Source organism: Phoenix dactylifera, chromosome 10 (assembly GCF_051530095.1).
Source record: "Phoenix dactylifera cultivar Ajwa chromosome 10, Ajwa_hap1_PhDact_Kaust_v1.1, whole genome shotgun sequence".
Lineage (NCBI taxonomy): Eukaryota > Viridiplantae > Streptophyta > Magnoliopsida > Arecales > Arecaceae > Phoenix > Phoenix dactylifera.
The window spans coordinates 15463800-15607978 of record NC_143199.1 but is presented as its reverse complement, the minus strand read 5'-3'; the positions used below and the strand labels follow the sequence as shown (position 1 = coordinate 15607978).

The window sequence follows — 144179 nt, the reverse complement described above, 5'->3', positions numbered from 1 at the left end:
AGTTTCTTTAAGATACAAACCATTCATCCAACATATTTTTAACTAGATGACTCAATATAAGATATAACAATAGTTGAATATTGAGTCACTTTACTCAAGAGATTGCCTTAATATAAGCAAGCACATATCACTTGAACTAAAGAGATAGTTTCATTAACCAAGATAGTTCAAGGACAAGCATATGAGGCAATAGGAAGATTTATCAAGATCAAATCAATTTCTTATTTTCAAAATCAATTTAGCTTAGATTCTTTTTGCTTAAGATAATTATCAATAAGGCATGCTAGCTAAGTTTTGATCAAATTGCCTTAAACAATTATTTCTATCAAAATTCAGATTATGATTCATTTGTTATCAATAAAATATGATTCATTAGAGTTAGATAGAAGTCTTGTACAAGGGCACATAATGAGCATACAATCTGGTCTACTAGCTGTATGATAATACAGTTATTCTATCATGCTTCAATACAGCTTTAAAACAATAGATCTACATTGCTCATCCTTTTCAAGTTCTACAAGATGGGGTCATAGACATACCTTCTTCATGCCAATCTTTTATAAGAGTTTTCTTGTGGACTAACTTTGGTCAATGAAGATCCCCTTCCTTGTTTATCTTAATTTGGAGTTCGAGAAAAAAATGTTAATTCATTCATTACACATATTTCAAACTCACTTTGCATGAGCTTAGTAAAATCTCCATATAAATCTTCACTAGTAGAACCAAAGATGATGCCATCAATGTATGCTTTGAGCAAGCAAGATATCACAAATTCTTCCTTTTTAATGTATAGATTTATCATTATTACTTTTTATCAAAAGGTTACTCAAGCTTTTATATATCTTGCTTTTGATGCTTGTTCCAAATCACATATTGCTTTATCATATTTGTAATGAGTGTTTTCAAATATGGTGGTTATTTAACATATATCTTCTTTAATAAAATAAGCACCTAGGAGTGCATTCTACACATTCATTTGATAGAATATAAAGCTCATAAAGCAAGCAAATGATAATGGTGATCTTTACTTCTAATCATGCAAGAATCAAGATCTATTTCATCTTTTCTTGATTTAGTCTTTTAGTAGTCATCAATTTTTCTTCATTAAGTGCATTTCTGAAATACTCAATTTTGTTATAATTATTAACAAGTTTTCAGATTGTTATATGTAAAAGATTAACCATATATATAATTTAATTTTAGTATCTTCATAATAAATCATTAGTCTCATAAGGAATAAAATGAATTGATATTTCTACACCTCGAAACTTTTCATTGAATGTTCTATATGCATTGCTTGATGAATGATATCCAAGGATAGAAATATCTTTATCAGATTTGGCATTATTTTCATAAGAACATATCAAGCATAGTATGTACGACTGAAAAATATGAGAGATATGCAATAGTTCATTTTCTATTTTTCAGAAGATCAAAAGAAGTTTTCATCAAAAATAGATCTAATAGAAGTCATATGTATGACAAGCAGTGATGATAGCCCTTTCTTTAAAAAAAAATCATTTAAGTAGATGACTATCATACACAATTGTCTTTTTCATTTCTTCAAGAATTCTATTAACCCTATTTTACTTAAGGTGTCCTTGGTGCTGAAATAATAAATTTCTGTATAAACTTTATCAGGATTTTGGTTTTCAACACTGTGCCATGATACTCTTTATCTTCACAGTTTGGAAACCTTTTTCATTTGAAACACTTTTACAAGATTTAGCAAATACAGAAAATACTTCAATTTTATTTGTCAAGAACAAATCCAATGTAAGCTTTTGAAAACTTAGTGATGGAAACAACTTCCTTAGATTTAGAAATTGATTCTTGTTTGTTTCCTTAGTTAACATGCATAACAAACTTTGACCTTACAGAAGATAATCTAAGTAAACCGATGACAAGGTCTTTTGAAATTAGGTCCACACTAGCATAAGGTAAGTTTACATGCCAAAAAGGATTCTTTGATCTTAGTATTTAAATACATAAATTCAAAGGTATACCAAGTACACATTCTCATGTTTATGATCAATAAAAATAATGCCATGGATAGAAATTCTTAATCAAGCATATAGAGAATTCATAGAGTTATTTTTAATAAATTAATTAATCATTTAGCAACTTATCCAATAGTGAGTGGAGCATACTATAAAATGAAGTGACTTGAATATATTTTCTTTTCATACCAAAAAAAATATCACTTATATCACAAAAATGATTAATACTTGCAAGTTATGTTTTAATCAACTAATAAAGTAATTTCAATACGAGAGGATGCAAGAATTACTTATTTCATTGTTTCTTTCATTTAAATCATTCTTCTTAATTACATTTTAAATTCAATTCTTTAACACATGTCTAGAGCACCCATTGTTTAGATAACATCTTTCATTAGAACCTTGGATAGCTAGACATGCTTGCTGAAAAATAATCATATTTTCAACTTAGGAACCCAAGCTCTTTTGGGTCCTTGTAGGTTAGCTATACTTGTTCCTTTTGGAACCCATATTTTCTTAATAGTAATAACTTTACCATTTGATTTAATTGTGTTAGAACGATAGGTAAAGTTGTTATGCCCATTCTTTTCATTTTTGAGATAAGTTATCTTATTTAATGATTTGCTTGGTGAATTGATAACCTTTTTCCCTAGAGATTTATGACTAAGTGAAGGAGTCAAGCTAAATTTTGATTTATCAAAATCAGCATGTTGGCTTTCAAACATCATTTTTAATCTTTCTGAACTTACAGTAAATTTGTTAATAAAAGACTTCAATTGGTTAATTTCTTTACTTAAGTTTTGATTTTCTTTAATTAAATTCTGATTTTTCTGAATTAATTGTTCTGAATTTAACCTTAAAATTTCATTTTCAGAATTTAGTTTATCTTGTATTTCATCATTAAAATTTCTTTCTTTTGAAATTTTCAGATTTAGTTTCTTAAGATTTTTATTCTTCACAGCTAATTTTCTACATTCACCATACAAATCATGAAAAGCATTTAATAATTCATCATAAGAGAATTCTTCTTGAAAATCATTTGAGGTAAGAGTAGATTTAGATTTTACCTTGTCTTCTTGTGCCATAAAGCACAAGTTAGTTACCTCTTGTAGTTCCTTGGAGCTAATATCATCATTGTTGCTCCTAACTTTTATTTTCTTGCTTGACTCTTTCTTGGTCAAGGCTTTCTTCCTTTTTATCTCTTTCTTCCTTTCTTCTTGCTTCCTCTTCTTCTTTGTCTTTAGGAAGCTGATTTGCCTCGGAGTCGACTCGGACCTTATTGGAGTCGACTCGGTTGACTTGAGGGGCGACTCTGGAATACTTGGAGTCGACTCGACTGAGGTGGGAGATTCAACACCTTCTTCTGCAGTCTCATAGTTAGTAGATAATTGAAGCACATGTGAGCTAATCTGAGATTTATCATAAATATTTTCTAAAGTATCCCAGATCTCCTTAGCAGATAAGCATGCAGAAATTTCATTAAACTTCGTTTCTTGAATAGCACAATACAATATGTTCATAGCATTAGCATTCAATTGTGCTAAGTCCTTTTCATTAATAGTTTGAGAGAGTGTGTGAAGGTCATTTATTATAATTTTCCATAAATAATAGTTTTGTGATTGAATAAAAATGCGCATGCGTATTTTCCAATGAGTATAGTTTATGCCATTAAATAGTGGAGGTGTATCAATTGATTGTCCTTCTCCTAGAAAACTATCTATTTGAGTTGTCATGATCTTTGGCTCTTGATCGTGAGATCAATAATTAAACTTAGAGCACCTGCTCTGATACCACTTGTTGCCCAGTAGATACAACCCAAGAGGGGGGGGGGGTGAATTGGGTCTTTTAAAACTTTTAACCTACTTCTGAAAGTTTTTGATTAATTATGCTAAATTGTATGGATGCACAGTGAAAGTCAACAGTTTGATGTATAGAATGTGACTTGATTGAATATGCTTGCAACTAAAGGATGCGCGGATAACAGTAAAGCAAGCAATTTATCTAAGTAAGTAAGTGTGTTAGTTAGACAATGACAAGAGGCATTACAAACACAACAAACATATAGTGGTTCGGTGCACCCCAGCACCTACATCCACTCCCCAAGACCTCTTGGGAATTTCACTATAATCCTACAGATTACAGCCGGTTGTTTTATAAGCTCACAACCCAACTTGTTGTTTTACGAGCGCACAACGAACTCGGTCGGTTTTCCCAGGCTCACCGACTAGAACCACCCCGATTGTTTTTCCGGGATCACAATCAAACCCTTTCACCGTTGGTTTCGACCTAGGCTCACCAACAAACCTCTCACCGTTGGTTTTCCTTTTGGCTCACCAACAAACCTTAACCCCTTGATTCAATCCCTTGATTGAATCAAGTTACAAGATATTAAAAACAAAGTTTAAAACAAATCAAAGCTTCTTAAACAAGCAAATATAACAATATAAACAAATAGAGTAAAGAGAAGCCCTCAAACGAGTTTTGAAGATGAAGGAGCTCAGCTTCTTCTTTACTTGACCCTCTTCTGATTTGGCACGAAGTAGAGGATCACCGAGGCAGCACACGGATGGAGAGGAAGCTTTGGGATGCACTTGGATGCTCTTCTTCTCTCTATTTCACTTTGAGTGGCCCTTTTGTGCTTATGGGAGATTTTCCTTGTAATCTCTTTGAAATCTCTTTCCTAAATGTTCTCTCCCACTTCCCTCTATTCTCCCCTAGCTCTCTTCTTGTTTTTATAGCTTTAGATGGCGTGGAAACAAGAATATAGCCGTTAGAGACAAAAATAGAGCCGTTGGACACAGTCTGCACTTCCTGACAATATTACCGTTGGGATCGGAGTCGACTCGCGCGATCAGGAGTCGACTCGCCTGTTGCAGGAGTCGACTCGTGTTTTACTGGAGACGACTCGGCCACTGTTCCAAATTTGAATTAATGTGCTTGCTTTGTCCTAGAGTCGACTCGGACCAAACTGGAGTCGACTCGGCTCTCAGAGCCCGAAAACTGATCCTCTGTATTTTTGGCTTGTCTGGTCTTGGAGTCGACTCAAATTGTTCCGGAGTCGACTCGGCTCTCAGTTTTCGAAACACAGCCTTCTGCCATCTTGGTGTAGCGCTGCCTTGGAGTCGACTCGAGATGTCTGGGAGTCGACTCGAATCTCAGAGTCCGAAAACTGCCCTCTGACTTTTTCTTTGTGTTCCACTGAGAGTCGACTCTCGCTTTTTTGGAGTCGACCTGCCAACCATTGGAGTCGACTCGCGTTCCACAGGAGTCGACTCGAATCTCAGGGTCGAAAATCGCTCTCTGACTTTTGCCTTATTTTCCTTAGGAGTTGACTTGCCAGCTATTGGAGTCGACTCGCCTCTCAGGGTCCAAAATATCTTTTCTGTCTTTCTGTCTGTTACTCCCTGGAGTCGACTCGGAACTGTAGGAGTCGACTCGAGTGCCTTTCCTTTGAATTTTTCTTAAAACTTGCTCTTCTAAATTGAATCCTTTGAACTTGAGACTTGGGCCAATAAATTGTAGCTTTCTTCTAACTTTTCTTGAGAGCTTTGGAGGCCTTCTTGTGTTCTTCCAACTTGTTATGTTTCTAGCAAAATAAATATCTTTCTTCTTGCAACACAAACATTAGTAATTATACTTCAAGGTTTTGTGATCATCAAAATCAATCTTTAAATCAATCCTTGGGTCATCACCTCCCGGTTGAGACGACTCTCCCGGCACACGAGCGCGAGGGAACCGACCGAGACGGAGAGGAAACCGGAGGAGATGATCTTACCGGTTCGTTCCTCACCTTGGATCGTCTCTCGGTGCCGCTCGCAATGAGAGGTCTCTTCCGGCGAGACACGGTGGCTTTCCTAGGACACATTCCGAGCTACCCAAGGAGGGAATGACGTGAAACGGGAAGAAAATAGGAGAAAGAACGAAGGAAGGAGGCCGAGACGACAGTGGGGGACGACTCGAGGAGTTTTGGGACAGTGACGGCCAAAGAGAGCATTTGAGGAAATGTCGATTTGGTTAGGGTTAAAAGATTGATTTCCGACCTCGAGTCGACTCTTGAAAATTCGCGAGTCGACTCACGAACGAGTCGACTCTTAGAATTATCCGAGTCGACTCGAACACTGGTACAAACCAAAGTCTCAGTCAGAATCATCCCAAAAGAAAGAGAGAAGGTAATCTTTAGAGCTTAAGGAATGATTTGATGATCATTGGTGTGGGATACTATATAAAATATAAATTAATGATCAAAATCAATGAATGAGAGAAAAGAATCAAAGAAATAGATCAATCACTCCTAAGCCTCTTCTTAGAATACAAAATCGATCTTCACTCAAGGGTTTTGTGAAGATATCAGCAAGTTGATCATAAGTACAAACAAACTTAAGCATCACATCACCATTTAACACATGATCTCTTATGAAGTGATGTCTTATCTCAATGTGTTTGGTTCTTGAGTGCTGAATTGGATTTTTAGTTAGATTTAGGGCACTTGTATTATCACAGTTTATGGGAATATTAGTTTGCTTAATACCATAATCTTCCAATTATTGTTTGATCCATAGAATTTGTGCACAACAAGTCCTGGCAGCAGCATATTCGGCTTCCGCCGTAGATAATGCAACCGAGTTTTGTTTCTTGCTAAACCATGAAATTATGTTTTCTCCTAAGAATTGACATGACCCGCTGGTGCTTTTTTATTAAGTTTACAACCAGCGAAGTCAGAATCAGTGTACCCTATTAAGTCTTTGCTTGATTCTTTAGAGTACCATAATTCTATATCTTTTGTTCCTATTAGATACTTAAAAATTCTTTTAACTGCAATTAGGTGTGATTCCTTAGGATTAGATTGATACCTAGCACACATGCATACACTAAACATGATATCAAGTCTACTTGCTGTAAGATATAATAATGAACCGATCATACCTCTATACAGCTTTTGATCTACTGACTTACCTGATTCATCTTTGTCTAGTTTGCATGATGAGCTCATCAGGGTGCCGATTGACTTGTTTCCATCCATATCAAATTTCTTTAGCATCTCCTTGATGTACTTAGCTTGATTGATGAAAATTCCTTCCTTAGATTGTTTGATTTGAAGTCCGAGGAAGTAGTTCAGCTCTCCCATCATGCTCATCTCAAATTTACTTTGCATTAAATCAGCAAACTTTTTGTAAAGGCGATTGTTAGCAGCACCGAAAATAATATCATCTACATAAATCTGCACTATTAACATATCTTTGCTTTTCTTTTTCAAAAACAAGGTTGTATCAACATTCCCTCTAGAGAATTCATGATCTAATAGAAATTTGCTAAGTCTTTCATACCATGCTCTAGGGGCTTGTTTTAGACCATAAAATGCTTTATTTAATTTGTAAACATGGTTGGGGTATTGATGATTTTCAAAACCAGGAGGTTGTTCTACATAAACCTCCTCATTAATATACCCATTTAAGAAAGCACTTTTTACATCCATTTGAAATAATTTGAAATCTTTATAACATGCAAAAGCTAGTAGCAATCTGATTGCCTCAAGTCTAGCCACAGGAACAAAGGTCTCATCAAAGTATATACCTTCTTCTTGATTATATCCCTTTGCTACTAATCTAGCCTTATTCCTAATCATAACTCCATCTTCCTCAAGCTTATTTTTGTACACCCACTTAGTTCCAATTATTGAGTATTCAGAGGGTCTTTCAACTAAGTTTCCTACATTGTTTCTTGTAAATTGGTTAAGTTCCTCTTGCATAACATTTATCCAATTTACATCATCTTCAGCTTCTTCGATGTTTTTGGGTTCTAAATGTGACATAAATACAAGATGATTATTTAAGTTTCTAAGAGAAGCTTTAGTTTTAACAGGTTGAGATGTATCATCTAAGATTAACTCTTTAGGATGACCGTAATCATACCTCCAAGCTCTTGTAAGCTCATGATTAGCAATTATCTCTTTGCTTGTTGAAGTCTCTTCAATTTGCTTCGGTTCTTCCTCTTGTAAGGTCATGTCATCCAGCTTTTCTTCAAGTATCCCTGCATCATCATCAAAAGCTACTCTCTTGCTAGAAGAAGCATCATTAGTCTCATCAAAAATAACATGAATAGATTCTTCAACAACAAGAGTTCTTTTGTTGAAGACTCTATATGCCCTACTTGATGTAGAGTATCCCAAAAAGATACCTTCATCAGATTTGGAATCAAATTTGCCAAGTTATCTTTACCATTATTATGAATGAAACACCTACAACCAAAAACATGAAAGTAGTTTACTTTGGATTTTCTATCTCTCCAAAGTTCATAAGGTGTTTTCTTTATAATTGGTCTCAACAAAACTCTATTTAGAATATAACATGATGTGTTAATAGCTTCAGCCCAAAAGTACTTTGGGAGATCACTTTCACACAACATGGTCCTAGCCATTTCTTCTAGGGTTCTATTCTTTCTTTCTACCACTCCATTTTGTTGTGGAGTCCTAGGTGCAGAAAAATTATGAGTTATCCCCTTTTTACTGATCGGTTCTTTCAATTTTGAAAATAAAACCACGCAATAGCACGTATCCTGTAGGATAGTGATTACGGGTGTCGGTCCACAGGGATTGGAGACTAGTTATTTTTCTTTAATAATGAATCAAAAAGAAGGATTTGCTAACTTGATTCAACTAAATTAATCTATGAGTACGAATTGAAATTTTATCAAAGTAAATAGATCTAGGGTTTGGAATCCACCACATAGCATTGCATCAATGATTGTGTTCTTAATTTTATCTTTTGGAGAGGCATGCAATTTTGGCTACAAGCCTTTTAAAATAAAAGCATAAAGAGTGTTAGGAAGATCCATCTTCGGTGTAGCATGAAGTGTCTACCTAAGTATACTAATCTAGGATGCAGCACACTTCATCTTCCTAGGCATGGATCATCTTAGACTACTTTAGCAAACATGATTAGTAACTAGCATGCTCAAAATTTAAATATCATGAAGAAATATTTCATTGAAAATAAGAATTTAAACAAGCTCCAAAATAATAATAAAAAAAAGAACTACAATTTCCCTGATACATTGCTAGGGCTTCATCCAGCCCTAGACTAGATGTTTAGCCGAGCATGGCTTCCGGATGAACTCCCATCTTCAAATGAAATTGATCACCTCCCATAATTCCCAAAATATCCAAAACTCTTCTCTTCCCCACCCTCCTTTCTCTCTTTTTTTATTTTTTAATCTCTCCCGCTCGGTTTCTTCTTCTTCTTTCTTCACCGAAACAGGGGATCTCCCCTGTTTTTTTTCTTTTTCTCCCCGCCGAGCTCCTCCACCGCGCTCCCGAGCTCCCCCCCTTTTGCCACCGGACGATGGCCTCCTTTTATAGGTCCCCAGCAAGCGTGGAGAGGGCGGAAGGCGTCAATCCATGGCTGGATTTCGGGCGGAAGATTGGCATGCGGACGCGGTTGCTGAAAGATCGCTGGGACGACGGGAGAGGGGCTGAAGATCATGGTGCGGATGCTGTGATTCCGGGACGAGATTCGCAGATGCTGGTGGCTGGTGTGGTCGTTGGATGCTGCTGGAACGGGCTGATGTGGAAAATGGCTGGCTGCGGGATCGACGGAGGAATGGTCACAGGCGGAACACCCGAGGACGACGACGATGCCACAGGTGCTTGAATGCGGAAAATGCCTGGCTGGATGCATCGCGGGAGAAAGGGGAACGTGCGGAGAATCTGGCTATGGCTGCTGGGATTGGATCCGGATGAAAACGGAGGCGCTGGATGAGGTTGGGACGTTGGGATCACGCTTGCAGTCGGACGGAAAGGACTGGATCACGGGCGGAAGGGGAGGGCGGACGCCTGGATGGGTGAATCACGAAGGCTGAGATCATGGAAGATGTTGAAAACGTGGATCCGTCGCGTGGAACTCGTGGCTGGAACGGGAGGGAGGAGCAAATTTCGGCCGTGATGCTCAATTTGGGGCACCTGAATTTCTGAAGTAACCTGTGTGACTTGTGTTCGAACCCAACCAAGCAGCAGCCAAGGATTGGATCCTATTCAGCAGGCGAAGACTGACTAATCCAAATCAGAACCAAGTAGAGGAGGATTAGGCGCCTGAAGTTCAGCCTCTTAGTGCTGAACCTTGGGTCAACCCAGCAGGCTAATTCAGCCACACTTAAGCTCGCCCACTTCAAGTCAATTGCAGGTAAGGTTGGACCACATTCAGCCAAAGGTCGAGCCACTTATCAGCACCTGAGCCAAAGGAGATTGAGCCCAAGTGCAGCGGCGTGTCCCTTCAGCAAGCTCATCTTCCTGCCGCAGCAAGAACGAGAACCTTTCCATCAGCAGGAGGTGGAGAAGGAGTTGAGGCCGGGTCGGATCATCCATTGGGTGACGACCACAGTGAAAACACTGTTCATATGAACAGTGAATCGTGGATATTTAATTTTTATTATATTATATATATATATATATATTTTTATTATTTTTTTTTAAATTAAAAATTTTATATGAAGGCAGATAAGGAATTGGTTGGGAATTGGCTTTGGATTTGAGGTGAGTCATGATCGTTGATTTGCTTAAACTTGTTCTCGAGCCCAAATGTCATTTAAATTTAATTCTTGCTGAACCGCTTCAGATTGAACTCAACCAGATCAGACCGTGACTTAATAAAAGGGTTAATCAAATATTATAACTTTCAATCTAACCAGGACCAAAGCCCATTTAATTATACCCTTAGCTTGATTACAACTCCATCAGGTTAATAAATCGGGTCAACACAATCTCCTCCTTATATATTTTTATGGAAGATCTCTACCCGAAGAGAGACAAATTCAGAGTCTGTTTTAAGAAAAGTATTATTTACTTCTTACCATAATTTAAATTTATTTCAATGATTATTCGATTTCATGGTAAAACAAGTAGTTATCCGTTTAAGAACATTGATAAATGCTGGAAAAAAAATATTAAATTATAGATTAATCAGCACTTATCACACCCCCAAACCTATGTTTTGCTAGTCCTCGAGCAAAATAAAATTAGAAAAGAAAAACTCTAACTCACTTTCGCAGGCATCGCGATTGCATTTACCATATGCAACATGGCTTTAAACTCCTAGGTTACCCTAGTGGACGAGTTATAGTCTCGTGAGAGTTTTCAGTGAAGATACCCACAAACTTCAATAAATCATCATTTTTTTTATTATTATTTATTATTATTATATTTTTTTATTTTTTATTTTTTTATTATTTTTTTATTAGATCGATTGATCTATGAAGTGAAAATCGAATTCCAAATGCATACTAGCTAAGATTTTCAAAAACTCTCTTTTATTATTATTATTATTATCTAAGATACATAAATGATAAGAATTTCAAAGCACACACGGTTTTATTTACTAAGTCAGCCCAATCTAAGTTAAAGTCATTAAGTTTCCTTTTAGGGAGTTGTAAGACTTATTTATACTGGAGTGCTCGGTGAAATCTGGACCGTACCCAAGCTAAGAGTTCGGATCTCCAAAATATTGCTAATACCAGTAGTTTCCAAGGATTGGTCGAAGGAACCTACTCACTGATTCAAAATCATCTTATCTGCAGGATTTCGAGAGTTGTGGATGTTTACTTTAGTACCTCACGGGCTTTATCTGTAATATTCCAGTTTACTCGAATTTTTACAACGACGGCTTTCACACTATTGTCTTTTCGATCAATACAGCATTTTTTTCTTTTTTTTTCTTTTCTTTTTTTTAAGAAAGATATATAAATTGTGCACTTTTACTCTTGTGGTGATTTCTCCGTGTAACGAGCAATCAGTCGACAACTCTCACACCAGTTGGCATAAGGTGTCGGGCATCAAGACTCCCCTACGGACTTATGCTCGGAGTCCTCATCACAAGCCCACTTGACCTTTGACAATAGGTAGCCCTTTTCGATGTTCCTGACTAAATCCATTATTATTGATGATTTTTTTTTTTTTTGGATTAGATAAGTATGATTCATCAGGGTCCAAGGTTGCTACCATACTCTCAACATAATGTCGAGCCTAGACCTTAGAAGAGTCGGCCAGTGTGTAGTGAAATGCCAAAGTATTAATTAGCTTACAACTCCCTAAGAGAGACTTAATAAAAAGAACTTAAATTTGTATTACTTCCCACTAGTCATTGGGCTTTTTAGATTTTATATACCATGTGTGTTTATCATTCTCGCATAAATGTATATAAATTAGTTTTTTTTTTTTAAACAACAACTTTTTTATTATTATTATTTTATATAAAAAATGGAAATAAACACATTTTTTTTAAAAAATATTTTTATTTTTATTTTTTTAAAAAAAAGATGATTTTTTTATTATTACTATTATTTTATTTTATTTTTATTTATTTTTTTTTGATGAAAATCAAGATGAATACCCCCAAACCTAAACCTAACATTGTCCTCAATGTTAAGAAATAATCTAAGAGAATTGGGTTGCCTCCCATTAAGCGCTAAGTTTATTGTCTTCAGCCAGACACAGTGGGTCCTTAATTATTTTGATAAACAGGGTTCGTTAAATTAAGGGATTCGATCAATTGTCCGTCGGCAACACAGTCTACATAAGGTTTTAATCTTTGGCCATTGACTTTTAAAACATGTCCACCATTGAGGTGTTGGATCTCTACTGCACCATAAGGAGAAACCTTTTTCACTATGAATGGTCCATCCCACCTAGAGCGAAGTTTACCCAGGAAGAGTCGCAACTTGGAATTGAACAGCCAAACCTTTTGACCAGGTTCGAAGGACTTACGGTTAATATTTTTATCATGAAAAGCCTTAGTTCTTGCTTTATAAATTTTAGCATTTTCATAGGCCTCATTGCGCAATTCTTCAAGTTCACTTAGTTGGAGTTTTCGGTTAGGACCAGCTACTGCCATGTCTAAGTTAAACTTTTTTATAGCCCAGAAAGCTCTATGTTCAAGTTCTACCGGTAAGTGACAAGCTTTTCCAAAAACTAATCGGTAGGGAGACATGCCAATAGGAGTTTTGTAGGCGGTACGGTAAGTTCAGAGTGCATCATTTATCCTTTGAGACCAATCTTTTCTATCGGAACGTACCGTTTTCTCTAAGATGTGTTTTAACTCTCTATTGGACACCTCGACTTGTCCACTCGTTTGGGGATGGTATGGGGTAGCAACTTTGTGGGTGATGTTATATTTGCGAACCAAAGCCTCGAAAGATCGGTTGCAAAAATGAGATCCCCCATCACTGATAATGGCTCGGGGTGCACCAAAACGACAAAAGATGTTTTCATGTAAAAATTTAATCACAACCTTGTGGTCATTAGTTTTAGTGGCGACAGCTTCTACCCATTTTGAAACATAATCAACCCCTACCAGAATATATTTGAAACCAAAGGATGGTGGGAAAGGGCCCATGAAGTCAATACCCCAGACATCAAAGATTTCTACAATTAAAATAGGATTGAGAGGCATCATATCTCTACGAGAGATGGTACCCATTCGTTGGCACCGTTCACAAGTTTGGCAAAAGTTATGGGCATCTTTGAAAAGTGTGGGCCAATAAAATCCACTTTGTAAAACTTTTGCTGCAGTTTTTCTACCCCAAAATGTCCCCCACAAGCTTGTGAATGGCAGAATGAAAGAATACTTTGAAATTCACATTCAGGGACACATCGACGGATGACTTGATCGGGACAATACTTGAATAAATCAGGATCATCCCAATAATAGAACTTTACTTGTGAAAAGAATCGGTTCTTATTTTGAGTTGACCAATCATCAGGAATTCGTCCTATGGCAAGGTAATTCACTATGTTTGCAAACCATGGCGTTTTTATTCTTTGTACCTCAAATAATTGTTCATCTGGAAAAGAATCGTGTAAGGATGAGGTATTTTTACAAGAGGGCTCAAGAAGAATCCTAGATAAGTGGTCCGCTACGACATTTGCAGTTCCTTTCTTGTCACGAATTTCTAGGTCAAATTCTTGTAGTAAAAGAATCCATCGAATCAGACGGGGTTTGGTATCCTTCTTTGCAAGAAGGTGTCGAAGGGCAGCATGATCAGTGAATACGGTAACCTTGGATCCTAATAGGTAAGATCGAAACTTGTCTAGCGCGAATACTACAGCTAGCAATTCTTTCTCAGTGGTGGTGTAGTTCAATTGTGCATCTGAGAGTGCTTTACTAGCGTAGTAGATGACATGAGGTACCTTATCTAGCCGTTGCCCTAAAACTGCCCCAATGGCATAGTCGGATGCGTCACACATTAGTTCAAATGGAAGGGTCCAATTAGGGGGCCGTATGATAGGTGCAGTAGTCAATTTCGAGCGAAGATTTTCAAATACCTCCTCGCATGTTTTATCAAAGACAAAGGGAGTGTCCTTGGCAAGAAGATTGCACAAGGATTTGGAAATCTTACTGAAATCCTGAATGAAGCGACGATAGAAACCAGCATGGCCAAGGAATGATCGGATTTGTTTCACAGTTTTTGGTGGAGGAAGATTGGAAATAAGATCGACTTTGGCTTTATCTACTTCAATGCCCCTCTTGGACACGACGTGTCCTAAAACTATGCCTTCTTGAACCATAAAATGGCTCTTTTCCCAGCTTAGTACTAGGTTGGTCTCCTTACATCTTTTCAAAACTAAGGTCAAATTGTCTAGACAATCATCAAAAGATAGGCCAAAAACTAAGAAATCATCAATGAACACTTCTAGAAAGTTTTCCACCATATTTGAAAAAATGGCCATCATGCATCGTTGAAAAGTTGCGGGTGCATTGCATAGTCCAAAAGGCATTCTCCTATATACAAATGTCCCAAATGGGCAAGTAAAGGTGGTTTTCTCTTGATCATCCGGGTAGACAGGTACTTGGTTATATCCAGAATAACCATCTAAGAAGCAGTAGAAACCTTGACCAGCCAACCGTTCCAAAATTTGATCTATGAAAGGTAGAGGAAAATGGTCCTTCCTAGTCATTGAGTTAAGTTTTCTATAGTCAATGCACACGCGCCAACCCGTGGTTGTGCGTGTTTGTATTAATTCTCCTTCCGTATTCTCAACCACAGTGATACCTGATTTCTTGGGTACCACTTGTGTCGGACTCACCCACTTACTATCAGAAATTGGATAAATGATTCCGGCATCTAATAACTTCACCACTTCTTTCTTGACTACCTCCTTCATGTTAGGATTGAGTCTTCTTTGCATTTCTCGGATGGGCTTTGCATCATCTTCGAGATGAATTCGATGCATGCAAACAGAGGGGTCAACCCCTTTCAAATTGGCTACAGACCATCCTATGGCATGTTTATTCTCTTCTAGCACCCTCAAAAGTTTACCCTCCTGTTCAATAGATAAGTTGGCTGCGATGATTACAGGGAGGCTATCTTCTGGTCCTAGAAAGGCATACTTAAGATTTGTTGGAAGTGGCTTTAACTCAAGTTTAGGTGGTGAATCAATGGAAGGACAAAGTGGCACGCTAGCAATGGGAGGAAGAGGTTCAGGTCGGCTCTTCCAAGGAAGGGAACTCACAGGAGATTGATTGTCAAGTAAGATGTTAACTTCTTCTATGGCCTTATCTATATCAAAGTTGTCAATGTCAAAATGGGCCAGACATGCCTCTAAGGGGTCATCTGCTAAGATATAGGGAAGGGCTTCCTCTACAAGATCATCCATTTCATCAATTAGGCAACACTCGTCTTTCCTCACATGTTGGTCAGCGGCATGAAACACATTCAACTTAATTTTCATGTTCCCAAATGATATATCCATTGCCCCGGTTCTACAGTTGATACATGCATTGGCTGTCGCTAAAAAGGAACGACCAAGAATCACAGGGATTTGTTTTTTTAGGTTGGGCACATGTTCTATGTCAAGGACGATAAAATCTACTGAAAAATAGAATTTGTCTACCTTGACAAGAACATCTTCAATCATCCCCCGTGGTACCTTCACAGATCGATCAGCCAATTGTAAGGACACCGAGGTAGGTTTTAATTCACCTAACCCAAATTTCTCATAGACTGAATAGGGTAGAAGATTCACACTTGCCCCTAGATCTAAGAGCGCTCGGTCAATGGAGTTATCTCCTATGACACAGGAAATAGTGGGAGCGCCAGGATCTTTGAATTTTGGAGGGGTGTTGTATTGGAGAATGGAACTTACCTGTTCAGTAAGTAAGACCTTTTTAGGCACATGTGTCCTAGATTTTCGCTTTTGGGTGCAAAGGTCTTTGAGAAATTTGGCATAGGAGGGAACTTGTTTGATGGCATCAAGAAGTGGAAGGTTGATTTTAACTTGTTTGAACACCTCCATCATCTCTTCTAGTGAAGTTCCCTTCTTGCCAAAGGGAGTGGGTGCATTAAGTGCTTCAGGAAATGGAGCCTTTGGAGTATGGGTTGTGACAGATGGTGGACTAGCTGAAGAAGGTTTTGGGTTTTCATGTGAAACATTCCTCTCCTCTTCTTCATCTTCCTTATTGTTACTCCCCCAACCTTATTATCTATTATACGATCACTCCTTAGGGTAGTCAAAGCATTGGCTTGCTCATGATTTAGTCGGGTTTCTTGAGCCACGTATTGTCCCCTTGGATTACTCATTGGTTGACTTGGAAGCTTACCTTCCTCTCGTTTATTTAATGCATTGGCTAGTTGACCCATTTGGGATTCTAGCTTAGCAATTGATTGTGTGTGAGAGTGCAATAGTTATGTATTTGCCTCCAAACCTTGAAGGGCAGTCAACACCTTCTCCTCAAAGGCTGTATTTCTTTGGGTTGGAGGAGGAGGATGCTGAAATTGGGTTGAGGGACGGTAGGGATGAAAATTCTGAGGGTTTTGAAAATTTTGGGAGAAGGGTTGGGAGGTATTAGAAGCTTGCTGCCTCCAAGAAAAATTTGGATGATTCCGCCATCCCGGATTATATGTATTGGAAAATGGATCATTACCCGGTCTGGGCTGTGTTTGGGCAGCATTGATGTGTTCTTGCACGAGTTCGGGATATTGGGGTGCTGAGGAGCACTCATGAATTGGATGCGATGGGCTAGAACAGATAGCACACACTTGTGCTTGGGAAGAGCTAACGACATGTCCTCCTATCATTAGTTGGTCAATCTTATGGGACAATGCATCTACCTTGCTAGACAGGTCCATAGAATGACTTATTTCACAAATGGCCCCTTTTGTTTGAAAATTCGGGGGTGCTTGACGAGAACATGAAGCATGGTGGAGGGAGTTTTCATTAAGATTTTCAAATAATTGCCATGCTTCATGCTCATTTCGAAGCATGAAAGTCCCCCCGCATGCAGCATCGATCATCTGACGGTTTCGTTCCGTCAAACCGTCATAGAAACATTGCACTAGCTGCCACTTAGGTATTTGATGATGAGGGCATTTACGGATTAGGTCCCGAAATCTCTTCCAAGTTTCATGAAATTCTTCTCCCTCGGTTTGGGAGAAGCTTGTAATGGCACATCTAAACTGGTTCGTTCTTCCTATAGGAAAGTATTTTTTAAGGAATTCTTGTTGCATTTGATCCCAAGAACGAATTGAGTTAGCTTCTAAAGAATTCAGCCATTGTTTGGCTCTATCTTTAAGGGAGAAGGGGAATAACCTAAGTTTTAAAGCATCATCAGTAAAATTTTGAATCTTGACAGTGGTGCAAATCTCAAGGAATTCATCTAGGTGTTTTTTTTGGGTCTTCATTGGTGAGCCCATAAAAAGATGGAAGCATTTGGATCACACTAGACTTTATTTCATATTGTACCGCTGCTACTTCAGGTAATCGAATGCAAGATGGGGAAGTGTAAATGGTGGGAGTAAAGTACTCCCTCAGGAGTTTGGGTTGTTCTTCAGCCATCTCAGGAGGTAGGGATGATTCTAATGTTTTGATCTTAGCTCGAATATTCCTAAGGGTTCGTTCTATTTCAGGGTCAAAAGGTAATAGGTCACGTACTCTAGAACGACTCCCTTGCATACATTAGTACTCGATCAGTCAAGCATGCAATAAAAGAAAAACACATCAGTCCTTCATTTGTCCTAAAATCACTAGACAGCTCCTAACTGGTTTGAAGAGGGCACCTAAGCCTCCAATCCGGTCTAATGAACCGAGTTGACCAGGTAAGCTCCCAGGTAAGTGGAGGGGTCACGATGCGTTCGCAAAGGTCCCACTTAAAACCCACTTGCCTCGAACAGATGAACTGTCTCCCTTATAGGGACAAAGCTTACCTAGACATCAACTAAGCCACAGAGCGAAATTGGTGCAACCTTCGGTGATCTTCGTCCTATTGAGCTCGAATGTCCCTAGGGGCCAATGTCTAATTGATTTAAATTAAAGATGACACTATGTGAGATTGAGTTCACCTAAGTTGGGCAAGAGTCCGGTGATGAAATCCGGCTCTTATCTTGTTGGGGTGATTGCCCTTACTATGTGCAAATTGATTTGTGTATGTGTATCAAGCATGCATTCACAATTTTGCTATAATTAAAATCAATCAATCACCACAAAATTTCAAACCAATAATTAATTTAAATAAGAAAAGTTTAGAGGTTACCAAAGGAAATTTCCCCAGCAATTTTTTTTTTTTTAAACCTCTACAGCATTTCTTTTCCAGCAGTTCTCCTTTTGATCATCCCAGATTTTTTTCCTCGATTCCTGATCAAATAAAAAAAAAATAGTAAGGGAGAAAAAGAAGATAAGAAAAGTAACAATAATAGAAATTTTTTTTTTTAAAAGAAAGTTTTTTTTTAATTTTTAAATAATTTTTTTTTTTAATAAGAAAAATAACTATGCTAGCAATCCCCGGCAACGGCGCCAAAAATTGATCGGTTCTTTCAATTTTGAAAATAAAACCATGCAATAGCACGTATCCTGTAGGATAGTGATTACGGGTGTCGGTCCACAGGGATTGGAGACTAGTTATTTTTCTTTAATAATAAATCAAAAAGAAGGATTTGCTAACTTGATTCAACTAAATTAATCTATGAGTACGAATTGAAATTTTATCAAAGTAAATAGATCTAGGGTTTGGAATCCACCACATAGCATTGCATCAATGATTGTATTCTTAATTTTTATCTTTTGGAGAGGCATGCAATTTTGGCTACAAGCCTTTTAAAATAAAAGCATAAAGAGTGTTAGGAAGATCCATCTTCGGTGTAGCATGAAGTGTCTACCTAAGTATACTAATCTAGGATGCAGCACACTTCATCTTCCTAGGCATGGATCATCTTAGACTACTTTAGCAAACATGATTAGTAACTAGCATGCTCAAAATTTAAATATCATGAAGAAATATTTCATTGAAAATAAGAATTTAAACAAGCTCCAAAATAATAATAAAAAAAAAAGAACTACAATTGCCCTGATACATTGCTAGGGCTTCATCCAGCCCTAGACTAGATGCTTAGCCGAGCATGGCTTCCGGACGAACTCCCATCTTCAAATGAAATTGATCACCTCCCATAATTCCCAAAATATCCAAAACTCTTCTCTTCCCCCCCCCCCTCCTTTCTCTCTTTTTTTATTTTTTTATCTCTCCCGCTCGGTTTCTTCTTCTTCTTTCTTCACCGAAACAGGGGATCTCCCCTATTTTTTTTCTTTTTCTCCCCACCGAGCTCCTCCACCGCGCTCCCGAGCTCCCCCCCTTTTGCCACCGGACGATGGCCTCCTTTTATAGGTCCCCAGCAAGCGTGGAGAGGGCGGAGGGCGTCAATCCGTGGCTGGATTTCGAGCGGAAGATTGGCACGCGGACGCGGTTGCTGAAAGATCGCTGGGACGATGGGAGAGGGGCTGAAGATCATGGTGCGGATGCTGTGATTCCGGGACGAGATTTGCAGATGCTGGTGGCTGGTGTGGTCGTTGGATGCTGCTGGAACGGGCTGATGTGGAAAATGGCTGGCTGCGGGATCGACGGAGGAATGGTCGCAGGCGGAACACCCGAGGACGACGACGATGCCACAGGTGCTTGAATGCGGAAAATGCCTGGCTGGATGCATCGCGGGAGAAAGGGGAACGTGCGGAGAATCTGGCTATGGCTGCTGGGATTGGATCCGGATGAAAACGGAGGCGCTGGATGCGGTTGGGACGTCGGGATCACGCTTGCAGTCGGACGGAAAGGACTGGATCACGGGCGGAAGGGGAGGGCGGACGCCTGGATGGGTGAATCACGAAGGCTGAGATCATGGAAGATGTTGAAAATGTGGATCCGTCGCGTGGAACTCGTGGCTGGAACGGGAGGGAGGAGCAAATTTCGGCCGTGATGCTCAATTTGGGGCGCCTGAATTTCTGAAGTAACCTGTGTGACTTATGTTCGAACCCAACCAAGCAGCAGCCAAGGATTGGATCCTATTCAGCAGGCGAAGACTGACTAATCCAAATCAGAACCAAGTAGAGGAGGATTAGGCGCCTGAAGTTCAGCCTCTTAGTGTTGAACCTTGGGTCAACCCAGCAGGCTAATTCAGCCACACTTAAGCTCGCCCACTTCAAGTCAATTGCAGGTAAGGTTGGACCACATTCAGCCAAAGGTCGAGCCACTTATCAGCACCTGAGCCAAAGGAGATTGAGCCCAAGTGCAGCGGCGTGTCCCTTCAGCAAGCTCATCTTCCTGCCGCAGCAAGAACGAGAACCTTTCCATCAGCAGGAGGTGGAGAAGGAGTTGAGGCCGGGTCGGATCATCCATTGGGTGACGACCACAGTGAAAACACTGTTCATATGAACAGTGAATCGTGGATATTTAATTTTTATTATATTATATATATATATATTTTTATTATTTTTTTTTAAATTAAAAATTTTATATGAAGGCAGATAAGGAATTGGTTGGGAATTGGCTTTGGATTTGAGGTGGGTCATGATCGTTGATTTGCTTAAACTTGTTCTCGAGCCCAAATGTCATTTAAATTTAATTCTTGCTGAACCGCTTCAGATTGAACTCAACCAGATCAGACCGTGACTTAATAAAAGGGTTAATCAAATATTATAACTTTCAATCTAACCAGGACCAAAGCCCATTTAATTATACCCTTAGCTTGATTACAACTCCATCAGGTTAATAAATCGGGTCAACACAATCTCTTCCTTATATATTTTTATGGAAGATCTCAACCAGAAGAGAGACAAATTCAGAGTCTATTTTAAGAAAAGTATTATTTACTTCTTACCGTAATTTGAATTTATTTCAATGATTATTCGATTTCATGGTAAAACAAGTAGTTATCCATTTAAGAACATTGATAAGTGCTGGAAAAAGAATATTAAATTATAGATTAATCAGCACTTATCATTTACTACAAAATTTTTCAAAGAGATGATTTTCAAATTCTGTTCCATGATCACTCTTAATAGCTATAACTGAAGTATTTTTTACATTAATTACTTCCTTATGGAATTTCTTAAATACTGAAAATGCTTCATCTTTATGAGCTAAAAACATGACCCATGTGTATCTAGAAAAATCATCTACTATGACAAGACCATCCTTCTTTTCGCCAAGGCTTGTAGTCCTAGTTGGTCCAAAGAGGTCCATGTGAAGTAGCTCAAGAGGTCTAGTAGTAGAAACACTGTTTATAGACTTAAAAGAACTTCTAGATTGTTTGCCAAATTGACACGCTCTACAAATTTTATTTTTTTCAAATTTCAGCTTTGGCAAACCAATCACAGAATCTCTTTTGATTAATTTAGACAGTGTATTCATGCTTGCGTGACCAAATTTACAATGCCATAACCAACTTGCCTCATTGAGCTTAGTATCATTAGCTACTAAGCAGTTGCTGTTTTTAGCAAGATCATCAAGATCTACTACATAAATATTGCCACGTCTTAGTCCTTTGAAAACTAAGCTATTGTCAATTGAATTGGTTATGATGCATAAAGATGACTTAAACAAAACATCAAAACCTCTATCACATAATTGACTAACGCTAAGTAAATTATGCTTGAGACCATCTACAAACCGAACATTATCAACAAGGGTTGAAGGTGTGATTTGTATTTTACCGATACCAATGATGTGACCTTGGTTATTGTCTCCAAAAGTCACCACACCTCCTTTCTTAGATTCTAGGGTGAAGAATTGCTCCTTGTCATCCGTCATGTGTCTTGAGCAGCCACTATCCAAGTACCAACATTGTTTATTGAGCTTGGCCGCAAGATACTCCTATTCACAAGGAAATCAATCAACCTTAGGCACCCAAGTTCTCTTGGGTCCTTCATGATTATTTAATGTGGTTCCTTTTCAAACCCAAACTCTTGTTAATTTCATTTTAGTTTCTATTTTTCTGTAGTTACATACATTAGCTTTATGTCTTACTCTACCACAACAAAAACAAGTTATATTTTTGGGTTTGCTTTCTCCGGCTTTCATAAAGAAGTTTTTGAGTAATTTTTGCTTATTCTTTGGTTTGTACCCTAAACCGGCTTTGTTAAACACAGCTCTTTGATTATTTAGCATCATTTGTAGTTTTTCTGAACTATAGGTAAATTTTTCAACCATAGGTTTGTATTTTTCAACTTCTTTAGTTAATTTTTCTTTATCTTTAATTAAGGTTTCAGTTTTTTGAGTTAGTAGTTGGTTGCTTATTTTAAGTTCTAAATTTTCTTTGATAATAGTGTCCTTATCCTTAATCAATTTATCAGTTTTATAAATGTAAGATTGATTAGATAGTTCCAGTTCTTTGTTTTTAAAATTTATTGTCCTATATTCATCCATCAGCTCATTAAAAGTATCATACAATTCTTCAAACGTGAAATCCAAATGAGTTTCAGACATTACCTCATTTTCATTGGCCATAAAGCAGAAATTGGCCTTCTCCTCTTATTCCTCTTCCGATGATGATGATGACTTATCGGAGTCAGTCTAGGTGGTGAGAAGAGCTTTCTTCTTCTTGTGCTTGTTGACCTTCTTCAGTAAGGGGCAGTCGGCTCTGAAATGACGCCGCTTCTTGCATTCGTAGCATCCGATTCCCTCACTTTTCTTTTTCTTACCTTTATCCTTATTGAAGAAACTCGAAGGAAATCTCTTCTTATGGAAGGGCTTCTTCCTATTGATGAATCTTCTGAATTTTCGCACAAGGAAAGCCTCTTCTTCATCTTCCTCATTGTCTTCTTCTTCACTACTGCTACTGCAAGAAAGATCTTTGTTAGAAGAAGTAGACTTGAGGGCAATTACCTTTTTCTTATGGGAGGATTCTTCTTCGCTATGTTGTTTCATCGCGAGCTCATGCGTCATTAGAGATCCAAGAAGCTCCTCGAGTGGCAGCGTGTTCAAGTCTTTTGCTTCTTGGATTGCCGTGACCTTGGCTTCCCATGACCTTGGTAAAGAGCGAAGAATCTTCCTGACAAGATCACTGTTAGTGTAGCTTTTGCCAAGACTTTTTAAACCGTTGACAATATCAGTAAATCTGGTGAACATGCAAGAGATGGTTTCATTAGATTCCATTTAAATAGTTCATATTTGTGAACTAGCATGTTGATTTTAGATTCTTTGACTTGATTTGTGCCCTCGTGGGTCACTTCAAGTCTATCCCATATCTCTTTTGCAGAAATACAAGTAGAGATTCTATTGAATTCATTTGGCTCTAAGGCACAATATAGTACGTTCATTGCCTTAGCATTAAGTTGTGCTTTTTTTCTATCAAATTCATCCCAATCTTTCTCAAGCTTGGGAATGGACACATTATCTACCGTGTGTGTTGGAATGTGTGGTCCATTTACTATGATGCTCCATACATCATAGTCTTGGGCTTGGATGAAGATTCTCATCCTAGCCTTCCAATAGGTATAATTTGTACCCTTGAATAATGGTGGCCTATTGGTGGATTGTCTTTCACTAAGGGAAGATCCAAATGGGGTTGTCATCTTAATCTTTTACTCTGTTTAAAGATTGGAACACCAATCGATATGAGAGCACCCGCTCTGATACTACTTGTTGCCCAAGGAGACAACCCAAGAGGAGGGGCTGAATTGGGTTTTGATTAAATATTGACCAATTAAAGATTAGGTGAGTGATTAACTAAATCTATTGCAAGTGGATTAGTTAGATCACTAGATGCAATGAGTGAGGGGAGAGAAAGAGACAAAGACCAATACAAACACAGAGAGATTTATAATGGTTCGGAGCCAACACTTGCTCCTACGTCCACTCCCCAAGCCGCACTTGGGAGTTCACTATAATTCCTAGGATTACAGCCGGTTGTTTTGCAAGCTCACAACCAAATTTGTTGTTTTCACGAGATCACAACGAACTCGGTCGGTTTTGACAGCTCACCGACTAGAACCAAACGATTGTTTTCCCGGGGTGACAAACAAACCCAGTTGGTTTTCTCCGGTTCACCAATCACAACCTTACACCGTTGGTTTTATCTTTGGCTTACCAACAAACCTTACAATCCTTGATTCATTCCCCTGATTGAGTCAAGTACAAAAAGCAAGAGTTTAAAGTTCACAAGTAGAGCTTCTGAAAAGCAAATATGAAACAATATAAACAAGATTGAGTTAGAAGCCCTCAAACAGATTTGGGATGAGGAAGAGGGACTTCTCGATTTTTGAGTCTCCTCTTGAATGAACCGGAGGATGGGGAACAGTCGGTAGAGCTTTTAATGCGAAGGAAGTCTTTTTGGTTTTAGTTGAATGCACTTCTCCCTTCTTTTGCTTGGATTCACTCTTGAGATGCTTTTGGTGGTTGAAAAACTTTAATGCTCAAGTGGAATAACTCTCTTGTTGTCTATAACTGTTCACTCTGGTTATTTAAGTGATTCCCTTTGAAAAATAGCCGTTAGAGACTGATTTGGAGCCGTTCTGACCCATCTACACAATCTGACAATATATCCGTTGGGATCGGAGTCGACTCGCATGATCTGGAGTCGACTCGGCTATTACTGGAGTCGACTTGCGCTATACTTGAGACGACTCGGCCACTGTTTCAAATTTGAATTAAAGTGCATGCCTTGTCCTGGAGTCGACTCGGACCAAACTAGAGTCGACTCGCCAACAACTAGAGACGACTAGGGCACTTAGGGGTCGGCTCGTTCTCAGAAATCCAGAGAACCCATTTTCTGTTTTTCTTCCTCGAGTCGACTCGGGTTAACTTGGAGTCGACTCGGCTAACTTGAGAGGCGACTCGAGATCTTCAGAAGATGTCTCGCTCTCAGAGACCGAAAAATTGATTCACTGTCTTTTTGAACTAATCTGCCTCAGAGTCGACTCGGGCTTTGTTGGAGTCGACTCGGGCTTTGTTGGAGTCGACTCGGCTAATTTGGGAGTCGACTCTGGATCCATTGGAGACGACTCGATATCAGGTCTTCAAAAATCAATTCTCTGCCGTTTTCACTGTCTTCTTCTGGAAGTCGACTCGGGACCATCTGAAGTCGACTCTCCAAGCACCGGAGTCAACTCGCAACCTTTTGGAGTTGACTCGATCTCTGGGTCGAAAATCCATCGTTCTGTCTTTCTGTCTGTTCTCAATCGGAGTCGACTCGGAGAGTTCCAGAGTCGACTCGAGCTTGTGCCAGAAACTTCAAGTGTCCCGGAGTCGACTCGCAGAGTCCAGGGGTCGACTCGTGATGCAGAAATTGGTTCAGACAGATTTCGGTTCAGACAGATTTCAATACTTAACAAAAAGACTCTAAACCAAAGCTCAAGGCACTTAGACAGAAATTAATAAAGATTCACAAAAAGACTCTAAACCAAAGCTAAAGGCACTTAGACAGAAATTAATAAAGATTCACCTGAAACACTAGATTGAATTCATTAGAACAACATAAAACATACTCAAGTGCTTTGAACTCATCAAAATCAACTAGGAGAATATTCAATCACTCCACAATATCCATATCCATATAGGTCATAGGCTGCCTGTAGCTACAGATAATAGGATCTAGTATAAGACTCGGAACCTGATATGTCTATGGATCCTACTCCACGTGAAGATCATCTGCAGCTGCATCATATCCTCCTGAATGATCCTGAGAAGCTCATCTCCTATATGCAATCGTATCCTCGCAGGTTCTACCAAATCGTGCAATGCGGTCTTTATCCTGTGTAACATGCGTAATTTAAGACTCATCGGTGAATCAAAGACCGACCTGCAACATCTTATAAACGATGGTCTTCTATCATCCACTCCCTCTCTGGCTAGCAGATCCATGACTCCCAGAACTACTGCTTCCGTCTCTGAATCTAAGTGAACTGACTCCTCGACACTCTTCATTGGTGCTATAGGTGCCTTTTGTTTTTCTTTTTTGGTATGCTAGGCAGGTGCCTTCTTACCCTTCGTGCCCCTCTCTGTCTGACTATTCCAGAAGGATGTATGTCACCCTCCTGAGCAAGTCGACCGGATAGCATAGTAGCTGCGTCTAAGTATCTCTCGATTATATCTTTGAGAGGATGTCTCAGACAAAAAGTCATGTAGTGACCGATTTTCCTATGAATCATTCGCAAGGTGGCATTTAATTCACTGTTTATGAGACAGCCGCAAGAAGGGAGTGGAGGACAAAAGACCACCGTTTATGAGACAGGCGTAGGATGGTCTTCGATTCACTGGTGAGTTCCAGTTTAGGCATGCTATATAGGACAGAGACCACAGTGCATGATCTGATGGAGCCCATGAGGATCCGATTATATATAGGATACAAGCTCCTTGAGGTCATTCAGAAGGACACGATGCAGCTGCAGATAACCTCGCACATGAAGTAGAATTCATAAACATATTAGATTCCAAATCGTATACCGAATTCTATTATCCGCAGCCACAGACAACCTATGATCCATACGGATATAGATATGGATATAGTGCGTCTAAGGCATCTTTCGGTGGATACTACCCTACGTAGCCCGGAGCATCTTACGAGTCAGATTTTATTGGTTTATTTGGATGAGCCCCTTCACAGTCATTTTATTAGCCAGTGGATACCTCTCAGAGCCAGAGTTTCGGCGAGAGATTCGAGAGTGCTTGTAACCCGGAACGCATTCCTTATGGGTGAACATACAAGATTACAATGCCGCTTGGTTAAAAAAATGGGTTAATGTACCTCCTGACTACGCTAATGATCTGGATATCTACGAGAGGCATCGTCTCTCAACGAGATTTTAAATATCGATATGTATGTTATACTTTAGATATATGTAATTGATTATATTATTTTATATTTTTTATCTCACTACTTGATTTGAGGATATTTCATGTTGCTTCTTATAGAATGCAACATCTCACTAATCATTTTATATTTTGTATCATTTTAAAATAACAAGATGCATCATTTAGGTTAAACCAGAATCATAGAAACATCAAAAAACATCAAAAAAATATCAAATTATCAATTAGACTTAAAATTATTGGAAAAGTTCAAAAAGATTGATTACCAATTAATTGAACTTGAAAAACTCACAAAAATGATTGGGTGTGCCGGTACTAGAGCTGATCAAAACCGGGCCGGGCCGGGCTCTACAGCAGAAATTAGGCCCGATGGCTATGCCCAGACTCGGCCCGGCCCGACTGTCGGGCTTAAATTTTTGTCCAGGCCCGACCCAACCTTATAAATCTGGTCCCAGGCCCGACCCGACAGGCCCGACCCTAGAGGCCCGACCCGAAACCTGACCCGACAGGCCCGACCCGACAGGGCCAATTTTTTTTTTTTTTTGGGAATCTAGAAATGGCCAAAAATGGCCACGGCGGCGATGGTCTCGCGGAGGTGGTCCACGCAGTCGACGAAGTCGCGAAGACGGGGTAAGGAGGAGGTCCTGGATGAGAGGCGGAGGAGGCGGCGCTGGAGGGACTCCACGAGAGCGAAGCTGCGGAGGAGGGAGAGGGCCGGGGGTACGGCGCGGTTGATGCGGGCGTGGAGGGCCTTGGTGGCCATGGCCTGCGACTGTAGCGGTGCCACCGCCTCGGTGACCGCATCCAGGGAGTCGAGGCCGAGGGAGAGGCGGGCGTCCACGGCGGCGAGGCCTTTGTCCATGCGGGCGGAGGCACGGAGAATGGAGACGATGTTGGAGCGGGAGGCGCGGAGCGCGGCGATCACCGCCTCGTCGTTGTCGTCGACCGCCATCGTCGCTCGCTGCTCCTCCTGGTGCGGCAGCTCTCAGCGAGGGAGTGGGGGGGGGTGTGCGGCGGCTCTCAGCGAGAGGAGGGGGGGGACTTTAGTCTTTAGTCTTTAGGGTTTCTCAAAAAAATTTTAATATATTATATCAATGTTTTATGGTCGGGCCGGGCCGAACCGGGCCATTTTTAAAAGTTTCCAGGCCCGGCCCGATTTTTTTGGTCGGGCCGCTTTTCCTGCCCAGGCCCGACCAATGGGCGCTTTTTCAATGCCCAAGCCCGAAAATTTTCGGGCCGAGCTGGGCGGGCTGGGCGGGCCAGAAGGCCCGTGATCACCTCTAGCCGGTACCGACCCGTCCGCCGACCGGTACGGGTCTCGGTACTGGTTCGGCGGATCTTGGCTGTTCCGCTATTTTTTATCAAGCACTTAAGCTCAATTGATATATGAACATATATTGATTCGTAAAACTTGGATTAGATCTTGTATTTCCAAAGATAGAACACCATGCAAGTAGATATTCATCCTTGTAGATGTTTAATATTATCTTAAAAAGTATTCCCTAGACGGCCCTGATTCCCATAGAATCCCAAGTACACAACTTCTTTTGCATTTTTTTCTTTTAGGTCATCTTTCAGAGTTTACCCGACATTAGTGAGTTGAAGAAGGTGTTAACTGTAAAGAATGAATTTTGATGATTACAAAATAATTGAGATAAAAGTGTAATCTAATGAGTTTGACTTGAGTGTGAAGGTTTAGATCACAAAGGAAAAAGATCATTTACGACCTCCAAAGAATCAAGAAAAACCAAGTCAAGATCTCTGTAAAAGGCTATCAAATTACTGAACAAATTACTGAAGGAGTCGACCTCAGTAAGAGCCGAGTCGACCCCAAGTGGCTAGAGTTAAAGAAAAGAAGAGCCAAGAACAGCGGGCAAGTCGACCCAAGATTCTCATGAGTCGACCCCAGCAGAGCAGGAGTCGACCTCAGCAAAAGATGAGTCGACCCCGGACAACCCGCAAAGAAGGAGACAGAGGAGATGCTTTCTGTCCGACTGAGAGAGCCGACTCGAGGTATTCACGAGCTGTCTTGTAAAGAACTGGAGTCGACTCTAGTGCAAGGCAAGTCGAGCCCCTAAGTGGCACAGAGCAAAGACAGAGAACAGTCGAAATCAGCCAAGTCTAAGTGTCGACCTCACGCAGATTTGAGTCGACCTCTGGACAATTCGATTCGACCCTAACATTGCAGGAGTCGACCCCTTAAGTGGTACAGAGAAATCCAGAGAGCAGCTAAAATCGCAAGCAAGCAAGAGATGACTCTGGGACTTATCGAGTCGACTTGTGAGGAACACGAGTCGACCCCTGAAGTTAGGAGTCGACCCCAGGCGATGGGGTGAAGCTGCAACGGCTATTTTTCCACGGCAACGGCTAGTTCATTTTCCTCTCTAACAGCTATATTTCGTCTCCAACGACTCTAAAATAGTTTCTAAGAGTCTCCAAGCTATAAATACAAGAGAACCAAGTGGATTAAAAGTAAGCTCAACTACCAAACTCCAAATATCATTAGTGAGCCCCAAAAACCAGAGCATTGAAGTGAGCAAACCATTGAAGGTGCTAAAGTTAATCTTTCTCCATCAATCCTCAGCTCTGGAAGTTGGTAAAGCATTCAAGACATCCTTCTACACCAACGACCTCACTATTGCCTCTCACTATTTGTATTTATACTTTTATTGTTGAGCAATAGTCTGTGCTTTAAACTTCAAATATCTTTTGTACAAGTTTTAGTAGGGTCTGAAACTTGGGGAAGGTCTTGTCCAAACCTTAATTGGACGGTGTATAAGTTTTGGTTGGTAAGCTCGTAAAACCAACTGGATTGATTATGAGCTCGGAAAACAAACGGTTAGGTTGTAGTTGGTCAGCCCGTAAAACCAACTGGGTTCGTTGTGATCCAATGAAAACAACAAGTTGGTTGTGAGCTTGAAAAACAACCGGACTGTAATCGGGGTAATTATGGTAAAATTCTCAAGAGGTCTTGGAAAGTGGACGAAGGTGCAAGGTTGGTACCGAACCACTATAAAATTCTTCTTATTTGTGATTGCTTTACTTTTCCTCGCTGCAATTGTTGTTTCTCTGCTTTACCTTATTGTAATTGCTTTAGCGTTTCTCATATGCAATCACATCCCATCTTGCTTAGTGATTTGGGTCTTTGCTTAATCACTTAGAGATAATCCCAACGGAAAGGCTACTGGTAGTACCTGGGATTAGCCTCAAATAAACTCACAGTAGTTATCTAAGGCACCGCACCAAGGGAGGCTATTGGTAGTACCTAGTGCGCTCGCTGACTACAGAAGATTAGGGAACAAGCATTGTATTCAAAGAACCTAAGCAAGAAACCATTTCGCTGCATCTTAAGTTTGAATTGTAAAGTTCATTTGGTTAAAAAAATTTTTACCCAATTCACCCCCCTCCCTCTTGGGCTGCATCTCTGAGCAACAATTGGTATTAGAGCAGGTGCTCTAATATTTTTTGTTGATCTAACCATCAAAGCTAAAGATCATGGCAGCCCCTGTTGGGACATCTTTGGTAGAAGGCCAATCCACAAGCAGACCCCCACTATTTGCTAGAACAAATTATACTTAATGGAAAGCGTAAATGCACATTTTCATACAGGCCTTAGATTATGATTCGTGGAGTGTTATATTAAATGGACCTCACACACCCACAAAATTGATTGATGGCATCTCTTTTCCTAAATCTGAAACGGAATGGGATGTGCGTGATAAAAGATTGGCTCAATTAAATGCTAGAGCCATAAATATTTTATATCGCTCCTTAGATGCAAATGAATTTAATGGAATATCTACTTGCATCTCTGCTTAAGAAATTTGGGAGTGCTTAGAAGTGACTCATGAAGGAACAAGCCAAGTTAAAGGGTCAAAAATTAATATTCTTGTGCATAACTATGAACTCTTTAAAAGTTAATGTTCTTCATCCCATTCCAAAAACAAGGAGGAAGAAGGAAAAGAAGGAAGAGAGGGAGGAGCGGACAGGGAAGGTCTAGCGGCTGCTGGGCCTTGGTGGTTGTTGTTGTCCGATTTCTATTTACCTGAAAATACTGTTAGAACCGACAAACAAAGTTTAAATTAATTATACTCTTACCTTTTCTACTCGAAGAATAGTGGTCGTAAGAGGTCGATCCACAGGGAGGCGATTGGAGTTGCATAAAAATCAAAACATTCACTCGGATTCAAAGCCGATTTTTGAATAATAAGAAAAAAATATTACTTCGGGAATGTTGAATGACTCTCTAGTCTACCAGAGAATATTTTCTATTTGAAAATAACAAAAAGACATATATTTGGAATCGAAGTCTAATGCAGCGTAGCGGTCAAACAGCAAGAAAAAATATTTAAATAAGATTTCCAGTGCACATAAAATAAATTACAGAAACTGAAACTTAGAATATAGATTGCATAAAAAGAGATTTATGGATTGCATAAAAGGACAAGTACAAAAATAAAGTGAAGATTGGAAGCCTAATGCTTCCTCCTTCTACAAAATAAAACATGAAAACAAAGGAAGAAAGAAAAAAAAAATCAGAAAACTCCTCCTGTGGCACGCTCAGTGGGCTTATTTTTTTATTTCTCTTTCTTTCAAAAATAGAGCATGGCTCTGTTTTCCTTTTTCTTTCCGATCTCCTCCCCTCTTTGGACCAGCCGAGCACTCCCCTCTTCCCCCCTTCAACAGAGCTCTTCCTCCCTTTATATATAGATCACCCCCATCCTTTGAAGCCGGCGATGAATCCATGGGGAACGGACGCATGATCCTTGGGGCGGACTGCACGCAAATGGCTGGATCAAGGGAGCTAGTTCGATGGGAGCTGGCCGCGAGATCAACTGGGACGGCTGGCGAATGGCTCAAATCCGGAAGAGAGGGACGGCTAGATGCTTGGGCTCACGCGTGATCTCACTGGATGCTGGAGACGTTGATCCGGAAAGGAGGAAGCTGCGGGATCACTAGGAAGCATCACGGGATGCTGAGAGGCTGACTCGGAATGGACGTGAAGGAGGCTGGGAGAAGGACGTGATCCGTGGAGGGGGTGATTCACGGATGGCTGAATCACGGGTGATTGCTGGGACTCCGGGAGCTTCGTGGAATTCCTTCTTTGGACCATGGAAGCGTGGGAGTGCTGGGTCGGAGGCTAATCCGGACAGTAGGGAAGATGCTGGATACTTGCCCGGAATGCTCAAATGGAGAAGGAAACAGACATGGATTTTCTTCTTTGGGCCACGGTTGAGAGGCGGGAGTGCATCATGGGATGGACGTGGGAGGCTGAAGAGCGCTGCGGGATACTTGGATGCGAGATCTGGGAAGCTTGGACGCGGCTGGAACACTGCGGGAGGAAGAAGAAGAACAGTGAACATAGTATATTTTTCATAACACTGTTCATATGAACAGTGTTTTCAGCCATGAACAGGGATAAATATCATTATTAAGAATTAATTTCATAGCTGTTGGGAATAGGCGAAATGAACATGAAAACAATTTGATTGGGTCATCGCAATTGGTTGAGATGAACTTCTGTCCATAACAATAGGGATGAATCGTGATGATGTAGTGGAAAGATAGGGAGTAACCCAGGTTTTAGGTGGGTTTGGCCCGAAAGGACCTTCAATTACAACAAGGAACCAAAATAAGAAAATACATCTTTTTAAGAGTTATATGCAGGAGAACTTCAGAAAATTAGGTACAAAAGAGTGCTAAAAATGTGCACATATGTGCACTTAACACACCCCCAAACCTAAATTTTGCTGGTCCTCAAGCAATATCCTAACTCACTTTCGCAGGCATCATGGTTGCATTTAGCAGATGCAACAAGCCGTTAAACCCCTAGATTACCCTAGTGGACGAGTGTTGTCTCGTGAGGGTTTGCAGTGAAGTTATCCACAAACTTCATCAAATAGGGATTTCCAATGTTTAACTCAAAATTTGAGCAAGTATTATTGTATGAACCTAGAATTGCAAGGACAATAGAGACTTATTGCTATTATATTTAAGCAGACTCTAACTCAAGTTTCATTACACACCATCTATCTGCTAAGAAGTTAAGAATGTAGTGAGGTGCAAGATAGTATCATATAAATGAGTGGCTTTCACTTACTTCCAACATGATCACTCTAATTTCTAAGACTTTCTAGAGTTAAATGGTAATGAACACCCAAAATTTATCTTTTATTCAGACTGAATGCTAAGAAAAATGACTTGTGCAATATCTAGCCTTATTAAGCTTTCTAGCTAACCCATGTAGCGAGTGTTAGGCCAGTGACTCCCGATCCAGATGGCTGAGGGCATTAGGTGTAAAGACACCCTAACAGGCTTAATAACTCAAGTCAACTAGGGTCCAAGGCCGAATTAGTCACTCAGAGTTTAATCTAAGTTATCTTCACCTTTTTACGCGAACACTCGCTGCTTGCCAGGCAAGAGGCCCAGTTACTTAGTGAGAAGACTTAAAATAAACCCTTTTTTTTTAGGGTGTTCATCACACATCTAACTTTAAATTATCCAGAAGATTAAAAATATTCATATTAGTTGCAAGTTTACATACCCCACTATTCATGTGCTTACGTGTAGGTGCTAAATCGTCTTCTATCATGTTAGCAGAAGATAGGTGGGACGAAAACTCAAGCTAGAACTGCTATCATATTCCTTAACTCAAAGCTATTGTCAAAGCAATTCCTAGTTTATACAGCCAAAAAGATTATATTTTGAGTTAAAAATTTGAAATTCCTTTTTTTTTCTTAAAATCTTTTTAGGCAGAAAAATCAAAAACCTAAATCTAACATTGTCCTCAATGTTAAAAAAAATTTAAAGCAGTAACAGGACATAGGAGAAGTTACCTGATATGGGTAGGTAAATTGACAATTGGGGCAAAAACCTCCAAACCTGCATGTTAGTAATTTATTGAATTTTTTTTTATTTTTTTATTTTTTTATAATATTTACATATTGGGTTGCCTCCCAAGAGCGCTAAGTTTTATGTCTTCAGCCAGACAAAATGTAGATTCATTTTTTTTTAATCATTATCTAAGAATGGTTTTGGAAGAGTCCGAGGAAGAACAGTCGGCCGATGACGATCTATGCTCATAAGGGGAACAGAATTAGGGAGCGCATGCTCGACCCCTTCCTCGAAATGGGCAAGGTAAGCCTCTAAAGGGTCCTTACTACAAGTTTGTAAGAAAGTCTCCTGAACCAGACTTTCAATCATGTCAACTTCATTGATTTCTTCATCGTCTGGTGGTTGTTTATTTATGTTAAAGGCATTAAGCTCGACTTTCATGTTGCCAAAAGATAACTTCAGCATGCCATTTCGACAATTTATCACAGCATTTGCTGTGGCTAAGAAGGGTCTACCTAAAATTATAGGTGTGTGACTGTCTGGATGTATTACAGGTTTGGTCTCAAGGATAACGAAGTCCACAAAATAGTAAAACTCGTTTACCTTCACTATTACATCCTCTACAATCCCCTTGGGGTACTTCTCCGTCCTATCTGCTAAGAAAAGGGTAATATTTGTGGGCTTTAATTCCCCCAAACCTAACTTTTGGTACACATAGTAGGGAAGTAGGTTCATACTGGCTCCTAAATCTAATAGGGCTCTCTGGATGATCGTCTCTCCTATTTTTATTTCAATGGTGGGGCAACCAGGGTCTTTGAATTTTAGGGCAATCTGTTGTTGAATGAGAGATGAGACTTGTGCAGCCATAACAGCTTGCCTAGGAATGCTGGTTTTTCTTTTGACCGTGGTGAGGTCTTTCAAGAATTTTGTATAGGAAAAAATTTGTCGTATGGCATCGAGAAAAGGTATATTTATTTGAACAGTTTTAAAGACTTCCATTATTTCATCAAAGTTAGATTGTTTCTTGGAGTCCTGAAGTCTACTGGAAAAGGGAACCTTAGGTTTGTATGTTTCTATGGGTTCTTCCTTTTTGTCCTATTCTTGACCCCTCTTTTGAATAGGGCCCTTATTGGATTCATTCTTATTTTCTTTTACGTGTTCAGGAAGTTGGACTTTATTGTCCACTTGCTTGCCAGACCTTAAAGTGGTAATTGCCTGAACTTCATAGGTCGGATTTCTATTAGAATCGATTTGATACTGACCTCTCTGACCTTGATTTTGTTGTCTACTAGGGTTAGGCACTGGTTGACTAGGTAGTTCACCTTTCTTCCTATCCCCTAGAGAGTTTGCTATTTGGCTAAGACTAACCTCAAGTTTTGCAATTGCTTGCGTATGGAATGGTTAGTCTGGGCTTGGGCTGTATTGGTCTGTTGTTGTTGCTTGATAAAATCTTGTTGTTGTTTCATCATATTAGCCATCATGGTTTCTAATGGTGAAGGTTGTTGTGGGATAGGGGTATTATAAGGAGGTACAGATGGAACCAAAGGTTGGTTTATTTGTGACGGACCTATCCTGGGGAAGTTGTTCTGAAAACCTAGTAGACCACCTTGATGCTGAATAGGTTCATTTTGCTTGTATGAGAAATTTGGGTGGAACCTATTATCAAGGTGGTAAACTGGGCTGAACGAGTTGAGAGTGTGCTTCTTAAAGGCACTATATGAATTTAGAGCATTTGCTTGCTCGGCCTTTATGGTGGGCAGATTAGGGCAGTGAGGATGATAGTGGTATTTTGATGATTAATACAATGATTAAGGGTATATCTAATTAAATATTACAAGGTAATATGATATATCATTACTAAGTTCATCATTCTCGATACATTAGTAGAATGAGATCAAGATGTATTTCAATGATTAATAATAAGATAAAATTTGCGATAGAAAAGGGATAGTGAATTCTAAATTCTAATTCGGCAAAGTTTCAAGTGAAATGTACTCTTAAGGGGACGATAGTAATTTTTATTGTTTAGACGGAAATGCTCAAATGGAGAAGGAAACAGACGGGGATTTCCTTCTTTGGGCCACGGTTGAGAGGTGGGAGTGCATCACGGGATGGATGTGGGAGGCTGAAGAGCGCTGCGGGATACTTGGATGCGGGATCCGGGAAGCGTGGACGCGGTTGGAACACCGCGGGAGGAAGAAGAAGAACCATGAATATAGTATATTTTTCGTAACACTGTTCATTGAACAGTATTTTCACGTAACACTGTTCATATGAACAGTGTCATCTCAAACACTGTTCATATGAACAGTGTTTTCAGCCATGAACAGGGATAAATATCATTATTAAGAATTAATTTCATAGCTGTTGGGAATAGGCGAAATGAACATAAAAACAATTTGATTGGGTCATCGCAATTGGTTGAGATGAACTTCTGTCAACAATAGGGATGAATCGTGATGATGTAGTGGAAAGATAGGGAGTAACCCAGATTTTAGGTGGGTTTGGCCCAAAAAGACCTTCAATTACAACAAGGAACCAAAATAAGAAAATACATCTTTTTAAGAGTTATATGCAGGAGAACTTCAGAAAATTAGGTACAAAAGAGTGCTAAAAATGTGCACAGATGTGCACTTAACAGTCGTCGGCCAGCAAGCGGCGGCTGCGACGGTTGGCGAGGAGGAAGACCAAGAGCATTCTCGGTTTAGCCCAAAACTGAGGGGGCAAATGACTTGATTCGGCTAAGAATTGAAGAGCGGAGGAAAGGGTGCTTACCGACAGTTGACAGAGCCGACGGATCTCAGCCAAGGGCAACTCAGTCCAACAACTAGCGGCGGCGGAGCTTGAAACTGGGTCAAGGAAAAAAAAGAGGGCCGTCGGTGGTCTTAGAGGGAAAAGGAAGGGACTTTGATGGTGGCGCTTAGCTGAGGCAGCACCCCGGTCACCGAAGAAGGAGAAGAAAGAGGAAGGAGAGGGAAGATCAAAGATGGTGGCTTGGTGGAGGATCAATCGCAGAGGAGGAGGGGTTTTTATACAAGGTTTTTGAATGGCTCAAGGTTCGTTTACTGCCGTGATTCTCACGGCGGTTGAGCGTAATCGACGGCCGTTCAAATGGCCGCAGGGCTTCCGTGGAGCAGCCATGGTGCCTCCACCCCTATCACACCCGAGGAAGCTGGAGCAGAGAATTGTGATTGCGATCCTCTAATTTGGCTCTTCAATGGGCCATGGGTTGAAGTCGGCTTGGACTATTGGCTTCAGCCCATTATTCTCACATTCTTCCCCCTTAAGAAAATTTTGCCCTCAAAATTTAGAAAATTTAGACCTTCCAAATTTAGGGATGTTCGGCTCATTAAGTAATATAAATCTAAGATCTCGTTCTCCTCAATCAAAAATTAGTGTGATAGATAAATTTGGATCAATTATCAAAACATTCATAAAAACTAGCAAGATTAGCACTAGATAAGTGTCTAACTAAAATCTAAGATTGATGTAGGTTCACTCCAGATCAGATTGGGATCATTTCACAACAAGATCGACTAAAATTAATTATATTTGGGATAGAGCTTGAAATACAATAGGTCCAATACAATTATTATGTTAGAGTGTCGATCCATAAAAGATAATGACCAACCTTATTAGAATCAAATCTTTATATGGCCAAGAATGCGACTCACAAAATGAACATGTAATGATGGTCATTAGACAACAATGGTCTATTTCAAAAGTGATTGGCATCAATTCACAAGAGCAAGTCTGAGAAGGCAAAGTATTGATACCATGATTCAATATGTCATAAGGCTTAAAATTTAACTTAAATTTATATATAAAGAGGGAACAAATAACACATGATTCATTTGGATACATAAAAAATTTAGATCATATTTAATCAATAATCAATTCACCCTAGTCATGAAATGTTCAAAATTTTCCTTAGCAAACAAACAGTAGAAGAATCTATTAGAGAGATAACATAGTTATATTATGATTAACCTGAGAATCAACAGTATTCACCTTTCCTTATTAACAAAAGCCTTCTTTATTGAAAAACTAGTTTTTCATCATAACATATTACAAAACACAGTCAATATTTTTGATCAGTTTAAAATAACTCTGTCCACCATACTTTCATTGTGCAACTCTAATCAATATTCTCCAAACCAAAATTTCTTAATGATCCTAGATCATCATCATTTTTTTTATGATTACCAAGCAAAAATTTTATCCTTACTTCCCAAGCATACTAGATCAAGATTAACCCTCCAGATAATTGCCATATTTGCACCATTGTATGATCAAGTAATCATATTCTAGATCCAATTTGAGCTAAGCCAACTCTAGATTCCCTTGACAATTTCATTATACAAGTTGATATTAATTCTATGCTCCGATGAATTAAAAGATTTCAGATTAACTTACTCGTGAGCATATTCAACCATCTCGAATTTTTTCTTTTAGGTTAAACTTATTTAGGCCTTTATGAAATTCAACCAGCATTTCACTTATGGTGATACAAAATCTATGATCAACTCATAGCCTTGATTTATAATATTGTTTTTTAAACTTCACACAAATCTAATAATCTGGTACAAAAGATTTACTAAATATTCCACCAAGATATATGCTTTATGATTTTACATTGAGATGAATTTCTCCAACAAAAAAAAAATTTATTTGCAATATTGCAAACATTCATAATCTTGTAAATCCACCAGACTATCTGAAATAAAGAGACCGGTCTACCTTAAAATAGAGGATCTACTCAAGACAACATAGATTTATTAACTATTTTATCTTTTTAGTAATAGTCCCTTTTTTTTAGCTATCTTTTTTTTTTCCGTTTTTAAGACAACTAAACTGTTCCAATTCCTCCAATTCTGAATCACATCCATAATTTGCAACATGATTTGTTTTTTTATCAGAACATCAACTAATGTTGATCTATCATAAGATCATAAACTACTCCATTTTATCCATAATAGAACATTTTTGAACACAAAATATTCTTCAAGATTGATAATTATTCTTGAATTCTTACAAAAGCATAAACTATAAATCTCAAAGAAAAGAGATCTATACTAAAACATTCCAAATCTAAAATCAGCTAATGCATGAACCAATCATTCTATTAATCTTAGACTTGAGATGCTAGATATATTTTTTTTGCACGGTAGATTGAAGAACCTACTATTAACACAATGATATCCATATCAGTCAAAATTAAAAATACTATTTTTTTCTTTGAAAACGAATTTCTTCTTAACAAAAAAACCATCATAAAATATTTCCAAATTACAGAGTTAATATTGTTGACCAGTTATAAATTAATTCAAATCACCATACTTTCTCATAATTTATGAAATAACTTCCAAACAAAATACCTATCTGCACTGTAATTTGAAAAGATCTAAATTTTCAAATTCTAGGTAATGCCGAAGAAAAATTCTAGAGTCCCATGCCAAATATATTTTTCTTCCACATAAGTGTTTCATGTATGATCCACATACATATTTCAATTCTCAAATAATATTTCAATAAATATCATCAAATATTTTCTAGCCCAAACGTTAAACAACATTTTATAAATGAATATTAGCTTGCCACCAAAATAATTAACTTCAAGCTAGAAGTAACATCACAATACCCTATATTAAGTTGAACTTTCAAAATCACTAAATTTCAATGTATGATAATATTCCATGACTAGTACTGTATTTAATTTTAGTTAAAATCTAATTTAATCATAATCTGAAATACAAATTGCTCCATTAAGAAAACTCTCAAAATAGTTTATTCATACTTTAGCTGTGAGCATAGTTAGCAAGCATTCTAATTTTAATAAGCATCTCAAACAAAATTTGGATAAGATAATACAAATTTATCAATAACATAAGCAAATAAAGATACTTATCTCATTGCCTAATCTCTATCCTTCTCTCAAACTTTCTAACGAACCTAAGAATCTTAACAGTTAAGCTCCATACGACTATTTCAATCACGATCCCTAGTAATCTTAACTTAAACTTTGATACCACCAAATCTATCACGCCACGATCCCGAAGGGCTATAGATGTTGCATACCTATATGGTGGGCCATCCAGGCATGCAAGGCTATAGATCATATCAAAGTAAATTCTAAAAATTTATTTAATCAATAATTTATTCAAATTATTTTGACAATAGTTTCAATATAATATGTGCTAACATAAATCAAATATTCTAACTAGTCTAACTAAAATGCTAATAATTGAAAGAATTTTCAGAAAATCTAGAGCACTCTTCAGTCCTATGCGATCATGTATCTTGATCTAAAAATAGAGAAAATATGATGATGAGCTACACTAGCCTACTAAGCAACATAATACCCCAAAGTGGGGTTATTTTCCTTTTTCAGCCACCGATATTACCGCTTCTGATGCTGGACCCTTGATCTGCTCCTCTGGCTCTCACCTATCCTTCTCAGCAAAGCAATGGCCACCAATGAGCGGCCAACAACCAAAAATAATGAAGAACCTCCAATTTTCTATTTTTGTTGATATTGGCACTACCGACCGCCAGGCACCGCCGACCGCCTGTTGGTTAGCCATGAGTCCCTCAACTCGAGGCACCACCACAACCACCCTTTCTCTCTCCCTTCTTCTTTCCTTGGCTAGGAAAAGACCTTATTCTTTCTTTTCTCTCTCTTCCCCACTCTCTCTCTTCTTTCTCTCTCTATAAAATTTTTCTCTCTTGATTCATGGCCAGACATGATTAATCTAGAATGGACCATGCTACTATGACAGACCAAACCAAGATGCCTGACTGAACCCGAGATTAGTTTCTCTCTCCTCTCTTTACGGGACTTTCTATCTCTAGAGTACTTTCTCTCCCTATGGAAGTTTCTCTCTCTACAGGATTTTCTCTCTCTTCACGACTTTCTCTCTCTTCACGACTTTCTCTTTATATGAGACTTTCTCTCCCTATGGGATTTTTTCTTTCTATGAGACTTTCTGTCTTTACATAGGCTTAGAGATCCTAGTGCAAGTTTTGCTCCCCTTATTGCTCAGATCCAAGTTGACCCAGTGTAGAGATCCTAAACTGCCCCAATACACGGGCGGTAAACCAGCCCATTACTTCAGCCCCAGTTTGATCATTTGAATTTTGGCCACTATTAATCTTTACTTGATTAGTTTGTTTACCTTGTTTAGGCCAACCCAAGTAGTCATGCACTGCCACCTGATCGATCTAATTTGGGCATGAGGCTGTATCCCCAATAGTATTCTAATTTTGACTTTGCTTGGCTTTTAAAATATTGATAAAAAATAATTATATTTTAATGATACCAAAGCAGGAGAACCTGATCCGTCTAACTAGAGTGAAATTTTTTAGTGATAAGAGGTAAGTAACCTTGTTGTGGTTCAAATCTAGCCCAAGGGTGACCACGCCGGAGAAGTCGGGAGAGCTGCCGGAGCGCGGAGGAAGACAAAAGGGAACCACCTCCCGCGGACAACGGAGTACCTGCATAAAGCCTCACCGGTGTTTCCGGTGAGGGCCCTCCGTCGGTCAAGTTAGAGTGGAGCTTAGTAGGTCCAACCAAAAGTCCTCTCAATATTACCTGTCAGAGGTTTTTATAGTCCCGGTAGGGGTACTCAAGTAGCGGAGGTATGGCCCGTTCCCATCAGGAGGAGGAGTGGCAAGCTTGTTTGTGGTGTGCGGTGGAGTCCATTCTTGGAAACGGTAAGGTGTTGACAGTCGTAGCAGAGTATGGCCGGAGTAGCATGGCGCTGTCCTTGGACTGCCGTAGGCCAGCAAACAAAGCGTGGCATTGCAGCATCGCGATGTACGACAACGTGGGCATGCACATGGGTGTAGTTGTCGGCAAGGCCGAACTCGTTGAGATATCGCATCATGCATTTGGCGAGGTCGGCTTGACGGGTGCTGAGGTGTGCCCAGCGAAGTGCCCCGAGCTCAAGGGGTCGGGGCGTGTAATTGGAGAGGGCGCCTCGAATTTGGCAGGGGCGCATCGACGAATAAGGAGGGCTTCCCGAACTTGGCCGGGGCGCGTCGGCAGATAAGGAGGGCACCCCGAACTTGGCCCAGGCGCGTCGGCGAACAAGAAGGGCGCCCCGAACTTGGCCCGGGCGCGTCGGCGAATAAGAAGGATGCCCTGAACTTGGCCGGGGCGCGTCAGCGAACATCCGAGGTTGGAGGAGCTTTCGGCTAAGTCCGAGGTCGGGCTGATTCTAGGCCGGACCGAGGACACATCTTATCGGCGTTGGTGTCTATTGGGCTGAAATTGGGTGGCCCTTTTGTTATGGGTTGGACGATCCATTTTGCCCACAATCATTTGCCTCCCGACTTCCGAGGTCGAGTAGCTCTTCAGCTCGGGCGAAGGAAGTGGTCGGACCACTGATCGTCCTGCACATCAGCTGGGCACTTACGAAGATACGTGTGCCGAGCTGAGTATACATGCCTTATTGGGGACTGATTGCTTCTGGTCGCGCTTTGTAAGGCGAGCTTGAATGACTTGGGTTGCCGCATCAGTCGAAGGGGAGCCAACTGTGGAGGCTCTTTTAAAGCGTTGCATGTGCGATTCTTTTTGAAGCGTCACTGGGCAGAACACGAGGGGCCTCATCAATGCCGCATTTTTGAAAACGCTCGCCATAATGATCGGCCTTTAGTGTTGCGATCTGAGGAGATTTGCTGGGATGGCTCCGGGGCTTGCCGCGTGGTGAAATCTGGTTGCCCCACCATTTCGGGAAGTCGATTGGAGTCGCTGAAGCGGGCTATATAAAGTCCTGGGAGAGACCTCCGGGGTCCCTATTTTCCTTCTTCTTTCTGATAGCCTCCATTGTCTTCAAGCTATCTGTGAAGCCTTTGGAGCATTCCGGAGCTTCTCGACAAATCTCTTGGTGATCTTTCTCCCTTTACTCTCTCTGGTGAGGCCATGAGGTAGGTGTTTTCACCCTTTTCGGTTGCACAAAGTGAAAAAATAGATGCCCTACAAGCCAATCGCAATATGTATTGCGAAGGATTTTTTCTTTTGATTTTCCAAATCATGTATGTGACATTTAATTATGAATAAAGGCATTATGTTTCATCATATGCTGTTTCTTATATTTGTGATGAACCCCTTAGATTAGGGCAATGGTTTTAAGGATATGATGAGATCATACTAGTGAGACCTAAAATCCTAAAACTCTAATCTTAAGTATTCCCAGTCGTTAGTACATTGAGTCGGGGATCAATGCTACCGGTAAGACTGGTACATCTTATGTATGCTCGATGCAGAGGGTGATTGATCTCACAATCACTTGTGTGGAGACACTAATACAAAGATGTGGGTGCTCATTAGAAGAATGAGTTCACTGAATTGATCTGCTAAGAGAATATCTTATGAAGTCTTACTTACATGTCAAAAGATGATTCTCTTAGTGGAAGTTGTGCAACTGATCCTTTGACCTGAGATCACCATGGTATCTTGTGCACATAAATCTATATTTTGGTTTACACTCATTCATGACAATAAGTTGTGTACGAGGTTTTCTGGATATGGTAGATTGTGTACGAAGATTATGAGTAGGACAACAAGGAATCAATCACTTCTAGTAAGAGAAGATCGCATCCCATTTATTCTAATCATATGATAATTCAGGGAGCCTTTAATCAAAGCAGAATGAAAATTAGAAAGAGTTTCTAATGTTTCATGATTCGAATTATCATTAGAAGATTAAGAGAAATATGAATATGAAATTGAGTGTAACATCCATTCATACTCATATACATATTCGGGATGCAGTTTTGATTGAAGGATTGAATTGCACGATAACTTGCCACTGAAGGGTATTTTTGGTATTTCTACCAAATTTCATATTTTTTTGGTAGACATGACACGTTGCTAGACGTCAATCTTGTCTTATAGGTTTGATCGAATTAAAGAGTTTAATTCGATCACCAATTAGAAAGGATTCTAATTGTTAAGTTCGGGTTCGCGCAGTTTGGACCTAAATTGATTAGAAGAGTTCTAATCAAGTTGGGTTAACTCGCACTCACACCTATTGCTGGCTAAGTATGGAACCCAATGGGTCACACACAAGAAAACTTATCAAGGGTCTAATTGGATTAGATCATGTTTGCAAGATAAACATCCTAGCAGGTGTTGCAGACCTTAGCTCCTGATTCGAATTGGATTCGAATCTGATTTGAATTCGATTCGAATCTGATTCTAAATTGATCTAATTTGATTAGATCATATCCTAATATGGGATATCCAAGAGTTGGCACCTTATTGGCTTGGTTTGAGTCTAATTGGATTAGATTTGATAAATCATTCATTTTATATCGTTGGATCATCATTGGATGATAGCGCATGCAATTCTAGCCATTAGATCATGATGTCCACCATTGGATGGGGATTTAATTACTTGATCTTATGATGGCACGTGATGGAAGGCTTGAGGCGTAATCAAGGGTGATGGCGTGTGGGCAAATGGCGTGAAGATCATGGAACCATGAATGGATAAGGATGAAATATTCTTTTGATCTTATCCATTCCACCTCTCATCCTCACGCCTAAGGGAAGAGTGGCGCCATCTTTTCTAGCCATTGGATCATTGTTGGACTTTGATCAATGGACAAGGATTGCTCCTACTTTTCATGCGTGAGAAGAAATAAAAGGAAGAAAGAGTACGGCGCAAATAAGGAAGTTAGCGTATATTGAAAGGAGGCGTCTCTTGGATGGATAAGGATGAATCCTTATCTTTTTAATACGCCTCCCTCTCTCTTGCTTGCGCCCCATTCCAGATACGCCTCCCCTCTTGTTGACACCCTCTTATCACACCCTTTGATGCATGAAGGGATGGCTAGGATGCATCCCTTCACATCTATAAATAAGGAGCCATTCCACCGTATTCTTCATTCCATTCCACCGCATTCTCTCTCCCTTATCCCTTCTTTCTTACAAGCCTTTGTCTCTTCTAGTATTGCTTCTAGAGTGTCCTAAGCCAAAACAAGGAGGTCTTCTTTAGGACAAAAAGATTAGAAGTGATTTAGAAAGGTGAAAGAAAAATAAGAAAAGAGAGAAAGCAAGCCAATTTAAATTCTTTGGACGCCTCGTGGAGATTCTACAAACTTGGATTTAGCGTTACAGGTATTCTTCTATTTCAGCATTTATATTTATATTGTTTGATTGCTACCATTAAGGTGATCTAGGCTTATAAGGGTTTTATGCATAGGGACTTTATTAAGAATTTTTAAAATTCCTAGCTTCCGCTGCGCATTATGACATGCTAGAACCCTACAGCGTATACACTTCAAATGTGGCTGAGGTTCCCCGTGCATGGGTTCATGGACGAGCTCCTGGCGACTTATTGCCTAGTTCCAGCGCAGCTCGCCCCGAACTCATGGCGGATGATAGTGGGCTTCCTTGTCCTGTGCCTTGCGCACAATCTACCCTCCTCGGTCAATGTCTTTCGAAGGTGCTTTATGCTGAAAGCCAACTCCGCAGGCAAAGGATGGTGGTACTTTTCCCCTCGGGGAGGTCGCTCGCTCTTCCAAAGCGCGCGTTCCTCCATTCACGGGTGGAAGCGCAAGTTTTTCTTTGTTTTCTCTGAGCGGCCGTAGGGGTTTGACCCAACCTGGGGTTCGCCACGGGTTGCCGTTAATAACAGCCTGCCCAAGTTGTCGCAGCTCGAGCAGGTGACCTTTGACACGTTGCTCATCCAAGAAGAAACTCCAGGGCTCCCCAACTTGCTTACTGAGGAAGTCCTGGTGAATGTTGGCCTGAGCTCGGCTCATCCCGAGGGTAAGGGCGATACGGCTGCTTTATTTTCCTTCTTTTTTGCATTGAATTCTGACTAAGCCTTGCTACCAGAAATTGCAAGAATGCATCTCGACCTCGGGGCTTTAATGGCCCAGTACTGCAAGAGGGCGGCCGCCTTTGATGGAGCTCGGCCCGAGTAGAGAAAGAAAGCCCGCATGACTTCGGGCTCCGACGTTGGGCGGCGCCAGCCTAGAATTGTTATTGCTGAGTCTGCTCGGCCTAAGCCTGAGCAGGTTACTCTGATTGAAGTCCGGCCACCTCCACAGGCAGCAGAGAGGCGCACGGGGAAGCGGGTAGCCACAGCTCCCGCTGAAGCACGTGGCGCCCGGAGGGTCATCCGGTCACCTTCACCGAGTTCTGAGCTAGGGGATAGGCTTGGGGCTTGGTCCTCTTCTATGGTCGCGACCTCGCCCGAAGTTCAGCTTGCTCTTTCAGAGTCAAGGAGGAAGCCATTTCGCCCTAAATGTGAGTTATTCGAGGACGATGAGGCATTGAAGTCGGGCGAGGTCACCTGCGAGCTCGTCTGCTGGGCTTCACTCCCGTGTGACCGAGCTCATCTGGTGGAGCTAGGGCTGCCCGGGGTCATCGACGAAGCATACACCGCCAGCTTTTTGGTAAGTGGTGTCACTTCTGTGCAGATGCTTGGCCTTGGCTAACTTTTGTTTTCTTGTGCCAGCTGCTTCATCTGGTCGACATACTGGGGATCGCCACGACCAACCCGAGAGAAAATTCGAGAGCTGCGGTCGAACGTGGCAACGACGAAGCGGTGCAGAAAGGAGGCCAAGGCCTGAACCACCGATGTCGAGCAGCAGTTGGGGAGAGTGGAGCGAGAGTTAGGGGCTGCCGAACAGGAGCGGCAGCAGGTCGGAGCTCTTGTTGAGGTTGGGCTCGTTCGGATCCGGGAGGTGGAAGCCGAGCTCCTCCAGGTCCATTCGACCACTGAGGGTCGTATCTCGGAGCTCAATACTGCACTGGACGATCAGAGGCGCAGGGCTGAAGCTTTAGAGCTAAAGGCCATGGAGCTCGACCGGCTTGCGAAAGAGCAAGTCTCTCTGGCCATCCAAAACTTTTGTGAGTCGGTGCAGTATCAAGACGACCTGGCAGAGGGGGCGATTGATGCCATGATCCAGGGCTTCGAGAACTACCGGGATCAAGCCCAGAGGCTTTGCCTTGGAGTCAACTTCAGCGGCCTGCGCCCATGTCTGGATGAGGGCGACGAGGAGGTCGAGGTCGAAGCCGAAGCAGGCGAGCTTGCGGAAGCGCACGAGCCCACCACTGAGGTTGAAATGGAGATCGCCACAGAAACCGAGGTGAAGAAGGCTACCGATGCCGAGGTGGGAGCTGTCCTCGGGGTCGATCCCGAAGCGGTCCAGGCCGGCTGAGCTTTTTGCTCATTTTTTCTTTTTGTAGAGTCGACCATTCGGGCCTTTTATATTTTTCCCGACCTTAAGGTCAGTTTTTCTTGTACTCGGCCTCAAGACTTTTTGACATCAATAAAATATACCTTTTTCCTTTCATCACTTCGTACTTTTTGTCAAGTACTTGAGCTCATTCTGCCTTGCCTTCAAGAATCCGGCTGGGTACTTGAGCTCGTCTTGCTTTGTGTCCGGTTGCCAGAATCCGAACTGCACAGCTTAGGTCTGAGCCCAGCTTGCATAGCAGGAATTATGTCGGGTGTTTGCCGAGGCCTTTGTGCTCGGCATTCACTCTTAACTTGATCTTGGAGAGATGGAGTTCGCTACTCCTGAGCTCGTCTGTTCGCGAATTTTTGGCGCCCGGCTCGGGCTTCGGCCCTATTCCAGCTCTCGCATTGTAGCTTAGGGCGTCTTGAGGATAGGAAGCCGTTGCGAGCATTGATGCTTCTTGGCCTCCGAAATTTCTTTAAGTCCTGCTGGGGCACTCAAACCGAAGTTGGGTCATATTCAGACTTTTCTTGAGGTCAAGAGAGTTTGATTGACTCAGTTGACACTTTGTTGTGCCTCAGGCTCGGCCGTGGCAACATTCCTCGCGAACGGTCGATGGGGCCTCTTCAGCTCTTAGTCGACTCTGTGAGATGTCCCTCCGCTCAGATCAAGGGCGCGCTTTATCGATCGCTGTGGACGGGAGAGCTCTTCAACGGCTCCCCGTTGATGCCGCAGGGCGCCCCCCACTCAGATCAGGCGCATGATTTGTCGATCGCTGCGGACGAGGGAGCTCTTCAACGGCTCTCCGTTGATGCCGCCGGGCGCCCCCTACTCAGATCAGGGGCATGCTTTGTCGATCGTTGCGGACGGAGGAGCACTTCAACAACTCCCCGTTGATGCCGCAGGGCGCCCCCCACTCAAATTAGGGGCGTGCTTTGTCGATCGCTGTGGATGGAGGAGCTCTTCAACGGCCCCCCGTTGATGCTGTAGGGTGCCCTCCTCTCAGATCAGGGGCGTGCTTTGTCGATCGCTGCGGACGGAGGAGCTCTTCAACGGCTCCCCGTTGATGCCCCAGGGCGCCTCCCACTCAGATCAGGGGCGTACTTTGTTTTCGTGGTCGACGGAGCCTCTTCGGCTCTTAGTCGATCCTGCAGGGCACCCCGAGGTCAGACCTGGGACGTCCTTATATTGTAGTCACGAACCTACCATAAAGATGGCTAAGACATGCCGAACTAGTTAGGGGATTTCAAAAACATTCAGTTGCCTTTGAAGGCTATTTTCATTGATAATATATTCAGAGATTTTCAGAATGCCAAGTTCGGGGGATTAAGTTACCGTCCAGAGATTCCAGCTTGTAAGCTCCTGGCCGCTGGATCCGGATGACTCAGTATGGACCTTCCCAATTTGGGGTGAGCTTCCCCTGCTCCAGAGGTCGGGAGGCTTCAGCCTTCCTTAAGACGAGGTCGCCGACCTTGAATGACTTTGTTTTGACTCTGGAGTTGTAGTATTGTACCGCCTTTCGCTGATATCTTGCCATGCGATTCTAGGCAGCTTCTCTTGTTTCTTCTAGTAGGTCCAGGTTGCCTCGGAGCCACGCTGAGTTAGTGGTAGCATCAAAGCTCTCGACTCGGGGCGAGGGCAACCCGACCTGAAGGAGAATGACCGCCTCCGTGCCATAAGATCGGTTGAAGGGGGCCTCTCCAGTGGAAACTAAGAAAGTTGTCCAGTAGGCCCAGAGGACGTTGTAAAGATCCTCCGCCCATTGCGTCTTTGCCCGGTCCAACCTAGCTTTAAGCCCTTGTAGGATGGTCCGGTTGGTGACTTCTGCTTCCCCGTTAGCTTGTGGATGGGCCACCGATGTGTAGCGGTGATTGATGCCGAGTTCAGAACAGAATTTATTGAACTGAGCATTGTCGAACTGGCGGCCGTTGTCAGATATGATGACTCGGGGAGGTCCGAACCGGCAGATTATCATCTTCCAAACGAAGTCCTGCACTTTTGGTTCGGTGATCTGGGCTACAGGTTCTGCCTTGATTCACTTGGTAAAGTAGTCGACGGTGACAATAAGAAACTTCCGCTGTTCCATAGCCGGAGGGAAAGGCCCCAAAATATCAATTCCCTATTGGGCAAAAGGCCAGGGGGCACTGATCGACATTAAGGATGCCGAAGGTCTGCATTGGATACTGGCGTAGCGTTGGCATCGGTCGCATTTTCGGACGAACTCCACTGTGTCTTTCCGCATTGTGGGCCAGTAGTATCCCTGTCGCAGAATCTTGTATGATAAGGCTCGGCCGCCCTGGTGACTTCCGCAAATTCCCTCATGCACCTCCCGCATCGCATAATCCGCCTCTGAGGGGCGGAGACATCTAGGAAGTGGCGATGTAAAAGATCGACGGTACAGCTTGCCCTCGTACATGATATAATGAACGGCCGAGTGCTCGAGTTGTCGAGCTGCAAGTTTGTCCGTGAGGAGGACTCCATCCCGTAGAAAATTTATCAAGGGATCCATCCAGCTCGGCTCGATTGCTGCGCGTAGCACTAGCTCAGGGTCTTCCGTGCTCGGCACTTTCAAGCACTCAAGGAAGGTGCTCTTTGGGAGCTCGGCCGAGTTGGATGTAGCCAGCTTCGACAGCAGGTTGGCTCTTGCATTCTCCGACCTGGAGATCTGCTGGATGTCGAAGTTGCTTAAAGTTGAGGTGATGCCCCATACCTTTTGAAGGTATTTCACCATAGATGGCTCCCGAGTCTCGAAATCTCCCAGGACTTGGCTCACCACGAGTTGGGAGTCGTTGAAGACCTTTAGGCTGGGTGCGTTGAGCTTTTTGGCCAATTTGAGCCCGGTGGCTCACCACGAGCTGGGAGTTGCTGAAGACCTTTAGGCTGGGGGTGTTGAGCTCTTTGGCCAATTTGAGTCCGGTGATCATAGCTTCATATTCTGCCTCGTTGTTAGAGGCGGAAAATTCGAAGCGCAAGGCTTGCTTTGCCACCACTCCTTCCGGGCTGGTGAGGATGAGGCCTGCACCGCTGCCCCCCGATATCGAGGAGCCGTCGACGTGTAGAATCTATGGCCGTCTGGGGGCATCTTCTTTTGTCTGGTTGAGCTCGGCTGGAGAGTCGTCTGGTAGGGTGGACTCCACCAGGAAATCAGCAAGCACTTGGGCTTTAATCACTGGTCTGGGGCGATACTCAAGGTCAAATTCTCCGAGCTCGACTGCCCACTTCGTAATTCTTCCGGCACGATCAGACTGCTGTAAGATTTGCTTTATGGGTTGATCGGTCAGCACAGCTATGGTGTACGCCTGAGAGTATGGTCGAAGTCTATGGGCCGAGGTAACGAGTGCGTAGACAATTTTCTCTAACTTGGAATATTTAGTCTCCGCATCTCGTAGAACCCGGCTAGTGTAGAATATGGTCTTCTGGCTTCTACCTTCTTTCCGGACCAGTACCGAGCTGACTGCTGCTAGGGAGATCGCAAGATACTGGTAGAGAGTCTCCCCGCAGAGGGGCTTTGTAAGTAAAGGGGGAGTGGCGAGGTAGTGTCGAAGCTCTTCAAAAGCTTGCTGGCACTCCTCAGACCACACGAAGTCTTTGGGCTCCTTGAGGATTTTGAAGAAGGGAAGGCACCGCTCCGTTGACCGGGCGACAAATCTTCCAAGAGCTGTCATCCGACCAGTGAGCTGCCGCACTTCGTGGATTGTCCTTGGCGGTGCCATTTCTTGCAATGCCCGGATCTTCTCGGGGTTAGCTTCGATTCCCCGCTGTGTCACCACGAAGCTAAGAAATTTTCCTGAGGTGACTCCGAAGGCGCACTTTGCGGGGTTGAGCTTCATTTGATATCTTCAGAGAGTGGCGAATGCTTCATCCAAGTCGGCTATATGGCTATATAGCTAATCGGCGGGGCGCGTCCGCGAACAAGGAGGGCGCCCCGAACTTGACCGGGGTGCGTCGGCGAACATCCGAGGTTGGAGGAGCTTTCGGAGAAGTCCAAGGTGGGGCTGATTCTGGGCCGGACCGAGGACACGTCTGGTCGGTGTTGGTGTCTGTTGGGCCGAAATTGGGTGGCCCTTTTGTTATGGGTCGGACGATCCATTTCGCCCCCATCAAACCTAATACTTCAAAGTGTGTTTTCCAAATTTTTGATAAAATTATAATTTGTTGATTAAATTTAATTATGATATCTATTTTATACTTAGTTAAACGGGTCAGACATATTAATGTTATGATTATTTTAAAATATGTTATGTGCTATATTATGAAATCTGGAAAATGTGACTGGGCAAATGATGAAAAATCTATTTTATAAGTATGCATTCTTAGCACAACTATGATTTGATCTGGCTTCACTAATGGAGATTATTCATTGACCCTGTCGACTTGTAATTTGTGAAAAATTGGTTTTGATATTGCACCACTGGTGATTAGAATAGTGGTATTTGGACATCATGCCACCGGTGATTAATAATAATAGTTTTTGGCATTTTGTCCATTCTGACCCATGCTACTGGATTACATTGCCATAGTCTATTATTAGATTTCTGGTATTAGTTTATAAAAATAATAGTATATTTCAAAAAAAAATATGTATTATTCGAGAAATAATTTATTTTTTAGTCAATATTTTATGCTTTTAACTAATTATTTGGCATGTTTTAACCCCACTTTGGGATGTTATGTTGCTTACTGGGCTAATGTAGCTCATTACTATATTTTCTCGATTTTTTAGATTCAGATGCATGATTGTTTGAGACTTGGGAAGTGCGCTAGCTCTTTTAAAGATACTTTTAACTACTAGAGTTTTAGTGAGACTAGTTAGAATATTTTATTTGATTTATGTTAATAGTTAGCAAATGTTGACTTATGTCATTATAGAATTATTGTAAAAATTATTTGGATAAGTTTTTAATTAAATAATTTTTTAAGAATTATTAGTACTTGGATATTATCTGCTGTTATGTTATGTGTTTGGGGCGTGATAAATTTATTGGCTATACAGGTAATGCGTCCTAAAAAATGGGGGACCTCATGCTCACCCCTCTCTAAAGCAGAGAAGGCCTCGTGGGCCCGGCGGTGGCTGTGGCCAGCGATGATGCTCGCCATGGCAGCGTAGCTGAAGGTCCTACAACCGACGACCAATGGTGACAATCGGCGCATAAGAGGAAAATCAAAGGAAACGACTGAAAAATAGGAGATTTCGACCTCGGCTAAGATCCAAGCTTCGGTCTGCTCTCTGGTAGCTAGAGATCAGACATCTTGTCACAAAAGACCGATACAGAGGTCCCAGCGGCGCCAGTTTCCAAAACAGGGGAGGGGGCTTCGACTCAATTTTTTGGCAGTTTCCGACAAAATCCGGCCGATGACGACTCAATGAAGAATGCAGAAGACTAAGAGAGACAGAGGGGATTGGGGTTTCATACCTCGTCCTAACGAAGTTTCAAGACTCACACAGTGACGATCTTTTGAAAGAAGAAGAGAAGAGAAATGGACTCCGACAATTTCCGACCTTGTGGACTTAGGGTAGGTCATTAAAATCTAAGAGAAGTCGGAGGATGGAATTTATAGGGGCGGAGGTGAGGGAGTCGTGCGCTCTCGGTGCCGGACTCCTGCATGGAGTCGAAGAAGAGGATGACTCCCATTGGGAGGTTGCCACTTCTTTTTTTCCAATTGTCTGGCTTGGGCCAAGTTGGGCGTTGGGCTGATTTTGGCTGATCCAATCGTCTGGGCTGGTCAGGATTAGATCCCAGTTCAGTATCGGACCTCCAAAAGGCCTGGGTATTACAATTTTAATATTAAAGATTTGAACAATTAATATTTTAGACAAATTATTATAACGGGGCTTAATTTGTTATTGGAAACTTGGAAGGAGCGGCGCGTGTGGCGCGCATTTGCCCCGGAGACACCCTATCTCACCCTGTGGCGCCCGTAGAAAAGCCAATCTGAAAAGAGTGAGAGAACGAACTGCTAAGTTACCATTCCCAGATGGCGACGTTACCCGCTGCGGCTCCGATTGCCGCCCGTTTCCGCTCACCTTCCCATCTTCCGGTATTTTCCGCTCTCCTTCTCTACCACCTCGGGTTCCAGCTGGAGAAGTTAATTTTCGTAATCTTTCATAAATCCTCTAAACCAACTCTGGTCACCCTTTAAAGTGATGTTTCCCTCACTGCTTCCCTTCCGATTTCCATTTTTTTCTTTTGATTGGATTCCGGTTTTTATCTGTATTTAGAAATGGTCTTCATTTGTTTCTTTTGCCTTTTCAACGAGTATTTTATTGTTGTTGTTGTTATTTGTATTTTAGTTCCCTGTGCTATGATGCAGAGCTCACGGAGCAGGAGGTGGGGAAGTTTTCGGGATTCAGAATTGGAGATTTGGAAATCATGTTCCCTTATCTTTCCTCAGAATTATGAGAGGAGGTTTGGAATGATCCTAAAGAGCTTCTTCTAAATATGAATTTTCTTCATTTATCTCGTCTTTGATGTTGCATTTCATGATTGAGCATATATCAAGTTATCAACTGATTTCCAATGCATGTTTTGAAGTCGTAGGGCTCTAACTGTAATTTCTCAGTTAAGATATGTCACTCAAGCAGCTACGAATTTATTGATTTATATAAAATTAAGAGATGCTGTAATAAAATTTTTTTGTAATAGACACTGTGGTTTTTATTGGAAAGTTTCTTGATTTAAAAGTGTAACAACCCAGGATCCGTACGGGTGTGTGTTTAGTCCCACATCGGTTATTCGCTTGGTAGATCTTGGGTACTTATACAGGATCAAGGAACCCAACATAATTCATTCTCCTCCCTTTTAACAACGAAACTAGGAGATTTTCCCACATAATCTCTCACAACTTTTTGCATCTATTTGGTACACTAAATAATTCAAGCTAACTACTATCACGCCCCCGACCCCAAAATTACAATTTGAGGATGTGAACATCCGCCGCAGACTCATAGGGAATTACCGTATAAGCATGCAAGGCATTCTACCTGTCAATCAATCCAATATAATTTGGAAAATAATATATTCCATACTCATATTGTAGTGTTTATCAGAAATAACTAACTATTATACTTGCATCTCAAAACTTTAGTATTTAACCCATTGATACATAATCCACATACAACATATTAATATACAAACTGATCCAAGGAACTATATGTACTAGCTACAAGTCGGCCTTGCCTCCATATACATGCCCTAAAATGCCGATTCTCGCCACCCTAAAATTTCATCCCTAGATCTAAAAAATGTATGTGAAGATTATGAGCTTCACGGCCTAGTAAGAAAAAAATCCACTTTATAAAATTAAATCAAGCTAAATCATACAATGCAACTTAATTAAATCATGTAAACATGATACATCTATACAGGTAACTTTCTGACCATCAGTTTTGATAATATTTACATACTAACATGATACATTTCATCTTTTCAATATTATACATAGAATGAATGGATCACTAAAATTAGAGTAAAATTATTCAAGTCTCAAGATTATACTATGCGCGTATTCATATACTGATAATCAATCTATACACATGTTTATGCCTGGGTACCCAATTTACATTTTCTACAATACAGTCAATGACTATGGCTGCATTTAGCCCCCACAGCATAGGTCATGTCATGTTTACCCCATGGCGGGGTCATTATATTTAACCCCTGTGGTCTGGGTTCTCAATCAGAAGAGTGATCACGATGTTGCACTTAGCCCCTACGGCTAAGGTTCAAGCCTCGCTTACCCTTGTGGCAGGGTCACCACATATATCCTTTGTGGTAGGGTCACACCATGTTTACCCCCATGGTGGGGTCCCCATATTTATCCCCATGGCGGGGCACATATTCAAGTCCGATTCCACATGTAGTCATGCTCAGAATCAAGTGATGCATAGATATCTATACATAATTTTAAACATTTCTTTTCTTTTATGAAACTAGCTTTAAGTGTACCATCATAGGGTCTAATAAAACCTTGTCTAATAAAACCTTCAACTTTGCAGGAGCCTTTCGGTACGGTGCTTTAAAGATTAGCCCTGTACTTGGTACTAAGTTAATGGAGAATGCAATCTCCCTATCTGGTGGTAATCCTAACAAGTCCCTTGGAAAAAAAACATTAGGGAACTCACGTACAATAGGGGCTCGTTTGGTTCGCGGGAAGCATTTTTCCTCCTAGGAATATGATTCCTGGGAAGCAGATTCCTAGGAAGAGGATGCCTAGGAAAGTACTTTTGGCATGTTTGGTTGACCATGGAAAAGTGACAAATTTCCAAAGTGTTTATGTTTGGTTGACCATCCACTTTCTTGGGAAAGTTATGTATAATTTCTATTTTATCCTTAATAAAAATTAGGTCTTTAATGCCTCTTTAATGCTTCTTTAATGCTGAAGGGTCTTTTTGGGAAAAAATAAAAATGGAGTGATTTCTGCCTCATGGGAAAGTAACTTTTCCATGTTTCTCATGTGGGAATCATATTCCTATGGGAATACAACTTTTCTATCTCTCGCCTTTGAAAACTCCAACCAAACAAGAGGTATCTCATTACTTTCTCGTTGACCACACTTTTCCCCCCTCTTTTCCCGCGAACCAAACGAGCCTTAGGGATATTTTCTGATTTTTGTGCATCCTGTTGCATATCCCTCACATTAGCTGGATACCCTTTACAATCCTTCTTTAACATTCTTCTGGCTTGTAAGGCTGATACTATTAGTGGAAGGGCAGTTCCTGTACTTCTCACAAAACTAACTCCAGCTGGTCCGGAATGTGGAAGTTAACAATCTTCTTATGGTAGTCAACTGAGGCATGGTAGGCAACTAGCTAATCCATTCCCATATAATATCAAAGTCCCTCATTTCTAACACTATCATATCTGCCACTAGCTCTTTATCTCCTACTCTAACAACACAGAACTTGCAAACATAATTAGTGACTAATACATCTTCAACTGGGATTTTAACATATAATGCAGTTTCTAAAGGATCACACAACATATCATGTTTTCAACAAATGTAGTGGATACGAAAGAATGAGTGACACCAGGATCAAACAAAGCATATGCATAAGTATTGAGTACTGGTATGGTACCTGCCACCACTGTATTAGAGGCTTGAGCATCTTGTTGGGTAAATGGCATACACTCGTCCCTGAGTCCAAGGTCTTTGGCTTTCTACTCTACTCTGTCCAGTAGAAGGGGTTTTGCTCACTTGTACTTGCGCTGATCGGAATATAGAAGGTGCCGAAGCAGTCTAGCTCTCAACTGTTATTGGACAAGCTGCTACTTTATAACCCTTTTGTCCACATCTAAAGTAAGCCCCGGTGATCAAGGTCTATTGTGCCGGTACCCAGACCGTACCGGTTGTCCGGCGGCACGAGTCGGTACAGGCCATGCTGGGCCCATATCGAGAGAGAAAACCAGTCAGAGTCAGAGACGAAGAGAAGAAAGAGAGAGCGAGCGGGGCAGGGAGGGAGAAGGAGAGGCCGCGGACGCCTGCAGAGGGTCGCGGGGGGCCGGCGGAGGCCGCAGGAGGGCACGGAGGCCATGAGGGCGCGGCGAAGGCCGAGGGTGCGGCCGCATCCCCTATTTCTTTTGAAACAGAAGACGCAGGTGCGGAAAAAAATTTGAAGATTTTTAAGTGAAGTCCGCAAATCGCTTGCCGACTTCACTTAAAACTCTCGAAATTTTTTAATTTCGAAAGAAACGAGGACGCGGCCGCGGCCTCGGCCTCCGCTAGCTCCCTGCGGCCCTCTGCAGACGTCCGTAGCCTCTCCTCCCTCCCTCTCCGCTCGCTCTCTCTTTCTCTTCTTCTCTAGTTCTGGCAGCGAACTATTTTCAAAGCTGGAACTGTACTAGTAAGCCACCGGTACGGCTCGGAACGGGCGGAACCGTCCGATTCGGGATGGTTCCGCATTCCTTGCCGGTGATCAATGGACAATTCCTATGTAAATGATTCGTTCCACACTTGGAACAACGACCTAAACTCCCCTGCGGTTATCTAACGATCTCCTACTTGATTGATTTCTTTGAATGCCAGGTTGAACTTTGCCTTCTCTATCTCATTGCTGGCCTAAACCTCCTTCTCTGACCTTCCCTTTCTCTGTTTTTACTCATTTTCTCTTTCTATTATCAAAGCTGTATTTACAACTTCTCCATAGGTAGTCAATTGGAGAGGTGCCACGCCTTTCCTAACTTCACTCTTAAGCCCATTCGGAACTTGCATGCTCCAGTCTGCTCATCCTCTACCAGCATAGAGGCAAACTTAGCAAGTTCATTAAATTTAGCTTCATATTGAGCTACAGTCATATTCTTCTATTTCAGAGCGATGAATTCTTATTCAATCTGATCTCTAACACTAGCAAGAAAATATCTTTCGTAAAATTTTTTACAAAATTTCTCCCAAGTGAAGAGCTCCATCTTAGAGGCATGTTTAGTTTTTACCATCCTTCACCAATAAGAGGCTTCTTCTTGCAAGGCATAGGCTATTTTATCTTCTTTCGAGCATTTTATTATCGCCAAGGCTTTCTCCATCTCTAAGGGTTCAATAGTACCTCGACCAGCTGGTGGAGCCTCCTTCTTAAAGTCCGAAATACCTCCCCACCTCACAAGATGGGCCTCAACACAAGCAAATTGTGAATCCTTTTGTTGGAACAGTTGCTGTTGCTGCTGCAAAAATTGTTGTTGCATCTGCTGTTGAAATTGCAACTACTGTTGCATTATTCCAACTATGATATCCATAAACTGGAGCATTGTAGGTTGTTGTTTTTGATCAGTTTGGATATTTTCGGTAGAGGTCACAGCACCATCTTGCTGACCTATGCTGTCAGCCCGTTGATTTGAAGTTCCTCCATATGAGAGTCATCAACAATGTGGGTAACCTTCTTAACACGACTGGGTGCCATCTGTAATCAACACTGAACCAACAACTAAAAGTTCTTTATAATGATTCTAATAAGCTAATATTTAAAGTTATTAACCACTTATAATATAATAGATAGGACTTATATTCTAGCATCTAGGGACTACCCCTCCTACACTCTACGTAGGTCATCTCCTAGGACCTAAATAAATTTCTATAAATTAAACCTAACTACTCTGATACCACTCTGTCACGCCTCCGACCCCATAATTACAATTCGAGGGCGTGAACAACCGCCGCATACTCACAGGGAATAACCCGATAAGCATGTAAGGCATTCTACCTGTCAATCAATCCAATATAATTAGGAAAATAATATATTCCATACTATATATTGGTGTTTATTAGAAATAACTAACTATTATACTTATATCTCAAACTTTTAGTATTATCCCATTGATACATAATCTACATACAACACATTAATATACAGACTGATTCAAGGAACTATATCTACTAGCTACAAGTCGGCCTTGTCTCTATATACATGCCCCAAAATGCTGATACTTGCTACCCCAAAATTTGATCCTAGGATCTGAAAAATGTATGTGAAGACTATGAGCTTCACGGCTCAGTAAGTAACAAATCTATTTTAAAGGATTAAATCAAACTAATTTATACAATTCAACTTAATTAAATCATATAAACATGATACATCTGTATAGATCACTTGATGACAATCAATTTTGACAATATTCACATACTAACATGGTATATTTCATCTTTTCAATATTATACATGGAATGAATGGATCGCTGAAATCGGAGTAAAATTATCCAAGTCTCAAGATTGTACTATGCGCGTATTCATATATTGATACATCAATCTATAGACATGCTTATACCTAGGTACCCAATTTACAATTTCTGCTCTATAGTCAATGACTACAGCCATATTTAGCACCTGCAACATAGGTCATGCCACGCTTACTCCCGTGGTGGGGTCGCCACATTTAACCTCGATGGTCTGGGTTCTCAATTAGATCAATGATCACGTAGCTGCACTTAACCCTTGCAACTTAGGTCACGACATGCTTACCCCCATGGCGGGGTCACAACATATATCTCCTGTGGCAGAGTCACGCATATTTACCCCCATGGTGGGGTCGCCACGCTTACCCCCATGGTAGGGCAGATAATCAAGTCCAATTCCACACGTTATCATGCTCAGAGTCAAGGATACATAAGTTAATTTTTTTTTTCTTTTTATGAAATTGGCTTGAAGCGTACCATCAAATATGCAACGTTCATGATTTTACATGCCTGATCCAATCATAATAGGTATCATCATACAATTTAATAGCAGATTTGCAATCACTAATTAATTAACCATATTTATTGAGATTTCATACACAATTAAATTTGAATTTACCATAAGAATTTGTACCTTTTAAAGACAAGGTAATTTTTAATTATTAATGATTAATTAATATAAAGTGGAGATGTTTCTTATCTAGAAGATGTCAACCACCCGACAATCTAAGCACCTCTTTGAGGTTCGTCTGGACCTAGTAATCTAAAATCACATTCATGTATCAAATTAGTGGCATGATAATATTTTAGAATTAGTTTCTAAAAATCTCAAAAAATTTCAGAATTTTTTCAAAAATTTTCAAAAATTCTAAAATCTTAGTTTCTACACTAATTATCTTCATAATAGAGGATTTGGGCTACTAACCTTTTCCTGTATCCTGTTATAGGGTGGCAGGTGAGAGTTGGCACAATAAGACTCCTCTAGGGCTAGCTCAAAGAGAGAGAAAGAGAGGGACCAAGAGAGAAAATCCCTTTTACCCTCTAACACACCCACACACACCCCAACATCTCGGTGGAAAGAGAGAGAGAGATAGAGAAAGAGAGGGAGAGGGAGATGAGGAATCCTTTCCTTCTCGTTTCTCTTTCTTCTTTCTTTTCTTTTCTTTTTGGCTTTGATAAAAGAGGGAGAATCCGGAAGGGAGAGGAAGAGAAGAAGAAGAAGAGGAAGAAGAAGAGGAAGAAGAGAGGGAGAGCATGGAAGAGAGAGAGTGTAGGCATGTGAGGGATGGGGAAGGGTGAGAGAAAGGTGTGTGTGTGAGAGAGAGCGCGAGAGGGAGATGGCGAAGGAGGAGGTGGCGGTGGATCGGTAAGGGGGTGCCAGAAGGTGTCCGAGCCGGTGGTGCAGCGAAAACGGAGGGTGGAGGGTTGAAAGAAGAAGAGAAGAAGGGAGGGTGAGCGGTAGTGGAAGCTCGACATGGAAGGAGGAGAATAGGGGATTTTCTCCACCCCTCTCCCCTCTCCCACCCTGTTCTCTGTCTGAGTTATCAATAGGGCACTGCCTTAGGGTGGGCCCTGTGGACTTGGGCTCGGGCCACAACTCAGGTTTCACAACAACAATTGAATCACCTAGAGGAAAATAAGCCTTTAATTGACTATTAGTTCTTATATACTCTACTACATTTTTTTCATGTTCTCTAACAAATGCTGCATACCACTAAATTGATGCATGAAAATTTATATCTGTCTGCACCAAAGTCGGCTGTGTTGGTACTGGTTGCCCGACGGTACAGTATGGTACCAGTACTGTGCTGTTCAAGTCTGTTTTGGACAACATAGAAAGAGCCGAAGAGGGAGGGGGAGATGGAGAGGGCGAAAAGGAGAGGGGGGGAGAGAGAGGAAGGGAGAGAGGGGAGAGCGAGGGAAACCTTAACTCTAACCCAACCACGAGAGAGAGAGAGAGGGAAGGAGGGAGGGAGAGGGAGAGGGAGAGCGAGGAGGGACTTACCGGTGGGGGGATGCACTCCGACCATCAAAGTGAATGGGGGTAGGGGGGGTGGTGTTGGTGACCAGTGAGGTGGGACTTGGGAGCCTCTTGAACATCACTCGAGCAAGGGGCATGGGAATCAAACAAGCAGGGGTTGAGGGTCGGGGGCGAACCATCGAGAGAATACGATATTTAAGCAAGCCAGGGTGGGGGATTTAAGTGAAACTAGGCCCCATCTCGAATCAAATGGATGAACCGTGCCAGTCCCTAGCTCGTCCAATTTGGTATACCTCAAACCCACCGGTTCGGCATGGTTTAACCTTTCTTGGTTTGCACTCTATAACATGCTTTTTTCTTCAAGGGCATATTTACTTTCTCATGTGTCATTTTGTTGAAAAGCTTTTGAGCTTTCTAGCATAGCTTTCCACTAGCCATTATAGGGAAAGCTTCGTTGATAACACTAACAATATCAAAAAGTAATTTAATGATATGTAGAAGATAAACATGATGCAAGTGTAAGTGAATTTACTTTCACTTGTTTTTTCCAACATTCGCATTCTCGATATTGGACCCCGTAATGGTACAATGTTGGTATGCACAATAAAGGCATAGGTTTAGCATACCGACACTCGATATGCCCCTCATACCAAGCATCTATTCGATATCATAGCGTACGGCATGCTCGGTACGTGATGATACGTGCCAATATTGCGAACGTTGGTTTCTTGAAAAATATTCATTTAAATTGAATAATAGGAATGTTTGGTGAATGAGGATTCATGAACCAAACCCTAGATAGTTGGGGCTAGTCTCATGGTTATGTTACTCACCATTTAAAAAATAGGAATGTTAAGATCTTTAGGATTTTCTTGCTTAAATTTGGTTGAGAAGTGGGTTGATGAAAGAGCTATTATTTCAAGATTTCAATATGACCTTGATGTACCCATAAAACTCTTTCACTTGCTATAGGAATATGACGGGAAGAAATAATAGGAAATGGTAGCAGGACATGTTTGGCTTGCTCATGAATAACTTAGTATTTCCTTATACTTGTCTGCCTAGATAACAGTACATTAGAGCAATTCAGATAATCTTACATGAACATTCAAAAGTTTTGGGAGCTGAAGATTGTAGCACTTGAACCCTCGAGGATGCGAGATGAAGCATATTAGGAGTTTTGAGTATTGTAAGACTCATACCCTTTGTCACTATGAGAGTACCCAAGTTATGTATACTGCAGTTGCCACATTCCAAGACTAGATGTTTAACAAAATGCTCATAGTCAAACACTTCAGGAGGGAGATAAAAGGAGGTAGTCTAGTGGAACATGGAATTGTAGGGTGTGATCTACTTAAGACACTATAGAACTCTCAATTTACATGGTAATAACTGATAGATATGTATCATTAGATACAATATGTGAGAGTTTTGGCAGCTCTACTCAGTTATTTTTGTTATGGCCAGTGTTTACCTTGAAAGTAGATTAGGGCCACAAGTCTTATGATGGGGCAAAATGATATCAGTTAAGGATTACTTGATCCAAATCATTATTGATCAAGGGAAATGTATGCCGAACCAGGCCGAATCGTCCGGTTCACCCCGTATCAAACTGTACCGGTGTGGAATTGGGTCGGTTCGGCTCTGTTTTTCGGAACACATTATGAACCGCTTTGAACCGAGCGGTTCGGAGGGGAACCGGTGCGAACCGGTTCGGTCCCCTCCTCTTTAAAGGCTTGAAATTGGTTTGTTGAACTGGGGGTGAACCGCCCAGTTCACCCCATATCGAAATGGTATCGTACTGAATCGGCAGCCGACTGACACGAGTCCCAATACTAGTTTGGCTAACCTTGATTAAGGGAGTTATTGCAACCAAGAAGTTAGAGGATGATACGACATTACGCGGTTCCAAGCAACTTGAATGATTCTCTAGTAGTTCCAAAAGTGGGCAAAAAAGGGTGGAAAAAGAACAATATCTCCCTTTCGGACTTCTAACTCACTATGACTACCATACTGCAATGATGAGCATCCCCTGGATTCTTCATCCATGACCCTTATCCATTTATCCAATGTGGATGTAGAAGATTGACGATGATGAGCATCCCTTGGATTCTTTGTCCATGACCCTTATCCATTTATCCAATGTGGATGGAGAAAATTGACAATAGCGCTGCCCCGAGGGCGGGTACTGGTGCGAACCGGTCTGGTTCGCACCGGTACCGGGCTTGTACTGCTCGGTTCTGGCCCACGCTTGAACCGGACCGGTCAGGGACCGGGTTGGTCCGGTACGGGCTGAACCGGCCGGTACGGGCTGGTTCAGCATACCATTATTGGTACCCAAAAGAGTATTTTCTTTATATTCAATTCCTCTGTTTATCTCATTGTCTAAGAGTTATTACATTTTTTCTGTCTTTTCTTTTTTCATTAACTTCACTGGAAGTTTTAAGTCCTTTCCCCAAATGCACAGAACATATCTCAATTGATTGATGATATACCTTTGATTGACCTGATTGATATGGCATGCCTACAATCCTTTAATCATTAGATTTTGGCTTTCAGGAAACAGTCAGCTATATACATGTTATGCTGAAATATTAGACACAAGGTTTGGTGAACATTGCATGACTAACAAGTCTAAGCAAGTTCTGAAATTCACGTGATGTGTTCAATAGCATAGAAGGTCTAAGAAACTAGAAGGGTTTTGTATATTGGTACCAAGACCCATATTGGTTTTCTCCCGGAACTTCTATGGTACCAATAAGGATGGGATGGACTAAGATTGTGAAAATCATTAAGAATAAAGGCAACCTTTACGCAACTGGTATAGTTGGTACAGATTGTAGGTACCTACTGGTACGGTGCCGACTGGGATTGACTAGTCAGTACGGGCAAGTATAGCTGGCACCTTGCTTAGAAGTATTAAAAATTTAGCGTGATTTTTAATATGAATTGATAAATCCATGTTAATATAGAGAAATGACCAGGGAAGATCTGTTCTTGAGTTCGTGTTTGTTTTTGAATGTCATGTAGCTTCCTTTCGTTTCTCTCCAATATGGGCAGCTGATTGATGAATCTCTCTAGCATGTACTTTGCTTGCTTTTTTTGCTTCTTGCTAAGTTTGATTGGCAAAATTAACTTGGCCAGTTCCTTGATCATAATTTCAGAAAAAAAATTTCTACAAAATGAAAAGGCATATGATGGTATGATCATAAATTTAAAACTTAGCTGGACTACAGTTCTATTTTAAATCTGGAATATGTCACTGTTACAGAACGTAAGCTAATAACTTCTTATTGTCTTGGAAATTATGAAAACGTAAATGACTCAATGCATATGTGATAATGATTCGAACCATTTCTGCCATGTTTCAGTCAGAATTTATCTAGCTTGATTTGAGATGGTTGGAGCTATTGACAGTAACATGATATTTTTGGATTTATTGAACAGGAGGACTTTAATCTATGCAGTTGATCAAGATGCTGAGAAATCTTTCAAGACGACTGTGGAAGTAGACCGGCTAATTGATATGCTGAGAGATTCGAGTTCTGGAGAAGTAAGATAAATAATTTTTATAAAGTTTTAGTCTTCAGGTTAGCAAACTTGAGAATCAGTTTTAGTTGGATGCTACTATTTACTTGCTAACCTGACAACACTAGTCAAATTTGTCCTCAATGATAGGCTATAACCAAAAACTCCTTTCCTGGGAAGATTCCATGATGTTCCTTAAATGCCTATTTTTTCTTAAAGTAGAAGATAAGAATTGCTGGATCATAACAGCAGTTTGATCTATTCTTTTCTTTGAGTTGTTGAATATGGGATGCCAGACTGAATAGGCCACTCCTAATCTTTCTGGTTAACAGATCCCTTGGAATTTGCATTATCTGAGTGGATTGTGTTATCATTTCTCTTGTTAGCACTTACAACATTTCTAATTAGTTCAATATTCTCTTATTTTGGTATCACAAGATTTAAATTATTTTGACAAACTATTTGGTGAACCATGCTTTATATCTTCTATGCACACACATGAAGGAGTCCTTGACAGCATAATATATGAGCTCTTGGGTCTATTTAATTGCTTTTATCTTCTTTTGTTTCCTTCATTGGTTAAATATAAGCTAGAACAGAAGTTTCACTCTTATGTACCATAGAGAAATACTAGTGCCAACTTTATCAAGTCTAGACTACTAATTGATTCTTTTGGTTTTTCTTTAAACAGCTTGAAAAGCTTGTTGTTGAAAATGTTTTGGCATTCAATGAGAATTTCTGGATCCGGCTTGCTGCTAGAACTGACACATGCAAATCAGATGATGATAAAGCATGGTTTTTACTTGGTTAATTTGTTTTTTCTAAGATTTATGAACTTATAACTTTATTATCATTTTCTTTACCTTGTTTAACCTTAGTTGTTTTCTAACATAGAATTTCAGTTTCTGCTGTACAGAAGGACTATGAAGAATTGGCCGTTACTCTAATGAGCATAGTTGACCGCCTGGTTCATAAAACCAATGTAAGGAAATTCAATTGAAAATTCTAGGGATATCTTTATCAATAAGTTGTATTATCACTTCACAATGGTAGGTTGCGTGATAACTTGAAGTTCAGATGGGAGCTTGATACCTTGTCTCAAGGAATGTTGAACCGGTCCGTATCGGCCGGTTCAGCCCGTACCGAACCGGTCTGGTCTCTGACCGGTCCATTTTGACATTAAAAAATGGTTCCAGGCCCCATAAGGACTGGAACCCAGCGGTACCGAGCCATAACCGGCTGGTATTAGATGCGTACTAGATGGAACCTCCGGTATAGCTAGGAACCGGTGTGTTTTCGGTGCTTTTTTTCCAGTTTGCGGCACGCTGTGGGAAGCGCGCCCGCGCGCGCTGTGTTATGCAAACCGGTCGGTACCAGTCCGAACCGGTCTAGTAGGCGACCGGTATGCCTACCGGTACCGGTTCAACATACGTTGCCCTGTCTATAAAGATAAGCCATTATGGTTTCACGGTAGTGATTTTTTTTTTTCATAATCATCTTTATTAACTTTATTGTTGTATGAATTCTAAGTCTCATGTTTATCTGTAGAAAAGAAAGCAGTTAGCAAAAATTACATGCAAACTAGACTCGTTGTGGAGCTGAGAGTGAATTCACTGAAGCATGTAGATCAACAAAGACTGAAATAGGTGCATGATCAGTAAATATATTTACCAGAACAAACTTAAAATCAGATGACAATATATTATAATTAATGATCAGAAACTGGTATAGGAGCAAGAAGCCTGCATAAAGTGACACTATAGAGGTCTAAGAACATTGATAGTTGTGGAACAGGATGAACAGAACAATATTGTTAGGAATTGTACTGTAGCAGATAACTCAAAACCAAGAGGTCATTGATTTCCAAGCTGCCGTAGACCAAACTAAAATACAAAATAGGTCAGAAAACAACTTAAGGCTTAAAGGGAAGATTGTCTTAGATGATTATTTAAGCAGCTGGAAAATCTAAATTGAAACTGCCAGCCAGCTAGGAAAATCAGAATATTTAATTGTTTAGAAAACTGTGCCAGCTTTTGTGGGTTGTTAAATGAGGCTAGACCTATCTCAGCAGAAATATCAGCCTAATTTCTAAGAAATCTAGTTTGTCTGCAACCAACATTGCAATTATTGGAAGATTTATTTATTACCTTCTGTTTCAACAATCTTCCAATTATAGTTAATAGCAAGTTCGCCGTTCTGGTACTAGACCTCGTACCGGTGCCATACTAGCATAGTGTCGGTAAGGTACAGTATGTGGTACGCCTAACGTACCGAGTGTCGGTATGCCATCGGTATCGGTACCGGTACCAAACCAGTATAGTACGGTACGCTCGGTATCGTCCGGTTCGGTATGGTACAGCATACCATGATTTAATAGGGAACAACTATTCCCATACTTGATTAATAGCCCTATGTTCTAGTTGAAATTTTTGAAATTATGGGCAGCGGCTAACAGGAAGTGGCTGAATTCAATTAATGCTTTGGCAGATTTGATGATTTAGTTCTGCAGTAGAAAGGGGAGCCATTTTCTTGCAAATGCTCCTAAAGCTCTCACAGAGGCTCGTGAAGGATTTGATGCTGTGTCGGTTGAAGAAAAAGTGTTTGAATTTGACATGCATGTATCGAGCTATTGCCATCCATAGAAAAATGGCGTATTAAAGTGAATATTTTGTACACTTTATATGGTCATGCAAACAGTTATCCACTATTTCCTATAAAGGATGCACTGGCCACTTCCTAGCTTCTTGGACATATGCTTATTTATCAATATGAATGTCCGTTGTTTGACTTAATTCTTTTGCTTTCTCTATTTTTTAAAGAAACAAGGACTTAATTTAAGCTTCTCTTTGTATGTATACTCCAATCAAGGTTAGCCGAACCGGTACCAGAACCCATGCTGGTCGGCTACTGGTTCGGTATGGTACTGGTTCGGTATGGGGTGAGCTGGGCGGTTCACCTTGGTTCAGTAGACCATTTTCATTTTCAAGCCTTTTGAGATACGGAACTGGTTCGGACCGGTGTGAACCATGGAACGGTTCAAGCTATTTCCAAAAAAAAGCGCCAAACTGTGCCGGTTCGGTTCAGTATAGGGTTAACTAGGTGGTTTGGCCCAATTCAGCAGACCATGCTCCAATCTATTTGCTTTTCTGTTTCTTCAACCTGTTACTTTTATTTCTACATGACTTATATGGCTTTTTCAATAATATCATAGTGCACCAACTTGCATTTTTTAAATATTTGTGTCCACCTGTGAGAAATATTCTTTACTGCCTCTAGGAAAGTAGTAATAAAATAAAGAGAAGCCCTTGCTATATAGCTTTTATCACTTTTGAAACTGACAGTTTCTCCAAGTCTTCTTGAAAACTCTCCGACAACCATACTTAAGAGGCCTTGTCCCATGGATGACATCAGATTTGTAGACCAGTAACAATGTAGTTTGAAAACATGACATAATTGCCTCCTAACTTGTTGTCAATCATTTAATTGGTGCCGCAACCAAGCCAAGATGACGTGCGACAAGAAGGGGCCTGCCATGAACCTAGAAAGCTTGTTGATGGTTTTACTATGTTATTAATTATGTTTTTAAGCACATTTAAGTACTGAGCTCTGAAAAGTCTCCTATGTATGCTAAAACATATTCTCATAATGGTTGATTTTGTAGCTTATTTTGTCTCAACTGGAAACTAACAGATTAATAATACTTGTAAAAGCTAGAGAACTATTTGCTGTTATTACAATTCTTAGATGCTTTCAATTTTTAAATAATCATTTCTTCTCCTTTGAAGAAAATTAATGGTCACTTTTTTATTTCTTTTAATGCAGGAGAAGATAGAATCTGCAACCGATGTTCTTAAGGGAATCTTAAATCCTGTGATGGATGAAGTTGAAGAGATTTCATGGCCTCCAAAAGATCCTAAGTCTCTTATTTTGATGGAGAATGTAAATCACAAACTGGAATCTAGTTGGTCAATAGACAGATACTTAAAGGAAGACTTTCTTCTAGTTCAAACCTCAATGTTTGAACTTCTGGAGTCTCACTTGACATTATTTATGTTTCATGAATTGAACAGAGGACTTTTCCTCATTAGTTCATTTAATGCATCTATGCATCATCTATTTACTCATGGAAAAACCATAGGCATTACACATTCATCAGAGCAATATCTATAGTATTGCGTTCACCATATTGCACTTGGACTAATAATGTTTCTAGTTTATTTTTCTTTCATAAAATATGAAATAATTGGGACCTCATACTTATAGGCTTACCATTATGTTACTTCTCTGTTAGAATCATTATTTATGTTTTAAGTAATTTTTAGATTTACAGATATACACTCATATGAAGAGTACACGGCTATATGCAATAGGAAGGGCTCTTATTTCACTTTGGAAGACTGATGTAGCCCTAAGGTTAGGACTGCATGGTATATGGTCCAGAGACCCTTTAGAGTTTAGAAGGTTTTACTTAAAGTAGGGTTTCAAGAGAATTTTTAGTGCTATCTAGAAAGCAAGCTAATGAACGAACCAGCAGTCAATCAGAGAAAAATAAATAAGTAAAAAGTGAAGAAAATAGAGAATATGGAGGAGAAATATGAAGGAGTGAGGGGAAAGAAGAAAAAGATTAACAAATCTCTCGAGAGAAGAAAATCCTTTTCTTTTTTTTAGAACTCCAAAAATTGCGAAAATACATTTCATAAACCCCTCTATAGAAACCATAAAATATATTTTTCCAGTTTCCTAAATAACTGTCCAACCAAAGTCATTGTCTTGGTACCGGGCCCTGTACCGGTGCCATACTAGCACAGTATCGATATGGTACGGTACGAAATTTTTTTGGTATACCGAGTGTTGGTATACTACCCATACCAGATACCGGTACCGAACCGGTATGGTACGGTACGTTCCATATCACTCGATTCGGGCTGGTACGGCATACTATGCCTCCAACAAATCCACTTACTATTCATGGTACATTTCGTGCTGCAGTAACTGTAACATCAATACTCAATGGGGAGCTGATGTGGCATGTTAACTTTAGCTCATCTACCATTCAAACAGCTCTATGATGTTCTAAATCTCAGCTTTAGACTCATTGAGACCCAGTAAGAAGGGCTGCCTAGTGCATGAGGCGCCCACCATTATAGGGTTTGGAGAGAATCAGATGTACACAACCTTACCCTTCCATGTGGAGTGCTTGTTTCCGTGTTTCGAACCAAGGTCACAATGGAGCAACCTTTTCGTTGCACTAAGGCTCATCCTCTAGTCATTATGACCTATTAAAACTAAAAAAAGTAAGCAGAAATGAAAGAGAAAATGCAACAAATTAATAGACTAAACTAAATCGGGGCTTGATGTTGAGAACTTGCGGCCCATTGGTGCATCAAATATATTCCATCAATTGGGGAAGGAATTGGAATATTGTTATTAGGAGAACGGGGTTATTTAAAAGCATGAAATGCATCAATCATCTAGCATGTATTGCGGCTCAATATGTGTACAGTGGTCCTACATAATACTTTTAGGGGTTTTTTTGTTGTTTATCAATTTTTTATAAAATAGGTAACTACAAAATACGATTTCTGTAAAACATATTTTACGAAAAATAGAGGGGAAACTGTTTTTCATAAAACACATTTTAAAGTTTTATGACTTACCAGTTATGGCAAAACGGATTTTGTGAGAAAAAAACACACAATCATTTTTGTAAAACATTCGTTTTGAATGTTATATAAACTTGTTTCAGTAAAACTTGCCAACCAAACGACCCCTTTTTATCCTTGGAAGTGTTTTATATAGTCAATGGTGGCCACCAATGTAATGATGTGGTTGACCTATTGAGTCAATAGTTTCCTAGGTGGTTTTGCAACCACATAGTTACTAGCAAGGTTTTATGTCCTAGCAATACAAGGGGCATCCCAGCAATCCTGTCCCATTCCTGTGAAAAAAGGGGACCGAAATATGTCGGGACTTCGAAACCCATCCATGAGGGGAGAAAAGAAGAAAGAGGAAAGAAAGAAATGAAGAAAAGATGAAGAATAGGAAAAAGTGGAAGGAACGAAGAAGAAGAAAAGAAAATAAATAAAGGAAGGGAGAAAAAAAAGAAATGAAGGAAAGAAGGAAGCAGAAAAAAGAAGAAAAAGGAAAAAAAAATAAAGGAAAGGATAAGAAAAGAAAGAAAAAGGAAAGGAAAGGAAGGTAGAAAAAAAGAAAGGAGGAAAGAAAGAAGAAAAAGAAAGAAAGAAAGAAAAGAAGAAGGAGAGAGAGATGGAGGATATCTACTGGGATGCATGACCAGGATCGCCGCCAGGATGGGGTGGGATAGTGGGGCGTCCCGTTCTATGGAGAAACTGGGACACTCCCATCCCATAGGTTTTAAAACCATGGTTACTAGTTTTCCTAGATAGGCAGCATCCATAACATGGTTGTTTGCCATAAAAATACTATCCGTGGTTTGGATATTGCTATATATGATACATTAATATGCAAAATCTGTATTTTCCTAGAATGGATCATATTAAAATAAAATTAACTGCATGTTGAAAAGCATATATTTTATGTTTGGCATGCATAGTCTACTTGAGACTAGATGGATATCCTTGAAAAGTTCTAATTGAATTTTGACCGAAGATCTTGCAACATCAAAATTTATCACTAACCAAGGTAGGTTGTACCGGTACCGGTCGCCTATCAGATCGGTACGATTTTGGTTTAGATCGGTTTGAACCGGTATTGAACCGATAGTGCGCTCGGAGAAAAAATTCCGCGAAGTGCGTAGCGCGCACCCGCCGCATTAAATGCCAGAGAGTGCGCGGGCGGTAGGCTGCCCCGCGCACGGGTACCGGTGCGAATCGGTCTGGTTCGCACCGGACCGAGCTCGTACTGTTGCGAATAGGTCCGGTTCGCACTGGTACCGGGCTTGTACCGCTCGATTCCGGGTTCTTTGGGGCCAGAACCGTTTTGCACGCTGGAACCGGACCGGTCAGTGTCCGGACCGGTTCGATACCGGCTGAACCGGCTGGTACGGGCCGGTTCAGCATACCATGTCACTAACACATTCATTTACCTCAATCAAGTGAGCAGTACTTATTAATCTAAGAGGCTTAAGAATGTTGAACATGCACAATAAATTTGCAATGTATATTTTGTTTAATTCCACCTATTTGTGTAACCTAGTTATCCTCTACGCATCTTCCTTTGGTGTGTTAGTCTTAATCAAGGCTCGCCGAACCTTGTCGAACTGGTTGGTTCGTCCTATATTGAATCAGACCTATTGGTTATCAGCATGGATTGGCTGATAGAATTGAGATGCTATAAATCCCTCTTTTAAAGTCCTCTCTGTCTCTCCTCATGCCCTCGAAGCCCTTACCTCCCCTCTCTCTCCCTCTCTTGTCTCCTCCTTCGACCTTTATCCTCCGGCAATGCCTTCCGAAAGCATCCCGTCCATGTTCGATGACAACGACAATGTCCTGGCTAGGTGATTCCTCTTTATCGTTCGTGGTCCCCACCCGAATGTGTAGCCGTCGGATGGCTCGAAGCGCTTGCAAAGCCCCCGCTTCCCCTTTGTTCCCCTCTCTCGCCACCTCCTCTGGCCTTTGTCCTCCGATGCTGCGATGCTGCCACTCGACAGCATCTCGTCCACATCCGATGATGACGACAACGTCTCGACTAGGTGAGTCATCTCTTTCTCGATCCTTGCTGCCGGATTCGGAGGTCTCAATCTCTCTCTCCCCCTCTCTCTCCATCTCCTTCTCCCTCTCCCCCTCTCCTCTCCCTCCCCTTCTTTTGTTATGCCTCGATTTGGTAGGGTATGTATTGGTACGGTATCAAACCGATTACTGGTCAACATGATCCTCAGTACCTTTTGCGAACCTTGATTATGAATACCTTACATATCAGCTTCGGCATTATTTTCTCTTTTATGCGCATGTTATGCTCATGGAAACTTCTAAATATGTTTATGTACCTATGCATGGTCTACAGTTCTGGTACTAGGCACTAGACCGATTGTCCGGTGGCACGGGTCGATACGGGGCCGTGTCATGCTGTGCTGGGCCTGTACCGACACAGTAGAGGAGGCGGGGGAGAGGGCGAACGAGAGAGAAAAAGAGAGAGAGAGAAGGAGGAGAGTGGGAAGGAGGCCGGCGGAGGGTGGAGGAGGCCGGTAGAGGCAAGCTTGCCGACTTCACTTAAAAATCATAAAATTTTTTGGTGGCTGGACTCCTATTTTGAAGAAATAGGGGAATAGCCGCGACCTCCGCCTGTTGCCCATGCGCTGGCCTGCGACACCCTCTGCCGGTCTCTCCCCCTCCCTCCCCCACTCGCTCTCTCTTTTCCTCTCGTTTCTTCTCCTCTTCTGGCAATGGGTTCCATTTCCGTTGTCGGAACCGTCCAGGTCCGCCACCAGGACAGCTCAGTACGGTCGGAACCGCCCGGTTCGGGGCGGTTCCGCCGACTCTGTACCTATGTATAGATGCATAACATAAAAAAATACATTCATGCATGCACATTTATGCGATATATCCATATTTTTTCTATGTGGATGCATGTACACCAAATTAATAAGGATCTTTTTTATGTTTATGTTAAAACATCTATAACTCAGTTTCAAAGGCATGTTGGATCTAATAACACTGGTGTTTTTGGCCATTTGGCTAACCAGCTAAATTATCTTTTTCAGAAAATCATATTCAATTGATGCTATATGGATATCTAATTAACGAAATTTGATAAGATTGGGAATTGTATTACAATCAATTGGTCGCTAGTTGCAAGAACTTTGGGAAATATGCTTGAGAAACTCACTCTTGCACTCTTTAACTCTGGATATCATTTCTTATGTACCACTAATTAGTCATATGATGAATTTTGCCTAATCAGCTTTTAATTGGAGAAGCATGTACTCCTTCGTACAAGTGCACTTTTTGAACCCACATAAGATAATCTTGTTAGCAAGGAACCTCTAAGAAATCTTCTATATTGAATTCTCAAGTTTATGGTAATTTATATGGACTTCTTAAGATAGTCAATAATCAATACCCTTAATTTGGATATTATCACCTAAAAAGAAATTGACATTCTAGTTTTTTCTTCTTCTCGTGGCTTTTCTGTTGAGTAGTTTATTTGTGTCCTGAAGTCATTTCAGCCTTCAATGTTCTCTTTTTGTAATATTTGTTATCTACAGGAATTAGTTAAAAGGGAACAAGAAGGACAACTAGATGAAGGATTTCTTTCGGAGGTCAACGCCCAATTGCGGCAAGTAAGTCTCATTCCTCTGAATTTTGTCACCTTTATCTTTTCTTTTCCTTTGATTCACGTTGTCAATCATAAACTTTCCTCATATTATGTGAATCACATAGTTTCATGCGATTGATATTTAGTTTGAAAGGATTAACATCCATTATCCTTATTTTCCTAATAGCCAGCAAAGTGAGAATTCAAAATCATTGTACTTCTTTTCTTAATTTTTGTTATTGATTTTCAAAACGTGTTGGATCCAGCTATCTCTTAGATAACTTAATGTGAATGCAATGATTTGAAGTCCTTATCTTATACAATGAATGTTAATTGATCTCATACCGTGGAAATTTTTGAAGTAACAGTAATGTACAAAGTAACCTCCTGTTGTACAAGAGTTTGGGATGAGCACCTTTCTAGAAATTATAAGAAGAGAATCAGGTCACATAGATAAAGGAGACACGTAGAATTAAGTGGTGAGACAAAATTTGAGGGGCCAAACATAAATTAATAAGGCATCAATTATTCAATATAATGATGTGTTTCTTACCTAATATTGATGAGGTCATAGTTGTTAAAGATACTAAGTCCCTCAAATTGCCAAATACCAAGCTAGGTGGAGAGAGACTTGGGAGGGGAAATAGGGCAAGAAACACAGAACTATTGGAAGAAAAACTTGAAATAGTGGGCTGAGCTATATCTTAGTGTGATCCGCTTACAACAAACAATATAAGAGTAGTTGACAAACTCCCAATCCATATATCAAAACCCAAAAGTAGAGTCTTTGTTCTATACGAACCATATTCAGAACAAATTTTAATATTACAATTGGTCTAATAAATCTTCCGTTACTCCAATATCTTGCAAGGTTCCTCTTCTAGTTACACTTCTTGAAAATTTAAACACCAAATCTCCAAATTTCAATTAAGTTTTAGCTCTACTATAAATTTTCTTTACAGAATTCAACAATGGGATATCCTAGTCAAGTTTAAGCTCTCCTTAGTCTTTTTTTTTTTTCAGCTAAAAAGTGGCAACACACCTTGTATTCAATTGATGAATGAAATGGGACAAGAGCAACATAAAAGAGCAGAAGCAGTAGAAAACTCAAAAGAGAAGAGAAAAAAAAAGGAGAAGAGGAGGAACTAGCAAGAGAACAAAACTAGCCCAAATATTTAGGCTCGGTCCAGGAAAGCTAGATATTAGGATTGATCCATAGCTGGATGGCTCATCTTCCTGGCCCTCCAAGCTAGGCCCTCCATATCATCTTGAATAGGCTTGCACTTAGCGTCGCGGTGACGCAAGGGCATTGGTGAAATCCTCTACCTAGGAAAGGTGGAAGAAAGGGGCAAGAAGGAAAAGAGGAGAGGAGATAAGGGGAGAGAAAGGAAGAGGTAGAGGAAAAGGGAAAAAATAAAGAGGTGGGGTTCCTTGGCTCCCAATAAAGCTTCTCTCCAGAAAGGGCTAGCAATAGAAGCTTCCTCTCCTTAAACAAATTGCTCACCCGAGTTGACATTCTTGCTTTTCTTATCAGGGGCCTGACTAAATTGTTAAGTTGCTATACATCCAAGTCATATCTACATTCGCCATAAGCTTCCTATTAAGGCATTTTATTTTATTTTAGTTTTGAAATATTTTTCAACATGATGGATACTTAAGATAATGTTTCTCAGAAATGCATGTTATTATTCATCAAACTTGGGTACCGCTCTATCCATGGTATGCCGAACCAGCCCGTACCGGTCGGGACGGGTCGGTACGAACCGGTCCGTCCAGCTACCGGTATGCCGGAGCCGTGAAAACTGGTACGGGTTGGTTCTGTGCCGGAGACGAAGAAGACGAAGAGAAGAAGAGAGAGCACGGGGAAGAGAGGGAGGGAGGAGACCTATGGCCGCCATCGGAGAGTCGCGGAGGGGCGGCGGAGGCCGGGGGGGCGGTGGAGCCCGGCGGCGGAGAATCGTACCGGTCCGGTTGGCGACCCGTACGCATACCAGATCTGGTACGGCGGACCTTGGCTTTAACAATAAAACACATTAACATGCTTATTATTCTTTTTTTAATTTCAAAATTGACTGTGCTGTTCTAGCTCTGTCTAGCTACCTTTTTTTCAAGAAGAAATCATTTCAATGATCTTGAGATTGTTTAACATTTTTCCATGTGACTTTAATATCAAAAAAAAGAAAAAGTTAGCAGGATCATCTATCAAATATTACTTTGACTTAGATATCATTATCCTTTATCTGTCTATCACTTATCAGTTAATCCCCAAAAGGCCGGCCTAATTCCTGAAACAAATTTTTCTGCTTTTAGTTTTACACACTAATTACCGAAACCTTTTAATTTACAAGGTCAATCAGTCATGGCTGCAATAAAGATCTTTTTGTAGTAAAGATGTTAGGCCAAGGTAAAGCCTTAATTGGAAAAAAATGAAAATAAAGCTGTAGATCCTCCAATTATTAAGGTCAACATCATAAGAGAAAATTACCTCATCTTCATACTCCAATGAGTTACCATGCTCCTGCATATTCCTTTTTCAGATAAATGTATTAGGTAGTACTTACACGTCCAAGGTTGTTTGGACATATCTGAACACAAAGATAGCAAGAACACATTGGAGAAGGAAAGAAATGAACCTTTCTAAGTTCAGCTAAACCTTACTGACAGTTCGGAGATAATATTGCTAACTTGAACCTCATGGAGAAGGCTTCCTACCAACATTCAGAGCTGGGGCACTTTCTGGGCCTAATCTTGGGTCTTGAAGATTATTGTTGGAGACATTACTGCTGAATTGAACCTAATGGAGAAGGCTTCACCAACATATAGACCTCAGGAAGCATTCTAGACCATACGTAGTGGCTTTGGAGCTGGCTGATGGTCTTCTTTAGAGATTCTTATATCATTTTCTAGTTTAGGCCTCTTCTCCATGCATTTTTCTTTTCTTTCTAATAGTTTTAAAACTTATTCTCTAGATGGCTTTTCACATACTAAAAAACTTTTCTGCACACATGTTGACGATTTTTTTTGTGTAAAAAGAGGACCATATTTAGATATTCCCAATTTATGTTTATTTGTTAATTTTTGAGAATAAATGGGTTCCTCATTGATCATTTCATTAACTGAAATTATTCAGAAGCTTAAGTTAGTGCTTAATTGATAATTGAAATAAAATGCTTATGAAGCTTCACATCTTTAGATTAAGGTTATCAAACACTTGATTATGAAGACTTTGGTTTGGCAATCTTAATTTCGTTCCCATGTGCCTTCTCTATTGGATTGAGTGATAATGGATCATATACGTCTTGTACTGGATGAAACTTGTATAGTACTATTTGGATAGAAATGTGTTTGGATCAAGATCTGCCGAACCGGGCCGAACCGATCCAGTGCGAAACTGGGTCGGTTTGTCTAATACATTTGGTTTCGGCCCCGTACTGGCCGGAATCTCTATCGAGCCGGCCGGAAGCTCTATCGAGCTGGCCGGAACTGGTCCTTTACCGACTGGAGCTGGCCGGTAAGGTTCTAAACCGGTCGGAATAGGCAGGAACCAGTCGGTTCGGTGCAGACTTAGTGCGAACTGGCCGGTTCGCACCGAGTCAACCTAGTTTCGAATCTGGTTGACATTGTGGACTGCACCTGATGCTTTAAAGATGTCTGTTGGAAAGGTTGAAGGCCTTCCTAACAGCATTTTGAAAGTGACTACTCTCTCCACCGCTTCCGCTTTCCAAATATTCCAAAAACAACACCGATTCAAGCTATTAGAAGGAAGATCAAAGGCTAAATAGGCAGTGGCCAAATTGCATTTATGTTGGAGGCTTTTGGTAGCAAAAAGAAGTCATCTAGAGAGATTTCACTGGCAGTAACAATCCATGATGTAGATCCACATGCCTTCTTCAGCATAGATTTGAAGTAGTAGAGGGTTGACTTAATGCTGAAGAAGGATAAGAAGGATATGTGGCGAGCTATTGGATTCTGATTCCACTTGAGCCACATTCTAGCGAATATGGCAGACAATAACTATAGGTGTCATGCCCCCGGCCCGAGATTCGCGAGCCGAGAGTCCGCGCCAACCGCCGCACACCCGTAGGAAACTCTCCCCACGAGCATGCAAGGCATCTTAACCAAATCTCAAAAATGTAACTAAAATAATTCAGCTGAAATAAATGCAATCTTATTCCATTGACTGACACAAATTATAAAGTCACACAGTTCTAAATACGCAGCGGAACAATAAATTACTAGCATGTAAAACTTGGTTCTTTAAATGACAAAACCTTACAATGTCTAACAATAGTCTAAGATAAAATATCAATGTAAATAAATTCTAGTCTAAGATAACTTGTGCTTCAGTTCTTCTAGTCGCTCTTCCATTTTAAAACTCCGATAGGTTAGTTCTCGGAATCTGTAAAACAACAAGAAATTGTATAATGAGCTAGACAGCCCAGTAAGTAATAAACACCTTAACTAGTCAATTCATATAATAACATAAAATATAAATACAAATTACGATGAATCAACATAATAACATAGTCAATTCCTTTTTCAAACCCAAATTCATTGAATTCCGGATCTTTCAAATATCCATATACATAATTATAAATCTGTTTCGAAACAAATTACATTCATCTCAACAGCCTTTAACTACGACCACACTTATACCCTGTGGCTAGGCTAAAAACATAACCGCACTTATACCCTGCGGAGTGGGTCAGAATACCGCACTTATACTGTGAGACCCTGGAACTGGGCCCGGTCCACTTGACCGGCCCAGTCCCAATACTTGACCTCACGTGCAACGCACGTGAGGCAACAGGATGGATTCTCCATCCCGAAGAAGAAGGAGGAGCCCTGTTTTAGGGCTTCCTTCTCCTTCTTCTTCTCCTTTGAGCCCACCGAAGGAGAGCCGCCGCACGCAAAGGGGGGAGGGTCTTCTTCGTGTGGCCACCGAGAGAGAGGGAGAGAGGGAGAGAGAGAGAGAGAGGAGCCATGGCACCGGGTGGTCTCCTTCTTCCTTGCCGCCGGAGAAGAGAGGCGCCGGATCTTCGTCGGGGCTAAGGTAAACTTCTCCTTCTCCTTGCTTGATGCTTGGTCATGATGTGTTGGGGGTTGGGGCCGGCCGATCGCCGGATTTGGGTCCAAAACGGCTTGCCCTAGCCGTCGGCGTGTTCGCCGCCGCCAATCGCCGGGGGTGGCCGGGCTTGCTTCGCCACCTCCTGCCGCTGCCAAGGCCGGCCACCGCGGCCGCCTTGGGTTCGATCGAGAGGAGAGAAGAGGGGGCGGCGACAGGGGGTCATGGGGTCCCCTGTTTCACCGAAGGAGAAGAAGGGAGTCGGGAGAGGGAAGAAGAAAGAAGAAAAAGAAAGAAGAAAAAGAAAAGAAGGAAAAAAGAAAGAAGAAAAGAAAAAGAAAAGAAAAGAAAAAAAAAAAGAAGGGTGGTTTACGGGTATGAATCCGAATCCGAACCCGAACTCGGGGTGCTAGACACTTCGGCAGGGTCGGCCTTGGGAGAATGTTAAAATTTAGGTTTTTATATATATATATTGTGATAAATTTTAAAAGAAAATATGGTTTTGAATATTAGGTTCTGCGAGGGATTTGCGGAATTAATTGGATTTGTTGTGGATCGCGTTCGCAAGGTAAGTGATGTAACCTCTTTACTAGATTTATCGGCAAACTATGTATATGTTTTACGAATTGAATTGTTCGTGATTTCGAATTTGATGCATGGATTATATGTGTATTTTAGAATATTGTATGATTCTGATTGGACGTATTTGCTTCTGGTTCGAATTGTGTTTAATTACTCTGACATTGTACCCTTTGGTTTGGAACATTAAACATAATGTAAGAAAGGATTATGACTTGAAATAGATTCAGGCTTGTAGTCGGGCTATGTTGAGGACCCTGCCAATGGGGGCTAATACATTGGTACCGCAAGAAGAATAGTCGGTGATATGACCCTACCATAGGGAACATGTGGTCATAGTTCCTGGCTGTTGAGTTAGATCTCATAAATTGAAAGAAATTAAGATATGAACAATATTCGGTTTGACACTGTACGTTTTCTTTTATATAACTGGAATATGAAATAGAGGACAAAATGAACTTCGACCTGGCTATGTTGAGGACCCTGCCAATGGGGGCAGATACGTTGGCAATTGACTGTCCTGAAGGACTCACCGCAAGAAGAATAGTTGGTGTTGATGACCCTGCCACAGGAAACATGTGGTCATAGTCTAGGATCGACAAGATGAATTGAATATGTGAAAGAATCTTGAAACCGCGAAAAGAATCTTTTGAATTTAAGAAATATATGACTTATACTTTGGAACTGCATATTTATTTATTTTTCACATATTATTGCTTGATTTATCTAGCTAGAGTGTTCATTACTTACTGGGCTGTCTAGCTCATTATACCATCTCTTGTTGTGTTACAGATTTCGAGAACTAGTTTATTGGAGATTCAAAATGGGAGAGCGATTAGAAGGATTTGTGGCACAAGTTATCTTAGATTTAGGGTTATTTAAGTTGATTTGTTATTATGGACATTTATTATGATTGGTGGACTTTTGTTATTTTAAGAACTAGGTTTCTTCATGTTGGTAAATGATTATTCCGCTGCGTATTTAGACTTGTGAGTCATTATGTCTTGAGTTAGTCAATGGAATAAGATTGCATTTATTCTATTAAATTATTCTAGAATTTCATAATTGAGGTGTTTGGTTTAGATGCCTTGCATGCTCGTGGGGAGAGTTTGCTACGGGTGTGCGGCGGTTGGCGCGACCCCCGGCTCGCGATCTCGGGACGGGGGCGTGACAACTTAAGTGGTATCAGAGCGGACTTGGATAGAATCTAAGACAAAGGATCATACCCGATATGAGTATAGGTGGGTAGACACTAGGGATATTGGGACGTTAGATGTAAAGAATGTGATGATTATTCTTATAAAAAATATATATTTTAATTTGGTGAGCTTTCTTTTTATGAATTTGCTGTGATTTGATGCATATAGGTCAGGATGCCTCAACGTCGGGCGAAAAAGACTACTATTGGTGCTACGAATGAGACACCGAACCGGCATGCTGACAGCACACCCCAACGGGCTACGAGTATCCCTCAGCAGGAGGGAGTCATGAGCCCTCAAACGGGACAGGAACCGGGCTTAAGCCAGGTTATGTAGACCATGGTGGGCCTCATGCAAATGCAACAGCAGGTGCAATAGCAGTTGCTCCAACAACAAGCACAGTTGCTCCAGACACAGCCTCAACAAGGACGAGGGGAACAGTGTGAACATCGTAGCAGCATAGCTGAATTTAAGAGGTTGGCTCCTCCAGCTTTTCAGGGGACTACAGAACCTTTGGAAGCAGACAATTGGCTTACAGAAATGGAAAAAGCATTTGCTGTCTTAAGATGCCGGGACGATGAAAAACTTTTGTTTGCATCATACATGTTGCAGGGAGAAGCATTTAATTGGTGGCAGATGTTGGAGCATAAATTTGAGCATGATGGGGAACCTCTCACTTGGGATAAATTTCGAAAAGCATTCTATGATAAATATTTTCCTCGGAGTGTAAGGACACAGAAGGAACAAGAATTTATCCATTTGAAGCAAAGGGGCATGACAGTGGCCGAATATGAAGCCAAATTCACAGAACTAGCCAAATTTGTTTCGAAATTGGTAGAGGATGAGCAAGACCGAGTGACAAGTTTGAGATGGGATTGAAGACTGAAATTAGGAAGCAAGTGGTACCCTATGAGTTGACTACTATGCAGCTGTGGTGAATAAAGCTTTAATCATTGAAAGGGAAGTCAACGAAGCTTTTGCTGAAAGAGAAAGAAACCAAAAGAAAAGAAACAGACCTGCTGAATTTAAAGGGGGAAACAAGAATTTCAAGAATCCAGCTCAGAAGCCAAATAAAGATAGAAATCCCAAAAATGAGAATGGAAAGTGTTCAAGATGTGGCGGTAATCATGAATTTGCAAATTGTCCCTGGGTTACAGGTTCTTGTTTTTATTGCGGACAGAAAGGTCATAAAATTGCAGATTGCCCACAAAGAAACGAGATTAAATCTACGCAGGCAATGGAAGGAAGCCAGAGGCCAAAGACTCAAGGAAGGGTGTTCGCACTTACACAGCAGGATGCACAAGCTTCTAATGCAGTGGTGATAGGTACTATTCCCGTATTCGATATTTATGCTTATGTCTTATTTGATCCGGGTGCCACACATTCATTCATATCCTCAAGCTTTATCAAAACACATAATATATTGTGTGAATCTATGACCACTAAGTTCTATGTGGAGACGCCAGTAGGTGGTATGTTGAGCACTGATGTTATATGCAAGGCATGCAAAATTGAAATAATAGATAGGGAGTTACCTGTGGATCTAATTGTACTTGATATGCGGAATTTTGATGTCATTCTGGGGATGAATTGGCTTGCTACCTATCATGCCTCAGTGGACTGTCATGGCAAGAGGGTAAATTTCCAAATTCCGGGGGAACCGGCATTCAGTTTCTGTGGGAACTAGGGAACTGCTTTTCCTCATATTATCTCGGCTTTGCAAGCTGGACGAATGTTAAGGAAAGGATGCACATGTTATCTGGCCTCAGTAATTGATATACAACAAGATGAACTAAAGATAGAGGATATTCCTATAGTGAATGAATTTTCGGACGTCTTTTCCGAGGAGTTATCAGGATTGCCATCGGACAGAGAAATCGAATTCACTATTGATCTTGTACCCGGTTCAGGTCCGATTTCTAAAGCTCCTTATCGAATGGCCCCAGCTGAATTAAAAGAATTGAAAGATCAGTTGCAAGATTTACTGGACAAGGGTTTTATACGACCTAGTGTGTCACCTTGGGGAGCTCCAGTGCTCTTTGTGAAAAAGAAAGATGGAAGCATAAGACTCTGCATTGACTATAGAGAATTGAATAAAGTCACTATAAAGAACAAGTACCCTTTGCCTCGAATAGATGATTTATTTGACCAGTTGCAAGGTGCACATGTTTTCTTTAAGATTGATCTCCGCACAGGATATCATCAGCTAAAGATCAAAGCGGAAGATGTACCCAAGACTGCATTCAGAACTCGTTATGGACATTATGAATTCTTGGTGATGCCTTTTGGATTGACGAATGCCCCAGCAGCTTTTATGGACTTAATGAACAGAATATTTAAATCTTTTCTAGATCGATTTGTGGTGGTGTTCATTGATGATATTTTAATTTATTCAAAAGGAAAAGAAGAACATGAGGAACATTTATGAAGCGCACTTCAACTCTTAAGGAGGGAGAAGCTCTATGCTAAATTAAAGAAGTGTGAGTTTTGGTTGAATGAGATATCGTTTTTGGGGCATATCATATCCGGAGATGGGATTTCTGTGGATCCAGCAAAAGTGGAAGCTGTAGTACAATGGAATAGGCCTACTAATGTTTCTGAGATTCGCAGCTTTCTAGGAATGGCAGGCTATTACAGACGATTTATGGAAGGATTTTCCTCTATAGCTATATCTTTGACTCGCTTAACTCAAAAAGGAGTTAAGTTTGAATGGACTGAAGAATGTGAACGAGGCTTTCAGGAATTAAAGAGGCGATTGGTTACAGCACCTATTCTTACTATACCTACAGGTGATGATGGATTCACAATTTATAGTGATGCTTCAAGGAAGAGACTCGGCTGTGTTTTGATGCAGCATGGTAAGGTAGTAGCCTATGCCTCTAGACAATTAAAACCTTATGAGCAAAATTATCCTACTCATGATTTGGAGTTAGCAGCTGTGATTTTTGCTCTCAAGATTTGGAGACATCATCTATACGGCGTGCAATGCGAGGTGTTTACAGATCACAAAAGTTTGAAATATATATTTACCCAGAAGGAATTGAATTTGAGACAAAGAAGATGGCTGGAATTGTTGAAGGACTATGATCTAACGATAAATTAACACCCTGGAAAAGCTAACGTTGTTGCAGATGCCTTGAGCAGAAAGTCAATAGGAAATATGGCTACTTTGATTACTAGCCAACTACATATTTTGGAAGATGTGAGGAAACTTGAACTAGAAATCCGAGTACCTGGCACAAGGACTCAACTGGCTTATATGCAGGTTCAGCCGACCCTCATAGAGAGGATCAAGACAGCTCAGGGTAATGACCAGCAGTTATTGAAGATTCGGAAGTCGATAGAAGCAGGAGATATATCTGAATTCAGGATTCATGAGGACGGATCTTTGAGGTATCGGAATAGAATTTGTGTACCTATGGATTTAGAAATCAAATAGGAAATTCTTAAAGAAGCCCATCAGTCTGGATATACAGTGCACCCAGGAGGAACTAAGATGTATAGAGATTTAAAGGAATTGTATTGGTGGAACAACATGAAAAGAGAAATTGCTCAATTCGTGGCACAATGTCTTGTCAGCAGGTTAAAGCTGAACACCAAAGACCTGCAGGGCCGCTTCAGCCTCTTGACATTCCAATATGGAAGTGGGAACAAATTTCTATGGACTTTGTAACAGGACTGCCAAAGACTCCCAATTCTAATGATGCAGTATGGGTGATAGTGAATAGGCTAACCAAATCGGCACACTTTTTACCTATCAAAGTTGGGTTCGGCCTGGAAAGGCTAGCTAAATTATACATTAAAGAAATTGTGAGACTGCACGGTATTCCAGTATCCATTGTGTCTGATCGAGATACTAGATTTGTATCACAATTTTGGAAAAGCTTGCATAAGGCTTTGGGGACAAAATTATGTTTTAGTACTGCCTTTCACCCTCAGACCGATGGTCAGTCTGAGAGGACCATTCAGATTCTCGAGGATATGTTGAGAGCTTGCGTCATAGATATGAAGGGTTATTGGGATGAGCATCTACCTCTGATAGAATTTGCATATAACAATAGTTATCAGAGTAGTATACAAATGGCGCTTTATGAAGCTTTATACGGAAGAAAATGTCGTTCGCCAATTTGTTGGGATGATATTGGTGAACGAAAATTGTTGGGCCCTGAACTTGTACAACAGACAGTTGAGAAAATTCAGCTAATCAGAGATCGCCTTCGGACTGCACAAAGTAGACAGAAGAGTTATGCGGATAATAGAAGACGAGAATTAGAATTTCAAGTTGGTGACCATGTATTTCTTAAAATATCACCTACAAAGGGAGTTACAAGATTCGACATTCGAGGAAAATTGAATCCCAGATTTGTTGGTCCGTTCGAGATCTTAGAAAGAATTGGTAAGGTGGCTTACAGACTTGCCCTGCCGCCTTCTTTGGCTGGTGTACACGATGTTTTCCATGTCTCGATGTTGAAGAAATATATACCAGACCCAAGTAATGTCACGGAGCTTGAGCCTATACAAGTTAGAGAAGATCTATCATATAAGGAGCATCCAGTGCGGATAGTGGACAGAAAAGATCAAGTTTTGAGACACCATGTTATACCTTATGTCAAGGTGCAGTGGAGCCATCATTCAGAAAGAGAAGCTACCTGGGAACTGGAAGATGAGATGAAACAGAAATACCCTCAACTTTTTGAAACTGCAGGTACGCAAATTTCGGAGACGAAATTTTTTTTAGGACGGGGGAATGTGAGACCCTGGAACTGGGCCCGGTCCACTTGACCGGCCCAGTCCCAATACTTGACCTCACGTGCAACGCACGTGAGGCAACGGGATGGATCCTCCATCCCGAAGAAGAAGGAGGAGCCTTGTTTTAGGGCTTCCTTCTCCTTCTTCTCCTTTGAGCCCACCGAAGGAGAGCCACCGCACGCAAAGGGGGGAGGGTCTTCTTCGTGTGGCCACCGAGAGAGAGGGAGAGAGGGAGAGAGAGAGAGAGGAGCCACAGCACCGGGTGGTCTCCTTCTTCCTTGCCGCCGGAGAAGAGAGGCGCCGGATCTTCGTCAGGGCTAAGGTAAACTTCTCCTTCTCCTTGCTTGATGCTTGGTCATGATGTGTTGGGGGTTGGGGCCGGACGATCGCCGAATTTGGGTCTAAAACGGCTTGCCCTAGCCGTCGGCGTGTTCGCCGCCGCCAATCGCCGGGGGTGGCCGGGCTTGCTCCGCCACCTCCTGCCGCTGCCAAGGCCAGCCACCGCGGCCGCCTTGGGTTCAATCGAGAGGAGAGAAGAGGGGGCGGCGACAGGGGGTCATGGGGTCCCCTGTTTCACCAAAGGAGAAGAAGGGAGTCGGGAGAGGGAAGAAGAAAGAAGAAAAAGAAAGAAGAAAAAGAAAAGAAGGAAAAAAGAAAGAAGAAAAGAAAAAGAAAAGAAAAGAAAAAAAAAAGAGGAAAGGTGGTTTACGGGTATGAACCCGGATCCGAACCCGAACCCGGGGTGCTAGACACTTCGGCAGGGTCGGCCTTGGGAGAATGTTAAAATTTAGGTTTTTATATATATATATTGTGATAAATTTTAAAAGAAAATATGGTTTTGAATATTAGGTTCTGCGAGGGATTTGCGGAATTAATTGGATTTGTTGTGGATCGCGTTCGCAAGGTAAGTGATGTAACCTCTTTACTAGATTTATCGGCAAACTATGTATATGTTTTACGAATTGAATTGTTCGTGATTTCGAATTTGATGCATGGATTATATGTGTATTTTAGAATATTGTATGATTCTGATTGGACGTATTTGCTTCTGGTTCGAATTGTGTTTAATTACTCTGACATTGTACCCTTTGGTTTGGAACATTAAACATAATGTAAGAAAGGATTATGACTTGAAATAGATTCAGGCTTGTAGTCGGGCTATGTTGAGGACCCTGCCAATGGGGGCTAATACATTGGTACCGCAAGAAGAATAGTCGGTGATATGACCCTACCATAGGGAACATGTGGTCATAGTTCCTGGCTGTTGAGTTAGATCTCATAAATTGAAAGAAATTAAGATATGAACAATATTCGGTTTGACACTGTACGTTTTCTTTTATATAACTGGAATATGAAATAGAGGACAAAATGAACTTCGACCTGGCTATGTTGAGGACCCTGCCAATGGGGGCAGATACGTTGGCAATTGACTGTCCTGAAGGACTCACCGCAAGAAGAATAGTTGGTGTTGATGACCCTGCCACAGGAAACATGTGGTCATAGTCTAGGATCGACAAGATGAATTGAATATGTGAAAGAATCTTGAAACCGCGAAAAGAATCTTTTGAATTTAAGAAATATATGACTTATACTTTGGAACTGCATATTTATTTATTTTTCACATATTATTGCTTGATTTATCTAGCTAGAGTGTTCATTACTTACTGGGCTATTATACCATCTCTTGTTGTGTTACAGATTTCGAGAACTAGTTTATTGGAGATTCAAAATGGGAGAGCGATTAGAAGGATTTGTGGCACAAGTTATCTTAGATTTAGGGTTATTTAAGTTGATTTGTTATTATGGACATTTATTATGATTGGTGGACTTTTGTTATTTTAAGAACTAGGTTTCTGCATGTTGGTAAATGATTATTCCGCTGCGTATTTAGACTTGTGAGTCATTATGTCTTGAGTTAGTCAATGGAATAAGATTGCATTTATTCTATTAAATTATTCTAGAATTTCATAATTGAGGTGTTTGGTTTAGATGCCTTGCATGCTCGTGGGGAGAGTTTCCTACGGGTGTGCGGCGGTTGGCGCGACCCCCGGCTCGCGATCTCGGGACGGGGGCGTAACATATACCCTGCGGAGTGGGCCAGAATACCACACTTATACCCTGTGGTGGGGCCAGAATTGTCAATGCATAACCCCTAATTGGCAGGGTCCAGAACATAGTCAGGCTGAGAGTTCTAAATCTGATGCACATCAAAATTCTTTTTGTAACATATTAGATATATCATAATCCGATCTAAATATGCATATACGATACAAGAACAGTAAATATAGCAATAGTCCGAAAAATATAATTTCAATTCACATATCTATTTGTCATTCAAATCATCATCTCGTAAAAATTCAATAATCACATATAAATTCATTAACAATCTATTCGATGTAAAAATAATATTATATAAATGAAGAGTCTAGAGAAGGCAGTTCATTACTTACTTGAACGCGATCCACAATAAATCCAATTAATCTTACAAATTCCTTGCAGAACCTAATATCCAAAAATCATATTTTTCTTTTAAAATTCATCATAATATATATATAAAACTTAAATCTTAGCATCCCAGGGCTGACCCTGCAGAAGTGCCTAGCACCCCGGGTTGGGGTTCGGATTCGGGTTCATACCCGTAAACCACCCTCTCCATTTATTTATTTTTTTTTCTTTTTTTTCTTTATTTTTTTTCTTTTTCTTTCTTTTCTTTTCTTTTCTTTTTCTTTTCTTTTCTTTCCCTTCCCTTCCCTTTTCTTTCTTTTCTTTTCTCTTCTTCTCTTCTTCTCTAGAATCTTCTCCCGACTTCTTTCTTCCTCCCTTCCCTTTCTTTCTTCTTTCTTTTTCTTTCTCCTCCTCCTCTTCTCCCAACTTCTTCTCCCGACTTCTTCTCCTTCCCTTCCCTTTTCTTTCTTCTTCTTTCTTCTCCCGCGAAGGGAGGTTGGCGAGCTCGGAAGAGGCCAAGTCGAGGCCGGCGCCGCCCGTGACGGCCGGCCCTCTCCTTCTTCCCGCGGAGGAGGCATGCGGACAGGAGAAGAAGAAGAGCCCGCGATGGTCGGCCTTCTCCTTCTTCCCTCTCTTCTTCTTTCTTTCTTTCTTTTTTTCAAATTGTTTAACAAAGAGATGAAGCTAGGAACCTTACCTCAGCCCCGGCGAAGATCCGGCGGCTTTCTTCTTCTCCGGCGGCAAAGGAAGTAGCGGAAGACCACCCGAACCGAAGAGGAGCGGGCTTCAGCGGCTCTCTCCCTCTCTCTCGGCTGGTAGCCCAAGGAAGAAGAACCCAAACCAGGAGGGGGGGTCTGGCGGCTCTTCTCGGTTGGCCTCACAAGAGGAGGAAGACGCCCTAGAAAAACTAGGGAATCCTTCTTCTACGGGATGGCTCTCTTCATCCCGTGCCCTCACGTGCGATGCACGTGAGGCCGAATCTGGTGGCTGGGCCGGTCAAGTGGACCGGGCCCAGTTCCAGGTTCTTACATCCTCTCCCCCTTAGAAGAAATTTCGTCCATGAAATTTTCATACATGTAGTTCAAAAGTAGAGAATACTTCTTCCAAATCATGAAATAACACTCATCAAATCAAAGTCATCTTGTCTGACCAACGTCAAATAATTCCATTCACCACACTTCCTCTGCACACACTGATTTAAACCTCAACATACTCGTGTCAAGTCTAGAATTTTTTTTTTTAGAATTACTTACTTATTGGTACATTCATTATTATCTTAATCCGCGTGAACACTTTCGAAATTTAAAAGTTCATATTCTTCTTTTGACAATTAATCAAAAAAAAAAATTGTTGCGTAACTATTTTATCTTTTCTAGCAACATAATGAGTTGTCTAACAAAGAGCAGTGGACATGGCTAGACAATAATTAGAAATAAATATTGGGACTAGATTAATACCTGTCGTCAACACCTCAGAAGCCTGTGCATCTTGCTGTGTAAGTGCAAATACTTTTCCTTGAGTCTTTGGCCCCTGGCTTCCTTCCATTGCCTGAGTAGGTCTATTCTCGTTTCTTTGTGGGCAGTTTGCAATTTTATGACCTATCTTGCCACATCTAAAACAGGCACCGGTGTTCCAATGCCAATCCTTGTCAGCATGAGCCTTACCACATCTAGAACATTTATTGATATTCATTTGCTTAGGGTTGTCACTCGTTGATTTCTTGTTTGAACTCTCGGTGTTTTCATTGCTCTGCCCCTGAAATTCATTTGACCTGTTCCTCTTCTTTTGATTTCTTTCCAAGCCAACCGTTCATCATTTACTTCCCTTTCAATTATTAAAGCTTTATTTACCATAGCTGCATAGGTAGTCAATTCATAAGGTACCACCTGTTTTCTAATTTCAGTCTTTAGTCCCATCTCAAATTTATGCACTCGATCTAGCTCATCCTCGACTAACTTTGGAACAAATTTGGCTAGCTCGGTAAATTTAGCTTCATATTCTGCAACGGTCATATTCCTTTGCTTTGGATGAATAAACTCCTGCTCTTTCTGCGTCCTTACACTCCGAGGAAAATACTTATCATAAAATGCTTCTCGAAATCTTTTCCAAGTGAGTGGCTCCCTATCTTGCTCATATTTATGTTCCAACATCCGCCACCAGTTGAATGCCTCACCTTGCAACATGTATGATGCATAAAGAATCTTTTCGTTGTCCCGGCATCTCTGAACGGCGAACGCTTTCTCCATCTCTGTAAGCCAATTGTCAGCTTCCAAAGGCTCCGTAGTCCTCTTGAAGGCTGGAGGAGCCAGCTTCTTGAACTCAGCTATATTACTATGCTGCTCGCACTGCTCTTCTCGTCCTGCATGGTGCAACGATGTTTGTTGTTGTTGAACCTGTTGCTGTTGCACCTGTTGTTGCATCTGGATCATACCAACTAAAGTCTGCATAACCTGGCCTAAGCCCGGTTCTTGTTGTCTTGTTTGAGTATTACTAGCAGGATTGACGACTCTCTCCTGCTGAGGGGTGTTACCAACTTGTTGGGGTGTGCTGTTATTTTGCGGGTTTGGTGCCTTATCAGTAGCTCCGCGAGCAGTCTTTCTCATCCGACGTGGAGGCATCCTGACCTATATCTATCAGATAGCAGCATGCCAATAATAAGCTTACCAATTAATTACAAGTATATAGGATGGTTGTTACAATCGTCATAAACTAACATCCCAATATCCCTAGTGTCTACCCACCTACACTCATGTCATGTCAGATTTTCTTATCTTAGAATTTATCCATTCATGCTCTGATACTACTTAAGTTGTCACGCCCTCGGCCCGAGATTCGCGAGCCGGGGGTCTGCACCAACCGCCGCACACCAATAGGAAACTCTTCCCACGAGCATGCAAGGCATCTTAACCAAATCTCAAAAATGTAACTAAAATAATTCAGCTGAAATAAATGCAATCTTATTCCATTGACTGACATAAATTATAAAGTCTCACAGTTCTAAATACGCAGCGGAACAATAAATTACTAGCATGTAAAACTTGGTTCTTTAAATGACAAAACCTTACAATGTCTAACAATAATTTAAGATAAAATATCAATTTAAATAAATTCTAGTCTAAGATAACTTGTGCTTCAGTTCTTCTAGTCGCTCTCCCATTTTAAAATCCCGATAGGTTAGTTCTCGAAATCTGTAAAACAACAAGAAATTATATAATGAGCTAGACAGCCCAGTAAGAAATAAACACCTTAACTAGTCAATTCATATAATAACATAAAACATAAATACAAATTACGATGAATCAACATAATAACATAATCAATTCCTTTTTCAAACCCAAATTCATTGAATTCCGTATCTTTCAACTATCCATATACATAATCATGAATCTGTTTCAAAATAAATCACATTCATCTCAACAGCCTTTAACTACGACCACACTTATACCCTGTGGCTAGGCCAGAAACAGAACCGCACTTATACCCTGCGGAGTGGGCCAGAATACCGCACTATATCCTGCGGAGTGGGCCAGAATACCACACTTATACCCTATGGTGGGGCCAAAATTGTCAATGCATAACCCCTAATTGGCAGGGTCCAGAACATAGTCAGGCTGAGAGTTCTAAATCTGATGCACATCAAAATTCTTTTTTAAATATATTAGATATATCATATTCCGATCTAAATATGCATATACGATACAAGAACAGTAAATATAGCAATAGTCTGAAAAATATAATTTCAATTCACATATCTATTTTTCATTCAAATCATCATCTCGTAAAAATTCATAAATCACATATAAATTCATTAACAATCTATTCGATGCAAAAATAATATTATATAAATGAAGAGTCTAGAGAAGGCAGTTCATTACTTACTTGAACACGATCCACAATAAATCCAATTAATCTCACAAATTCCTCGCAGAACCTAATATCCAAAAATCATATTTTTCTTTTAAAATTCATCATAATATATATAAAACTTAAATCTTAGCATCCCAGGGCCGACCCTGTAGAAGTGTCTAGCACCCCGGGTTGGGGTTCGGATTCGGGTTCATACCTGTAAACCATCCTCTCCCTTTATTTATTTATTTTTTCTTTTTTTTCTTTATTTCTTTTCTTTTTCTTTCTTTTCCTTTCTTTTTCTTTTCTTTTCTTTTCTTTCCTTCCCTTCCCTTCCCTTCCCTTCCCTTTTCTTTCTTTTCTTTTCTCTTCTTCTCTTCTTCTCTAGAATCTTCTCCCGACTTCTTTCTTCCTCCCTTCCCTTTCTTTCTTCTTTCTTTTTCTTTCTCCTCCTCTTCTCCCGACTTCTTCTCCTTCCCTTCCCTTTTCTTTCTTCTTCTTTCTTCTCCCGCGAAGGGAGGTCGGCGAGCTCGGGAGAGGCCAAGTCGAGGCCGGCGACGCCTGTGACATTCGGCCCTCTCCTTCTTCCCGCGGAGGAGGCATGCGGACGGGAGAAGAAGAAGAGCCCACGACGGTTGGCCTTCTCCTTCTTCCCCTCTTCTTTCTTTCTTTCTTTCTTTCTTTTTTTTCAAATGGTTTAACAAAGAGATGAAGCTAGGAACCTTACCTCAGCCTCGGCGAAGATCCGGCGGCTTTCTTCTTCTCCGGCGGCAAAGGAAGTAGCGGAAGACCACCCGAACCGAAGAGGAGCGGGCTTCAGCGGCTCTCTCCCTCTCTCCTGGCTGGTAGCCCAAGGAAGAAGAACCCAAACTAGGAGGGGGGGTTTGGCGGCTCTTCTCGGTTGGCCTCACAAGAGGAGGAAGACGCCCTAGAAAAACTAGGGAATCCTTCTTCTACGGGATGGCTCCCTTCATCCCGTGCCCTCACGTGCGATGCACGTGAGGCCGAATCTGGTGGCTAGGCCGGTCAAGTGGACCGGGTCCAGTTCCAGGTTCTCACAATAGGTCTGCCATTTTCGCCATACAGGCTGCCGGTCCCGATGTAGATCTTTCAGGTCCGAAGAACATCTATGATGAGCTTCTTGACAGTAATAAGGAGTTAGAGAAATGGATTGCCTCCTACAAGAGCAAGTGGCCCACATATGAACTGACTGTGATGTGTGATGGTTGAACCGATCCTACCAGGCGGAGCATCAACAACTTTCTAATATACTGTGATATGAAGACGTTCTTCCACAAGTAGGTTGATGCTTCTGATCAGATGCATGTCGTCTCATACATCCTCAAACTGATGGAGGAGGTGATTGATAAGGTTGGAGAGGAGAATGCCGTGTAGGTCATCACTGATAATGGGCCGTAATATAATGCCGCTGGAAAGATCTTGATGGAGCGGCACATTGTATCGACTTCATGTTGATGGACATTGCGAAGATTCGTAGGATGCATCAAATAGTGGAGACAGCCCAAACCATCATCAGGTATATTTATAACCATACCTCGGTTCTTTCACTGATGTGAAGGTATGCAGGGAGATAGATCTTGAAATTAGGCGTCACACTGTTTGCTACCAACTACGTTGCACTTGATAGCCTTCTTGAGAAAAAGGCAGCCTTACGTTAGATGTTTGTCAGTTCTGAGTGGCAGAAAAGTAGATATGCGAGGGCCGACATTGAATAGAGCAGTGTCGAGGACTTTGTGATGAGACAGACATTCTGCCAGCAGGCGACTGCAATAATGAAGGCTATCAGACCATTGTATGAAGTGCTTCAGGCCGTGGATAGCGAGAGGTAACCCCAGATGGACTTTTTGTATCACATGATGGAAAGGGCAAAGACTTATAATATTGAGACAGATCCGACGCATGCCCAAGAGTATATCGACATTATTGAACGACGGTGGGACTATCAGATGGATAGGGACTTGCATCTAGCAGGTAAGCAAGAATATTGAAAACTAGATTGCTCCTGTACTTATATTATTTTACTAAAATCATAGCGAACTCTATGCGCAACATACTATCTAAACCCTCGATTCAAATACAGTGTACTTAGAATCAATATGGATGATGAATTTTTAGCTGCTCTCCGTAAAGTGATTTACAAGATGGAGCCAGTATCTTCTATTACTAATGTAGTACAAAATGCTTCTTTTTTACAGACTAAAATATTTTGAGAGGACAGCGACAGCTTTGGAGTCTCGGTAGCTATTGTAAATAAAAAAAGTATGAATCCATGTATGTTACACATCAAAAGGACATTTATCTAGCATTAGATGGTTACTAATATGGTACTATCTTATATGCATTTTTTTTAATATTTTTGTAGTTGAATGGTGGATTCATTTTGGACTGTTCGCGAAAAATTTAGCTGCTAGCTATCCAAATCCTCTTCCAGATGATCTCCTCAAGTGGCTATAAGCATAACTAGTCCACCTTCGACTTCATCCACAGTAAGCAGAAAAACCGTTTGATACAAAAGCGCCTCAATGATCTTGTATATGTTCACTACAATCTGAGATTGTGGCTAAAGTGCATTTAGGAGGAAGTGGAGCTCAAGTATACAGATCCGATCTATTGTGCTTTCGTTGTTGATGAGGATGATCTTATAATTGGATGGTTTGTGGACTAGCAACAGGAGTTGGAGCTTGATGTGCAAAGATCGCTTCTACGACCGACCAGTTTTGTAACCAGCGAAGCTAGGGTTGATACAGGACAATGGGCTGAGCGCTATATTCTACGCATTCTCCATTTGATCAGCCACAGCTACATGGTAGCCAGTCACCACATGACTTCTTGTTCGAGACATTCTCTCAGAGATATGATCGAGAATTGCTTAGACGAGGCCACTACGTTACTTTGCCGACTCGGTCAGGAGCGCGACATACATCCTTCCAATATACCTAGGCCGAGAGGGGCACGAAGGATAAGAAGACAGTGGCCTAGCCTACCAAAAAAGCAAAATAAAAGGCACCTGCAGCCCCAATGGAGAGTGTTTGAAAATGAGTCAGTACACTCAGATTCAATGACCAGAACCAGTAGCGATGACAGCTCTGGTGGTCATAGATCTGCCGGCCAGGAAGAGAGTGGACAGGAGACCACTGTTTGTGAGGCAGTCATAGGATGGTTTTTGATTCATCGGTGAGTCTCTGTTTACACATGCTACACAAGATAGGAACCCCGGTGCACGATTTGGTAGAGCCCACGAGGATACAATTGTATATAGGAGACGGGCTCCTCGAGGTCATTCAGGAGAACACGATGCAGCTGTAGATGACCTCGCACGTGCAGTAGGATGCATAGATGTATCAGGTTTCGAGTTGTATACTGAATCCTATTATCCGTAGCAATATGCAGCCTATGACTCATATGAATATGAAAATGGATATGGTACGTCTTAGACATTTTCCAGTGGCTACTATCCTACGTAGCTCGGAGCATCTTACTGGTCGAATTTTGCTGCCGGCATATTCGGATAGGCTACTCCATAGCCGTATTATCAGCTAGAGGACACTTCTTAGAGCTAGAGCTTCAACGAGAGATCTGAGAGTACTTATAACCCGGTGCGCATTCCTTATAGAATGAACGTACAAGACTACGCTGCCACTTGATTAGAGGGGTGGGTTGATGTGCCTCTTGACTATGCTGATGATCCGGATATTTATGAGAGGCATCGCCACTCAATTCGATTTCAGATATCGGTATGTATATTGGACTTTAAATGTATGTAATTAATTGTATTATTTTTTAATTTTTACGTCACTACTTGATTTGAGGATATTTTATGTTGTTCATTGTAGCAGGCAACATCTTACTAATCATTTTATGATTTGCATCATTTTAAAGCAATAAAATGCATAATTTAGGTTAAATCGGGATCATAGAAACATCAAAAAAGCATAAAAAAAATCCAAAAAAAATCAAATTAGTCTTAAAATCATTGAAAAAGTTTTAAAAAGTTATTATCAATTAAATATTCTTGAAAATTCAAAAAAAAATTGGGCGTTCTAGTTCGTGAACCGACATGCCCTATCCGTACCGGTTCGGTACGCTACCAAACTGGTACCGAATTGTGCCGGGTGCCGACCGGTATGGCTCCTGGTACCGGTTCGGTGGATTTTGGTTTGTACCCTTATTTATTAAAAGCATCAAAGATATCCTTATTAAGGTTTTTGATCTCTTTACACTTTTGATTTTTGATGGACTAGTATGGCAGTGTTATATTTAGGTTTACATGCTGAACTTCCCCGAGGTTACTAGTTTCTTTCAATGAAAGTATGACTGCTGATCTTATACCAGTCTCGTGGTTGTGAAAATGTGTAGGTGATGCATGTCAGGACTGCAAATTAACAGAGAGCCTGTAGATTTGATGTTACAAATTAATTTTCTTTCTTTTTCCTTTTAATTATTAGTGTTATTTGTTTGAGTCCACTGTGAGATTGGAGGATCTTGGGCCTAAATTAAAGGAGTGATGAAGTGACGATATGGCATTACTTAAAATAATAGCGTTATCAGCTTTACATTGGTCTTGCGAACTGTGAAAGTTGGCTTGCCCAAAAGGCTGTGCAGAAAGGAGAGAGATGGCTGTCTTCCCTCTCCCTCAGGCTTCCAAATTTAGTTCCAGGTTTCTTTGTTTAAATGAGCCTTTGAATCATGTCAATCTTTTTAGAATATTGGGAACTCAAGAGAGCTTCATCGTCTTCTCCAATGGACATCTGGTTCCCTTTTTGTCTTCTCTTCTCTATTACTACTCGTCGTCTTCTTCTATCCATTACTTGTTGTTTAGTCATTGTTATTGCTGAAATTTTCATCAAAATCTGCTGTTATCCATGTTGGAGTGTTTTTTACGTATATCAACATGATAGGCCATAGTTTTATTACTCATAGGCCATAGATTGATTACTCTATCAATTTTGAATGCTATTTCTGTCTTTTTTCCATGAAATTTCTGAAATTCTCCATGTTGGAATTTAATGACACCAAATAATGTGCTCCTTTTTATTGCAATTATGAATGGGACTTTAGGAAACTTAAGTCTAAGGATCAGATACTTCGGAGGCCTTTGTTGCTTGCTGAAATTTCTGGACAGTTCCTGGAATTTTGTATGAAGTCAAAGTATTACTCATACAGGCTGTTGGTTCCCCTTAGAGCAGAGCAACTGATTCTTTGGTTTTTCCCTGATTTTGAACTGCTTTTGTTGTTCTTCCATTTTTTTGATATTTATTCCTTCCAAACTCATGTATATTTTTTGGCACTTAGAAGCAAGAGAATTGTAGCACCATGGGTATTGATAGATCACAGTTTGATGAACATAAATAATAGCTCACAAATTTTAGAGCTGTGCAGATATACCGAAGGAACTTCTTATGAGGCAAGTAGGTTTTTCAACAGCGTTGAAGTTGATCCTGCTGGAATGGGAGATTCTGCAGTGAAAACATGGCAATTAGAGAAGCCTGTAGTTGAAGAATATATGCTTCCAAAGCAATAATGTAAGATCACTTTATTGATGATCGACAGCTGGAGCAAAAAACACAGGATACGGCAATAAATGAGCCATTGGGGGAGTAACCAGAGGATATAGCTGTTGATGAAAAGACCAACAAAGATCCAACACTTCGAGGATCCCTTCATTGTTGATTCTTCTGTTTCATTGTTGTATGTCATCCATATCATCCAATAGATGATTGGAAGTCTCAATATTGTTTATAGACATGCTTCAAAACCACCATCAGATGGTTTAAATGCTAGGATGACTTTTGTTGGTCTGCATCATCAAGTTCTGTAGATCCAACTGAGGAATAGAACATGTAACACTACCAATTATATTGCAAGGACAAGATTTGTAAAGAGGAAGCAATTGATGCATTTGAGGACTGTTAATCAACAGATTGCCTTTATATTTCCTTATATCCATTAATTTTGTTTATTTTTCCTTTATTGGTTCTTGATTTGCAGTTTTCATAGGTCTTGGTCTTCCTTTGATTCTATCACAGCCACTGAGATTGAAGAAACTATGAAACCCAAATTAAAGGATTGATTGGGTAATGACATGGCATCTCTTAAAACAACAGCCAGATAAATTTGATATGCAAATTTGTAGTTTGATTTGTAATTAGTTATCATTTTTTTTTGCGCAACATTTAAGTACTTACATTTAAAGGTTATAGTTGTAATGTCTCGCCAATACATCTGTATTGTATTTTTGTACAGAGTATTATTGTATATCTCCTATTTTGAATGTCTCACTTACTCTCACCTGTCCATAGTCATTAAAATTATCAGGTTTATGTTATTTGATCTGACACCTTCTACATGGTTGCTTAGCTTATTGCTTGTGCCTCCACTAATAGCATGAATCTCCCTTCTTTGTATGGAAAACGGGAAATGATTGTTGGTTGTGGTTTCTTGAGTTTACTTTTGTTTTTTTTCCAAATCTTCACAACTTCTGGAGCTAGACTAAAATATTTTTGTAACCTCACTAACTTTTATAGACCATATGAACCTCAGGCCAAATATTTTATGAAATTATGTGTGGATAATGAACTTAGTACTTGGGGTAAATCTAATAGTTTTCCACTCTGTATTAAGAAGATGTCTTTGAATAGGATAATTGTGAGAATTTTCATCAACTAAATAGCCAACCTGAAATATTAAGCTCTTCACATTTTTATATATGTGTATTTTCTTGCATATTTTTTGGTTATGAATTAACCTTTTTAGGCATTACCTTCTGCACTCAATATTGAATAATATTAGCAAATTGTCATCATTATTCCTAGGAATGCATTAGGTTCCATCTCCAACTATTGATCCATTTTTTTTGGATATTTGTAGGCAAAAGAAGATGGGGATAAGCCAGGGCTGGAGGCTATGTTGCAAAAAGTCTTGCAAGTATATGCCTCCAAAATTCTTCGAAAACGTAGTTATGCATACAAAGGTGAAGATATTTAGTTTGTTTTGTTCTGTTTGTTAATTCTAGATTATTTTCTTTTCCTATTCACCTCACTATATATGGGATGATCCCAAGGTCCGCCGTACCGGTACCGGTCCGGTACGTACCGGCCGGTATCGGTACAGTACCGGCCGGTATCGCGAGCCAAAAACCACAGCGCCTCGTGCTGTGGCTGGTTCGCACAAGAAAACCGGTTCCGGTACCGGTCCAGGACCGGACCGGTACGTACCGGCCCGTACCGGCCGGTACGGGCCGGTACGGCATTCCATGGATGATCCCCTTATTTTTTCTATAATATCATAATGGTAGTTACTCCAATGATACGTATGAAAACCACCAAAAAGTTCAAATGCATGGCTAGATAATGTTGTATGAAAAATTTAGAGTAGAGAGTAAGTTGCTGTTAGTGCATTGATTTTGTGTGCTAGCTTGATTGACATTGCTGACATTGTAATAAAACAAGGTTCGCCGGACCGACCGTACCGACGTACCGGTGAGCACCGGTACCGGTTGGAACCGGTACCGAACCGGAGACGTTCTCGCGCGCGGACGTGAAAAAAAACAAACAAAAAAAAAAAAACAACGCATCCGCGCGTGTCCGCGGATGCGTTAAGTGCCACAAAAATGCCACTTTGTGGCACTAAATGGCCCACGCGGGCTGGCAGCCCGCGTGGGCACGCTGCCCCACGTTGCCCCACACGGACGCGCGCGGACGCGTTAAATGCCACAGAGTAGCATTAAAAATGCCACTCTGTGGCATTAAGTGGCCCACGTGGTCTATGCCCCGCGCGCGGGGCGCGCTGCCCCGCGTGCGGGTGCGCGGGGAACAAGTAATTGGGCCGGTGCGAACCGGCCCGGTTGGCACTGGTACAAGTACGGAACCAATCGGGTCGGAACCGTTTTTATACGCTGTACCGTACCGGTGCACGTCTGCACCGGTTCGGTACAGGCTGAACCGACCAGTTTCAGTCGGTTCAGCATACCTTGAATAAACATGTCATGTCAAGCTTTAAATTGGACCTTTTGCATGCTAGAATTAATTGTTAGAATTCCTTCATCTTTGAAAAGTGGAAATTGATGAAGAAAAAAGGAAGATTGGATGAGGCCAGCAGGAGATAGAAAATTCTTTAAGCACCCTCGTTCGATTCCACATGCTCCAGTGTTTGAGGTCATTTCTTTCCGACAATCAAACCTTATTGCTTCCTCTTGCATGGTAGTTTTCTTCTGTATATAGAGAGAATAATTCTTAGAGAGAGTGTGCATTAGTCTAAGACTTACTTTTTTGATTGTTGGTTTGATTGAAGGTTCCCATGTTGCCTGGTACCAAGCATACTGCATCAACCTGATAAGGTATGATAAGGGGTGTGGAACTATACCAGCATATGGTACAGTTTTGTCGTGCCTCCAGCAGTTTACCATGTTTGTATGAGGGTGTTCTGCACCATTGCTCATACTAGTAGCTATTGGTACAGGTTCCAGTGTCAAGACTGAAAACCTTGCTCTAATCATCACTTCCTTAGTGTCATAGATAGCCTATTCTAACCTCATTGGGACTTTCCCAATCATAAACTTCAAGTCATTTGAGTACCTAGTCCTTGGGATAAAACATGTAGATTAGATCTTGATGGAATAGAATACATGCGGCTCCATATGATATCTGATAGTTCCCTCCACTACACGATATCCCTTATAGTCCATGGATGATTGTATAACCAGATTTTGTTTTTTCTAGGTAGAGGTCTATAGGAAATTCTGGGCTATAGAATAGGAGGTAGCCCTCCCCTAGTAGCCCTAATTCTCCAACCTTTGATGAAGGCAAGACATAATATCATCTCTACTCTATATTACAATTACCAAGAGATTTTATCAGTAATCTTGCTGGCACCTTCATTTAACTAGATTTTATTCATTTGGTTGTAAATATTTTCACAGGAAGCAACATTGATAAAAAATGTTGTCAACTAGAGTTACCGATAAATTTGGGCTAATTTAATATCAAGAATATTTACTAAGATAATTTAGACACCAAATTTCAACTTTATATTTGCTAAAACCAAGGTTCGCCGTTTCGGTACCGGATCCCATACCAGTGCCACACTAGCACAGTGTCGGTATATAGTACGGATTTTTTTTGGCGTACCAAGTGTTGATATTCCACCTATACCGGGTACCGGTACCGAATCGGTATGGTATGGCACGCCTCGTACCGCCCGATTCGGGCCAGTACGCCGTACCTTGGATAAAACTTTGAATCTTATCATTATATCTACAATTAACTTATAAATTTCTTCTAGGTATTACCATTTGAGAATTACCTTAGATGTGTAATCTGCTACGTTGGCATATAAAGTGACCAAAAGATGTTCTGTAAGATAAGACTCATTTCAAAAGGCCGCTTGGCCTCATAAAAATACCAAATTAAACTCATGAATTGAGGTCATTGTTACCAGAACAAAAGTTGGAAAGAAGCATGAAATGGGTAAATCCATTACTAAAGGTCATCACCAATTCATGTTGCAGTTGTACTATATTTTTTGGGTCATCATAATTTACATATGCAGCAATACAAGGATAAACGAGAAGTCTTGTACAAATGTACAGTTTATCAAGGTATATACACATCAAAAACTCTTCTTAAACTCATGGTAGATAAGATAAAAAGATCTTGCCAAAGAGGAAGACTCCATGACATACTACACATGCCAGCAAGCTGGAGAGTGAAGAAAACATGGAGTGATGAAGCACTGTAAGGAGATAATGATGTCCAATGAACTCGCAATTAATCTCCACATGCTTGGTAAAATTATAGAACAACGAACTGCAAACTCTCAATACCGAATAATACATGCAAGGAGAAATATCAACAATTAGCTCCAATGCTCCATATTATTATATAGATGCTACAGCCAAACTATCAGAAAAGAGGCATTAGCTAGTTTGATGCTTGCTCAACACTTATGGAAGAGAGAACACTTTCTTTTTGGTCTTCTAAGAGATGGGAGGAACTTGCAAGGAAAATATGGTAGGTATTCATGGAATGCAAGATAAAATCAAGTTATAGCATTCTTGAATGGTGAAAAGATGAATGAGAGTGATTGTGGTGGTGACTCAAAATAGCATCATGATTATAAACATATATAAGTAGTTTGTGTGGTGGTAACCGGTAAACATGGTCTAAACTTTGAACTATCGCAACCTGAAATACAAACTTATTCAAATCTTGAGCTATGACCATCATAGATCAAATGGGTGCAAATATAGCAATAATATTAAACATTTCTTAAACAAATGAAATGATCATATGGAGCATAACTAAGTTGTATAAACATTACTACATATTATCATCACCTTCAAGGTCAAAAACAAACAATGCATGCTAATTTGCTGTATAGTTGCTGCCAAGGTATGCCATATCATCCTAAACTAGGTGATACAGGGTGTACCATACCGTACTGGTATCGAATGGGTATGCGGTATGGGAGCCGTATTGACACTCGGTACACCGAATTAGCCCCTATCTCGGGCGTACCAATACAACAATAGGGTGACACCAGTATGTGGCCCAGTACCAAGACGACATACCTCGATTAATGTTGTCCTAATCAAGGTCTGGCGAACCGGGCAATATCAAACGGACCCGGTGTGAAATTGGGTCGGTTCGCCATTTAAATTCACTTCCGGTTCTTATGGGCTGGAATCACAAAGGGACCGGCCAGAACGGTCCTTTTTGGGCCGGAATCGGCCGGTTTGATTTCAACTCAGTGCGAACCGGTCGGTTCGCAAACCGGGTTGACTGTGAGCATTGTGGCATTATTGCCATAGTGCACTGTGGCATGATTGTGGCCACAATCCACCTGATGCCTTTAAAAGGCACTGAAGGCGTTGAAAAGGCTCGAGAAGGCCTTTCCAACGAAATTTGACATAGGCTCCGCCGCTTTTTCTTTTAAAAAACCAACAAACAATACCGATTCAGGCTATCAGAAGGAAGAGCAAAGGCTAAATAAGGTGTATTTCCTCTTTCCTATCTTCTTTTTTCTTGGAGGGTTTGAAAAAATAGCTTAAAAATTACAAAATAAGAGATCATGCCAATTTTTTTGATTTGGAATTAAATTTTTTATATGTTGTAGATCTATGAACGATGTACATGCTGACTTAAAAATTTTTAATTTTTGGATTATATATAATTTTTAAAAATTAAAAATATATATTTGGATTATAAAAAGATAATTTTTTAAAAATAAATAAAAAAATGTAAAAATAGAAACATATTTAGGGGCATGCAAGCTACTCTCTATAAAAATTTGGTGTCCATTCATTTAAGTTTTGATATAATCATGGGCATAGTAATTTAGGCCTAAATTTGAAAAAAAATGAGAAATAAGTAACATTTTCTGCATGCCTGAGGGCCTAGAAAAATATATGTAGCATCCATTATTGGATTCTACATGGATCTGAGCTGAAATTAATTTTTTAAATATTAATATTTAAAAATTAATTTTAAATATAAAAAATAATTTAAAATATATAATTAATACTAAAAATTATAAAAAAATAGTAGTATGTATTACATAATTCAGAAGTAATTTTTGATTTCAAAACCATATTTTTCTAAATTTATGATATATAAATATTTCTTTAAAATTAAAAATTATAAAAAAATATATAAATAAATAAATAATATGAAAAATTAGGGTTATGTATTAGATAAATCAGATATATTTTTTGAGATAAAAAAGTTATGGTCGTCATATTAATATTTTGTTGATTTTAAATAATTGATAAACTGGCGTATTTGATAAATTTGCAGGAATGAAGCTATCAAGAAAAAAGGACTCAGAGCGTGTGATATTGGCTGGGAGCTTGGGCAAATGCTCTCGGGTCGGCATCATTGGCAGTGCAACTAGTGCAACACAGTGTTCAAAAGAGGAGCGGCAATCAGGTTTAAACAACACTTAACTGGTGGTTACTCCAATGTATCTATGTGCCGAAAATACCCACAGGAGGTTCGGTAGCTGATGAAGAAGTATTTCGTTGATTTCAAAGCAGCAAAAAAGAGGGTTGCCAAAAAGACGGTAGAGATGGACCACCGAGCGGTAGAGCCACCTTTCTATTATTCAAGAGAGTTAGAAGAGATGTCTGCTCTAGATAATGAGGCACAAATCTAGGTTGCCATGCAGACGAGCTGGATGATTAGTGATAGCTGGATGAGGTGGCCAGGCATAGGGCTTGATTTGGGTCTTCGTACGAGTCGGACTCCAGTTCTGCGAGCAGCATGGCATATCCAGAGTTCAGGAGGAGCTCTCCAGTCAGGAAGGTCGTCAGCAAAGGCAGTGGCCAGATTGCATCTATGCTAAAGTCTTTTGGTAGCAAAAAAAAGTCATCTAGAGAGATTCTACCAAGAGCAGCAATCGATGATTTAGATCCAAAGGCCTTTTCTAGCAGAGATTCGATGCAGCAGAGGGTTGACTCAATGCTGAAGAAGGATAAGAAGAAGGATATGTGACGAGCTATTGGATTCTGATTTTAATGTGGCAGACAATACGTAATATAGGTCTGCCATTTTCGCCATACAGGCTGCCAGTCCCGGTGTAGATCCTCCATGCCTGAAGGACATCTACGATGAGCTTATTGACAGTAATAAGGAGCTAGAGAAATGGATTGCCTCCTAAAGAGCAAGTGGCCTACATATGAACTGACTGTGATGTGTGATGGTTGAACCGGTCCTACCAGGCGGAGCATCAACAATTTTTGACATACTGTGACACGAAGACGTTCTTCCACAAGTCGGTTGATGCTTCTAATCAAGTGCACGATGCCGCATACATCCTCAAACTTATGAAGAAGGTGATTGATGAGGTAGGAGAGGAGAATATCATCCAAGTCATCAATAATAATGGGCTACAATATAGGGCTGCCAGAGAGATCTTGATGGAGAGGCGGCTATATATTTTCTGGACCCCATATGTGGCACATTGTATTGATCTCATGTTGATGGACATTGTGAAGATTCGTGGGGTGAAATAGACAGTGGAGACAGCCCAAACCATGACTAGGTATATTATGACTATATCTGGGTCCTTTCAATGATGAGGAGGTATGCAGGGAAAGAAATTTTGAGATTAGGAGTCACACGATTTGCTACCAACTACGTTGTACTTGTTAATCTTTTTGAAAAGAAAGCAGCCCTACATCAGATATTTGTTAGTCCCAGGTGGCAGAAAAGTAGATATGCCCAGTATGGCACTGAAGAGAGCAGCGTTGAAGACTTGGATGAGGCAGAATTCTGGCAGCGGGCCACTGCAATAGTGAAGGCTATCAGACCATTGTATGAAGTGCTTAGGGCCGTGGATAGCAAGAAATACCCACAAATAGTCTTCCTGTATCACATGATGGAGAGGACAAAGGCTCAAATCATTGAGGCAGATCCAGCCCATGCCTAGAAGTACACAGCATCATTGAGTGGCGGTGGGACTACCAAATGGGTAGGAACTTGCATCTAACAGGTAAGCAAGAACATTGCAAATTAGACTACTCCTGTATTTGTATAATTTTACTAAGACGGTCTCCTCTATGTGTAACATACTACCGAACCCTCGGTTCCAGTACAACATAACTGCAATTGGTATGGATGACAAACTTCTGGCCGTTCTGCATAATGTCATTTACAAGATGGAGCATGTTTCAGTAACTTAACTTAAGTAACATGTGTAAGTTAACTGGTATTTTCTATTATTAACATAGTACAACATGGTTCTTTTTCACAGACCAAATTATTTAGAGAGGGCAATGACAGCTTTGGGCAATGACAGCTTTGGACAGCGAGCAGCTGTCGTAAGTAAGAAAAGTATGAATCCAGATATGTTATACATCAGGAGAATATTTACCTGGCATTAGATGATTACTAATATGGTACTATCTTATATTTATTTTTTTTCAATATTTTTGTAGTTGAATGATGGATTCATTTTGGATTGTCTGCGAAAAATCTTAAGCGAGTAGCTATCCGGATTCTCTCCAAGACGATCTCTTCGAGTGGCTGTGAGCGCAACTGGTCTACCTTCGCCCTCATCCACAGCAAACAGAGGAACCATTTGACACAGAAGTGCCTCAATGACCTTGTATATGTTTACTACAATCTGAGATTGAGGCTAAAGGGCATTCAGAAGGAAGTAGAGCTCAAGTATACAGATTCGAACTATAGTGCTTTTGTTGATGATGAGGATGATCCTATGATCGAATGGCTTATGGGCTAACAGTAGGAGCAGGAGCCGAAGCTTGATGAGCCAGAAACGCCTCCACAACCGGCCAGCTTCGTAGCCAGCGAGGCTAGAGTCGAAGGTAGGGCAATAGGCTGAGCGCATTATTCCATGCATTTCTACAGCTGATCAGCCATAGCCATAAGAGAGCCAGTCACTACATGACTCTTTATCTGAGACATGCTCTTAGTGATATGATCAAGAGATGTTTAGATAAGGCCACTATGCTATCCGATCGACTCGATCAGGAGGACGACATAGCCAGGCAGAAAGGGGGCACGAAGGATAAGAGGACAACTGCCCAGCACACAAAAAAAAATAAAAGGCACTTGCACCCCAAATGAGAGTGTTGAGGAGTTCTGGAGTAGTAGTGATGACAGTTTTGGTGGTCATGGATCTATTGGCAATGGAGGGAGTGAAAGACAACAGACACTATTTATGAGATAGCCGTAGGGTAGTATTCGATACACCGATGAGTTCTAGTTGACGCATGCTAAACAGAATAGGGACTATAGTGTACGATCTGGTAGAGCCCGCGAGGATACGGTTACATATAGAAGACGGGCTCATCGAGGTCATTGAGGAGGACACGATGCAGCTGCAGATAACCTCACATATAGAGTAGAATCCATAGACGTATCAGGTTTCGAATCGTATACTGAATCCTATTATTCACAGCCACAAGCAGCCTATGACCTATATAGATACGGATATGGATTTGGTGCGTCTGAGACATCTTCCGGTGGTTACTACCCTACGCAGTTAGAAGCATCTCACGGGTCGAATTTTGCTGCCAGCATATTCGGATGGTTCGCTCCACAGTCGTATTATCAGTCAGAGGACACCTCTTACAGCCAGAGCTTCAGCGAAAGATCCGAGTGTGCTTATAATCTGGCCCGCGTTTCTTATGGAATGAACGTATAAGACTGCAACGCCGCTTGGTTAGAGAGGTGGGTTGATGTGCCTCCTGACTATACTTATGATCTGGATATCTATGAGAGTCATCGCTACTTGATCCGATTTTAGATATCAATATATATGTTGTACATTAAATGTATATAAGTGATTGTATTATTTTATGTTATTCACGTCACTACTTAAATTGAGAATATTTTATGTCGTTTCTTATAGCATGCAACATCTTACTAATCATTTTATGGTTTGTATAATTTTAAAACAATAAAATGCATCGTTGGTTAAATCGGGATCTTAAGAACATCAAAAAATATCAAAAAATATCAAGAAAACACCAAAAAAACATCAAATTATACTTAAAATCATTGAAAAACTTCAAAAAGAGTGATTACTAATTAAATATTTTTGAAAAGTAAAAAAAATTAGGCGTGCCGATACAGTACCAGCATGCCCTAGCCGTATTAGTTTCGGTTCTGTATCGAACCGGTACCGAACCGTACCGATCGCCGACCGATCGCCGATCGGTACAAGTTTCGGTACCAGTCCTAATGGTGACTAGATCCCACAATGCATCTTCATAACTGATTCTTTATCAATTCCTCTTTACTTTACAATTCAGTCCGACTTTCATCCTTTGCTTTGATAGGTTTAGTAATAATTGAGAGTGAGCAACCCAGCTCAATAAACAACTTCCCCATAGTCTAAGGAATTTATGTTTTAACTGAATAAATAGTATGTAGTATATATCTTATGAATAAGATTTAGAGAAATGTTCAAGCAAAGGTTCCATAAGACTATATTAAGCAAATTATTGAAATTAAAACTTTAGAACTTAACTTAACTAAGCCTTAATTCCAAACTAGTTAGGGTTGGCTACATGAATCCTTTTCTTTATTCTACTCGATTTAGGGCCATACTTTTTGAAAGATGTTGATATATCAACTCCTTCTTTACTACTATATCTAAGGTTCGCCATCTGGGTACTGGACCTTATATCGGTGCCACACTAGCACAGTGTCGGTACGGTATGATATGAAATTTTTTTGGCATACCGAGTATCGGTATGCCACTTGTACCGGGTACTAGTACCAAACTGGTATGATACGGAATGCCCCATACTGCCCGGTTCAGGCCGATACGGCATACCTTGACTACATCATATATAATTTTCGGTCTCCCTTAACCCTCTTCATTCCTTCTACATATATCAAATCACTCCTTGATGCTGGTGCATCCTTCGATCTACGTTGTACATGTCCAAACCATCTAAGTCATATGAAAAGAGCAAAAAATTTTGGGAGAATATCTTAGCTAATTAACATAAATCATATTTTCTTATTAGAAAATTCATAGTTTGTTCTTTCTACCCTCCAGGACACAAATTCTCCTTGCTATTGTAGATGAGGCTGATAAAATTCTCACTTGGTAAATCGGTTGAGGCCACACAAATCCTTAATAGTAATTTTATTGCCCAGGTAAGGCCAGATAATCCTCAATGTGCCCATTTACCACTGTGTTAAGGGTCCATTTAAATCTTCATCCATAATTTGAATGCAGCCGCATATACCATGGGTCCGAAGAAATTTTCATCAATAATAGAAAATGAGGCCGAAGATGCCACCTGGCTAGAGGTCAGCATAGATATCTTTCATGTATGATACTAGTTTTTAGTTTTGAAAGGATTGCAAATGAATACAAAATGGAATACTTATCAGAAAACTCCAAATGGAAGCAATTGTATCTAAGAGATTCTCACAAAAATATATTCTGAAGTTGATATAGACACACATACATATATAAACACGCACACATACATACATACCCACAAATATATGTATAGATGTGTTAAAAATAGTTATGGGAAACTTATTTGATTTCAACATTTATGCATAGACACCAAAGAATAATTCAGGTTAACAGGGTGTCAAATTTCCCCAGGACAATAAGTCAAGATCTTTGTAACTAATTATAAATTTTAAAATGTAGAGTAACTTTAGAATACAAAATGAATTATCGGGTCAAAATTCCAAAGAAAGCCCTAAATGTTGAGGACTAAGTACTATTTTAGCCTATCAAAATAAACTTAATTCAGAAATTTAAAATACAAATTTTCTCGCAACATGCATAGGCAAAAAAGAACTTGGGTTCTAGGGTTTCAAAGGACCTTTCGGAACTTGCTGAGTTTTAGGGTTTCAGAGGGGTACTTTGGATTAAGAATTGTAATAAGAGTTACAAAGAATATACTCTAACTTGAAATTCAATAGGTGATATATTAATTCGCATAGAGGAAACCCTAGAATCTGAAATTTGGCTTGAGATGGAAGACATCTAAGCTTGAAAAGAACTTTAAGGCTCAGGAGACCACTTAAATTCTCATGGAAAAGTTACTTATAAAATAATGCTAAAAGAATGTCCAAGTTCCTCTTCTTCTTCCTCTTCCTTGTCTGGTCCTACTTGCCTGTATTTATAGGTTGGTAGGCTGGCTAAGCAAGTGGGGCCGACCATGTGAATTGACCTACTTAGGTTGGTTGCCTAATTAAGTCAGTTCCTTAAGTAAGTAGATTAGTTGGTGTAAAGGGGTCAAATAGTGGGCATAAAGGGGTCAACATATTCCATGTAAATAAAGAAGTATCTCTTATTGGAGTTAATAAAAATTCTTAAAAAAAATCAAATGACTTTAGATTAAAAAGTTGGTTTCTTATTTTTAGTTCAAATTCCAGATTTTCATCATCGGGTCAAAATTTCAACTTTCAAATATGAAGCTGTTTAAATCTTAAAATCTCATAAATATCATTATACCCAAACCTCGACGAAACCCAAAAGTCCAGCTAGAATAGTCTTGTAAACTAGTCTTTAAAGCACACAATCTATTTTAGTATTTTTCAACACTTAGAATACTGATAGAAGGTTTATCTTTCAATCTTCCATGCATCTAGACATGCTTGTCTAAGTACATTATGGCTATTATATGAAGCTTCATGCGAAACTCGAAACAGAATCCATGCTTTTCTATTTTGCTTAGAATCAATTCAAAACAATCAATTCAAATTGGAATATGTTCAATTTATGGAGCTAGATTTATTATATATGGGCTGTTCATGTTTTCACCTTTCTTATCATTTTTTTCATTTCATTAATGTTGGGAAGCATTTTTTTTCTAGATTAAATTAGATATTTCAAGCATTTGATGGGTAAAATGCATTATGAATTTGTATTTTAAAAATATTTAAAAGGATATTTGAGTCATTTTCTACCTACTAATATCGCATTGCCATCAAACATTAAATGATATATTAAACTGTCAACATGATTTACTTTTCGTACATTGTACATTTTTAGAATATAACATTTTGTTTAATCCAGTGCAAAAAACACAAAAGGGACATTTCAAATATAGTAGGGTAGACAATATAATTAAAATACCTAATTCTTTTCTTAAATTATTTTGCTTTTCTTTATTTTTTTATTTTTGTACTTATAATTGATGTCTTCTAGGTTTCTTTAGAATTTTTATCTGAAGTTGCAAAAACTGCAATTGAAACCACTGAAATTGTCGAAAAACAAATTCATCTTTTATGCGCAAATCACAATCAAAACTGAGATTTTGATCCTTGTAGGCAAACGTGACCATATATACTCATGACAAAGTAATTTTCAAAGATGGATGGACTAACCAAACTCCTAGAAAGCTAATGGTAGTTGATAGGATTTGAAAAAGCTTTACCATCTCATGTTTCTTTAAACAAAGCTTAGCGACTGGTAAAAATGGTTTTGGCATCAAGCCAGTGGGCTCTTCATAACACATCAGCAATGTACTTTTACAAAAGAAAGATGTAGGCAACTGAACAATAGGCAACCTCAAGATCCTAACACAGTAAAGGGCAGTGGATTCTTATGCCAAATCAGTGATACAGGTGGACCTTGATTAACTTTATTTTATTGGGCAAATGGAAAATTTTAATCATGTTAAGTGTACATATTTTAGAAGTTGTGCAAACCAACATGGTATGATTGTTAAATTTACCTAACATAAAATTTGTTGTTAAAACCTTTCGTAATTTCTCTAACTAGCATGAGGAGCATATTGAGTGTGCCAGCAAAATATAAACCTAAAGAAAATCACCGTGTCACATACATCTTTATGTCTAGGTTGTAAAAGGGGCAGTTATGACTTGTGGAAGCGACACTGATCAGCTGAAAGCTGGCCTTCATGGTAAATGGAGGAATGATCTTACAATTTGCACTATGCTTTTGAGTAAAAGCCAAGAGACACCATTAGAAATGCTTGATCATTCTGTTGGAGTGAGTCTTTTACACAGTAAAGTCACTTTACTATAGAGGATCTTGTTGAACTGGGACTCTTCATGTCTGCAAGTACAGAAGAGCCATAATAGTTGAGTACACCATCGTCTGTATTTCGAACTCTTAAACAAATACAGAATAGCCATATTGATGGGGATACAACTTATTATAGTAGCTTTTAATGGAAAAGGATCACTGCAGTGAAGCACTAATGACCGTATGAGTTGGTCATGGTGGTAGTCAGGAAAGTCAGAACAATGCTAATGCTGATAATACCACAGCAGGTAGGGTAGGAACATAGAGGAAGAGCCAAGTAGGTAGGTCCATCTTTCTGAGAACCGCTGATTTGGAACAACGTGTGGCACCATTGTGGATGCATTAACACACTAATACTCGGCCTAGAGTTTGAGCAATGGAAGATCGGGCAAGAGATGAATGGTCTAAATAAGGGTATCAGGATAAGGGGAAAGCATGAGCTCAAGGTGAAGCACAGAATTCAACCAAAGAATAAAGAGGTCACAGAAGGTGAGATGATTGTAGAAACTGCTAGAGGATATGGAAGAGAGGAAGCTCAAATAAAGGAAGGTGCTTAAAAATGTTATTTCATAGTCATCTAAATGTATATAAATAGGATGATGTCACCATGTCATTTTGCTTAACATTATTGGCTAAACAGACACACAAGTAAGGAGCCATAAGCTAGTTTTCTCATAGGATTGAAGAATGATAGTTGAACAAGCAAAATACCTAATTCTTTTCTTAAATTATTTTGCTTTTCTTTATTTTTTTATTTTTGTACTTATAATTGATGTCTTCTAGGTTTCTTTAGAATTTTTATCTGAAGTTGCAAAAACTGCAATTGAAACCACTGAAATTGTCGAAAAACAAATTCATCTTTTATGCGCAAATCACAATCAAAGCTGAGATTTTGATCCTTGTAGGCAAACGTGACCATTTATACTCATGACAAAGTAATTTTCAAAGATGGATGGACTAACCAAACTCCTAGAAAGCTAATGGTAGTTGATAGGATTTGAAAAAGCTTTACCATCTCATGTTTCTTTAAACAAAGCTTAGCGACTGGTAAAAATGGTTTTGGCATCAAGCCAGTGGGCTCTTCATAACACATCAGCAATGTACTTTTACAAAAGAAAGATGTAGGCAACTGAACAATAGGCAACCTCAAGATCCTAACACAGTAAAGGGCAGTGGATTCTTATGCCAAATCAGTGATACAGGTGGACCTTGATTAACTTTATTTTATTGGGCAAATGGAAAATTTTAATCATGTTAAGTGTACATATTTTAGAAGTTGTGCAAACCAACATGGTATGATTGTTAAATTTACCTAACATAAAATTTGTTGTTAAAACCTTTCGTAATTTCTCTAACTAGCATGAGGAGCATATTGAGTGTGCCAGCAAAATATAAACCTAAAGAAAATCACCGTGTCACATACATCTTTATGTCTAGGTTGTAAAAGGGGCAGTTATGACTTGTGGAAGCGACACTGATCAGCTGAAAGCTGGCCTTCATGGTAAATGGAGGAATGATCTTACAATTTGCACTATGCTTTTGAGTAAAAGCCAAGAGACACCATTAGAAATGCTTGATCATTCTGTTGGAGTGAGTCTTTTACACAGTAAAGTCACTTTACTAGAGAGGATCTTGTTGAACTGGGACTCTTCATGTCTGCAAGTACAGAAGAGCCATAATAGTTGAGTACACCATCGTCTGTATTTCGAACTCTTAAACAAATACAGAATAGCCATATTGATGGAGATACAACTTATTATAGTAGCTTTTAATGGAAAAGGATCACTGCAGTGAAGCACTAATGACCGTATGAGTTGGTCATGGTGGTAGTCAGGAAAGTCAGAACAATGCTAATGCTGATAATACCACAGCAGGTAGGGTAGGAACATAGAGGAAAAGCCAAGTAGGTAGGTCCATCTTTCTGAGAACCTCTGATTTGGAACAACGTGTGGCACCATTGTGGATGCATTAACACACTAATACTCGGCCTAGAGTTTGAGCAATGGAAGATCGGGCAAGAGATGAATGGTCTAAATAAGGGTATCAGGATAAGGGGAAAGCATGAGCTCAAGGTGAAGCACAGAATTCAACCAAAGAATAAAGAGGTCACAGAAGGTGAGATGATTGTAGAAATTGCTAGAGGATATGGAAGAGAGGAAGCTCAAATAAAGGAAGGTGCTTAAAAATGTTATTTCATAGTCATCTAAATGTATATAAATAGGATGATGTCACCATGTCATTTTGCTTAACATTATTGGCTAAACAGACACACAAGTAAGGAGCCATAAGCTAGTTTTCTCATAGGATTGAAGAATGATAGTTGAACAAGCATAAAACATGAAGATCATAGTATGGAGACCAGGGGAGATGGGATGCTGCTGCTGACCTTAGAAGGTTTAATAGATAATCCACGTTCAGTATAGCTATCACTTGAAACTAGATATGAACACTGTAGGTCATTCATGAAGGATTTCAGCAGCACTGAGCAGTGTGATTGTATCAATTTTTGGCAGGTTCTTAGCTGCAGATGATCAGGTCTTTGGATTGGAGATAGATAGTGTTTTAATGTTAGATGGCAAGTGTACTGCTATGATGAAGACATGTAGATGGTCAAATCTAAGGTATAAATCAATGTGAGATGAACGGCGATCTAAGCGGTTGATGGCGATTGGATCAAGAGTTAAACAAGGATCGAATCAAGGAGGCTTGGAACCAATTCAAGAGTTGAAGACCAGTTGATCGATTGACGTGCATGTGCTTGTAATATGACCTAATTAGAATCCATGATCATCACCTATTTAAAGTTTAGCTTTAATTATTGCTGCGATTATAACTGCCTGCAATGTGTCGTTTGTATGTGATGTGAATGAGAGACGGGTAGATAGGTTTACATGTGATGTAGCAAACCCAATTGAGACCTAAATTAAAACCTCTTCAATCAAGTCGAGAGTGAACCGACATGAGCAAGTCGTATTAGATTAATTGATCTAATTGGTGTCTAGGAAAGCATGAAATTTGGTTACTTAATTAGGACCTTACTCTCTGAGTAAGGGGAACCTCCCACCTGCTTACCTGGCCAATTGTTCGATTACCTCTTATGAAGAGCTCAAGTTGCAAACACTAAGACCTGATTAACCAATATTAAGTCAATAGGTCTTCCACCGTAGTAGAGCTGCTAAGGCCTTTCTGATGTTGATTTTTCTCGGCTGGATACAGTGGTCAAGTTGCATCGGGAGGTTGGACCTCTCTATAGACATGAGATGTTGTAGGGTAAAGATGGGGTTGGGCACCAATAACTGTTAGGTGAGGACCCAATGACGACTTTATTCCTACGGTTATACGGTGGGTCTGACTTAACTAAGAAATGGGACCAATAACTGTTAGGTGAGGTTTTCATGGCTTAGAGACCAAGTAGCACTGCAACATGCTTAAGAAGTATTGTACAAGAGTTGTACATTCATCAATTTATGTGTCATCAATAACTGTTAGGTGAGGTGGCATGTAAATCGGTGGAACCGCAGTATCCACTAGAAATCCTGTCGTGTAGGATTTCCGTTTTCTTACCAGGGGAGTGTGAGGAATTCGAGAAAATAGTGGGAGGTACATTCGTTCTAAAAGTCCTTAGAACAGATTAAGGATCAAGTACAAAAATCTAACTAGAATCTTTACTCTCTGCAGATCATAATGTCAGCCTCAAACCCTTTGACCCGTATTCTTGAGACCAACCGATTGACCGGTACAAATTACAAGGACTGGCTTAGAAATCTCAAAATTATTTTGAGCTGTGAGAAAATAGGCTATGTGCTCGACAATGACATCCCCGCATTACCAGCACGTCCGACCGCTGATCAGCGTACGACGCATGAGAAGTGGACAGACGATGACACTAGGGTCAAGTGCTATATCATGGCATCCATGTCCAATGAACTACAATGCCAGCATAAAATTATGAAGACTGCTAGGGACATACTGGCACACCTGCAAGAGTTGTATGGTGAGCAGAGTCGCACAGCTCGTTTTGAAGTGTCCAAGAGGCTCTTCAAAGCAAAGATGTGCGAAAGGCAATCCGTCCATGATCACGGTCTGACTATGATCAAGGACCTTGAGGAGCTTGAGAAGCTCGGTATGAACATGCACAAGGAATTGCAAGTTGATCTGATCCTTCAATCCCTTCCTGATTCATTTGGTCAGTTTATAGTAAACTACCACATGAATAAGATTGAATGCACTAAGACTGAACTGATAAATATGTTGGTAACTGCTGAGGGAGCCTTGAAAGGTTCAAGGGGCAATGTCCTTGCTGCTGAGTTGACTTCTGGTTCCAAGAGAAAGTCTGCTTGGAAGAAAAAGAAGCCTGCGAAGAAGCAGAAGAAAGACAAGAAGCCAAAGAAGGAAGTTCAAAAGAAAAGGGCCAATGACAAAGAAAAATGTTTCCACTGCAATGTCGACGGCCACTGGAAAAGGAACTGTCCTTCATACCTCGAGAGCCTGAAGAACAAAAAAGGTGACACACCTTCAGAAGGTATAGACTTGCTCATAATTGAAACTAATCTAACGGTTTCTTCTACTTCTAGTTGGGTTATAGATTCTGGTTCTAGTGCTCATTTGTGCACTACCATGCAGGGTCTAAAGGAAAGTAGAAGGCTGGCGGAAGGTGCGGTAACCCTTCGGGTTGGCAACGGGGCAAAAGTTGCTACTGTGGCTGTGGGCACCTACCATCTGCGACTACCGTCTGGTTTTAGTTTACTACTTAGAGACTGCTATTATGTACCTGCTGCTAGCAGAAATTTGATTTTTGTTTCATGTCTAGCACAGGAAGGTCATGTTTTTACATTTGACAAAGACTGCTGTTCTATTTATTTCAGAAATAAAATAGTCGCACGTGGTTTTATGATTGACAGTCTCTATCATTTGCATATGGATGTATCTATAAATGTGTCTGAGCAAGAAGTGAGTGCCAAAGGATCCAAAAGATCCAAGGATGAGATAAACCAAAAGTATTTGTGGCACCTCAGGCTTGACCATATTGGAGAGGACAGAATGAACAAAATGAATAAAGATGGGCTTCTCGGCTCATTGACTTCCGAGTCATATCCAGTTTGCGAGTCCTGTCTTCAAGAAAAAATGGCCAGATTGCCCTTTGTAGGACATGGGGAGAGGACCATTGAAATACTTATCCTGGTACATCCAGATGTATGTGGCCCATTCGATGTGCTAGCCAGAGGACGTTATTCATACTTCATTACCTTTACCGATGATTATTCACGGTATGGGTATGTGTATCTTATGAGACACAAGTCTGAATCTTTTGAAAAGTTCAAGGAGTTCAGAAATGAAGTAGAGAAACAGACTGGAAAATCTCTTAAGGCTCTTCGATCAGATCGAGGAGGAGAATACCTTAGTGGAGAATTCCGGAACTATCTCAAGGACAATGGCATAGTCTCACAATGGACTCCTCCGGGTACACCTCAACTCAACGAGGTGTCAGAGAGGAGAAATCGGACTCTATTGGATATGGTCCGGTCCATGATGAGCTTCACTGATCTACCGATGTTTCTTTGGAGAGATGCCTTACTTACCGCAGTATATCTACTGAATAGGGTTTCCTCTAAATCCGTTCCTACCACAACGTATGAGATATGGCATGGTAAGAAACCAAGTCTTGGTCATCTCAAGATTTGGGGATGTTCGGCCTACGTCAAAAGACTACAAGCGGACAAACTAGAGGCTAGGACCATAAGTGCTCGTTTTATAGGATATCCTAAAGAGTCATTAGGATACAATTTTTACATCTCAAAGGATCACAATGTGTTTGTGAGCCGTCATGCCATCTTCTTGGAAAATCAGTTTATCCTTGACAGAGGCAGTGGGAGGAAAATTGAGCTTGAAGAGAAAGTCTCTGAAAAGCAACGAGTCATGGATCCTATCGAACCCATTAATACAGAGCCAGTACATGATGTCCCTCAACCACCTCGCAGATCAAGTAGGGTCTCCCATCCTCCCGATAGATACTTAGGTATACTAGAAGAGGATACCGAGGAAATGTTCCTAGTGGGAGATAGGGATCACATACAAGATCCCAAAACCTACAACGAGGCGATATCTAATATCGATTCCGAGAAATGGTTAGAAGCTATGAAGTCAGAATTAGACTCCATGCATTCCAACCAAGTCTGGACCTTAGTAGATCCACCAGAAGGTATTGTACCTATTGGATGTAAATGGATCTACGAAAGGTAGATAGGTTCGGATGGAAAGGTAGAGACCTATAAAGCAAGGCTGGTGGCAAAAGGATATAGTCAACGCGAAGGCATTGACTATCAGGAGACTTTTTCACCTGTAGCCATGCTGAAATCCATCCGAACATTGCTTGCCATTGCAGCATTTCATGATTATGAAATCTGGCAGATGGATGTGAAAACTGCTTTCCTAAATGGATATCTTGAAGAAGATATCTATATGGAACAGCCTTTAGGTTTCACTTCCAGTGATGGAGATCACAAGGTCTGCAAGCTGCAAAGGTCCATTTATGGACTAAAGCAAGCATCTCGGAGTTGGAACACTCGTTTCGATGACGCAATCAAAACGTTTGATTTCATCAAAAATGAAGAGGAACCGTGTGTTTACAAAAAGGTTAGTGGGAGCGCTGTCGTATTCCTCGTACTGTACGTGGATGACATCCTCCTGATAGGGAATGATATTCCCATGCTAACCTCGGTCAAGGTCTGGTTGTCAAAAGAGTTCTCCATGAAAGACCTTGGAGAAGCATCCTATATTTTGGGAATAAAGGTCTATAGAGATAGATCTAAAAGGATGATTGGCCTATCACAGAAGATGTACATAGAGGAAGTGCTGAAAAGGTTCAGCATGGAAAACTCTAAAAGGGGTCTCTTACCCCTAAGACATGGAATTCATCTCTCCAAGAAAATGTGCCCCAACACATCTGAAGATATTCAACGCATGAGCAAGATCCCTTATGCATCGGCAATAGGGAGCCTCATGTATGCCATGCTATGTACACGACCTGATATAGCTCTTGCTGTGAGTGTCACAAGCAGATATCAGTCGAATCCAGGTGAAGAACACTGGACAGCTGTGAAGAATATTCTTAAGTACTTGAGAAGAACTAAAGATTTATTCTTCGTTTTTGGAGGATCATCAGAGTTGAAGGTAGAAGGATACACAGATTCAGACTTCATGACTGATGTCGATGATAGGAAGTCAACATCTGGATATGTATTCTTGTGCAATGGTGGTACGGTGAATTGGAAGAGTTCTAAACAACCGATCATTGCTGATTCTACTATGGAAGCTGAATACATCGCCGCCTCTGAAGCTGCTAAGGAAGGCTTCTGGTTTAAGAAATTCATTGTGGAATTGGATATAATGTCATCAGATGCCATAACACTCTACTGCGATAATAATGGCGCCATAGCTCTTGCTAAGGAGCCAAGGTCTCATCAAAAGTCCAAGCATATAGAGCGGCGTTTTCATCTCATACGCGACTATGTTGAGAAGAAGTATGTCGAAGTGCAGAGAGTAGACTCCGCGGACAACGTGGCAGACCCGTTCACTAAACAGCTAAGTCAGCAAAAGACTGAAGTCCACCTTGAGAAGATGGGACTAAGATATATGACTGATTGGCTTTAGTGCAAGTGGGAGATTGTTAGATGTATGCCCTAGAAGCCAATTTTTGGCTGACACATTATTAATTCTGGGACATAATTTGTATTTGACTTTATTATTGAATATATGAAAGGCATCTTTTTCATTCATATTATTATTGTGTCTATGAATCGTCCAAGGAATTAATAAGATGATGATGCATATACTCAAGAGTTGAAAATTTGAGCCATGTATCATTCGTGATTAATTTCTGAACGCTCCTGATCGATGGATTATCACGAGGACGGTGATCGATCCGATGAGATCAGTGCACAGATTACTTTCCTTATGGATGGACGAGACTCGAGTCCACAGTGTGGCGACACTGAAGTAATAGTGCAGGTGCTTGTTAAGAACAAGGGTACTGAGCGTGACCAATACAAGAAATCACTTGGATGTCATCCACTCGTCAGTGACTTGCTTGATGTTGCAGTAGTGTGACTGGTCCTTTAACCTGCGGTGCTTCGGCCACTCACAGTGAGGTTATTGTAGTTTGACTGCACACATACATGGTCTCTAGCCATATGGGTCCATGTAGTGTAGATTGGCTGCAGTAGGTTCACTGTAGGAGTAGGGTATGCACCTATAAGGAATCTATCGACCTTGATAGATAAGGAGAGATCCTATGTGATTTATAAGACTGAGTTCGTAAGACCTCGGCCGGGGCAGATTGCACAGTCGAGAAAGAGTTCTCCGCTCTCGAACTTACGTCGAATAAATCTTGACATATGATAGACGATGGGGTTTGACGAGTTGTCCATGACCTCCGTCTTGTAGGGATCCACGATAGAAGGACTGTATCACATAATAACTGCACCTAGAGGTTCATCATTCTATTCTGCTGGGTAGCCACTACATGCTGCTAGGTGTCACTGGTGGATGATGGGACTCATAGGGATTATCTTGATGATCGATAAACCCTAATGAGTAGAGTTGGAATCGTTCCAATCCATTGAAAGGAGTTTTCAATGATATTGTGATAGAGATCACAATATATCTCACTACCAGTCAGAATAGAACCTATGGGGTCACACACACTAGAGTATTGACCGATCCGATGGTTGAATCGTGATTAGGAATCACAAGTAATCAATTCGATTGATATTCAGTTGAAGAAGGAACAAAGAAAATTAATTAATTGGACTTGAAACAAGAGTCCTACTTCGAATAGGATTCCTAGAGTCCTAATTGGATTAGGACTGGGAATCCTAGTTGGAGTAGGACTGGATTCCTACTTGGAATAGGATTCCTACAATCCTAATGAGATTAGGAGTTTTGAATTAAAATCGAATTCCTACTTGGAGTAGGATTCCTAGAGTCCTAATCAGATTAGGACTTCGGATTCAAATAGAGTCCTAATTGGATTAGGACTAAAATTAAATATGTCCTAATTTGGATTAGGGTTTCTTAAGTCACAATTAATTATTAATCTAATGAATCAATAAGACTCCTAATTGGATTAGGATTGAAGAGTTCAATTGAGTCAAAATTGATTTAAGTTCTAATTGGATTAGGACTTACCTAGATTGGATCCAAATTGGTTCACCCTTGGGCTAAGCCTAATTGGATTAGGGCTAAACCACATTAGGGCCTCCCAATCCTCATTAGATGAGGATTAGGGCAACATGAGAGGGAGGGGCTCACGCCCCTCCTCCTTTGATCCCTTGGTGCGGCAACAAGAGGGGCCGGCGCCCCTCTTGGTAATACATCAAGGGCTCCTAACTTGTAGGAGCCCTAGATGTTATAAAAAGAGGAGGCTTGGGGGCTGACCTAATTGATGAGAAGCTCCTCCTCTTGCTGCCGTACGCCCTCCCCTCCTCCTCTCCTTGTTTCAGCCGAAAGCAAGAAGAAAGGAAGAAGAAGCCTTGGCGGCCTCCTCCCCTTCCCTTCCTTCATCCAACGCAGGGAAAAGAAAGGCTGCAGTGAAGGCTTTGGTTCTTCTTCAAGATCCCTTCTTCTCCTTCCTCCTCTCAAGCACAATCAAGGGTTGATTGATAGAGAGGAAATCAGCCATCCAAAGTTGTCTCTGCAAGGGAGCTAGCACCCCGGGGAGACAAGGAAGCTTTGATCGGTCCTCTACTTCGTGTGGATACCCGTAGAGGCCGGGCACTTGAACGGCTTCAAGCGAACCTTCATCCTAAACCACGAACTTCAGTTTGCAGTGACCATCTACCCGCACAAGGTGAAGATCTGATCTTCCTAAAGTTATTAAAAGTTTTTAATCCTTACCTAACTACGAATGGTTATCAAACGATGTTCATGCGATGAACGTCAATCCCGCACATGCCCCTTCCGCTGCCATTTGATTTTGTTTTGAAATATCAGCGGCATGGGCGGGTTCTAACAGTTATGCATTGGTAATTTCTGGCCCCACCACAGGGTATAAGTGTGGTATTCTGGCCCACTCCGCAGGGTATAAGTGCGGTATTCTGGCCCACTCCGCAGGGTATAAGTGCGGTTCTGTTTCTGGCCCAGCCACAGGGTATAAGTGTGGTCGTAGTTAAAGGCTGTTGAGATGAATGTGATTTGTTTCGTATCGGATTTACGATTATGTATATGGATATTTGAAAGATACGGATTTTAATGAATTTGTATTTGAAAATGAATTGATTATGTTATTATGCTGACTCATTGTAATTTGTATTCATATTTTATGTTATTATATGAATTGACTAGTTAAGGTGTTTGTTACTTACTGGGCTGTCTAGCTCATTATACGATTTCTTACTGTTTTTACAGATCCGAAGAATTAGCTCGATCCGAGGTTTTACAATATGGAAGAGCGAATAAAAAAATTATGACACAAGTTATCTTAGATTAGGTTTTGTTTAAATTAATGTTCTATCTTTATTGTTCCGCTGCGCATTGAGAACTGTGAAACTTTATAATTTATGTCAGTCAATGGAATAAGATTGCATTTATTTCAGCTGAATTATTTTAGTTATATATTTGAGATGTTTGGTTTAAATGCCTTGCATGCTCGTAGGGAGAGTTTCTTACGGGTGTGCGGCGGTTGGCGCGGATCCCCGGCTCGCGATCTCGGGCCAGGGGCATGACAACTTTTATGGTATCAGAGCATAATTGGATAAATTATGAGATAAGAAAATATGACATGACATGAGTGTAGGTGGGTAGACTCTAGGGACATTGGGACGTTAATTTATGATGATTGTAGCAACCATTCTATGTACTTGTAATGAACTGGCAAGCTTATTATTGGCATGCTGCTATCTGATAGACATAGGTCAGGATGCCTCCACGTCGGATGAGAAAGACTGCTCAAAGAGCTACTAATAAGGCACCCAACCCGCAAAATGACAGCATACCCCAACAAGTTGGTAACACCCCTCAGCAGGAGAGAGTCGTCAATCCTGCTAGTGATACTCAGACATGACAACAAGAACCGGGCCTAGGCCAGGTTATGCAGACCATAGTGGGCCTTATGCAGATGCAACAGCAGGTGCAACAGCAGTTGCTCCAACAACAAGCGTAGTTGCCCCAGACACAACCACAGCAAGGACGAGGGGAACAGTGTGAACAGCATAGTAGTATAGCTGAATTTAAGAGGCTGGCTCCTCCAGCTTTCAAGGGGACTACAGAACCGTTGGAAGCAGATAATTGGCTTATAGAGATGGAAAAAGCATTTGCTGTCTTGAGATGCCAGGATGATGAAAAGATTTTGTTTGCATCATACATGATGCAAGGTGAGGCATTCAACTGGTGGCGGATGTTGGAACATAAATATGAGCAAGATAGGGAGCCACTCACTTGGGAAAGATTTCGAGGAGCATTTTATGATAAGTATTTTCCTCGGAGTGTAAGGACGCAGAAAGAGGAGGAGTTTATTCATCTAAAGCAAAGAAATATGACTGTTGCAGAATATGAAGCCAAATTTACCGAGCTAGCCAAATTTGTTCTAAAGTTAGTCGAGGATGAGCTAGATCGAGTGCATAAATTTGAGATGGGACTAAAGATTGAAATTAGAAAACAAGTGGTACCTTATGAATTGACTACCTATGCAGCTGTGGTAAATAAGGCTTTAATAATTGAAAGGAAAGTTAATGATGAACGGTTGGAAAGGAAAAGAAATCAAAAGAAGAGGAACAGATCGAATGAATTTCAGGGGCAGAGCAATGAAAACGCCGAAAGTTCAAACAAGAAATCATCGAGTGACAACACTAAGCAGGTGAATATCAATAACTGTTCTAGATGTGGTAAGGCTCATGCTGACAAGGATTGCCATTGGAACACCAGTGCCTGTTTTAGATGTGGTAAGATAGGTCATAAAATTGCAGACTGCCCACAAAGAAACGAGAATAGATCTACTCAGGCAATGGAAGGAAGCCAAGGGCCAAAGACTCAAGGAAGAGTATTTGCACTTACACAACAAGATGCACAGGCTTCTGATGTGTTGACGACAGGTATTAGTCTAGTCCCAATATTTATTTCTATTTATTGTTTTGCCATGCCCACTGCTCTTTGTTGGACAACTCATTATGCTACTAGAAAAAATTCAATAGTTACATAACATTTTTTTGATTGATTGTCAAAAGAAGAATATAAACTTTTAACTTTTGAAAGTGTTCGCACGGAATAAGACATAATAATGAATGTACCAACAAGCAAGTAATTCTAGAAAAAGAAAAAGAAAAAAAAAAGGGAAAAAAATCTAGACTTGACACGGGTATGTTGAGGTTTAAATCAGAATGTGCAGAGAAAATGTGGTGAATGGAATTATTTGAAATTGGTCAGACAAGACGACTTTGATTTGAAGAGTGTTATGACTTAGTTTGGAAGAAGTATAATCTACTCTTGAACTACATGTACGAAAATTTCGTGGACGAAATTTCTTTTAAGGGAGGAAGGATGTGAGACCTCGGAACTGGGCCCGGTCCATTTGACCGGCCCAGTCCCAGGTTTTGGCCTCACGTGCGTGGCACGTGAGGCACCGGGATGGAAGGATCCATCCCAAAGAAGGAGGAAGCCCTGTTTTTAGGGCTTCTTCTCTTATTTGGTACTTCCCAAGGAGCCGGAACTGCCATTCTAACCCTTCTTGGGGGATTCCATCGCAGGAACATCCACAATAGATCCAGTGCGCTTGACAGTTCTTCCTTTGAAGTGGGGGGATCAATTTCATTATTGGAGCTCATGAGGGAATAGATAGCTTAACGTGTAAGCCCAGTCAAAGATTCCTAGAATCTTTGAGGCACCGGGATGGAAGGATCCATCCCAAAGAAGGAGGAAGCCCTGTTTTTAGGGCTTCTTCTCCTTTTCTTTGAGGCCACCCGAGTCCCCTCTTCTTCCTCGTGCAGCCGCCCGAGAGAGAGAGAGAGAGAGAGAGAGAGAGAGAGGGAGGGAGCCATTGAAGCCGGTCTTCTTTGATCCGGGTGGTTCCATTGCCGCCGGAGAGGAAAGAGCAGCCGAAGAGGGAGGAAGCCGCCGGATCTTCGCCGAGGCAGAGGTAAGGTTCCTAATTTCATTTCTCTGTTAAACCATTTGAAAAAAAAAAAAGAAGAAAGAAAGAAAGAAGAAGAGAGGGAAGAGGAGACTTACCCGTGTGCGGCCGCGAGCACCGCCGATGCTGCGGGTCCCTGCCGCGGGCTCTTCCTCTCTTAAGCTCTCTTTCTCCTCCGTGGGAAGAAGGAGAGAGCCAGTGGACGTCTCCCGAGCTTGCCGACCTCCCTTCGTGGGAGAAGAAAGAAGAAGAGAGAAAGGGGGGGGGAAGGAGAAGAAGTCGGGAGAAGAGGAGGAGGAGAAAGAAAAAGAAAGAAGAAAGAAAGGGGGAAAGGAGGAAAAGAAGTCAGAGGAAGCTTCGGGAGAAGGAGAAAAGAAAAAGAAAAGGGAAGGGAAGGAAAGAAAAGAAAAGAAAAAGAAAAGAAAAAGAAAATAAAAGAAAAGAAAAGCAAGAAAAAGAAAAGAAAATAAATAAATAAATAAATAAAGGGAGAGGGTGGTTTACGGGTATGAACCCGAAACCGAACCCGAACCCGAACCCGGGGCGCTAGACACTTCTGCAGGGTCGGCCCTGGGAGAATGTTAAAATTTAAGTTTTATAAATATATATTGTGATGAATTTTAAAAGAAAATATGATTTTTGGATATTAGGTTCTGCGAGAAATTTGTGAGATTAATTGGATTTACTGTGGATCGCATTCAAAGTAAGTAATGAACTGCCTTTTTTTTAGACTATTCATTTATATAATATTATTTTTGCATTAAATAAATTGTTAATGAATTTATATGTGATTTATGAATTTACAAAATGATGATTTGAATGAAAAATGGATATGTGAATTGGAATAATATTTTTCGGACTATTGTTATATTTACTGTTCTTGCATCGTATATGCATATTTAGATCGGATTATGATATATCTATTTTGTTACAAAAAGAATTTTGATGTGCATTAGATTTGGAACTCTCAGCCTGACTATGTTCTGGATCCTGCCAATTGGGGGTTATGCATTGGTAATTTCTGGCCCCACCACAGGGTATAAGTGTGGTATTCTGGCCCACTTCGCAGGGTATAAGTGCGGTATTCTGGCCCACTCTGCAGGGTATAAGTGCGGTTCTGTTTCTGGCCCAGCCACAGGATATAAGTGTGGTCGTAGTTAAAGGCTGTTGAGATGAATGTGATTTGTTTCGAATTAGATTTACGATTATGTATATGGATATTTGAAAGATACGGATTTTAATGAATTTGTATTTGAAAATGAATTGATTATGTTATTATGCTGACTCATTGTAATTTGTATTCATATTTTATGTTATTATATGAATTGACTAGTTAAGGTGTTTGTTACTTACTGGGCTGTCTAGCTCATTATACGATTTCTTACTGTTTTTACAGATCCGAAGAATTAGCTCGATCCGGGGTTTTACAATATGGAAGAGCGAATAAAAAAATTATGACACAAGTTATCTTAGATTAGGTTTTGTTTAAATTAATGTTCTATCTTTATTGTTCCGCTGCGCATTGAGAACTGTGAAACTTTATAATTTATGTCAGTCAATGGAATAAGATTGCATTTATTTCAGCTGAATTATTTTAGTTATATATTTGAGATGTTTGGTTTAAATGCCTTGCATGCTCGTAGGGAGAGTTTCTTACGGGTGTGCGGCGGTTGGCGCGGACCTCCGGCTCGCGATCTCGGGCCGGGGGCGTGACAAACTCGAATTCCAATTAAGCTTACATTGGAACACAAAGACTTAATAAATAAATCTAGCTTGATTTTATGATTCAGAGTCAAAATTAGTTTGATAAGATGCATAGTCAATCAAGCTTACACCCCAACTTCAATTTTCCATCCATTACAAGGAGCTTGAAGCCTATAAAAAGAGCCTCTCCTCCCAGCCCCACAAACAAAGGCCACTAATAAATAATATAGTATATGATACGGTCCCAGTTCTAATATTATTCAACACAAGATCCGTCTGTTTCTTTCAGAGGTTATTGGTTGTATCCTTTTGTTTGCATTATTCTCGAATACTTGTATGAAGTAGTTATTGCAATTTGATTTCATCTATTCTTGTGTTTTCTACTTTAGGCACTCAAATTATTACATTCCAACATTAATTGGTTATTGGAATTTCAGGGACAATAGTTGTCTGCCTTGGAAGAAAACAAAAACAAAGAAAAAGAGAAATCTGATACTGTTGGGAATTCGATCATATGGGCAAAGAAGGATTAACGAAGCCAACTTCAGATAGCTAGCATCAAATTAATATGTTTGTGTTTATGTGCAGTCGGTGAATGGCTTGCTTTTAACTCGTATAAGTTAAATATTGTCATTTGTGTCTCATTTATTGCTCTTGTTGAGCCTATCATCTTCCAGGCGGCATCTCAACATGATAGCTGCAAGATGCTTCCATGATAATTGCTTTATTCTGGTCTGAATTATGAGTCATTCTCAGTTCTTGATGTGTGGTGCATTTACTAGGCCTCAATGTGGTGGATTTGGTTGGCCTGGTTTTGATCTCGAATCACGTCAAAATTCATCAGGTCTATTGGAGACACTTAAGTTTACGAAAACCATTTAATTGCCTTGTTATAGGGATGGGATGAACTTCTAGAGTTTTTTGTTTTAAAAAAAAATAATACGAGAGACTTCCAAGGTTTGCTTGTCTTGAAAAGGTTTAAATGTGAAGGTAGCTGCATATGAGGTTCTACTGCAGAAAACAGTTGGAGGGCATTATGGTGTCAAAAAATAAGAATGTACAGTAGGTTTGGATAAAAATCAAGAGCTTTTGGTTTTCTATTTCAGGGTCATCATAACATATTCTTTTGCAAGAATCTGTCCGCACTTGGATTGATAGAAGCTTCCTGCAATTGTCAAATGTTGGTTGTTTTGCATCAAGAAGAATCTTACGGATGCACAAGTTTCATTCCTATCTCAGTTTCTCAACCAAAATTAAAAATGGCCCTTCTCCACTTGTATTAATTGGAAACCAGCCACTTCCTAGCATCGTGCTTGATGTTGTTAATTTATTTGTGCTTGCAATTGAAGATTGATCAAATAAGCTTCTACTTGCTTTGCTATAATTAAAAATATATGTAAATAGTTAGTTACTTTAAATTAAAACAATTAACAATTTAAGTACCAACGCATGCAATTAATACTTGTTTTCACGATCTCAATGAACTTGTCATGGGCTTGGTCTTTCTTTGTTTTAAAAAACAAAACGAATAATCTTGAATTGCATTACAAGAAGATAACAAAAGAAATATAGTCAACGTAAATGGAGTAATGTTGGTTTATTAACACCGCCAAACATTTGTTTGGGTGGTATCGCCTCTTGCCATTTAGACAAAGGGGCTAGGGTTCAATTCTATTCGATTTTATTTGGAGCCAGCAGTTGAGGGATAGGGTAAAAACAAAAAAAAAGAAAAGAAAATGCTGGTTGAATTGGGCAACAACCATACATAATAGTTATATTTCAAATAATTATGCTATAATTTATAACTTAAAAGGTATTCAGTGCAAAAAGTAAATGCCATTATATAGCTAGACAGTGAAACAATTATGGTCTCTACTTTGATGGCTATTTAACTCACATAGTCAGTATCATCCCGACAACTATATAAAAGTGAGTATCAAATATACTTATAAAATGTCATCTTGCTGAAAACATATTTGTGAAGTTCAGTTTATTTGTAAACTCTGCTTTAGCTGGTTGTACCTAACATACACTCTTGATACATAATTTCCAAGGGATATACGAATTGCTAACTATTAAAGTGGTCATATATCTATACCATAATGCAATCTGTGGATTCAAGCGTTCATTCCGCACACCTCATGTGATTGAGTGCATGAGGTAGAGAGAAGAAAATATTCAATAATTCGAAAAACCATCATGACTCATCGATTCTGCTCACCATGTGTTGAGAGTACTAGCCCTTAGATAGACGAAAGCATATTGCGTCATGACCATACAGCAGAAATTGTACTATATCACTGATTAATAATAGTCTATATTGGGGGAAAACCCAAATCAAGTCATTTTAGAGGCGCTCGACTAGAGAGCGCCGACCAGAGAGGCGCTCGACTAGAGAGGGCCGACCAGAGAGGCGCTCGACTAGAAAGCGCCGACCAGAAGCAACCCCGCCACAGGACACTCCGCTAGGCGACCTGCTCGGCTCGGCACCTGTGCCAGGCCCATGCCTTAGCCGAATACCCAATCCCGCCTAATCCTCCAAAAGATCTGACGACTAAAGTACATGACTCCACTACAATCTGCCACCATCCCTAAGTCATCAAGGCACGAGATCTCCACAGGAACTCGGCACGACCTATCATTAATGCATAAGACCCCCTCAGGCCTCCGATGCACTCAGTCATTAAATGAACACAGCTCAAGACGATTCTCCGGATCACTGAACCGTCAAAGCGTGTGGTTCACCCTGACCACCGGTTCACTCAGCAATTAATGCACTTACCATCTACGAACCCCAGGCCCGCCACGGCCGACGGTTCAACCACCCCCAACGGGTCCGATCAACCATGACAGCTCCCTGACTCCAGTCTGATCTGGCCTTATTCTCCACAACGCCATTAATGAGCATGATCGTGCCCAATTATTACAAAAGAAGACAAATTTCTGTCACCTCCCAGGTAACATAATATCCCTCTATAAAAAGGGAACCTGGGGGAGGGACGGAGGGACGGAAAAAAACACAAAAACATTCTCCTCCTTGACCCCCCTATATTAGCCCCCTCTGACTTAAGCTTCGGAGGGCCGGCGCCGGAAAGCCCGGCCACCGGCTTTCTTGCAGGACTCTCCAGGAGGACGCCGCCCGTCGACGTACCGCCACCCCGGCAGCGGAGCTCCTCCCCTCTCGGTTCGCGGCAGCCCCCGGGTCCAATTTTCAGCAACAGTTGGCGCTAGAGGAAGGGACCGAGTTGCTGCCATGAAACTAAGAAGTAAAGGGGCCTCCAATGCCTCTCGACGTCCTCCACCTAGTCCTGGACACTCTGTCCAGAACTCGCCACCTCCGGCCGAGTCAACTCCTCAAGTTCGGCCGGAGCAGTTTGATGCCCTAGTGCAACAGGTGCAGGCCTTGGCTACTGCCGTCCAAAGCTTGCAACCCAGGGGCGTCCCGACGGTACCGCTCCCTCCGGCCCCGGTTCAACCGGAGCCTCCTACAAGTGGACTTCCCCTTCGAGGTCAGGACTCTCAAGTCCGGGCCTCCTTCTGGAGAGAACACCCAGTTAGAGGCCCTGGTGACTTGCCACAACCCTCAGAGGCCGAGTCAGTTCCAGGGCAACTCGCACCAGAACGGACCGCTGCAGCGATCCCTCAGAATGACGAACTCGACAAGAAAGTCGAGGAGCTGGAGCGCCAGATCCAGGCACTCCACGGAAGGAAATCGGGACGTAACAGTGACTTCGAGTTCACTACGAAGTCCCCCTTCTCCCCGGAGATCGAAGATGAGCCGGTCCCGTCGCGGTTCAAGATGCCCCAGGTGGAGCCTTACAACGGCAGGGCCGACCCCCTAGACCACCTAGAAAGTTATCGGGTCTTAATGGCCCTACAAGGAGCCTCGGAGGCCATGATGTGCAAAGCTTTCCCAGCGACACTCCGAGGACCGGCCCGGCTTTGGTTTACCGGGCTAAAGCCGAGTACTGTCTCCTCCTTTGAGCAGCTCGGCAGGCAGTTCGCCGGCAATTTTGCCGCTAGCCAGCCCCAGCGGCGGACATCAGACTCCCTCCTTGATATCAAACAAAAGGAGGGAGAATCCCTCAGGGAGTATTTGGATCGGTTTACCGCCGCAACATGGAAAGTCCGGGAGCTCGACCAGTCAATCGCCATGTCAGCACTAAAGACTGGAGCCCGGTCTTACAGGTTCCTCTTCTCTATCGAGAAGAACTTCCCTGCGGACCTCACCGAAATGCTTGTTCGAGCGCGGAAGTACGCCAAGGCTGAGGAAGCCCTGGCCGTTAGGCGGAGCGGGGTCGAGCAGAACCCCAAGAAACAAAAGAGACGCCGCGAGGAGCGTGGCCAGCCCAGAAGCCCGTCTCCGCGCCGAACTAAAAATCCGCCCCGCCTGAAGAGTCCACCCCGACTACGGGGACCGCCTCGGCAGAGGTCACCACTCCGCCCGAGGTTCCCACCACGGGCTCGTGCGCCTGAAGGGAGGTATGAAAGCTACACTCCCCTTACTGCTCCTCGGGCCAAAATCCTCATGGAGATTGAGGGGCAGGATTGTATCCGGCTCCCACCTCCGAGACGAGATCCCGGAGCTCGGCATGATTCCCGGAAGTATTGTCGTTTCCATCGGGATCACGGCCAGATACTGAGGACTGCTATCAGCTCCGGAACGAGATCGAGGCACTCATTCGCCGAGGGATGCTCGATCGATTTGTGCGAGGCCGGCGTGAAGAAAAGAAGAAAGCCGAGGAAGCTGCACATCCTGAAAGTTCAAATGCCAACAAGCCCATCGCCGGCATCATCAACACCATCCAAGGCGGGGCCTCTGTTGGAGAAGCTTCGGGGGAAGGGACCTCCTCGAAGTGCCTACGCGCCTCTGAAGCTATCTCCTTCTCGGATGATGATCTGAAGGGAGTCGAAACCCCCCATGACGATGCCGTTGTCATCTCCATGATTATAAATAGATTTGATGTAAAACGTGTCTTGATCGATAATGGAAGCTCGGCGAATGTTTTGTATTTTGATGCCTACTGTAAAATGGGGATGACAAAAGAACAACTGCGGAGGATGAATGCTCCGCTGGTCGGATTTACTGGGGATTCAGTCCCAGTAGAAGGCAAGGTCGACCTCCTGGTCACGGTCGGGCTCGCCCCCCGTGAAAGTACCGTAAGGATGAGCCTCCTTGTGATACGCCTGCCTTCGGCCTACAATGCCATCCTTGGAAGACCAGGTCTCAATGCCCTCCGAGCAGTGGTCTCAACTCACCACCTGCTCGTGCGATTTCCCACCAGCCACGGAGTTGGCGAAGCTCGTGGGGACCAGATGGTAGCCAGACGATGCTACATGGCGACTCATGAGACGAAGCGACCAGCCGAGGTGCCTACCCCAGCAACCGACCGGCCTTCAGCTAAAACCTGGGAGACACGAGTCAGCCCTCAGAAGGAGCGGGTGGAGCTCGGTGAGCTACTAATCCAAATTTCTTTATGTGAAAATTTTTCCGAGCTAACCGTGCAGGTCGGCTCTGGCCTCAATGAGTGCGAAAGGGATCGCCTCGTCAACTTCTTGCGAGACAACATGGACGTCTTCGCGTGGTCACCCGCGGATATGCCGGGGATAGATCCAGAGATCATGGTCCACCGGCTCCAAGTAAAGCCAACCTGCAAGCCCGTGCGACAAAAGAAGCGAGGCGCCGCCCCTGAACGACAACGAGCAGCAGCCAAAGAGGTCGACAAACTCCTTGAGGCTGGCTTCATCCAGGAGATATCCTACCCGGAGTGGCTTGCCAACGTAGTCCTCGTCAAAAAAGCCAGCGGAAAATGGCGCATGTGCGTGGACTACACTGACTTGAATAAAGCCTGCCCAAAGGACAGCTTCCCACTCCCCAGCATCGACCAGCTCGTGGACTCCACCTTGGGGCACGAGCTGTTGGCGTTCATGGACGCCTTTTTCGGATACAACCAGATCCGCATGGCGCCAGAAGATGAGGAAAAAACGGCCTTCATCACCGACGGGGGTACTTACTGCTACAAAGTAATGCCATTCGGCTTAAAGAACGCCGGAGCAACTTATCAAAGACTGGTTAGCCGGATCTTTAAAGACCAAATAGGTAGAAATATGGAGGTCTATGTTGATGACATGCTGGTGAAGAGCAAGGTGGCGCAGGACCATGTGGCCGACCTTGATGAAGCATTTTCCACACTCCGAAGGTACCAAATGAAGCTCAACCCAGCCAAATGTGCATTCGGAGTTACCTCCGGCAAATTCCTCGGCTTCATCATTACACAACGAGGAATCAAGGCCAACCCTGAAAAGATCCGAGCACTCCAGGAAATGACGCCCCCGAAGGCAGTCAAGGAGGTACAACGGCTTACAGGCCGAGTTGCAGCCCTCGGGAGATTCATCTCCCGCTCGGCCGAGCGCTGCCTTCCATTCTTTGCGGCTCTAAAGAAGCCGAAAAATTTTCTGTGGTCGGACGAGTGCCAGCAGTCTTTTGAAGAACTCAAGCACCTTCTGGCCTCCCCTCCCCTGCTCACAAAGCTCCAACAGGGTGAACTCCTCTACCTGTATCTAGGTGTTTCCCCTGTAGCATTGAGCTCGGTCCTGGTCCGAGAGGAGGGCAAGCTCCAAAAACCAGTGTATTACACTAGCCGGGTCTTGAGGGATGCAGAGACCCGATACTCTAAGCTGGAAAAGACTGTTTATGCCTTGGTCGTCTCAGCACGAAGACTCCGGCCTTATTTTCAAGCCCACACAATGGCCGTGCTGACCGACCAGCCAGTAAAGCAGATCCTGCAAAGATCGGACCGCGCGGGCCGGATAACTAAATGGGCCATCGAGCTCAGGGAATTTGACCTCGAGTACCGACCCAGACCGGCGATCAAAGCGCAAGCACTCGCCGACTTCATAGTCGAGTGCACTATACCGAGCGAGGTCGAGCCCGAACCCAAGTCTACGCCAACGGAGCAGACCCCGAGTTTGGCATGGACATTACATGTCGACGGCTCCTCAAACTCGGGAGGTAGCGGAGTAGGTCTCATCCTCACCGGCCCAGAGGGGGTGGTCGCTGAGCAGGCCCTACGCCTCGAGTTTCCTGCTTCCAACAACATGGCGGAGTACGAAGCACTCGTCGCCGGGCTCAAGCTAGCCAAAGAGCTAGGAGTGAAGGACCTGGAGGCCTTCAGTGATTCTCAGCTCGTCGTCAACCAAATCCTGGGTGACTTCAAAGCCAGAGACCCCACAATGCAAAGGTATCTTCAGAAGGTACGAGATCTCGCCTCGTCCTTGGGTTCTTTCTGCATTCAACATGTTGCCAGGTCGGAGAATCTCAGGGCCGACCAGCTGTCAAAGCTGGCGTCTTCTCGCATGAGCGAGCTCCCTAAAACAACGGCATTGGAGTATCTCCAAAAACCCAGCACGGAGGAGCCCGAGCAGGCTCTCTGTGTTGAGTTCGAGCCAAGCTGGATGGACGAGCTCGTCAGCTACCTGCAAGATGAAGTCCTCCCCAATGATGAACAAGAGGCTCGCCGAATAAAGCGCTCCACCACCCGGTACATATTGTATGAGAGAAAGCTTTATCGGAGATCCTTCACCTCTCCCCTCCTCAGATGCCTTCGCCCGACAGAGGCTGATTATGCAATGCGCGAAGTCCATGAAGGGATCTGCGGAAATCATCTGGGAGGACGAGCATTGGCCTATAAAATCTTACGCCAAGGATACTATTGGCCGACACTCCAGAAGGATACCACGGACTTCGTCCGAAGATGCGACCGGTGCCAGAGAAACGCCAATGTCCAACGCCGACCCTCGGCTCCCCTAACCTCTATCAGCTCCCCTTGGCCTTTTGCCCAGTGGGAAATTGACATTCTAGGGCCATTTCCTCTGGCTACCGGGCAAAGGAAATTCCTGGTTGTCTCCATCGACTATTTTACAAAATGGGTGGAAGCCGAGCCACTTGCCCGGATCACCAAGCAGAAGATGCGGAATTTTGTCTGGAAGTCAATAATCTGCAGATTCGGGCTCCCCCGCATCCTCATATCCGACAACGGCCGCCAGTTCGACAACCTCCATTTCAGAGGATTCTGCTCCGAGCTTGGCATCGACCACCGCTTCACCTCGGTCGCGCACCCTCAGACGAATGGAGAAACCGAGGTAACAAATTGTACTATTTTGCAGGGGCTCAAAGCCAGGCTTGACAAATCCAAAGGACAATGGGTCGAAGACCTATACAATGTCCTGTGGGCTTACCGGACTACATTCCGTGTCCCCACCGGCGAGACTTCCTTCAACCTAACATACGGAACGGAAGCTGTCATCCCGTTGGAGATCGGACTCCCATCTCCGAGGGTAGAGCATCATGATGCCAGCTCCAACTCCTCACAGCTCAGGAACAACCTCGACCTGATCGAGGAAACAAGGGAGGCCGCCCGAGTTCGCATGGCGAGGTACCAGCAAAAGACAGCTCAGTACTACAACGCCAGGGTCAAAATCAAATCCTTCAAAGCAGGGGACCTTGTCCTCAGAAGAGCCGAGGCCTCCCGACCAACCGAGCAGGAGAAACTGGCTCCAAACTGGGAAGGACCTTAGCGAGTCACGCGCATCCGTCGGCCCGGAACTTACAAGCTAGAGTTTCTAGATGGGACTCCCATTCCACAAAGCTGGAGTTCTGAAAATCTCCGCGTGTACTACCAATAGAACCCCGAGGGGTCCCCCACTATCTAACCATAAATTTCATTTTATGAACGGCTTATGCGCTTGTTCGAACTCACCAATTCTCCTATGTTATCTCATAGTGCTCGGCTCGTTCTCCAACCCCGACCACGGTCGGGATGCCCCGATACAGCGGGATGTGTTCTCCACCAACCAACGAGCTCGGTTCGTTCTCCTACCCCGACCACGGTCGGGATGCCCCGATACAGCGGGATGTGTTCTCCAACCAACGAGCTCGGCTCGTTCTCCTACCCCGACCACGGTCGGGGTGCCCCGATACAGCGGGATGTGTTCTCCACCAACCAACGAGCTCGGCTCGTTCTCCTACCCCGACCACGGTCGGGATGCCCCGATACAGCGGGATGTGTTCTCCACCAACCAACGAGCTCGGCTCGTTCTCCTACCCCGACCATGGTCGGGATGCCCCGATACAGCGGGATGCGTTCTCCAACCAACGAGCTCGGCTCGTTCTCCTACCCCGACCACGGTCGGGATGCCCCGATACAGCGGGATGTGTTCTCCACCAACCAACGAGCTCGGCTCGTTCTCCTACCCCGACCACGGTCGGGATGCCCCGATACAGCGGGATGTGTTCTCCACCAACCAACGAGCTCGGCTCGTTCTCCTACCCCGACCACGGTCGGGATGCCCCGATACAGCGGGATGTGTTCTCCACCAACCAACGAGATCGACTCGTTCTCCTACCCCGACCATGGTCGGGATGCCCCGATACAGCGGGATGCGTTCTCCATTGACCAACTAGCTCGGCTCGTTCTCCATTGGCCAACGAGCTCGGCTCGTTCTCCATCGATCATAGAGCTCGACCCAACCTCCAGTTCGCAATCAACGAAAAGTCCGTGATTGACAACCGGATTCCTCTTATCGGCATCCCCATAGAACGGACCCCGAGCAGAAGAGCGTCTTCAGCCGCCAGGCAAAATTTTTAGCCTCGGCATAAGAGCGCTCACGGTACCAGGTACCCGTTTAATTAATATTTACATTATTTCATTTATTTCCGTTCTTGGCTAATTAATTCGACCACCCGCCTCGGCAACTCGAGGTCCGGGCTCAAAGTTCACTAAAGAATTTCAAGTCTAGTGACCCAGTCCTAGGGCTCGGTCGAATTCTGAGCCGAGCTCGAAAAGACCCCCTCCCGAACCCAAGCACGTCCTAGACATAAGCATCGCTATATTACTGGTCTTAGGACCCAAGTTCAGCTGTGCCGGGCACTAGCTATGTCACGGACGAGGTTGGAGCCGTAGAGCCTAATTCCTAGGAGCCTAAAAGCGGATCCAAATGAAAGAGATAAGTTAACCGAAAATCAAACCAAAGCACAAGTCACAAGTTATAACGAATACGTATATTCATTTCAAAAAAGGCCCGTAGGCTAAGTATAAAGCTCGGACTTGACCTTAACAAGTAGAGGCCACTTCGGCCTACACAAAAAAGAAGAAAAAACCACACTAAGGCTCGGGCTCGGCGACTTCAGGAGCAGTTGGCTCCTCTGCGGTCGAGGCCTCTTCTCCGGTGGCCCCAGCAGCTTCGGGAGCCGCCTCGGCGACCTCAAGAGCACTCTCGCCCACTTCGGCTGGACCTTCCTGGTCGGCCCCGCCAGGGCGGAGTTTCTGCCTCCACCCCTGAATCTTCGACCCCTGCTCCTGGTTGAAGCAGGCTAAGGTCAAAGTCTGGAAGAAGTCGCCGCAGCTGGTTGCGGAAGTCCTTGAAACCCTGGATGAGCCCGTTGACGCCCTCCTCTTCCATTAAGTCGCGAAACTCTTTCGAGTCACGGAAGAGTTTGATAGCGTCTTGGGCCTGCTCCCGAGCCTCCTTCTCCCGAGCCTCGTGGTAGGTGGCCTTTTGCTCCAAATTTTTTATTTCCCGTTTGCGGTCGACGAGCAGAGATTGCACATCGAGCAGACGGACTTCGAGCTCTTGGACCTTTAGGTGAGCCTCCCCCACCTCCTGCTCGCGTATAGCGAGCGACGACTCGGCCTCCGACCGACGGGCCTCAGCGGCGCGCACTTCAGATCTGGCCAAAGCGTGCGCGCCCTTCTCCTCTTTAAGCTCAGCGACTAGAGCCTGAACCTCGTCCTCGGCCGCCTCTAACTTTGCTTGAAGCACTTTCTGTTCGGCCTCGGACGCGAGGAACTTCGCTTCGGCCTCCTCACGCCCCCTTTGATGCCTTCGGGCTCGGTCCCGATAGTCTTGAATTATGTGTATCATTGTTTCGGTTTCGTGGAGGCGCTGCAAGAGGGAGACGTAAGAAATAGGTTTAATCCGAAACACAGCTTGCACGGAAATGAAGGTCGACTTACTCGGATGGAAGAGCAAATGGCGGAGTCCATGAACGCGCCGTAGTTCAGGGACCGGATTTTGGCCTGGTCAGCCGGGAGCAGCGCGACCCGAAGAACTTCGCGCGCCACTTGTGGGTTATCGAGGGCCTAGTTGCCCTCGAAAACGGCCCATCCAGGAGCGTAAGGCACCCGCTCCCGGGGACCCGACGAACCCGCAAGGCCGGCCTCAGCCGGCCTGGGTGCAGCCGACCCCGTGGCTTCTTGACTATTCCCCGGCTCGGGACTGGGGAGTTGGGGTCGGATAGGCGGCCGACCTGACTGCCGCAAAGTAGAGGCGGAGCGTGCAAGTGCCAAATCCACCGAAGTCCTCCCTCCCTGGTCGGAATTTGGAGCTTCCTGCCGACCAGGGATTTGCGAAATCGGCACCGGACATGGGAGTGCCATCGTAGCTCCGCCAGAGCCCACGCCCTCTCCTCGACCAGCTTCAGAGCGCACGGGGTGAGGAGCGCGCACCTCAACTGTTGTGGTCGCCGAGGTCTTCGCCTTCTTCCTCGGCTCGGTTGGTTCTCCCGAGAGCTCGGCCGCCCTCTTTTGAAACCGGGCGTATAGGACCTCGCTCTTGGTCACCATCTTTGCGATATCTGCACGGACGAGCAGGGTTAAAACTTGGAACTATAACAAAATGAAGAAGACATCCTACTGTTACTCTTACCATGGGGACGCGCCGAGCTCAGGCCAACGTTCACTAGAGCGTCCTCACTTATGAGGCCGCTCAGTAAGATCCCATCCCCGAGGCCGCGGATAGTGTCGGTGATCCCCTGCTCACGTGGAGAAAGCTTGGGGGCTTTGTTGACGGACCTGAGCTGGGTCGGCCCCCACCTATGGTCAAATCCCCATGTCTGTTCGGAACCTAGGAAGAAGAACTTCTTCTTCCAGTCATGAATGGATGAAGGAGCACCCTGAAAAAGTGGCCGACCCGCCCGAAGGGCGATGTAGAGCCACTCTCCGTCTCCCAGATTCGACTTCAGCATAAAAAGTCGCCGGAAGACGTTAATAGAGGTCGGAATCTCGTGCAGTAAACACAGCGACAGGAAACCGACCACTGTCCTCCAGGCGTTCGGAGCAAGTTGTGCCGGAACCAATTGGTATACCGACAGTAACTCATTCACGAAGCCGTGAAGAGGAAACCGCAGGCCAGCCCAGAGTGATTCCAAATACACCCCAATCCGGCCTACCGGAGGGTCGGTTACCCGATCCCCCCGCCTGGCGGGCTCCAACCGGAACCCTTGTAGAGGAAAAAACCATTCCTCGGTCATTTCCACCTCCAGTGCACTCATGGTGGACTCGACTTCATTCGGACCGGAACCCATCAAAAAGAAAAAGGGGTTCTGGAAGAAAAAGAAAAAGAAGGGGGAAAGGGACCTGCGAGACGCCGGGGATAAGGAACTTCGGACTGAGAAAAGCTAAAGGAAGAAGACAGTAAGAAAATAGGAGCAAGCCAGGTGAGGATTTATATAAATCCTTCCAATGGCCCAGATCAGCGAGAAAAAATGCTGCTCTCCGTCCGGTTCACGACACGTGTCGACCCAAAAGACGGAACGCCACATTTATTTCGGGCTGACGCTTCGAACACAGAAGCGCCCCATCAAATCATACGGCCCCATCATGAGCCCACGACGCGAGGACACCTCGAAGAGAGCGTCGCAATAATGAGACATTTTCGGGAAAGAAGAGACGCCGCCTATTAAGGCGTCTCGAAGCACCCAATAATTTGAAACGCGCAATAATTTGAAAATTTCGGAATCCATAATGACCCAACTAAAGCTACTTCCCGCGTTCAAGCTGGTAGCCAGCTGGAACTCGGAAGTCGGGGGGTAGTGTTGGGGGGAAAACCCAAATCAAGTCATTTTAGAGGCGCTCGACTAGAGAGCGCCGACCAGAGAGGCGCTCGACTAGAAAGCGCCGACCAGAAGCAACCCCACCACAGGACACTCCGCTAGGCGACCTGCTCGGCTCGGCACCTGTGCCAGGCCCATGCCTTAGCCGAATACCCAATCCCGCCTAATCCTCCAAAAGATCTGACGACTAAAGTACGTGACTCCACTACAATCTGCCACCATCCCTAAGTCATCAAGGCACGTGATCTCCACAGGAACTCGGCACGACCTATCATTAATGCATAAGACCCCCTCAGGCCTCCGATGCACTCAGTCATTAAATGAACACAGCTCAAGACGATCTCCGGATCACTGAACCGTCAAAGCGTGTGGTTCACCCTGACCACCGGTTCACTCAGCAATTAATGCACTTACCATCTACGAACCCCAGGCCCACCACGGCCGACGGTTCAACCACCCCCAACGGGTCCGATCAACCATGACAGCTCCCTGACTCTAGTCTGATCCGGCCTTATTCTCCACAACGCCATTAATGAGCATGATCGTGCCCAATTATTACAAAAGGAGACAAATTCCCGTCACCTCCCAGGTAACATAATATCCCTCTATAAAAAGGGAACCTGGGGGAGGGACGGAGGGACGGAAAAAAATACAAAAACATTCTCCTCCTTGACCCCCCCCATATTAGCCCCCTCTGACTTAAGCTTCGGAGGGCCGGCGCCAGAAAGCCCGGCCACCGGCTTTCTTGCAGGACTCTCCAGGAGGACGTCGCCCGTCGACGTACCGCCACCCCGGCAGCGGAGCTCCTCCCCTCTCGGTTCGCGGCAGCCCCCGGGTCCAATTTCCAGCAACAGTCTATGTAAGTAAATTTGGACATACTTGACATGCTAATAGATTCAGTATACAAATTGGAATAGCATTTCTCCGGCCATAGCCTATTTAGAACCATGCATGGTTTGTAGTCTTGATGCTGATGCTATCATGCTCACATCTGTTTCTAGGAGGGAAATCAGGTCGGACATAGGTTGGGTTCAAAGCTAGTGGTTTGATATAGATTAGGTCAAAAATTTGCCAATCTAAATCTGATCTATTTATTAAATAGATCATAAATTCTATTGCTAGAAATTGGATCCGGGGGCGGCCGTCGGCTGAGAAGGTGGAGCTCCGGCGAGAGTCGGTGGGTGGCATTCCGTCGGTGAGCAGCGTCCTCCGTGTGGCCTGCAAAAAAGCTGGTGGCCGGGGTTTCCGGCGCTGGCCCTCCGATGCCTAAGTCAGAGGAGGCAAAATGTGAAAGAGGGAAGAGGATATATCCAGTGTTTCTGAATCCAGCCCCTTATAAGGTGGGAGGGATCCCCCTTTTATAGCAGGGCACCTGATTACCTGTGATGTGACAGGGCAGAATGATTGTATGGTTGTGCATTGTCAACTGAATCAACGTAGGATCGTGCAATTTAATGCCTTGCCGTAGGAGATTAGGTCGGGATCAGGGAGTTGTCATGGCTGATCGATCGTGGCCGAGCTGATTTACCGTGGAAGACTTGAAATCCGTAGCATACATTAATGGTTGAGTAAGCCGGAGGTCTACAGGGGCCACGCGCATTAATGGTTGAGTAAGCCGGAGGTCTGCAAGGGCCGTGCGCATTAATGGTTGGCGGCGGTGGCAGGGCATGGTTGCTGGTCAGGATTCAGAGGGATGTGACCGCAGCGAGCGGTCGGAGAGATCCGGCCTTCGAGGTTGAAGGACTTCCGAGGTCGGGCGCCTTCCAGGTCGGGCACCTTCCAAGTCAGGAGCCCTTTAGGTCGGGCGCCTTCCAGGTCGGGAGCCTCCCAGGTCGGGAGCCCTCTAGGTCGGGCGCCTTCCAGGTTGGGAGCCCTCTAGGTCGGGCGCCTTTCAGGTCGGGAGCCTTTGATCATGTGCCGACGGCCTGCTCACGTGCTTTGGGATTTTCCCCAACACTACCCTCCGACTTTCGAGTTCGAGCCGCTTGCGAGCTCGGACGTGGGAAGTAGTTGTCGTTATTACGTCGGTGGGGGCCGGAGGGTCTTAAATTTTTAATGAGGGGAAATGGGGCGACGTCCTTGTGTCCTTCGAGGCTGCCTCACGTGGTGAGCTCATAATGAGGCCCCGGGATCCGACGGGACGCTGCCTTGATTCTGTATTCGAAGCGTCGATTCAGGTAAAACATGCCGCTTCGGTTTTTGGGGATGACACGTGGCAAGATCCGGACAGAAAGCGGGATTTGGTCCTGCCGATCTGGGCCGTCGGGAGAGTCTATATAAACCCCTCGACTTAGCCCTAGAAAGGTCTTGCTTGTTTGCTATCGTTGCTATCTTTTTCTCTCCTGGTTGCGACCGAGCTTTCCCGGCGGTGCTCAAAGGCGATTTCCGGCAGCGTTCAGAGGAGGTTTCCGGCGACCCCGTAGTAGGTCATTTTCCTACATTAGCTCGGAAGTTTTTTTCTTTAGATATTTGCTTTCTTCTTCTTCTTCGTTTTCGTTTTTCGCCCTTTCCTTCGTTCTCCCCTCTTCTTCTGAGATGGGTCTTGGTCCCGGTGAGGTTGGGTCTTCCTTGACCGAGGAAGAACTGGAGCTGGTCTGCTCTCAGTTCTTTTTCCGGCCCGGGATTCGTCTCGATTTCGCAGGATCGGAAGGCCGGGTGACTAGACCTCCGCCAGGTCGGATCAGGGTGTACATCAATACACTCTGGGCCGGCCTGCGTTTTCCTCTTCATGAGTTCGTGACCGACTTGCTGGTGGAGTACTGACTCGTCCCAGCATAACTCACTCTGAACTCATGGAGGACTATTATCGGGTTCATGTCCCTCTGCCTTGCGCATGGGATCCCGACCTTGGTGAGCGTCTTCCGCCGGTGTTTCATGTTAAAAACGAACTCGGCGGATGTGGAGTGGCTGTACTTTGCTTAGAGGAGCGGTATGTCGCTCTTCCGAGGTGCCCCTTCCTCGATTCATGAGTAGAAGGGGAGATTTTTCTTTCTTTCTTCCGAGCTCTCGTGGGGGTTCGATCCGAGGTGGAGGCATCCCGGGCTGAAGGCCCTGAACAGGCTTAGTAGTCTCTCGGTGGACGATCAGAGGGTTTTTGATGCCTTGCGAAGTCTCGAGAAGGACATCCTTCTGACCGAGTTTCTGACCGAGGAAGCCCTGGTGAACGTCGGCTTGAGCTCGGCGCGCCCCAAGGATAAGGGCGGTTGTACTACTCCTTTATTCTTCAGTTTCTGTCTTATCCATTCCTTTCCTTTGTTCTTTTGATGTTAGTCTGATACTTAGAAAAAGTTTTTTCCTCTTTGTTTTAGATATTCCCCACATGCCGACCAGCAACACATCGCTCTTTTTCCGGCTGAAGAGGCGAGCAGCCGAGGCCGGTGGGGCTACTCCCGAGCCCCGAAAGAAGGCCAAGTCGGCCGCTACTCCTGCCCTTGCCGAGGTGAGGGGCTCTGAGGCCGGAACTTCGGGGTCTACACGAGGGAGAGCTCCGGCCGCCGAGCATGCGAGCTTGGGTTCCAGAGGAGCATCGAGCTCGGCCTCTCCGATCTGTCCCGCCCCCATCTCTCAACGGGCGGGTCGACCAGTCATCCACCTGCGACGCTCGGGGCTCGAGCCAAGCAGGGGCCCCGGGGTCCCGAGTGCGCCCCGCCCCATTGTCACGAGCTCGGTCGGGCCGAGTTCTACTGGGGCCGAGGGGAGGGGGTCGGCCGACCCGGAGTCCCCGATACGTGAGGGCAGCTCGGCCTTCCGAGATGCCGAGGTCGCGCGCGCGGTATTCCGCCGCGCAATGCTCCCGGCGGACGAGGCCGAGTTTAGAACCCTCTCATTGGAAGAGGTTGTCGATCAGACCTACCGCAACTCTGCTCGGGTAAGTTATCTTTTCATTTTGCCCTTAGTCATCAGTACTTTCCTCATTTTACTTATCGTTGCTTTTTTTTTCTACAGCATATCCATGAGATCGACACCTTGGTATTCATCGCTTCGGAAGGCCAGGAGGAGTCTCGGCGGCTTGGTGGGCAACTGGAGCCAGCCAAGAAAAAGATCGCCGAGCTAGAGGCTGCGTTGGCGGAAGCTGAGGCGCGGAGGGAGGCTACCGAGGCCAGGCGGCGAGCAATGGTGGATGTGCTCGAAGAAGAGAGGGCCACGCACACGCTGGCGAGGTCGGAATTGCGCGCCTCTGAGGCGCGCCTTGCCGAGGCTCGCTCCGAGGCCGCCGGCCACAAATATGAGGGCGGGGTTCTCCGCCTGAAGGTCGAGCAGCTCGAGGCCCGGGAGAGGAGGTCGCTCGAGCGAGCTGAAAACGCCGTAGAACTCTTCAAAGAATCGGAAGAGTTCCGCGATATGTTGGAGGAGGAGACCGTGGATGGGTTTCTCTGGGGCTTCGAGAACTTTCGAAGGCAAATGACTCGATATTGCCCCCAGCTCGACCTTTCAAGGATTCGGCCAAGGATGGGGCTCAGTGATGACAGCGAGGACGACATTCCGGCCATCATCGCAGCCGAGGAGGAGCTCGTCGAGGCCGAAGCTGATGTGGCCGAGCAGGCAGCCTTGGAGGTTCCCCCGGGGGAGGTCCACGAGGACGCTCCAGAGGCCACTGGCGAGCCGCCAGCCGAGGTTGCCGCGAGGGGCCTCGAGCCGACGCCCGCTGAAGACCCTCAGGTCATCATTGTAGATGATCCTGAGGCCGACGCTGGAGGGGACGCCGCCTCCTAGGACTTGTCTATCTTTTTGTTTTTTTTTTGTTGTAAGCGAGGTCGGCCTCCAAACTTGTCGTATGGCCGACCTTCAATTTTGTACTTCAGCCTTCGGGCTTTTTATTAATGAAAGGATTTTCTTCGGCAACTTCGTGTCTATCTTTCTCTTTCTTCCACGTAATAAGTAGGTTTTTACCTTAGTCATCAAAACTAAGTTATTCCTGGTGAATCCTCCTAAGTCCTCGAGCTCGGCCGATAGACTTAGGCCCCGATCACGCCTGCCGAATTATTAGGCTTAGCCTTAGTAAAGTAGGCTTCAAGCTCAGACTTTTAAAGAAATTCGCCAAGTCTTTGACTTTGTTAGGCCCCTGAGTGTACCTCCGGGGAAAGATCTGCCAAGCCCTTGGGCTCGGCTTCCAGATCGCCGAAGCATTTAGCTCCGCCTTCGAAGAAGTTCCGTTAGGCATTTAGATTTCCTTTGAAAAGATTTAGCCAAGTCCTTAGGCTCGGCTTCTAGGCCAAGCTCGCCAAGGCTTTGAGGTCGGGCTCCGAAAAGACCCTGTGCCAACGTTGGGCATTTGGGTTTGTCCTTCGGGAACTTTTGCCGAGTCTTAGGGCTCGGCTTTTGGAATGGGTTTGTCAAAGCCTCGAAGTCAGGTTCCGAAGGGATCCCCGGCAAACCGGGGTTGAGCTATCATGGAACTTTCGTGGTTTTCGGTCTCGAGTTTGGTCGAGGTTTTGCCGATCATTCTGTAGTATAAATAAACAGAGATAACGATGTAGGTACTGAGTTGAATCGTACCTCCTACTCCATCGGAGTCGATCATCTCGATTCGAGGGGAGCGACTCCACTCTGCGGCCGGCCTTTAGGGATGTTCCTTGGCCAGC

The 144179-nt window shown here is 42.2% G+C and overlaps 1 protein-coding gene and 1 non-coding gene across 25 annotated transcripts; both read left to right on the top strand.

Moving 5' to 3' along the window:
• The first annotated feature begins 17334 nt into the window (after positions 1-17334).
• On the top strand, positions 17335-17440 carry LOC149752697 (small nucleolar RNA R71). Its single transcript, XR_016397656.1, has one exon. It is a non-coding gene; the product is annotated as a small nucleolar RNA R71 (small nucleolar RNA).
• A 35503-nt stretch (positions 17441-52943) lies between these two features.
• Positions 52944-125463, top strand: LOC103698892 (uncharacterized). Of its 24 annotated transcripts, none has more exons than XR_016396616.1 (11): positions 52944-53122; positions 53396-53490; positions 64169-64274; positions 64941-65055; positions 65152-65231; positions 68072-68188; positions 73434-73508; positions 79062-79116; positions 96767-97075; positions 97385-97461; positions 98255-98339. XR_016396616.1 is itself a non-coding variant. In XM_089925739.1 (10 exons), exons 1-9 carry the CDS (start codon positions 53060-53062, stop codon positions 85948-85950), a joined length of 732 nt encoding a protein of 243 aa, XP_089781865.1. In that variant the 5' UTR covers positions 52944-53059; the 3' UTR covers positions 85951-85979; positions 125398-125463. The 24 variants fall into 24 exon arrangements, 17 of the variants coding, with proteins under 17 accessions (XP_089781865.1, XP_089781867.1, XP_089781861.1 ...); XR_016396615.1 differs by having other exon boundaries at positions 97376-97461; XR_016396618.1 differs by lacking the exon at positions 96767-97075 and adding an exon at positions 85925-85979 and having other exon boundaries at positions 97376-97461.
• The last annotated feature ends 18716 nt before the right edge of the window (positions 125464-144179 follow it).

What these genes read in the sequence shown, in the direction of transcription:
- LOC103698892 (XM_089925728.1), top strand. Translation starts at nt 53,060, where the DNA reads ATGGCGACGTTACCCGCTGCGGCTCCGATTGCCGCCCGTTTCCGCTCA. An exon ending in CCTCAGAATTATGAGAGGAG is followed by an intron (nt 53,491 to 64,168) that starts GTTTGGAATGAT and finishes TTTATTGAACAG; the next exon opens with GAGGACTTTAATCTATGCAG. An exon ending in CTCTTATTTTGATGGAGAAT is followed by an intron (nt 68,189 to 73,433) that starts GTAAATCACAAA and finishes TGTTATCTACAG; the next exon opens with GAATTAGTTAAAAGGGAACA.